The 137,935-nt window shown below is 36.5% G+C and overlaps 2 protein-coding genes across 7 annotated transcripts; both read right to left on the bottom strand.

The window, feature by feature from the left end:
- Positions 1-41,355: 41,355 nt before the first annotated feature.
- On the bottom strand, positions 41,356-119,129 carry DCUN1D4 (defective in cullin neddylation 1 domain containing 4). 6 transcript variants are annotated; one of them, XM_051967587.1, is made up of 11 exons: positions 119,019-119,129; positions 101,026-101,096; positions 100,828-100,867; positions 84,723-84,837; positions 78,536-78,627; positions 74,221-74,291; positions 66,079-66,170; positions 62,242-62,350; positions 48,669-48,773; positions 44,980-45,082; positions 41,356-44,889 (listed from the first exon to the last, which is right to left on the bottom strand). In XM_051967587.1, exons 1-11 carry the CDS (start codon positions 119,041-119,043, stop codon positions 44,834-44,836), a joined length of 879 nt encoding a protein of 292 aa, XP_051823547.1. In that variant the 5' UTR covers positions 119,044-119,129; the 3' UTR covers positions 41,356-44,833. The 6 variants fall into 6 exon arrangements, with proteins under 6 accessions (XP_051823547.1, XP_051823550.1, XP_051823552.1 ...); XM_051967590.1 differs by lacking the exon at positions 119,019-119,129 and adding an exon at positions 117,281-117,554; XM_051967592.1 differs by lacking the exon at positions 119,019-119,129 and adding an exon at positions 104,025-104,129.
- A 125-nt stretch (positions 119,130-119,254) lies between these two features.
- On the bottom strand, positions 119,255-121,312 carry LOC127541375 (uncharacterized). The gene is made up of 4 exons (XM_051966661.1): positions 121,204-121,312; positions 120,868-121,139; positions 120,047-120,571; positions 119,255-119,823 (listed from the first exon to the last, which is right to left on the bottom strand). The coding sequence occupies exons 1-4, from the start codon at positions 121,310-121,312 to the stop codon at positions 119,659-119,661; spliced, it is 1,071 nt and encodes a 356-aa protein (XP_051822621.1). The 3' UTR covers positions 119,255-119,658.
- Positions 121,313-137,935: the final 16,623 nt, after the last annotated feature.

The raw sequence follows: 137,935 nt of genomic DNA, 5'->3' as shown, positions 1-137,935 counted from the left end.
AGAAATAAAAAAAGGGATTGGGGGAAGCATGGCAGTCACAATTCTTCTTGGAAAACCAGATTCAGTGCCTAATCTTCATTTTGAGTGTTTGTTTTTACATTGCCAAAGTTTTCTCCAGATTTTCTCCTCTTCCCCTATCTAAAGAAAAATAGGAAGAAAAGAAAAAAAAATCAAAGTCAAAATACATTTTTAAAATCAGAAAATGTATGTCCACTTCTGCAATAGAGAGAAGTAGGATTATTTTTTTATATCTCTTCTTTGATGCTGTGGGGTTATTCTTTGCAATTTTGCCACATTCTTTTTTTTTTTTTTTTTTTTTTTTTGGTAATTCTTTCCATTTAAATTGAAGTAATCATTGTGTTCATTATTTCTTGGTTCTGTCCACTTCTTTCTACATTGGCTCCTATAATTCCCTGCTTCTATGTATTCATCATATTTTTCACTTCTTACACTGAATCAATATTCCCATTATATTTATATACTGCAATGTATTTAGCTATTTCCCAATTGATAAGCATATCTTGTTTCTGGTTCTTTATTACTACAAAAAAGTATTACTACAAATATTTTGGTGTGTAGTGACTTTCTTCTTATCAATTAATTCTGGGGAGTAAATGCCTTTGAGTCAAAGGGTGTGGATATTTTAGCTATTTTATCTGTATAATTTAAAATTGTTTTCCAGAATATTGGTACTAACTCACAGCTCCAAAACAATACTGTGCCCTTCCTGCAATCCTGATTTTCCTCTTTGCTAATTTGCTGCATCACAAGGTTATTTTGATTTGTATTTCTTTTGTAATTAGTATTGTTTCATATAGTTATTTAGAGTTTGTGATTCTTCTGAGATTTCCAAGGACTACCTCCTCCTATAGATTAATTATTTTAGGGGACATAATACTAAGGTATTCCAGGCAATCTTCAAGGGGTAACAAGACTGGTCCAAGTCTGATGCCCCATGCTATAGTGGTGGGGACTATTTGACATTTAATTTAGCCTGAAGATTTCAATAATTCATGTCCTTCCAACTCAGATGATTTGTGCTCTGCTGGGCTCAATCAGCCTTGGAGGAAAGTAGATTTGCTTCTGCATTCACACTCAATCTTCCAGGGATTTGAAAGAGGATTATCACTTATCCCCTGCTTATCCCCTCCTTCCAACAGGGTGCTTTACAGATTTCCTCTCAGAAGTTCTCTTGGTTCTACTTGGCACAAGTTAGGCCATTACTGCTGGGAATATTTATTCTTCCCAGGAAGAAAGAACACCATCTAACCAAATTCTCCCTTAGGAGATATTTTTTTTAAATTTTCAGCAGCCTAAGTGGGCCCATATTAAAATTTTTCCCACTAAAAACACAGTTGACCCACTTGGTAGCAACCTTATTTACAACAAAAGCAGCTCTTATCACTACCTCAGTCTTTTATTAAGGAATGACAAAATTTTTATATACCTTATGTGACTGATCCAAATCTCATTTTCCTTAGCTAAGAGGAGATGGAGCAAAAGTAATGTGCATAAGAGAAAGACTCTCTCCCTACTATGTTTCACTATTATATACAAATTCATTAAGTAACTACTTAGGAATCAATACAAACACAAGTGAAACAGTGCCTGCCCTCAAGGAATTTACATTCAGAAAGCTTGAAACGAGCTACACAGATCATAGATTTCATGGGTTTTCCACTCAATAGCTCTCAGACTGTCCATCAATCTTTCCAGACCTGTTTATTTATGGTTTTCATTTATAAGGAGAACTATTACATGACATTTTGGCCAGATGAACATCACAAAAATAGCGGTGACATTGACATGGGTTTTAAAGTTTACAAAGTGACACTGACATGGATTTTAAAGTTTATAAAGTGATAAGGATTTTAAAGTTTACGAAGTGACACTGACATGGATTTTAAGGTTTATAAAGTGACACTGACATGGATTTTAAGGTTTACAAAGTGACATTGACATGGATTTTAAAGTTTACAAAGTGACACTGACATGGATTTTAAGGTTTACAAAGTGACACTGACATGGATTTTAAGGTTTACAAAGTGACATTGACATGGATTTTAAAGTTTACAAAGTGACACTGACATGGATTTTAAGATTTACAAAGTGACATTAAAATGGGTTTTAAAGTTTACAAAGTGACACTGCCGTGGATTTTAAAGTTTATAAAGTGACTGATAAGGATTTTAAAGTTTACAAAGTGACACTGACATGGATTTTAAGGTTTATAAAGTGACACACATGGATTTTCAAGTTTACAAAGTGACACTGACATGGATTTTAAAGTTTACAAAGTGACATTGACATGGATTTTAAAGTTTACAAAGTGACACTGACATGGATTTTAAGGTTTACAAAGTGACATTGACATGGATTTTAAAGTTTACAAAGTGACACTGACATGGATTTTAAAGTTTACAAAGTACCACTGATATGGATTTTAAGGTTTAGAAAGTGACATTGACATGGATTTTAAAGTTTACAAAGTGACATTGACATGGGTTTTAAGGTTTACAAAGGTCCCCCTCCCCACTCTTTAACTCCGCCCAGTGTAAGCTTCTTGAAGGCAGGGACTAATTTGCTTCTGTTCATTTGTATACCCAATGCAGCACATGTTGCTGCTGTTCAGTCTTCATGACCCCATTTCGAATTTATTTGACAAAGATACTGGAGTAATTTGTTCTCCAGCTCATTTTACAGATGTGGAAACCGAGACAAACAGGATTGAGTGAATTGCTCTGCATCACACAGCTGGAGACTGGATCCAAGCCCAGTGCTTTATCCACTGTACCTAGGTCCTTAGCACACAAGTGTTTAATAAATGCTTTATTGAAATTCATTCATTCATTAGCTTATTTTGTCTTCACAAGAATGATGTGGGGGTAGATGTTATTATTATTGTTGTTGTTATTATTCTAGTTTTACAAATATAAAAATTGAAACTCCCCAAGACTAAGTGACTTGCATACGCAAGTCTTGGTCCCCAGGAAGTACCAGTCACTGCATTCAGTGCAGATATTCCTGGCTCCGGTGCATTGCATCCACCATACCAATCTGTTTCTGAAAGTGAAGCTTACTGGGAAACATTTGCTCCAACAAAGGGCTTGGAAAGTCATTCTAATCTGCAGTTAGCATTAAGCACATTCCAGAAGTAGCTATAAAAATGCCTGAGTCAAAAGCTGGGCAATGATTTACAAAACAATAGAGAGAGGAAATTCACTCACACCCAATCTTAGAAAACAAAACAGAACACAGCCTTCCTCTAGTATATTTTACAAGTAAAGACTGATTAAAAAACAAAAATAAATAAACAAAAAACAAATCATTACATCTCTGTAAAATAGCTTATTGACATAGAAGAAGGGACTCTCCCATGAAGAGAGCATTAGATAAACGCCCATGCCCTTGGGATTTTCTGGAAGGAAAATTTTTATGAGATCTTTTCATTCTTACTTTAACAGACCTGGTAATTGGCTGCCATCTTAAATTCCCAGACTAGTTGATTCTGCCCTTGTGAATGACTTCTGGTCTGAATACACTGGATCATAGATTTTAGAAAAGTGCTTAAGAGGTCATTTACTCCAATCTCCTCATTTTACAGATAAGGAAACCGAAGCATAGAGGGAATTGAGTGACTCATTTAAGGTTAGATAGGTAGTAAATTGTAGAGCTAGGAATTGAACCTTTGTCTTTGAAATCTAAACCCAGCATTGTTTCCACTTTGCCTTTTAGAGGCCTGGCCCTATCTCAGATCTTGGCAGCAGCAACAAATTGTCATTTTCTCTTATGGACTAGAATATAGAGCAGGGGCTATATCATGGCACCACCTTTGATGGACTAGTAAAGTTTATCGGCCTTCTCAGAGTAATGTTTTTTAATGCATAAAATAAAATGTGATTCATCCTTCCCTTGGAAAAGGATCAGTGGCATCGTGGGGTGATATCTTGGCTCGCACATGAATTAGATTTAAGCGAAGGAGAATTGTACAAAATCGCCAGCCCCATTCTATCTTCGAGAGTCATCAAAATGTGGTGGCAAGACAAAAGTTAGGACGACTGGCAACGGCCTGGGAGACAGTGGATGATCTTCACATCTTCAAGGTCTCATCAAATTCCAAGTGCTCCATAGCAACTGCTTCAACTACCTTCATGATCTTTGGAACCTATTGTTCTCATTCACCCACTCTGATGTGGGAAGCCTTCACACACTTGTGTAGACAATCCCCCAGCCATCTTTGGTGTCCACTATCACCCAACTCTCACCCCCAAAAAGCTGTAGCATGCCCTGTGGCCACATCCTGAGGAAATCATCTCAGCAGACAAAACTAAACCAGGCTGAGGGTTACACTTCAAAGGAAGCCAATTAAATTGAAATTGTTGTCAAAATATGCTTTAAAACCAAGCTCTGGAACCTCTGGTTAAGAAGCCCTACTAAATAAGACAATTCACCCTCTGGCACATTTTCAAATGTATAGTGCACTATGTTTACAGTCTTTTTTCCCATCCTCCAATTCAAACTTACTCCACACCAATACACACACACACACACACACACACACACACACACACACACACACACACCCTAACTCTCTCTTACTTGAGACTTAAAATATCTAAAGGATCTTTACTCATGTTGGGTTATTTTTAGAAAGGAACATCTAATAGACAGCCAACATTAAGCTCATTAGAGGCCAGATACTAATAGTATAAAAAGAATTAGTAAATTATAGACTAAATTAGGATTTTGAGATTTATTTATAATACTATTGTGTCTATATTAAACATGAACTCAATAAGTTAAATCAGGATATGTTCCAATTCTTGGTGACTTCAAGGCAAAGATAGAAAAAAGGTGAAGAAGGGAAAGAACATATAGTAAAGTGTAGTCCACAAAGAAGGCATGAGATAATTCAGAGTCATAGAAATTACACAGAAGCCTCCTGTTTCTATGTCATATGCAGAACCTGGGAAGCACCAAAACAATTACATTTTTAAAAATGAACTAGATCAGATTCCAACAAACAGGAAAGAACTTGTTATTGGCGTGGGAGCTATCTGAGTCATCTTCTTGTGTATAGTAAGACCATTGACTTTTGAGAGAGAAGATTAGAATGAATAAAACAAGAAAAAGAAGAATGAGAAAAAAGAATGTGGTATGTAATGGAAATAATCCTCAATTGTATAAACAAGTTACTGTCATAAAAGTTTTGAAAGCCTGAAAGCACAATGAAAATGCCAGTCATTATTGGCCATGATATTCTTGTCTTGATGTGTGTTCTCCTAAGAAGAAACAGGATAGCCAGGTGATGTAGTGGGCACAGTGCCAGGCCTGAAGTCAGGAAAACTTCTTGGACTTGGACTTTGCTTCTTGAGTCCAGATCTGGCCCCAGACACTTACTAGTGTGTGACCCCAGGCAAATCTAAAAGCACTCTATATATGCTGCTAGTAATAGAAAAAACCATAGGCTCTTTAACCCCAAAACTGTTCACCAGTATGGTGGAGGAGATTGAAAGCAGAATCAGGTAATCCTTCTGATCTGAGGATGGTGGTGTCCTCCAGGTGTTGCCATTTGTGATGAAATTGCACTGATTACCACCATGCCCGCAGAACCTTGAAAAACCTGGAAGAGATCTGCAATTGCTTAAAAGAGCTGGTCCTGTCCATCCTCTGAGGAAAGATAAAGCCGAGCGAAAAATAACTTTTGCTCGGATCTCAAACTGCCTTTGGAAGGATGGACACCCAGAGAACTCGTCCGATGTGAATGTCTAAGACAGACCATAGAAAAGGAGAATGAGGCGGACATAGATAGATTCAACAGGAGGAACAGAACAGACTACATTTTCATTGGGAAATTACAGGGCAACTTTGGGTTATTAAACCCAAGTTTTCCATGAAAGGAAAGGTCTGTCTTTATAATACCAATATTCTATCAGTAATTCTATGGCAGGGAGACATGGAAAGTGGCTACCCCTGACAAATGTAAAATGAGTATGATTTGGGGAGCAATAGAGAGGTGCAAGGTGGGTATAAGCAGGTTGTGACATATAACTGAAGAAGAATGGGAGACTTTTATGATAAGTTAGCAAGAGTAAAATAAGACAGGGGGATCCAATGATAGGTACCCTTGCAAGGTCAAGAGAAGACAAAGAGACTTCCAGCATAGTGGATGGACACTCCTGTTATGAACTTGGGGAAGGGCATAGACTGAATGAGTTTCAATCTGTATCACCGGAGACTTCCATATCAGTGAAAGCATAAATTTATTTGTGGATTACAAAAGATGATCCTGGTCAGTTGAAAGTTGTGCTCCAATTACAGGTAGCAGCACATAAAAACACCATCTAAAATTAGGTCTTAGGTATGAATAGAAACTAAGTACAATTTAAACATAATTGCTGAATTCAAATATCTTTTAATTTAGTCATAGCCAGTAATGCTCTTATTCAAGGCAGGAAATCTTCCAGAGAATAAATAATTACACTTGATAATAGAAATAGAAAGCCCCATCTAATTCAAATATTTTCTAATTTTGCTTCCTTTATTATCATGTGCCTCTTTTACCCTGATATTTATGTGTATGTACAGACGTGTGTGTGTGGGTATGTGTGTGTGTGTGTGTGTGTGTGTGTGTGTGTGTATTTTCAGTTTAATACATAAAGGAGGGGCAGATGGTGAACTGGGTAGAATATCAGTCCTGGAGTCCTGAGTTTGAATTCATTTTCAAACACTTGACACTTACTAGCTGGGCAAGCCACTTAATCTTAATTGCCTCAACAAAAAATAAATAAGATACATAGGAGAGAAAAATATATTTTGCAAAATCCTTATATTTATAAAAGATGTTTATGAACATTAAAGAGAAGACAAACTTTGGGTTCAAATCTTTCCATCTACATACATAAAATTGTATTTGTATACTACCAAATCTAATTTTAAATAACTCATGTAATGATGTTCCCTTTTCTTTTAGAAAGCATTTCCTCTAAAGTATAGGATGATGACAGTGCCTGACTTGGAATTGGGGAGATCTGAGTTAGAATCCAACCTCAGATACTTAATAGTTGTGTGACCCTGAGCCATTTCACTTTTCAGCCTCAGTAAAACAGGAAATAATAGCACCTGTGTCAGGATTGTTGTGAGGGTCAAATGAGATAATATAGAGAAAGCACTTTTGAGATTTTAAAGTGGTATATCACTGATCTCTATTATTATTCCGGCTTTTAAAAGGTTTAGAAATAGGTCAAGAAAATTTATTTCTGATATTTGAGGTAACAATTTCTTTGCTTAGAATTAGTTTTAAGTTTTCTATTTTAAGAAGTGTGAAAATGTGAATTGACAGCTCAATTAGCTTCTGGCTTTGGAGAATGTGTTACAGCAAAGCCACATCTGAAGAACAATTGGACTGATACGACCTTTCTAAATTCAGCAAAAATATTTACCAACTTTTTCTTTATTAAAGAGAACCAGCTAAAATAAAAAGTATTATGATCCTTTTGAACTGGCCCATGATGACCCTGGACGGGGGATTTTTCCACCAAGATTGCATACACGCTCACTTTTTGTCCAGCACAAAACTTACTGGTTATGTTACATAAATGAAGCACATAATTTAGTATCCAGTTTCATGTTGGCTTACCATACTACTCACATTACCAAAGACTAAGATTGTAGAATCCTAATGGACAGCACTGGGAAAGTGGAATGAGCCAACCAAAGAACTGAGGGCCTTCTAAACTTCAATGAATGATTTATTTCAAATCTTGTTATTCAATAAACTGTGATACATTTCTGATATGAAAATCCTTTGATTTATATGCAATGGATGATAGCTAAATGGCAGTTATGGCTATAAAGAGGGAATAATAATTAACAAATTCATGAATTATATCTCTGTTCACACTGCTATTCACAAAGAAAATGGATGTTTTACTAAGTTTTTGCTTTGATTCTAGCTCTTAGTAATTGTGAATTTGAGTCATAGAATCAGAGTTTTAAAGCTAAAAGCCATCTTAAAGATCATCTGGTTCAGCTACTCCTTTTATTGATGGAGAAAATGAGACCCAGAGACTTTCACTAATTGGCCCAAAGTCATATAGATTAATTAGTGGAGATATAGAATTATAATCCAAGACTCTTAACTTCCAATATTTCCACTGCTACATGATGTTTGATGCTTAGTTTAATCAATCTTGGGTTTAGAAAACTTATATAAGGTCTGTGAGTGTTTGCTGCCTGTGTAGTTGCTGTGTATCCACAAGTTAGAGTTCTCAGAGAAGCTTCCCACTCTTTTCCAAAAAACACTGATTCCTGCCAGGAAGGGAGCAGGAAATTAGGGCCACAAAGTCAGCCACTACCCTTCTCCATCTCACCCCGATAAATATTGCTAATGTAGGAAGGATAATATTTAGGTTTAAGCTATCTATGCTCCTGGTCTAACAGGGAAAGTTTGCCCCAACTAAACATCCAAAGATTTGATTTTCTTCCACCAAATACAGTTATGAGGACAATAACATATGGTAAAGTAGCAAATAAACCCATTTCTATAAGCCACTAGCAAATAGAAATCATAAAATTTGCACAGCCTAGAATAAGTCAGACAACATATAGAATGAATGGGTTCCTTCCCCTTCCCCCGGAGCGCCATCATAAAAGAAATAGTCCTTGATCTCCCCCAACAGGAAATTCCCCAAGTTTCTATTGTGACAAACTGGAAACAGGGACAAACTCCAAGACACTGTCTCCTCTACAGATCAGCTTCTTCTAGTTCTCACTTCTCTCTTGACTCCAAAAGCCAGAAGAACTAAGATCTCTTGTGTCCCAAGTTCTCATCAACTCCTCTCCTCATATAGGCTCAGAAAATCAAATAATCATTTTCCACCAATAAAGAGAGTATTATACATAACTGTTTGGACATGTCTACATATATTGTATTTAACTTATACTTCAACATATTTAATATGTATCGGTCAACCTGCCATCTGGGAAAAGGGGTGAGGGGAAGGAGGGGAAAAGTTGGAACAAAAGGTTTTGCCATTGTCGATGCTGAAAAATTACCCACGCATATCTTGTAAATAAAAAGCTATCATAAAAAAATTTTAAAAGAGAGTATTATACAAATAGACTTGAACTCCAGGTTACACTTAATAAAAACAACATTCAAGACTTTACTCATTTTATTCTGCTTCCACAGTCTTTAATCCTAGAAACATATACACAGAATCTTTATTCTAATTATAATAGCTGCAATTTATATATTACTTTAAGGTTTGCAAAACAGTTCACATAATTTATCTTATTTGATCTTCACAACAACTTCTAAGAGTTGTACTGGTTGTACCAGTGACCCAGTAGTTAAATGTTTAACAACCAGTTCTCTGAGAGGAAAAAAAAAAGGACATGATTTTAAATTTAGTTAACATTAAAATAATACCTTCATTTCTCTTCATCATTTTCTTAAGTCTTCAAGTTCTTGAAGTGTCTTCAAGCAACAACAAATCAATCTCTAATTTGTATACTTACCGATACTCCAAAAAATTAACAATCAGCTCTCTTCAGCCAATATTCTTCTGGATACAATAGATGATATTCCCATTTTATAAGATGACAAAACTAAATTTAAGAACAGATATTCACATAGCTATTAAACAACGGAGTTAGTATTCAAATTAAGGTCTCTCTTTTTTTTATTCAAAGTCCAGCACTCTTTGTATTCTGATTTTAAAGCATCTTACCCAATAGCCCTGTTCCATCTCTCCAGTTAGGGGGAACATGAGATCCTCCAGGTCTTTTTGTTCTTTTACAAGGCAACTTGTTTCCACTTCCTTCTAACACTTCCTTAAAAGCCTCTAGTTTTGGGACAGTTTATATGACATCTTGAGGAGGTCAGAGCAATGTAGCTTTTCCACAAGCTGGATGCTATTTGGCCCATTTTTTTTTTCTGCCTACCAGATCAAGAAAAATGAAAATCATTTGCCTTTTGGTCTGCTCCCTTAAAGAGCAGGCTGATTCAAGCAGACCAAGATTTTAGTACCGAGCTATGGGACAAAGTTTTTGGTTTTAAATAATACATACAGCTATTAAGCATAAGAGCATGCAGTAAGAGCAGAAAGACCTCTTTCTGCTTCACTTAACCGCTCATTATCTCAGTTTCCTCATCTGTGAAAGGGAGATGATAATAGCACTTACCTCCCAGGGTTGTCCTGAGGATCTAATGAGATATTTGTCAAGTGCTTGGCGCAGGATCTGGCATATAATAGGCACTGTAGAAATTGTTACAAATATCTACTGGATCAATTCAATCTTAGAATAACTTTGCTATTAAGCTAAAGAAAGCTTAAAAGAGCAAAAAATCATCAAAATACAAAACGTCTAACATTGCTTCTAAGTGGCCCCCTAGTATACATACATATTACTGCTCCCCTAGGATAATTATAGTAATAGCTGCCTTGTATACAATGATCCAAGGATTGCAAATTGAATTACATTATTATCTCCTTTAATCCTTTCATTATCCCTGTAAGGTGGGTAATGAGTATTACAACAGCTGAAGAAATTTGCCCTGAATCTTACACTAGGAGGTATGTGAAGTGAGAATTGAATCCAGATCTCTCCTGACTCAGTCTGCTGCCTCTCCTGTCATTATTATCTTTTTCCTCAAAAGAGAGTCTTTCTAGGTTATCTCCAAATTATTATATCTGCAGGTATTGAAATAGCAAATGAATCCACCTTATCGGTGGCCATGGCCAGATAAGAATGATTACTTCCTTTTCTTTGTATTTCTGGAGCTGAAAATCAACACCAGCTGGCTCTGGGGGAATTAGTGTTTCTTTTCCTGTCAGTTCATAATTGATAATTAATTGATTGCCAGGGCAATACCACACAATCCTATGTGCACTCTGAACCTGAAATAACACAAGGCCCTTGATCCTTCTTAAGAGCATGTCAGGAAAAAAAATGAATTCTCAATGTAGAAATGAACAAAAAGTCTATGCAGGAAGATGTGTCTTCCACAATAAGCCCTTGTTCTTCTAAGTCCTTTCCTAAATCTGAAGAGAGATGGGTCAAGGCAAGTCTAAAGGTGGAACTCAAGACATGAATCAAGCAGGACTAATTCTTGTTGTTGGACATGGAATGACATGCTGAGGAAGGATAAAACTGGAAAGTCCTGTTGACCAATTTGCTCCAACAATCCATTTTGGGGAATCCTTAGCAGTTAGAACTGTTCAATCAGCCAGAACATTTCTTTGTTGATACAATGGGGTGAGAAAGGTCCCATGTTCCCAGGCGAGCATACCAGAGCAGGACAAGTGGCAAGAAAAGCCGGTATGGGAAAAGGTGAACTGAGGGAAGAATGGAGGTGGAACCAAGGTCATAATCAGGACAACAAGCAGCTTCTATGTATGTGAAAGGGAGGGAAAGGTAAAAGGATAGGTGGTCATCATCAGAAATTGAGATACTGACATTCAACATCCTGGAGATGGTGTCATTCCTAGAGACAATGACATTCAATAATACCAGCGAGCAGCTAAAATGTCTTAGAAACGAAGGTTATCAGAGTTGAACAAGTCGAGGAATTTGGAGGTCATATGTCACCACACCATGACTACTCAATGAATTCCAGTAATTACGTAAACACCAAAGTGGGAGAAGGTCAGTGCCTACCTTGGAGTAGCAAGCACAGGATCCAAACCAAGAACCAAGACAACCTGTATCTATATCTGTATCTATAAAACAATGCAGGTAGATAATGGGGTTTCTTCAAAGCACAGAAATTCAAGGGATTGAAATGAATGAGACAAACCAGTTGCCAGGGTGGAAATTTAGGCCCTCGTGAGCCAATTCTAGAAGAAATGACATATATTATAAAAAGGAATATTTAACCCATTTCCCCAAAGCTTGAATATTTCAAGGAAGCTACTTATATTCCCTATCCCTTTCTGGACCCTTAAATAAGTGCACCCTTTCTCTTGGCCCTAAAGAAAATTGGTAAGAGTTATCAGAAAAATGACTTCCAAAATAGAGGGTACAAAGAGATTTGGTTTCCAAAGGGGAGGACTACATTTCACTGAAAGTAAGAAAGTGAATGAGCTATCTTAAAATTTTGAGGACAGAAGGTTCATTTAGAAGACATTAAAGTTTGAAGGAGCTAGAAACAGGTTCAAGTGGTCCTTGAGAGGAAGAGAGCTGGTCAGAAGAAAGATGAAGACTCTGATGAGGGGTAAGGCTTCAATTTGGGTGTTGAGGCTAGGTGACTGGGAATAAAGAATCAGAGGGAAGGGACAGTAGGAAGGAATGATATGCTCCACTGACAGAATCTAAATCATAGAATATTTACATAATAGACCTTCCCCCCAAAGTCTCAGTCAGAATTTGGAAAGCCGATAATGTGATGGATTGAAATTTTATTCCCAGATGGGCTCAGGAATTGGTGGATACCATCCCCTCACTGGAGATCTTTCAAGAAAAGACTGGAGATATATTGTACCAGAGATAACTGTGAGATGGACAGAATGGCTACCAAGATCCCTTCCAATTCTTTTTACCTCCTGATGTAAACCTTGGAGATATTTAATGAGGAAAAGAAGAATGGCTGACATGAAGCCTAGATGAAACCTCACTCCTGTGCTTTTCTAAACATAGTATTCCCTTAATAAATAATTTTAAATTTGAATTGACAAATATTTCTTAATTACTTCCCATGGAGGAGAAGGAGGCTTGGACATAGGCTATATCAAAGAACCTAACCTATTCTATACTTTCCCATTTCAAGATTTTTCATTATCAGAATGAATTCTAAGCCAGTAGACATAGCATAAATTCAAATGAACAATTCCCAGATGTGAGCATATCTTGTGACCACAATCACCTTTTGTGCTAACAATGCAAAATCCTAACAAGAAATCCTTTATCATTATCACATAATTCATGTTGGTTGTTAGGGAACTGTTGAATGTCTCAGACAGTTTCTGTGCTGGCTGCCTCCCTATGACTAAATCAATATATTCATCCTCTGAGACCCCAATAGTTACCTGTGCAATGTAATCAGCCTGAGGATGTGGATCAGGGAGTTTTGTTAACAGCCAATACTGGAGTGGAGATGGCTTAATCTGGGATCTGTATGGTCAGGCAACTCAGACATTAAAAAGTGTTTTTCCAGAGTTGGACTCAAACATAATCTCTCATACTGCCACTGGGCAACATAGAAGCAAAACAAATATTTTGCTCCAAAAAGCCATAGACACTCTAGCCCAATGTCTTCAGGAATCTCAGAGGCCAACAAAGACAATCATCTCATTCCATAAGTGAGGAAACTAGAGGAGTTGAGTGGCTTGCCATAGATCGCAAAAGTAGTAAGTGACAGAGGGAGAATTTGAATCCAGTTCCTCTGATTTCAAAAGCCACAATCTTTCTATTATACTACACTGCTTTATTTTGCAGATAAAGACACCAAGACCCAGATAAGGCTTGTTAAAGTCACATAGTTAATCTGAAATTGGGACTATATAACCCAAGTATTCTGATATTCAATTCAAAGGTCTTTCTTTTCCATTATTATTGTGTAGGAAATTATATCTCTGCCCAGATACCTCCCATTACCTCAAAGTAGGGAAATATGTACTAGATAAAGTCAAAGAATAAAGGTAGCTAGGAGTTATAGTGGATACAATAGACTTGACTTCAAATCTGGCCTCAGACACTTTTGAACTGTGTGATCTTAGCAAATCACTTAATCCTGCTTTCCTACTTTCCTCATTTGAGCTGGAGAAAGTATTGGCAAACTATTCTGGTGCCTTTGCCAAGAAAATCCCAAATCGGATGAAGAAGAGTCCGGATATGATTAAAACAACTGAACAGCAACAACAAAAGTAAAAGAACAATAACAAGTAAAAAGGGAGAAAGAAAAGATATCTGTACAAGGAAATTCTCACAGAAAACCATCAAAGACAATGAAGTTAAAGAAATCAATTAATTATTAATAATAATAAATAATAAAAAAAAAAGTTCCCTAATATAATGAGGAAACATCTTGGTGTAAAAGAAAAAAATTTCCAGGAGAAAATCTAGAAAAGATCATGTAAACATCACCAAACCCATTAAGTGATTGAAAGGGCAAACTTGTGTGTGTGTGTGTGTGTGTGTGTGTGTGTGTGTGTGTGTGTGTGAGAGAGAGAGAGAGAGAGACAGAGACAGAGACAAGGAGAGAGAGACAGAAACAGAGAGAAAGAGGGGGAGGAAGAGAGAGGGGGGAGTTTTTAATGAAAAATTTGAAAGATTCCAAACAGAACTTGGAAAATCTTAACAAAGTAGTAGATATCTTGAAAAAGCAGGGATCATATGTTTAGAGCTGCAAGGAACCTTAGAAGGCAACTAACTAGTCCAATACCTATATTATTTTATTGATGAGGAAAAAGAATTTGAAAATACAAACATGCAAAAGATTATTAAAGCAAAGTCAAAAGTCAATAAAATTGGAAGAATAAGTGAGTTCAATGACCAAAATCAATTGAATTGGAAGCAAATCCTAACAGTTTGTTATATACAAGAAAAACACTTAAAACATAATGAATGATGCAGAATTAAAATGAAGAATTGGTGTGGAATTTATTATACTTCAATCTGAATCTTAAACAAGCGCAATTAGTAATATTGTTCTCTGACAAAGCAATAAAAAAATAGACACTATCAGAAGAGAAAAAAGGTAAATACATTCATTATTCTTAAAGGTACCATAATAATGAAACAATATGTATACAACCAATGGAATTTAAATGTTTTAAAAACTGAATTTCCAGAAAATCTATATAAGAAAATTATAATGATTTCAATCTGCCTCTTTTGACAAACAAAAAAGAAAGATTAAATGAGAAATAAATTAAGCATCTGAATTGAATGTTAGAAAAATTGAGGATGATAGTCCTTTGACAATTATTGAATAAGAATACCTATGTTTCCATATAAAACAACAATTTTTAAAAATTGACAAGATAAAATGTAAAAATAAAAGCAGAAATGTTAATAATTACATAATTTATAGATAACATAAATTAAATCTAATTAATTTGGCATATATGTACAAAAAATAAGTCTTTAGAAAGAATAATTACAATTTTTTTTTGCTGAAGTAATTGGGGTAAATGACTTGCCCAGGGTCACACAGCAAAGAAGTATTAAGTGTCTGAGGCTGGATTTGAATTCAGGTCCTCGACTTCAAGGCCAGCACTCTATTTACTGCACGGATATAGCTGCCCCAATAATTATAATTATTATGGTACAATGTATACAGTATTTATTATGTACCAAAAACATATTTATAGAAACCTGAGAGACAGGTGGTATAATTATTTGCATTTTTAAAGAAGATTTAATAATTGGAGAGAGATTCATTATTCAATATTATTGCTATAATAGAGCAAAATTATATTCCTGAAATGACCCAACAATTTAATGCTATTCCAATCAAATTGCCAAAGGCAAACTTTATACTATTAGACAAAATAGTAACAAAATTAATTTGGAAAAGTGGAAGGTCAAGAATATGTAAGAAAAAGATAGGAATTATGAGTAAATTAGTGTTAACCAGATTCCAAATTATACTACAAAAATTAAAGTGCGGGGCAACTAGATGGCACAGTGGATAGAGCACCAGCCCTGGATTCAGGAGGACCTGAGTTCAAATGTGATCTCAGACACTTTAACACTTCCTAGCTGTGTGACCCTGGGCAAGTCACTTAACCCCAATTGCCTCAGCAAAACAAACAAACAAAAAAAGAAATAAAATTAAAGTGCTTACTACCATGCCTGAAACATAGTAGATACATTTAAAAATGCTTATTTCCTGCCTCTCTACCCATCCCCCTCTACAAAATTATCATAACTGATATCAGATTAAAAATAGAAAATTTGACCAGTGGAAGTGACTAGATTAACGAGGTCCAGGAATCAATTCACAAGGATGGCCAGTATTCATTCATTATAAGAGCACAAACTACTGGGGAAGGGATTTTTTTTTTAATTTTTCATCTGGAACTGCTAGGAAAACTGGAAATCAATCTAAAAAAATTTAGGTAAGAATCTTACATCACATACCATAATAAATTCCAAATGAGTAAATGATCCGAATATAAAATATCACACCATTAAAAAAAAAAAAGTAGAGGAAGGTAAAAGGCTCCATCTTTCATAATTACGGTTGTGAAGAATTCATGAGCAAAGACTAGAAGAGATCATTAAAGAGAAAATAGATAATCTTAGTTATATAAAACTAAATAGCTTTTATGCAAATAAAATCAATGCAGATGCACTCCAAAGAAGTGGATTACAGAAAATTTTGCATCAAAAATATCTGATAAGTTTTGCATCCGACTTCTATTGGGAATCAACACAAATCTTCAAGATTAAGACCATCAGTATCCAAAAAAGGTAACCAAATGATAGGTTATGATATGATGATATGAACAGTTTTATAAAGAAGAAATATAAAAATACCAACTACCCACTTGAAAAGTGTTGTAAAAAATCAAAGAAATGCAAATTAAAACAACTCTGAAATATCTCCTTTCAAAAGCTAACAAAGACAAGAAAGGAAATGACTTTGAGAAGAGATGTATTCTATATCACAGCTGGTAGAGCTTTGGATTGATTTGACTGTTCTGGAAAACAATTTGAAATTATGCAAATGACTCCATGTATACAAAAATACTTATAATAGCATTGCTTGTGATAAAAAAGATGGTAAACAAAAATGTTCCCAATGATTTGGGAATGACTAAACAAATTATGGAATATGTATATAATGGAGTATCATGGCGAGTATGAAGAATTCAGGCAAACGTGGAAAGAATAGTATACATAGCAAAAGCAAAAGATCAAACCCCATCAATATAAATGCTGACTTCAAATATATATTCTCAATTACATTAAGTCTTCTTGCTCCTATGCTTTCTGGTGTTTATATGAGTGCTGCATTTTATCTAAGCTTTTTCTACATGTGTTGATATGATAGAGGCAATGAAACTATGGTCAAATATTATGATAAATGCAAATAAAAGCTGTTAGACTAAAGAAAACAATTCTTTTTCCTGTTAACAACTGATTTTGTAAAACTCTTTTTAGGGCATGAAAGGGACTATTACTTAGGCTTTGGAGGGGAAATTCCTATTGTTAAAAACAAAATGCAATAATTATTTTAAAAGACATTTTAAAATTCACAATAATAACAACACCAGTTCTCAGTGGATAACTGATCAGATGTTACTAATAATTTTCCAAAGCAGAAACACAAATAATTAATAATCACTTGAAAAATGCTCAACCTCACTAATTATTAAAGAGATGCGATTTAATACAACTATGCAATACTGACAAATCAACTGGTGATAATGACTTAAAAAAAAAAAAGCAAAGAAAGTATTTTAGGAAAGCTGCAGTATACATTTCTTTTCACTTCCTATTCTCCATCTCCTCCATAATCTAACCCTTTCCTACCTCCACCCCTTCCTTCAGTTATGAAAACTTGATTTAGGATCACACCAACTCTACCATTAATAGTTTCTGGATGTTAGTCTCCCCCCCCCCACTCCCCACCCCGAATCTCCATTATCCATCCCAACAACTTTCTGATCCAAAGCAGTCTTTCTTTGGCTACCACCCCTGATGTGTGTCGCCTTGCCCATTAGAGGGATCTCGAGGGTGGGCAGTTTTTGGTTTTATATTTGTATCCTCATTTAAGACAATGTTTGCTGCACAGTAATTGCTTAACAAATGCTTTTTATTCCTTCATTTATTTAAACTCAACATACTTACTAGAATTGCAAATTAGTAGATCTTTCTAATCACTAGGATCCAAAGGCAATTCCCAAAACGTATTGAGTAAAGGCAGAATTATAATTGATGTAGATATTCTAAGGATCTTGTTATTTTGTTGTTATATTGTTAGCAAGAGGAATATACAATATGGGAACTCCCTTCACCAGTGCAGTTAACAACCCATCAATTCAATTCAACAAACATTTGTTAAATGCCTACTATATGGCAGGTTGAATGCTAAGCACTTTTTTGCTGTTCTTCAATTATAACTGACTTTTGGTGACCCGTGGACCATACCCTCCACAGGACTTTCTTGGCAAGAATACTGGCCATTTTCTTCTCCAGTGGATTGAAGCAAATAGTGAGATACGTTTGATCCAAGAAGCTATAGCATCATGCACAGTGGCCACACCCCGGGAAAATTCTCAGCAGATGGCCTAAACCAGGTGAGAATAATTAATAGACCTCAAATCCATTGGTGAGTTAGGGAGATGTATACAACAAGCCTGTAAAGACTTCTCCCAGTAGAATCAGAGGATGAGAATAATTTGTTCCAAGGCCACGAATACAGAAGCTGGTGCTATGGAGTTTTAGAGTTTGGTCACTTAACGAAGATACCAAGATCATCTTGCCACTGGTTTTCAATAACTCTGCAAGAGAGAGTGAGCATTCGCATTAATCTGACCATTTGGACACTTGCTGCAGACATAGCACAAAGTTTACAAAGCCTGAATGTTCAAGGATCAGTCCAGGAAGAACTTAATTAAGTAGGGTAGTAATCAAATTAAGAAAAGAAAGAAGTCTGATTATTTCAGTTAGTAGAAGTATCTCTTGATATCCAGATTGGAAATGCAGGGGCTATTCAGAGGCTCAGTTCCACTACTGATCAGTATGGGAGTTTTGACCTACTCCATTTTCAATGTGGATCAGTTTGACCCTCCTTTGGGAATCTGTTGGGTCCTAGATCCTAGCAGCTCACCCTACCGATGCCATAGTATGGGCATCCAGTGAATTTAACCCACCATAGTTTAGAGCTCCCAAACTTAAGAGATCCATCAGACTTAAGAATTCCTGGTTAATGGGATAGTGCAAAAGGAGAATCCTTTAAGAAAACAAATTCCAAAAGTTAAGAGTCTGTTCCTGTTGGATGAAGTAAACTGTTCTATAAACTCTGAACTCTAGCTCAACAGTGACCACAGAATTTGGTATCCTATTTGAGAATATCATTAAATCAGAACTCCAAAATGACTTAAGATATTAATGAACCCTTCTGCTTTGGGATTTTTTTCTCTGTAAGTAGAATATATATATATATTTCTATCAGAATAACCTAAATTAATTTTTAAAAATGTTTCTGACAATGCCTAACACATAGAATACAGAATTTCCTTCCTCACCTGACAAGGCAGTCCTAGGGAATGAGCCAAAACACATTTGACTTAACATGGATCCCATGACTAGAAAGTTTCAAAGGACAGATCTCGACACCAAACCCAAGATTTTTTCCAGTAGATCACCACACATCATTGAAATAAATGCAGAATTTCTCAACTTTGAAGGGCGACATGCATTGAATATCTGAATTCTAGAAATGAATCTCTCCCCCTTCAAACAGAAGCTGAAAGACTACTTCTCAAGGGTACTGTAATGAGGATTCTTGAATCATACAAGGGACAGGAAAAAAAGACCTAGGGTCACAAGATTATAAATGTAGAGCCGGAAGGGAGCTTACATACCGAGTGCATCCCCCTCATTTTACAGATGAGGAAGGGCAGAGAAGCTAAGTGATTGGCCAGGATCATACCTACTTACATAAGCATGACATGTAAGTGTCTGAGGGAAGAATTTGAATGCAAATCTTCCTAATTCCAAGTCTGGTGCCCTGTCTGCTACCATCATCATCATTAATATTTAATAATAATTTTTAAAAATGTAATATTTTTATTGGAGAAGGAGGTGTCTAAGGGGCACCATGGGTAAAAGGTTACTTCTGGAGTCAGAAAGTTCTGACTTCAAATCCAGTTTCATACACTTAACAACTGTGTGGACTGAGGCACGTCATATCCTCAACTGTAAAATGGAAATGTAATAGCACCCCCCTTTCAGGGTTATTATGAGAATCAGATAAGATGATATTTGGAAATCACTATATAGATACTACCTTTTATTCTTCCTGATTTCTGTTTTGTTGTCTCTCAGACATTCATTTCGACTCAAAGTTTTTATGGCTTTACATATGCTTATTTAAAACTCAGTCTCATTGCTTTGTGGTCCCACAGGCCCAGGAGGTTCAGCCTTTTGATCAGAGTCAAACAGGCCACTAGAAAAAATGAGGAAATGATCCTATTTTCCCACCTACCAGGTTCATGAGCTTCCCACAAAATTGTTTTACTTCTCATTTAAAGCCATTGTGAAAGCAGCTATGTAATGAAGAAGCTAATTAGTTAGTAGAGAATTAGGAGATTTGGAATATGAAAACACAAAATGACTCAAGATATTGCCAAAGCTCTGATATTTCACTAGCTAGGGAGCAGGTGCCAAGGTGCAGCCGTGGCAATTCTGTGGGCACCACATCAAGCCGGGGGAATCCTCATTGGAGGCACAATTACCCTAAGGGGGACATTGAGATGTATGGAGCATCTGACGTTCTAGTTAGTTGTCCTGACCTGTATCCAGTGGCCACTGGACTAAGATTTCCACTCTGGAGAGGAAAGTGAGGCAGGTGACCTCGCCCAGCCTCCCCCTCCTCCCCAAATTGAACTCCCTTGCATGTTATGGCATCCCCTCTCTGATATCCTGGTCCTCTTCCAGAGCAAGGACCAACAAGAAGCTATTCTATCACTGAAGACTCAAGCTGCCCTAGGAGCCAGTCTGAATTTACAAGAATCTTTTACAATATTAATACCCATGTAATTAAATGATATAAGATGAGCCAGAATTACAGCTCACTTGTTAGGACTACTGCCCAGACAAGTAGGAACACTGCAATAATAACACCAATCAATTTGGATTCTGGGAAAGAAAGCAAATGCTTTGCCATCTGCTGACACCCGATTGTTACCTGAATTGAATTCATCTAGTTCACAAATATCCTGGCACCCTAAACCAGCCTGAAATCCACACTTTGGGATTATTCCTTGTTTCTTTTCAAATTACACACACACACACACACACACACACACACACACACACGCACACACACACACACACACACACACACACACACAGAGAGAGAGAGAGAGAGAGAGAGAGAGAGAGAGAGAGAGAGAGAGAGAGAGAGAGAGAGAGTATTACCACAAACACAGATTTCCAGAAAGAAATGAGTCATAATTATATGAAATATTAAGATTTTGACCATTACAGAAGGTTCTGGACATTGTTTAGCAGCTGACTCAATTAGAGGAGGTAATTAACCTTCATTTGTTTGGAGCTGAGCTGCAATCTGAAACTCTGAGAAGGCTGTCTAAGCTCAAAGAAAACAGTGAAAGTGTCCAAGTCTTTAACTCAACTCAGCAGAGAGCCGGAAGTGCTCAAGATTCACATAATTTCACTTTTCTACAAATAAAAGGAGAAATTAAAGCTTGGTGCCTTCTGGCAAAGAAAAACAGGAAATGCCTAATAGACCCGTGGGGGGACAAGCTGACATCACGAAATGCCCCACAGCTTTTCAGGGGTATTTGGATCCCACACTTTAGGCTTGTAGCAGTTTTAGAAAGAGAGGGCTTGTAATCCTAAACATATATAGTACTTAATTAATTATATATATATATATATATTTCCCTCCCCCTTGAATCTGTGTGGTTACTTATGAGTGAGAGCCAAGCCCCAGAGAGAGATCCAAAGCAACTCCTTTTATCAGCTTCAGTCACAACCTGGGGAACAGCAATTTCTCCTCTTCCCAGGGAAGAGTTTTACCACACCCCAGTATGAAGTAAAGCCTTCTCTAATCCCTTCCCACTCAGAAGTCACTCTATTCTTCCTAAAGCAAGCCTGATCCCATCTTCTCACTACTTAATCAATCCAGTGACTCCCTAGTGCCTCCAGAATCAAACAGAACATGGCCTTTAAATCCCCACCTCCTGCCCCTTCCCAATAATGGGATCCTTCCATTCCAAACTTCATGTATCTTACACCCCAATTCTTCTGACTCAGCAATGCTGGCTTCCTGGTTGTTTCTTAAATTGGACACTAATCCCTACTTTTCACTGACTATTCCCCAAAATTCTCCTTCAGATCTTATTCTCTTCTACCAAAAACCTTTCCAATTCTTCCTTAAAGTTACAACCTTATCTTTGTTGATTATCCCCAAATGATATGGTAAATATCGTGTTTGTACATAGTTGTTCCCCCTTTAGAGTGTGAGCTCCTTAAGCGCAGGTATTGTATTTTTCCTCCTTTTCTTTGTATCCTTAATGCTTAACAAAATGCCTGACCCATAGTAGTACTTTAAAAATGCTTGTTGTTCTGCTGGGATAATTGGAAATTAGTATGGCAGAAATTAGGCATGGACCCACACTTAACACCACATACCAAGATAAGATCAAAATGGGTCTATGACCTAGGCATAAAGAACGAGATTATAAATAAATTAGAGGAACATAGAATAGTTTATCTCTCAGACTTGTGGAGGAGAAAGAAATTTGTGACCAAAGATGAACTAGAGACCATTACTGATCACAAAATAGAAAATTTTGATTACATCAAATTAAAAAGCCTTTGTACAAATAAAACTAATGCAAACAAGATTAGAAGGGAAGCAACAAACTGGGAAAACATCTTCACAGTTAAAGGTTCTGATAAAGGCCTCATTTCCAAAATATATAGAGAACTGACTCAAATTTATAAGAAATCAAGCCATTCTCCAATTGATAAATGGTCAAAGGATATGAACAGACAATTTTCAGAGGATGAAATTGAAACTATTACCACTCACATGAAAGAGTGTTCCAAATCATTATTGATCAGAGAAATGCAAATTAAGACAACTCTGAGATACCACTACACACCTGTCAGATTGGCTAAGATGACAGGAAAAAATAATGATGAATGTTGGAGGGGATGCGGGAAAACTGGGACACTAATGCATTGTTGGTGGAGTTGTGAACGAATCCAACCATTCTGGAGAGCAATCTGGAATTATGCCCAAAAATTATCAAATTGTGCATACCCTTTGATCCAGCAGTGTTTCTATTGGGCTTATACCCCAAAGAAATACTAAAGAAGGGAAAGGGACCTGTATGTGCCAAAATGTTTGTAGCAGCCCTGTTTGTAGTGGCTAGAAACTGGAAAATGAATGGATGCCCATCAATTGGAGAATGGCTGGGTAAATTGTGGTATATGAATGTTATGGAATATTATTGTTCTGTAAGAAATGACCAGCAGAATGAATACAGAGAGGACTGGCGAGACTTACATGAACTGATGCTAAGTGAGATGAGCAGAACCAGGAGATCATTATACACTTCGACAACGATATTGTATGAGGACGTATTCTGATGGAAGGGGATTTCTTTGACAAAGAGACCTGAGTTTCAATTGATAAATGACGGACAAAAGCAGCTACACCCAAAGAAAGAACACTGGAAACGAATGTGAACTATCTGCATTTTTGTTTTTCTTCCCGGGTTATTTATACCTTCTGAATCCAATTCTCCCTGTGCAACAAGAGAACTGTTCGGTTCTGCAAACATATATTGTATCTAGGATATACTGCAACATATCCAACATATAAAGGACTGCTTGCCATCTAGGGGAGGGGGTGAAGGGAGGGAGGGAAAAAAAATCGGAACAGAAACGAGTGTCAATATAAAGTAATTATTAAATAAAAATTTTAAAAAAATGCTTGTTGTTTGACTGATACAGTTGTACTCAAGTCATACAAGTTAAGAATAAGTCCCAGAGGATCAATTCAGCACGTTAAGATATTAGCCCACGGAATTAAAAACAAAACAAAACAAAACAAATTATTTTCATGCAACCAAGACATTGTCCATTTGCATTGATGAGTTACACACTAAGAATTCTCTATGTTGATGAAATCATTGGTCTAGATTTTTTAAAAATATATTTTATTTTATTTTATAATAACTTTATATTGACAGAATCCATGCCAGGGTAATTTTTTTTTTTACAACATTATCCCTTGCACTCTCTTCTGTTCCGATTTTTCCCCTCTCTCCCTCCACCCTCTCCCCTAGATGGCAAGCAGTCCTATATATGTTAGATATGTTGCAGTATATCCTAGATACAATATATGTGTGCAGAACCGAGCAGTTCTCTTGTTGCACAGGGAGAATTGGATTCAGAAGGTAAAAATAACCTGGGAAGAAAAACAAAAATGCAAATAATTCATATTCATTTCCCAGTGTTCTTTCCTTGGATGTAGCTGCTTCTGTCCATCATTTATCAATTGAAACTGAGTTCGGTCTCTTTGTCAAAGAAATCCACTTCCATCAGAATACATCCTCATACAATATCGTTGTCGAAGTGTATAATAATCTCCTGGTTCTGCTCATTTCACTCAGCATCAGTTCATGCAGGTCTCTCCAAGCCTCTCTGTATTCATCCTGCTGGTCATTCCTTACAGAACAATAATATTCCATAACATTCATATACCACAATTTACCCAGCCATTCTCCAATGGATGGGCATCCATTCATTTTCCAGTTTCTAGCCACTACAAACAGGGCTGCCACAAACATTTTGGCACATACAGGTCCCTTTCCCTTCTTTAGTATCTCTTTGGGGTATAAGCCCAGTAGAAACACTGCTGGATTAAAGGATATGCACAGTTTGATAACTTTTTGGGCATAATTCCAGATTGCTCTCCAGAATAGTTGGATTCGTTCACAACTCCACCAACAATGCATCAGGGTCCCAGTTTTCCCGCATCCCCTCCAACATTCATCATTATTTTTTCCTGTCATCTTAGCCAATCTGACAGGTGTGTAGTGGTATCTCAGAATTGTCTTAATTTGCATTTCTCTGATCAATAGTGATTTGGAACACTCTTTCATATGAGTGGTAATAGTTTCAATTTCATCATCTGAAAATTGTCTGTTTGTATCCTTTGGTCTAGATTTTAAAGAAATATGTCCATTTAGCTTAAAAAGAAAACTAAACTAAGCATGTGATTTCATTGGTGTTGGAAGCTCCCAGAGAAGAACTTCCTTTACCAAGAGGGTTGCCTGGAGCTTTGAAGGGTTAAATAATTTGCCAAGCTGGGATCATAGACAATTTGTGCCAAAGGCAGTTCTTGAACTTGACTCTTCCTGACTTGAAAGACAGCTCTTTATTCATTAAACCACAGTGCCTCTATTTGTATTCATGACCAAATTAAGGATTTATTATTATTTTATTTTAAAAAACCTATTTCTCCTCTCCCCTGCAATCCTTCCCCCTCATATTTCTTGATTTACGTGGGCCACCAATATAGTCAATTTGTAAATCACAGAAATATTTAATGGGGGGCCCCGTGTCATGGCATAGAGTTGACCCTGGATCTTCAAAGCCAAAGCTGGTAAAGGTCCTACCACTCCCATCACCGGAAAATTAGCCATCAGGTCATGAATTTTTAATTTTTTATTGTATTATTATTATTGTTGTTGTTATTGTTCAACTACAACAACCCATTACATGAAGAGGGTTGCAATTTGTTCCATGACATAGTGGATGGAGAGCTGGAATTGGAGATAATAATGATGCAATAGAAATAGAACTGAATTTGAATTTAATGAATCTGAGTTCTGCCATTATTTCTTGTGTATGCTAAGACAAATCACTGTAATCTTTCTGAGTTTCAGCTTCCCCAGATGAGGAAGCAAGCCTAAGTTCTCTCCCATTTCCAAATCTATAATCTTATATTCTAAAAATAAAAATAAAAATTTTCCCTTTTACACTTATTAGCTATATGACGCTAAGTTACAACCTCTTAATTTCAATTTTCTCATCAGTAAAATGGGAATCATAATACTTATATTACTTACCTCATCAAAAGCAAATGTATAAAATTATTAGTGGAGAGAGAACCATCATCATCATCCCAACTAACATTTATATGCCAGTTTAAGATATACAAAGTGCTTTATAAATTCATTTAATTTTCAAAACAACTCTGATAGAGTTGTTTTTATCCTATTTTAAAGATTAGAAAATTGAGGTTAAGTGACTTGCCTAGGATCACATAGCTGATGTGAAAGTGGATTTAAACCAAAGTTTTCTGGACTCCAGAACCAGGGTCCTAACCATTGTTCCATGTAGTTATAATCACAATTGAAGCCACAAATCGTTGGAAGAGGGATAAAACGCCTTGGCTTAGGTATCATTATTTAAGGTGTTTGCTTTCTATGTAATTAAGAGATTGACACTGAAAAATTGGGAAGGCACAGAGCTTTGCTTGGTGCTCTCAGAGGAATATAGCAATAACTGAGGCACTATTCACTTTATATAATTGATAATGTGCTCCTGAAAAGTCACAGATAAATTGAATTTTTGTAAAACTAATATTTCCCTCCTGACTAACCTCATTTAAGAACTGCTTTATCTTCATTTCTGACTCATTTTTCGTTGAGAATAAACTTAGAGCACAACAGCTATAAATTCATTCAACTCTTTTCTCTGATTTCCATCCTTCAAGTGGATAATGATATATAAACAAAGACAAACATTCCCAGGCAGCTCATTATTTAAGTGAATCTTCTTGTAAAGTAAACAATCTCCTCTTTGTTTCCCACACACACACTAGATATATTTAACATTCCTCAAATGCCTATATAAATATCAATTATTTACAGATATCTATAACTATTGATCCATCAGTATCTTCATTTGTCTTAAAACAGGGTATATCTATAGAAGATACCAGTTTTGGACTTCAATTGCTTGATGTCTGTTTGGGGATGAGAGCTGGGATGGAGAACACATACCATAGTTGGAAACAGGACATCACAGAACAACACAAATTTAAACCCACAGTTGTCTAGACTAGTTTTCTGGAGGGGGAAAAAAAAAGACAGCTGTAAGTGCTGCCTGCTGAAGAAACCTTTTGGTACCATGTCCCACTCCCATCTCTCCATTTCCTTTCATTCCCACAGTATTTATCAAGTACATGTTGATCGATGTATATTGTCTCTTTTATTAGAATATAAACTCCTTTAAGAAAAGGACTATTTTTATTTTTATTTTCTTTCAAAACCCAAGAGTTTAGGCCAGTACTTGGCACATAGTAAGTTTTTAATAAAAGCTTATTGATTAGTTCAATTCTGAAGAAAGTGGATTTGTTGAATTATCAAGGAAGTGAGAGAATATTTCAGGTGGGGAAAAAAGGTAATTTAAATGAGAATAAACTATTCATCAACATTTATTATTCATCTATTATGGGCTAGGCATCTACTTTTTGAAAGATTCACTAAATGTTTAAAATAACTACAATGATAGCTTCCCCCCCCCAGCCAAATTATAAATGTTTATCATTTTAATATAAATAAAATTTATTCTATCTATGAATAAAAACTAAATATAAACATTTAAAACTAATTATAATGTTTTATATTGAACATTCTATAAAGGAGCAGTCCAGGAAGTATTCCAGGAAAACCTCATTTTTATTATTTTTGGAAAGACTTCACATTGTTTCTTATTTTACAGATTTTGTTGAACATAAAATTTTAAATGAAGTTACATATTGGAGAATACTTGACATGATATAATAATCAAATATAAACTTAATTTCAATGTTTGGCATTTTTATTTGAACAAAAGTATATAACATATGGCTCAAACTCAGAGAAACAAAGTCCTGAATTTGTTTCCTGGAGTTTATATCTGTACTTTGAGTAAAAACAAGAAAGAATTGAAAATGCTCTCACACAAGTGTGATGAAAACTGATAGGGGAGTTTTTTAAACTCTTTTGCTGAGAGATGGAAATTTAGTTTTTAATTTTTAGTCACTTAAGCAACTGATAAAAATAAATAGTAAATGATACAAAATATTTGTCTACTGGCTAATGGCTGTGTTGAGTAGCAAATTTACTTAAGAGTTCATATATATTGGCTCATTTTTTATCATTTTTAACATGTTTACATATACAACAACTTTCATAAGGAAAGAATCTCTTCAAATGTGTCTTTTTTTTTTGTCTATGGCTGTCATGTTGGCTACAGTGTCATAAAAATTCTACTGAACCACTAATCCATATTGCCAACTAATTCATCTGAAATCCACCAGAAAGAAAAATAGTAACATAAATGAAGAATCCATTTAAACTGGAAAATAGCTTCAGTATTGCAATAAAAAATAATTTGAGGTTTGTTTCTGCAGGACATTTGTAATTGTCCATGATGGTTTCAAGATGGCGTGTAATTTGTATGTTCAACAAAGCTTTCAAATAGCCTGACGTTTGCAGGAGAGGAAGGCAAACCTTCAAATATCTTCATCACATGATTACATAGCTATTAAAGTATGATTACAGGGTAATGAGGCTATGTTGATACAGGGTAACGATGGAGCTATGCTGATATAGGTAATGATGGAGCTATACTGATACGGGGTGTAGAACAAAAATTAGCATTGTCTGACTATCTGCTGGGGATCAGTTGGTGCTAGAATGTCAAACTCTTGTGTTGGTTTGGAAACAGTTTGAAGACAAGAAACCTCAAGAATATGTTGCCCTTAGAAGTGGTTACAAATTATCATCACACAAACACCAAAAATATTGTTGCATGAATCATTGTTGAAACAATCTAGGATAGTTCAAAAATGCACAAATTTGTTGCAGAATGAAAAATATATTTGTAAAATAATTGGGCAATTATTTATTGCTGAAGGTCTCATTAAAAAAAAAGTTAGCAAATTCCTTGGACTACTGCTATAATCCTCTAAGGAGCTGAGAATGACTAAATGGGAATCAGTGAATTGAACTTTTACTGTGTGGTAGGGACTGTGGTAGGCACTGGAATATAAAGATAGAAATGAGCTCAAATAGTTTCTATCAGGAAGACAATATAATCATTTATAAATTCATACAATATGATTTAGGAAGAAGAATTAGACTGATTTCACATAATCTCAGAGGGCAGAATTAGTACTACCATAGAGGAAGTGACAGTGTATTTCACTTCAATATTAAAAAATATATATATGTCTAGCCTATAATAGATGCATAATAAATGTTGGTTAATTGAATGGTTTATTCTCATTTAAATTACCTTTTTTTTCTACCCGAAATATTCTCACACTTTCTTGAAATGGGCAGCCTCAGGAAAAGGGCCAACAAGACAATATACAAAAGCTATTACAAATGTTTATAGGAGGTACTATTAATCAGGCACTAGTTGTTCTAAGTAGGGCTTAGTGGTCTCTACATTGCTTTGGTCATACATCTCCATTAGCAGAAAAATCTTTCAATAAGTATTAATATGTATATATTTACTTTTTACAAGTTATATCATGTTCTCCTATACTAAAGTTTATTGAGTAGGGGAGTAAAATGGTCAGATTTATATGCTTTAGGAAAATCCCTGTCAGCTGTATGGAAATTAAATAGGTGCCAGAAGAGACTCGAGTCAGAGCTATTCAATAGGAAACTTGCAAAAGTTCAGGGGAGACCTAATAAAAATAAGACCCTCTCAGCCAGAAGGGTCACTATGAATAGTGATAGGGGATGGTTAATGATGTACACTATGATACATAGAGGTAGAAAGAAGATTTAGCAAGTGATTGAATATATGGGATCTTTATCTTATGGGAGTGGGTTGTTGAAGATTAAGATTATTTTCTGATAGTTAAGAGGGAGTTCCCAATGGTATTTATACGCTGCCATTGCCATGACTGCTGGGGTGCCCTGAGAGGCTCTGAATCTAAGAATGGAGAAAGTGGGGAGTTTGCATAGTGGGAGGAGGGAAGGAATGTAGAGATGCTGGGGCATAAGGATAGATATGTTGGAAACATAACCCATGATTGATTATCACCGTGAGGTAGCAGGCTATCCATCTTTCCACCTCCTAATTGGTTGATCATGCAGCCCTTGGAGCCAGGTCACAGTACTACAGCACCCAAAATCCCTGGAGTGAGAAGCAATTGTTGTTAAAATACTGTCTGAGCTCTGTGTGTGTGTCCGCCTTTGTATAGAGCATTGAGGGAAGAGTTAAGAGACAGAGAGGATTAGATTAGATTAGATTAGATTAGATTAGATTAGATTAGATTAGATTCAATTAGATTAGATCGATCTTACCAAAACTATAGAATTTCTGCTCAGAAAGGGACACTAGAGATAGAGTCCAGGATCCAAGAAGCCCAAAGCAGTGAAATGAATTGCTCACAAGGACAGAGTATGTGATGTGTACAAGGTACCCTGTGTATCCAAGAGTCCAAGGCTCTTGCTATTTTATGAAGCTATAACTCCTGATCTTTAGTTTTATCATCCTATGATCTATAGGCTGAATTTGAAAAATGTTGGTATTCAGGAAGGTTCCTAATGATACAGAGAAGGCCTTAGTTTTACTTCTTAGTTCCATTTCTTACAGAATATTCATCTTCTTGGCAGTTAGAGGCAAAAAAAAAAGTAACCCACTCACAAAAAGAAAATCTAGGAAAAAAAGGTCCTAGTATATAACTGTAGTAATGGAAATCTGAACCAGAAAGAGTAGAAATTCAGTTACTCTTTCATTAAGCATCCTACTTTGGATATTAGTCTTTCCAAGTTAAAGCTGTGTTGCTAAATTAATCCTGAACTTCTTATGCTGATCAATCTAATAAGTGTTTTTATAGGAAGAGATAGTCTAATAAGAAACCCATTTTTGTAGAGTTTCTTCTACTGTTGTTAATGGTTTTGAGTCAGAGTACATTAATGACTCTCAAGAACTGAGATTGAGGATCGCCCCAAGGTTTAATGGAGAGGTGTGTGATGGGCAAGAGCATACGATGACATGTCACGGGCAAAGAATTAAGAAATGATAAGCAGAATAAAGGATGTCATCTAAGAAATGTATGAATGAAAAAAGGCTTGAGAGGTAAAAATCAGATAGGACTGGCATCTTCATCAGGAGCTAAGATGGATAGACTGCCAGATCTGGAATCAGGAAAACTCATCTTCCCGAGTTCAAATCCAGCCTCAGACACTTAGAAGTGACCCTGGGCCAGTCACTTATTCCGCTAGCCTCAGTTTTCTCATCTGTAAAATGGCTGGAGAAGGAAATGGCAAATTCTTATAGTATCTTTGTAAGAAAACATCAGTTGGGGTCAGGAAGAGTCGGACACAACTGACTGCAAAATTATAATCGTGATGTGAAGAAAAAGAGAGGAAAGCAATTAACACATTGGTCCTGTGGTGGAGGCCCTGTCATGGGTGGTCAGGGACAGGTCTTGGTTTGACTGAGGCAACAGTCAATCAATGATTAAAGTTAGGTAAGAAAAGGAAGGGAAGAAAGGAAGGAAGGAAGGAAGGGCAGGAGGGAGGGAGGGAATAAAAGGAGGGAAGAAAGGAGAAGGAGGGAAGGAAGGAAGGAAAAAAGAAAGGAAGGGAAGAAGGGAGAGAAGAAGGAAGGGAGGAATGGAGGGACAAAGGAAGGGAGGAAGGAGAAAGAAAGAGAGGAGAGGATGGAAGGAAGAAAGAAAGGACAGGAAGGAAGGAAGGATTGAAGGGAGGGAGAAAAAAAGGAAAGGAAAGGAAAGGAAAGGAAAGGAAAGGAAAGGAAAGGAAAGGAAAGGAAAGGAAAGGAAAGGAAAGGAAAGGAAAGGAAAGGAAAGGAAGGAAGGAAAGGAAGGAAGGAAAGGAAAGGAAAGGAAAAAGGAAAGGAAGGAAGGAAGGAAGGAAGGAAGGAAGGAAGGAAGGAAAAAAGAAAGGAAGGGAAGAAAGGAAGAAAAGAAGAAAGAGAAAAAGAAAGAAGAAAGAAAGAAAGAAAAAGAAAGGAAGGAGGAAAGGAAGGAGAAAGAAAGAAAAGAAAAGAAAGAATGAAAGCCTTAGAAGATTCTTTTACTTCATGGAGGAAATTCTTTCCCCTTTTCTATTTATATTATTAAGTCCAATTCAAGTTCAGCTCTCCCATGAAGATTTCCATCTCCCCCAGTGAAAAGGGACCTCCTCTTCTCTTCTGAACAATTGGGTTTATAACTCCACTGTACACTTCCATCATTTATATCATGTGTGCATAGTGTTAAAGACCACAAGATACAGTGAATAGGGCCTCAAGTTCAAATACAGAAAAATTAGGGAGTTAGCCTCTGACTTTTAAGGCCCTACCCTCTCTAAATCTATGATACTATGACTAAGGTCTAAATTCTGGCTCTGTGACTTTGCACATATCATTGACCATTTTTGAGCCTCAGTTTCCTCATCTGTAAATGGAAGGGATTGGACTCCATGGTCTCTTTCTTTTAGTTCTAAATATATGACACTCTTGAAGACAAGGATCATATCTTCTAAAGTTTTTGGTGCTCATTGCTCATTAAACTTTGTTACTCCAGGACCAAACAAACAGGTGGGGACTCAGCAAATAGTGTTAAATAAGAGGGAAGAAGGCTCAGGAACTAAGCAGAGTGACTGAGAATGGGTAGTAAAAATCTGTGGACAAATGATTACACTGGGAATAAAGACTGGGGGCTCTAGGATTTGGTGGTAACAAAAAACTAAGTATTTCCAAGCAATCTGACTCATACAAAAAAGGTACACTGATTAACATGTTTTTATTTAATAGCGAAAGGCAGCTTCTGCGGTAAAACCGGTGCTACAGTTCCAATTCCTGTTCACCCTCAAGATGAAAGATGCATAATGAGTCACAAATGATGAATGAAACAGAAATAAGCAGTACTGACTGAGAACCCCAGTAAAGAAAGGAAAGATGTGGTAGTTTCTATGCTATTCTACATTTGAGATAGGCTGTAATCTTGTGAGTATCTATTAATTCATTGGTAATGAGTACAGCTGCAGTTCTTTTAGGGGCCCAAGTATAAGGATAAATACCCTAGAGAAGATTGGTTTTATAATTTCAGATACTCAAATTTAGGCAATTCTAAGACAAGAGTCAAAGAAAGATTTCCTTCAGAACTACTTTTTTTCACCGCTAGGATTTCATGATCCCTTATTCTTCAGGTGGTGTCTATAAAGGGGCACAATTCAATGGGACAAAGGGAAAGCACTTTGAAAAAAGATTTTCAAAGAACAGGAGATTCAGTGTAAAATGAGTTTTTTTTTAAATTTTACTTCCTTGTAACAATGGATCTCCAGTTTCAACTTTCAATTGTTGTTCTAGATTGATGTGTACATCAATAAATTATAAATATAAAGGATGAGAAAGATTCACAATTTCTAAGTAAAACCTAAAATAATAACTTAAACACACACAGAGTATGAAATTCTGGGAACCAAATCTATTAAATGAATGTTTGCAGTAGGAGGTAGACTTTTGGACTAGTTAGCTTATTTTTGAAGGTATGTTTATCTTCCACTTTTGAAACTATTCATACTGTCCCTACTGCTATCCTAACAACAAAGACATTTCCCCACAGAATCATTTTTTTTACAGCCATAAGAAAAGTCTCTATTGGCTCTGTGACTTTGCACATATCATTGACCATTTTTGAGCCTCAGTTTCCTCATCTGTAAATGGAAGGGATTGGACTCCATGGTCTCTTTCTTTTAGTTCTAAATATATGACACTCTTGAAGACAAGGATCATATCTTCTAAAGTTCTTTTCTCAAGGACTCCAAATACTGGTTTTCTCCACTATTTTGACTCCTAACAAACAAAATCCAGATTATATATTCAGGTCTGACTATGGCCATTCACCATCAGGACATGTTTTAGTAAAAGACTTATGAATTGACAGAAAAAAGTGAGAACTGGGAGAAAAATGTATACAGTAACAAGAACTACAGCATTTTAAAGCATTTTAAACTTTGAAAAACTTAAAAACTATGGTCAATTCTTCAATGACTGACTACATAGGACTCCAGTGGACAAATGGTGGACATGCTACCCTTTTTCTAACAAGAGGTGTTGAATTCAAAGGTATATTTTTGAATATGGTCAGTGCAGAGCTTTACATATTTATACATATGACTATACATATTTATCTCTTGACATAATTTTCTAATAATTGAAACTTCTATTTTAAGAAAATCTGGGATTTGTCCAATTAAAATATATTCCTGACTTTTTGTGCTTATTTCAATGCACAATCTCCTTAATTCACCATATCTTCAATAACAGTTCACAAAAATAGAAAGAAGGTCAAGGATTAAAAATCCAAAAATCTATGACATCATTTTTTGTAAGTTCAATGCCCCAAATCACATTGAAATATAGATTCTATTCGGTCTGCAGAATAGTAGAATATATATTTATTATTGCCTTCAAAAAGACTTTACATTTATATAATTTTATTTTTAGTACTTTTCAAGAACCCTTATTCTCCTTATGGGAGTCATTTTATGATTTTTGACTACTCTTTATTTGTCCTGAGCATAAATTTCCTAATGTTCAAAGTGCTTTTTAGTGTCCTTTAAATATCCCCTTTTCCAGCTTCAGGCTGAAAATACCTCAAAGGGTATTTCCCTAGTCTTAGCACTTGGGCATTGTTTTTTTTTTGGACTTCTTCTGGAAGAGGACGGGGCATCAGGGAGGAGATGCCTTGATATACAAAGGAGTTGGATTTAAGTGAGGGAGGGCTGGGCAAAGTCACCAGAGCCCTGTGGGTTCAGTGGCCAGAGAGAGATCAGGACGACTGCATCAGGAGGGAAAGAAGGCAGCTGCTCATCGTTCCTGTTCTCTCTCACTTTCTCTATCAGTGTGTGTGTGTGTGTGTGTGTGTGTGTGTGTGTGTGTGTGTGTGTGTGTGTGTGTTTCAGAAGCAAAGTGAAGAGGGAATGTGCCCAAGCATAGGGGAGTTGTCTGGGGAGAGAGATACAGGAAGGAGATGAAATGTCAAGGTCAGGGAACAATAAGGAGTAGGCTGGCAAGGTTAGAAGAGACAACAGATGAAGGGGAATGATGTGAAATGTCTGAAAGATAGAAAAGAAAGTCTGGACTCAGGTTGGGAAGGATCTTAACGTCACAGAAGGAAGTCTGCATTTCAATCTAGAGGCAAGAGAGAGCCACCAATGATTCTTGAGCAAGAGAATGATGAGTTCACACCTGAGATTTAGGAAGTATTTTGAAAGCTGTGTGGAGAAGAGATTAGTGAGAGAACAGACTAAAAGCAAAGGAGACTTTTAGTAGTCCAGGTGAGAAGGGGAAACTTCCTAGGCAGGGCACAACAAATGAGTCTTATGTAGCAAATGATGCAAATTGGGTAGGAGTAAAAGAAAGAGGAGAGAATGGTGAAGGAGAGTGGAGAATCTCAAAAATTCTGCAATTGTGAAAAAGGGCAGAAACGGTGGCTTCTTAAGACAAAGAGGGAGGCTTAAGATTGGGTGGGTCCAAAGAGGGGAATTACAAGTTCTGTTTCAAAAATCTGAGATACTTCTAGAATGTCTAGGTGAAGTCTACCAGGTAGTTGGGAATATACAAGTAAAGTTCAGGAGGGAGATAAGGGCTAAGTGAGGAGAATAACAGGATCCTGGATTTAGATTTGAATGAGATCAGGAGTTGGATACAATTATAGGGTCCCAGACCCCACAGAACCTTTAAAGTTATATTAAACCAAGTCCCTCATTTTAAAGATTAGACAACCCAGAAGCTCAAATAATTGTAATTGATTTGCCAAGGATTGACATATGTAAAGATAGTGGAATCCAAGGGGAGCTCGTGAGATCACCAGGAAAAGCACAGAAAGAAAGGGGACGTGACAAATGCTGGAGAAGCTGTGGACATGCTGGGCATTACTACATTATTGGTGGATTATGAGCTGATCCAAAATTCCCCAGAGCAATCTCAAACTATGCCCAAAGAGCTATAAAACCACGCACACCCTTTGATTAAGCAATATCACTTCCCAAAACCACAAAAAAGCAAAAAGGGGAAAGAAGGTATTTGTTCCAAAATATAGCGGTTCTTTCCATGGTGGCAAAGAGTTGAAAAATTGAGGGAATATCTACCGAGTGGGGAATGGCTGGACACATCTGTGGTACATGAATGTAATGGAATACTATTGTTCTATAAGAAATGATGAGCAATCTGGAAAGATTTACATAAACTGATGAGGAAGTGAGCAGAACCTGGAGAACATTGTACACAGTAAGAGCAACATTATGAGATGATCAGCTATGATAAACTTAACTCTTCTGAGCAACACAACGATCCAAGCTAATTCCAGAGGAATGATGGAAAATGTTATCCACATCCAGGGAAGAAATATGGAGTCTGATCTTTTCCCCTTTTAGTCTGTTTTTTCTTGCACAACATGACTAATGTGGAAATATGTTTTACGAGATTGCACAGGTATAATCTATAGCAGACTGCTTGCCATCTTGGGGAGGGAAGAGAAAAGTTGGAACTCAAAATCTTATAAAAGAATGATGGGAAGGGAAGGAAGAAAAGGAGGGAGAGAGAGAGAAGAGAGGGAAGGATGGGATAAAAACAATTTAACAGCCCAATACAACTTAGAAGACAGGCAGGAAAGGTTGGTTACCCTGGGGTGAGAGTGGAACACACTCCAGGGCATGCAGTGCCCACTCAGTTCTGCCCCTCTCCTCAGCTCCCAAACCAGTAGCCCTCAAGATTGACTGAATAGTGGTGGTAGTGGTGGCTTTTTGAACTCTTAGCTCACAGACAATGAGGAGGTTGAAAAACGGTCAGGGACTTTTTGCTGGCACTGGGGGACGGACTTTGTTGCATTGCCCATAGATCTGGGTTAAAGTCCCAGGGCAAGGAGTATAAGCACACTGGGCCTTGCAACCACAGGGAGTAGGGACCCTCCTTATAGTTCCAGGACTGAAATGAGTACTTGTGATTGCTCAAAGACCAGCAGAACACATGAATCTCCCATTGAGACCACCATGAAAGAACTGAAAATTTACAGATCCCTAAAGAGTTGGACAAAAAATCTGAACCTTGGGACAGCACCGCCCCCAACCTGGGGCTCCAAAGAGCCCCACTTTAATATGCTTAAAATCAAGGAAGAATAAGCCTACAAAATAAGCAACAGAAAAAGATTTTGACTGTGGTTACAAAGAAGATCAAAACACACTCGGAAGACAACAAAATCAAAATGGCTACATCTAAGGGGCAGCTAGATTGTGCAGTAGATAGAGCACTGGCCTTGGAGTCAGGAGGACCCGAGTTCACATTTGGCTTTGGACACTTCACACTTCCTAGCTGTGTGACCCTGGGCAAGTCACTTGACCCCACAATTGCCTCAGGGGAAAAAAACTTGGAAAATCAACTCTTGTCTCATGTAGTTTTCATTTATGATTTCTGGAACTATACATCTGAAAAACCAGGCTGTGATGAAGCCCACTGGGATTCAAATGGAGCTACTTGACTATGTTTTTAAACCCAAACCACTCTAGCTCACTGACTAGACAATGACAAGTCCCAGCCCAAGCCTCCTTTGCCTGTAATGTTTTGATGGCTTGGAATGAGTATAAATAGCATTTGCTTCTGTTCTGGCTAGAAACTTGGAGGGTCTTTCCTCTCCACACTGATTCTTTTGTGAAGGCAAACTAAGCCATCTTTTGCCTCAGTTTTTTTAGTCTTTAATCTCTGAATCACCATTCCCTCGGACAAATTAGGACTGAGAAAAATCTTAGCTTCAAAAGGCCAAGGTCTGCTGCTTCCCGAGCCGTCACCAGTCACCCTGATCTATGTCATGACCCTGGAATCCTGTGGAGGAGAGTGGATCTGCCTCATTAAAATCCAGTTCACTTTCAAGCCAAGACATACCCTCTTGATGTCATTGGTGGTCTTCAAGATCGAAGGACAAACCACAAACACCAGAGATGATGAAGTAATATCAGATCCAGGGAAGAGTGTGTCCGGAAGAGGAAGGGCAGAAAATGGAATCCTGAGAAGAGGCCAGTAGGTCTGGCAAGTAAGAGGTGGCTGGTGACTACACTGAACCATTAGATTTGGAAGCCAGATTGCGAGGGTTTGAAGAGCGAGAGAGGACAAAGCTTTTTGTAAAAGGAGTTTGCCCATGAGACATAATGAGACATAAAATAAAGGGACGAGACATTTTGCCCATGAAAAGGATGAGACACATAAAATAATAATGTAAGATAGTAACAAAGTCAAGGGAAGTCTTTAAAAACAAAAGGATGAAGTAAACCTGAGTATGTTGTTGACAGTAGGGATAGAGGCAGTACATACCAAGGACAGGGTCCAGAAGTGGGAGGAGGGAGGGGAGAAGAAGAGGAATTATAGTTAAAAGAAAAAGGTTTTGAAGGTGACAGTGGGGGATTAAGGCAAGAAAAAGAGGGGCTGAGTTTGATAAGTACCAGCCCTTCACCAAAGAGCAAAGGAGGAATGTACTGAGGGGGATGAAGAAGGGGATGAAGAAGAGAGGATCACAATAGATGGGTTCTATTACCCAGCACAGTAGGAGACAAAGCCCTCTGTTTAGGACGGGAAGGGGTTAGGGTAAGCAACCTGAGGTGAAATAATCACTGTGGGAATATAATAGAAAGTTAATCAGGGAAGAATGAAAATACTGGCAGCAGCAGTGGGAGATCTGTAGAGTGGACCACAAGCCTTTGCTAAGGCAAGGTGTAATTGTGAGGGAAAATGTCTATCATCCAGAGTTTGAGTAGAAGAGCAGCTGGTTATTAGAATTTTTTTTCAGCTTCTAACCCCTCTCTCCCCCCTCTGTTACCCATTTAAGAAGGCAAGAAACATAAAACCCATTACAAATGTGTACAGTCATATAAAACAAATGTCTGCATAATTTTGCAAATTTTTAAAAACTCGATTTGAAGATCATTTCATTCTTCAGGAAACGACAAGGAAAACTGCTCTAGAGCTGATATAGACCAATAAGAAGGAACTAGTCAAAAGCAGAAATGATGGGAGCTTGGTAAGAAGTGACTGTCATCTTGAGAGTTTTCATGATCGATGAGAAAACAGAGCAATCTGATAAATTCACTCAAAGGAAAGATCAAATGGGAAATTTTAAGTTTTTTGTTTTGTTTTTACCTCCTGGGGGCCAGGATCTCTCTGGCACTTGGGTAAAACCTACAGGTCCCTGCTAAGAATATTTTAAATACATAGTGCATATCCTTACTGTGAGCCAGTGAAAATCTGGCTGGGATGGTCCCAGCCCCCAAGATGTATTTATGGTAAGGCTTAACTGATTTGGAGAGTGAGGGATGCATTGTTCCCTACTAGGGGTGGCTGTAATAGAGTTGTTACTGGGTCCTGGCCCCGTATTCCTCATTTCAGGGGTCCAGACCAGAGATGTTTAACACGCTGCTTACAGCACACTTGTGTGGCAAACGCAATTAAAATATTAGGAAATATTTAAAATATTAATACGCACCATGCAGTCACAGGGACACTCGTGTGTGGCTAACGGCCCCGTTCTATTTGAGCCAGACAGCAGTGGTCATGAGGACCCCATGGACTGGCTCAGGGATGACAGGCAGCGGGAGGCTGGCACGGTTCTGGGGGGCCTGGGACTAGTACCCAGGGTGTGGCCCTCCGGGCAGGGCTCCTCCTTTGCCAGTCTCCACTTCTTGGTGAGCCAGCCACTCAGCTCCACCGAGCCCGAGCCCTCTCATTTGGCTGCTGCTCAGACCTGGCCAGGCCACAAGCTGGGACGGCTCCCATCTGCTTCCTTTCCTAGCCGCTTCCCACTGGATCCGGAGGTGGCCAACTGCTGATGGCATTCACTGTTACCCAGTCTCAAATGGGCCCTCCCTGCAGCAAGGACATAGTTGTACTCTTTGAGAACAGCTAACATTTATGGAGCATTTTCATGGTTTCCAGAGTGCTTCTGATGTCATGTCACTTTATCCTCCCAGGCCCTTTGACATTATTATCCCCATTTTTCAGATGAAGAAACTATGTTAGAGGCCAAGTTGAGCCAGGTGTTTGAGGTAGGATTCGTCCCCGAGTCTTCCTAGTCTCAAACCCAGCCTAGCACCCATTGGGCTGCCGCCATTGCCCCCCTTCACTCTCGCCCCTCCCTCCCCCCACAGATTGCCCAGTTTTCCCCCTCCCAGCCCTCCTCCATTAACAAAGTGACTTCCCTAAAGAACCCGTCACTCCTGCTGAATGTATGTAGGAACACTCGCCAACTTCCCTGGTCGGCCTTCTTCACCCCAGGATCCTTCCTACCCCTCCGATGGACTTGCCCCTTATCCTTCCGCTCCTAGTGGCCAGCCAGGCCAGCACACAGCTGGGGATAGAGCACTGAGCTTAGAGTCAAGAACCAAGTTCCAATCCGGATCTAGACAAGCCATGTGACGCTGGACAAGCCACTTGTTTCCCCAACTACAGAATGGGGCACCTACTTCCTGGGTGGTTGTGCTATCTAGTGTTTGGCTCAGTGCCCAGCACACAGCAGGCACTTAGTAAGTGCTCCTTCTTTTTGCCCCTTTACCCCTACATGCTGTTCCTCACATTGGACACCAGTCCCAGTATTTTTTCTGACCTCCGCCTGCCAGCTGGCCACCCACCCATATACAGACCTCCCACCTCACAGCCATGTTCACATGCGAGGAGGGATCCCAGAAGAATGGGAGCTCCTTGACAGCAGGGATAGTTTTGCCTGGATCAAGCACGCAGCGATTAATGAATGCTTGCAGATGGCATGGGCCATGAAAACATTCAAGATGCTAAGGCTCAGTCAGAACATACACTTGTAGTAAAGGAGGTCAGATTTTCAGTCTGGTGTCCACTAGGATGACTGAAACCTGTGATGCTCTGATGGAGGAAGATCAACGAAAAGACAGGACACTGCTGCATCAAAGAAAATAGTTTTCAGATGAAAAAACAAAGAGTTTAAATAGGAAAAAGTGCAAGATGGAATTTCCCCAAAAGATGAAATGATGGTTCTGCTTTAAATAGCTCATATTGACATTTTAAACAAACCCTCAAGTGGAAAGAATCATTTTAGGGGAGAGAACATTTAGATTTCGTAAAACTAAAATGTTCACGCTTCTACCAGATTGGGGGAGAGGGGAAGGAAATAGAATCATTAAGCATCTATATGTGGTAAGCCCTGTACATAGAGCCTTAAAAATATTACCTCTCCCCTTTGATCCTCATCTTTATCACCCCATTGTACAGTTGAGGAAACTGAGGCAAGCACAGGTCAAGTGACTTCTGCCATGAGTTCCACAACTAGTCAGTGTGGGAAGCCAGAGCTGAACTCAGGTTTTCCTGATGCAGCCCTGTAATCTCTGTACAGACTTGGGAATCAGAAGGGACCTAGAGGTTGTCCAGTGCAACTTTTTTGTTTCACACGGCGGTTGAATAACTTATAGCAATGAGATAGTTTAAATCCAAATCTACAGAAACCAAATCCAATCTTCTTTCTACTATCATGTGAGAGGAAATCACTGCTGGGATAAACTTACTTATCTATTAAACGTTTTAAGCAAATGTAATTGAAATCACTTTTAACACACATCTTGGCGAACTTTTTAAGCAAAAGCCATAAAACCACACAGCTTCTGAAACGAAACACAAATACTTTTTATTTGTGGGAATATCATTTTACATCAACTCCGTTAAAACCTAAAACCAACCTGCTGAAGTCCTGTTAGGTGGCGTGAGAGTTAGGCGGTGAATCACAAGACTTGCACACCTCATGGATGTAACGCAAATACTGAAGACATAAAAGCATTCACAGTTATCGGTTAACTGTTGTCCGTGTAACAAGCAGTAACCTTCAGTAGAAATTATTTTCTGACAAAAACCAACCCACATTTTGGTCTCATTTACAGACAACCAACACTTCCGTTGGTGGATGAATTCTATACATTTATCATATAACATATGAAAGGATAAGGCTTACAGAGGTATTTTAGTAGTTGTAAGAATTAAAATTCGGGAGACAAGCTCATTTTTAAAGCTTTCTGTATAAACCTCAAAAGTACAGTTAAAATAGAAATTGGAGGTCAAAAAAATCTGTTAAGTTGGACAAAAGTGTAAAGGTTTTCCTATTCAGATTAAGGGGAAAAAAAAACCTGTTTAACTAGTAGCTCATGCTTCAAGAACATCTACAACATTTCAGCAGGTGTTTTTTAAAAGAATCTAATAATAATGAAACCTCTGACCAACCACTGTGGCAACGTAAACCTAAACTTTACATTCCATTTCCCTGTGAGCACTTGTATGGGAGTGTTCAAATATCATGAGGAAGAATGAGTTGAGGATCTTGTTGGAAATAAAGGAGGAAAAATATACTAATCTTTTGGCATAAGCCACTAAACAACCATCTGATGGTATCTATGATGAGTCAATATCAACCTAGTCTAGAGAGAAGTTGACAGAGACTTAAAAAAAGTCTAAGCATCCCATCCCTCCTATAACCTCTCTATTCTTAAAACGAACTACATTAAGATAGAAGGGGGGAGGGGGAAGAAAAGGAATCTCCAATCAAATAATCCCAAAGGTTTATTTAAAAAAAAAAGTTTAAAATCTGCAAAATGAAAATCATTCAGGATTTTCTAAGCGTGTAGATTTTGGTTGCCCCTTGAGTTTCATGTTTTCAAACACCATACATAATTAACAAATTTCTCAAGTTCTACTCTCTACTGCTAAAAAAAAAAAAAAAAAAAAAAAAAAAAAAAGCCTAATTATTTTCCTAAGGCAATTTCCCCTTCGCAACATTTTTTATATTCTGAGAATTGTGCCATTTAGTATTTTTTTATTCTCCAGATTCTTAATCTGACATTTAAAAATAACAAAATAAACCCAAGACTTTTGTGTTTTACTTTTTTTAAAAGAACCACAATTGATCAAATTTATGAGACGTTACTTCTAAAATGTGGTCTAAGTGGTTTTAATGGGATTTAAAAAAAATCAAAACAGTACTCTATATTTCTATTTTCCCTCTGGCTATACCACTGAAATATGTACATTTACACAAAAATCCTTTCAAAACATTGGATTTAATATTGGTTGCTTGTCATAAACATTTTATAATCCACTCACAGTTATTAATTATCTTGTGCAAATTGGCACTAAGAAATGACCAGATGTGAGTATACAAACAAGGAACAGTCAGGTATGCTTAGTCATTATATAGCTTTTGAAACTTCTATGTGTGTTTATTTCACAGCAAACCAAACATTTCTATTTGGTGGGAAAGGTAGTAGTTGCATTTTCACCATAACGTGATTTTGTATATGCACACACACACACTGTATATACATATATAATTTGTCTTTGGTGGCTGAATTACAACAGGGAAGAGAAAGTTCAAATAAAATATAAAACCCTGGACCATTGTTAGCAGAGAAATCGTGACACAGTAGTGTAGAGGAATATGCCTGTGTGCTTTTTTTCTCATTTCATACAGCTCGAAAAATTCACATTTAATCTAAAGGTTGGGGGGGAGGGAGGGAAGAAGGTCGTGTGTGCAGAAACGCTGCTAGCAGATTTCATCCAACTTTAAACTGCTTCTAATTACCTGCCTGGTCTTGGATTCTGCTGATAGCACATTAATAGCTGCATCCATTTCATTTGTTCAAATGCACCAATAGATTGATTTTTGTCAAACAACCATAAAATTTTCTGTTTTCATAAAACCCTAGGGGACACTGCATTATTTAGCACCAGATATACTAGAGAAATAAGTATTGGTATCTACATTTCTCGTAAGAAGGGGTAAGGCAAAGAAAACAAGACATAAAATGCAAATATAAAGGTACCATTCCATTCACTCTAATTTTCCTCATTTGGGCAAATAATGGCTAAAACTTTGCTGTACAAATGACTCGGTCACCAAAAAGAGTGGTCCCTACTTAAAAGATAAGTGTGTATTTAACCCAATGCTGGTGGTTTAACATCCATTGCCTGCAATGAACGTTTTGCCAGGAAAAACCCAGCAGGAAAGAAAAGGAAAAACAAATCCTCACTATTTGATATCATTCTTTAATTACGTAACAAAATGAAAATTGGATACTATGAAAGCCTAACTAAAAAAGCAAACCATGACCCACAGTTGGCTGGAGTAGATAAATCGTGATCACCAACAAAACCATTCATTCCGGATGGAGGGAGAACATCAATTTTCATTTTAGTAGTTTAGGAAACAACAGAAGCCTGAACTTTCTTCATAAGCCAAAGGAAAACAGTGTCGTGGAGGAGGAAGGGAGTATTATGCCAAAGGCAATTTAAAGGAGCCCCAATCTCGTTTTTTTTGTGTGTATTTGCATATTTTTAATTTGCTGATTTGTGTCACTCTCGAAAATACTACAGGGTTTCATTTTTTTTAAACATAAAAGAATTCTGAAGATGTTTATGTTTAAAAACAGAACAACCCAATACTCTATGTGCCAAGTAGATATTATCTGTGGCATATTCCAGCCGTGTATCCAAATAATTACACTTTTAACCATTTTTAAAGGCCAATAGTTTACTCAAATGAAGTGCCACTTGGCACGTGCTGCTGAAGGAAGAAATGACGCTCGTTCCCCTATCAAAACAATCGACCTCTTCAACAGAAATGTTACACTGGCAATGGCTGCTGACGGCAACAATGTCCAAAGAGCTGAGTCTTGTTTTCTGAAATGCTACATTTGAGACCAAATAAAGAAATAAAAGATTCATTTGAAAAAAGTGACCAAAATGTGCCACAAAATTATTTTTACAATACATTTCTGCAGAAATAATCTCTAGGTGAAGCTTTTTTATACACATATACAAAATTTAAACAGCAATATACACATCATCACAGTGAAGACGTTGGCAAATTCACCAATCTGTAGTGTAAATACAAAATGCAAAGCAGCCTTCAAAGAGGACAATGCTACACAGCAAGCGTAGTCGGCTTGTTAAGAGCAAACACCACAACTTCCCAGCAGGAGGGGCACTGGGTGAGAAAAGCAGCATGCGCTTTGATACAAACAGCAATTTATGGCTAATGGTTGACAGAACTGTGCTAACAGGGACTCTTGAGCTGCTGTGCATAGTTAAATTCCTATGTCATCTGTTTCTCTTTATACCACTCCACAAATTCATCCAACAACACTGGCCCTGCGGAGAGAGAAAAAGAGAGAGTACGTTTTGTGCAAATGTTTCCCAGAGGACGGAGGAGAACCACGCATGCACCCCGCCTGTACTCACATGCTCCATCTTCATCATAGTTGCTAAGGTCAAGGTTAATTGTCCTGCTAAATTCTAGCACGTTGCACCACTGGTCTTTGTTTATAACTTTATATTTTGATTGCTGTTAAAAAGAAAAAAAGGGACAACACATGAAAGAACTAGAAACTGTTTCAACGACTACATGGAAAAACTTTCTGATATACATATATTAAAATCAAGGATTCAAATTGAAGATGCGCTAGGCCCAAATTAAACAGGACTACGTAACAGAACAAGAGTGATGTTTAGGGAGCTGACGGATAGTTTCAGGGCAAAAATACAAAGAGACTCCAAAGAAGGGGGGAAAGTGCAGATTTCTTTAACAGTCATCATATGAGAATCTGGAAAATTCATATCCTTCAGCCCTAAGTTGTTAAGAGATTCATACAGGAATATTCTTACCTCCTAAGTATGTATAGCATGGCTTGCCAACAAGTTGGAAGATATTTACACAGGTATACTGTCAGCTAGAACCGGGTACACAAAGGTAGTAAAAGGTAGTAAAGGTATATACAAATCAAATATATATAACTAGGCACAACCTTAAAGAGCACGATGTATTAGGATCATTGGTGAATCATCTAAACTAAACCTTCTTAAACTGTGGGTCATGATCCCATCTGGGGTTGTAGAACACTGTAGAAGGAGGTCACAAAAACTTGATCAACAATAAAAGGCATCAAGTATTTCAGCAGATTAATTCTTTATGTAAAAATAAATAAGCACATCCATCTTATTAACATGTAAATTTGCTTTTTCATCTTTAACAAATGGTAAAATTATATGTATGTTAAGGAATTGTTTTAAAATAAATTTCCTTATGATTTATTATCAGTAAATGTTTGATTTGTATGCCTTTATGTCCAGAGTTGTATAAAATTTTGGGGGAAAAAGGGGTTACAAGTAGAAAAAGTTTAAGTGAGGAAAGGCTCATATTCGTGATTTATTTTTCACACAGTACCACAATGCTTAAATAGTCTTTAAAACAAGCCATGAAGCCAGTAATAGATATATTTCTTAGCCATTAAAATCAGAGACACATAAGCTACCAAAATGTATAAAAAGTATAAGTAACAGGCAAAAGGCACATAAGACAATCTTCCATTTTGACTGCTGGTATTTCATAATTTAGCTATCTACATACAGTATCTCCAGGAGACTACAGGTCCATAAGTGTAAAGACAATGGGTTTTTTATTAACTTGGAAATACCGAAAATATGTTTGAATTGTTTTCTTCCTCCTATTTAATTCTGGATCTAAACTCAATCTTCATGGTTGACATTTCCCCAAGATAGCAGACGGATTAACCGGCTCAATAGGTACACATGTCTAACAGTCAGTCGATTAATAAACATTTATTAGACACCTACTATGTGCCAAGTCCTGTGCTAAGAGTAAGAAATGAAGGGAAGGAAGGAAAAAGGAAGGGAAGAAAAAAAGACAGCTCTCAAGGAGCTTGCAATTTAATGGGAGAAGAGAAGGAGGATAGGAACAAAAGAAATCTGAAAAAAAAAAAAAAAAAAAGGAGGGGTGGGAAGAAGTAGTCAAGGACAGGGGCCTAGATAGGAAATGAAGGGATGGTGGGCTTGGGTACCCTCCCCTTACTGGAGGATTCTGGGTGGGCTCTCTCTCCAGTCACCAGCTGAGGAAGCACGTGGAACAGGATACCAATCAGGGGCGCTCGGATACTAATTTGTCTTTTCAACGTGGAGAACTAGACTTATGGCAGCCACAGAATGGCGATTTTTTTTTTCCATCCTAAGGAAAATCCAATTGATAAAAATTTTTCTCCAGGTACAAAGTGATGACCTTTCTGTGTGGAAAAATGAGGAATTAAGTAACTGAAGTCACAAGGGCAATAAATAAGCCAGAAGCAGCACTTGAATTCAGGTCTTTCTGACTCCATTCACTCTCCCAAATGAGATCCTGCAACATTCCATATTGGTGGAAATCAAACTGGCACAATATCATCTCCAGACCACACCACCATCTTGGGAACTCCCTTTTCTATTTGGATACTGGACTAGAGAGCCTCCACAATGGCAGCAAAACCTTAGGGGAGTATAAGTCATCCTGTTTTACGCCTGAATTAATATTAATGACTAGAGAACCTCTAGATAATTATTCCTTTAGCAAGGAATATTTTATCATCATAACATAAACACAGGCTGCATTTTGCTGGCACTACTTTTCAACAAGAATTGGTACAAATTATTTGTAATAAAAATTTATGTGAATATACAAAGCATTTCGCATGCATGATTTCATTTGCATGTAAGCTAAAACAATAATTTTTCAAAGAACTAAACATTTCATATTTCTAAAAGAATTCTAGTATCTTTTGGTAAAAAGAAGAGTTAATAACACTCATTAGAAAAGATACTAATTTAACATCAGCAATTTCCTAGACTCCTATAAAATAAGTTCTAAGGTGCTTTATTTAAAAGGGCTCATGAAAACATAAGATGAGCATGTAATTTTAAAAAAACTGAAAATGACAGATTACTGTTTCAAATGTGATATTTGTTATTACTGATTATGTATTATTCAGAAAATCTTTGCAAAAAACTTCTCATAAAAATGTTTTTTTTCTTTATGCAAAGGAAATGGAAAAAGGGGAGGGGGAAATAGGTAAACATATTTGATTCAAAATTTAAAAATGATTCTTGGTAAGAAGGTACTGGGATTTCATTTCGGCTATTACAATTACTTTTCAACAGAAGATACTTCTATAATCAATGCGTCAGAAATTATAATCAAATAATATTTTTATATTAAAGGAGATTTAAAAATACTAAATATTTTCTAACTAAAGAAAATTAAACATATTAATTATATTATTATTTTTACTTTTATATAAAATTTTAAATTTATACTTAAATATAAATTATAAATTCACATAAAATTTGATTATTAAATTATATTTACTTATCGTTACTATATTAATTATAATATTTATATAAATATATTAAATTAAAAAATATTGTATACACATATGCTGATTTTTTTGGTTTAGCATTTCAATGCTATAGACAGTGGTGTCAATCTCAAAACAGAAATGGATTCTTACTGGCCTCATACTAACTTAGGAAACCACAAATTAACATTCTCTATGTTATGCTGTCCAGTTTCATGGGTTTGATGCTTCTGCTGGAGGAATTGTTGGAAGATTACACCAACATGTATCAGATGCAGGGATTGATCCTATGCCTTCTTGATTTGTAAGGAGGCTCTATCCTATCACTTCATGCTGTCTCTGTTAAATAAATGTCTTAACAATTTTGGTAAGCATGCAGGTTGGTCTAAAATTTAAAAAAAAAGTCACTACTTAATGAAATTCAATCAAGACTACAAAAAGGTAAATGGCAAATTTTTACTGTGCTCAAAACAAATCTAAATAAAAGTAGAATTTCTGAAATGAGGGGAAATAAGCCAGGGAAAAATTATTTACATCTAAGATTATTTCAGTATAATTATAATGTACTACTGCTATGATTTTTTTTTTTTAATTTAAAACATGAGGCCCAAAAAACTGATACCAATTATAGCATAAGCATTAACTTTAAAACACGGTAATAATATAATTATGTAAAATGTAACAAATAAAATACACAATTGGCTTTTTAACAGGCAAATAAATATTTCACTCAGTAGTATCATTCAATACCTCTAGGAATTGGTGGAATACTGGAAAAAGGGGCCAGGTTTTTCCTAACAACAGTCCCAACATGCATTTGGCAGTATTGATGTCTAGGCTTCTCTGGTCCTTTTCCTATTTAACAGAAAAAAAATGTGAATGAGAGAGTTGAATAATTTTCTAAATTCCAATCACCAACACTTCTATTTAATCTAAAACAAACTGAGAACTATTCACTTATCACAAACATCACAAAAACCACAAGAGATAATAAAGGTCAAGAAAAGAAGTGAGGGGAAAGGAATTATTATGGAAAATTGTAATTTCATAAGGAAATAAAATTTGTATGCATATGGTTGGGTTTTTTTTTTTTAATAATCAAACTAAGAACCCAAATCAATTAAATCTACACCAGAAAACACTGCCATTTTTTAAAATAATCAAACTAAGAATCCAAATCAATTAAATCCACACCAGAAAACACTGGGAAAAGAAATCCCAGAATCATCACAAAGTGATTAACTCTTACTTGATACTTGGCTTTATTAACAAAAATAAAAAACAAAATAAAACTATTTTGATATTTTAAAATAGATTGAGGTGCTCTAAGACCAACGGAGAGCTATTATTTTTTAAGGAATGAATTTCCATAAAGTCAAATTTACAACTTTACTAGCTATCTTCCATGTTACATTCTATTATATTACATATACTGAAATTAAACGAGCAAACCACCCTAGAATAATAATTTTAGGTCTCTGGAAATTCTCTTCAAACAAGTGAGCCTACAAACAAGAGAACTGCATGTATCCACTCTCTGGAAAAGGAGTGTGTGTATGTGTGTGTATGTATATATATATATATATATATATTATACCTCCTCTTCAAATAAATTTCTTTACATATATATATATATATATATGCCATATAGATGCAGCTCTACACATATTTCCGTAAGTAATGACCATGGGAAATACAATATTTCAAGTTAGATATAGTGGCTATGTTTCACGAGAAAACCCCAAAAGATAGCACGTATGCTTAGAAATCATAAGAAAGATTTGGTTCTTTTCTCCATTATAATTTTGGCAAATGATTACTTTTTCTTTCACTTCCCCTGTCCCATAAGTCACCTTTTTTAGAATCAAAACTAAAGAAAAACTTAGAAAAATAATAGAAGGGTCAAGACTCTGTTAAACGATTTGTTCAAAGTCAGTATCTACCGAGGAGTATGAATCATCATGAAATATTGTTCAGATGGTAGTCAGTATAAGAAAACATTGAGCTCTTGCAGGAACTAGAAGTTTACCGACTTCGGGTTTAGCTAAAAGGATAAAGCTTTCTGGCAATATGAAATATAGGATGCTGCATCTGAAACAATTAACAACTAATTTTCTAAAAAATTCGAATGTATTCTAATTTTCTAAAATTTTAATGTATTCTATCTTAGTGCATCTTGATAAGATAATGTAATTATTTTAAATAATAACTCATGTTTTTCCATCCAAAAACCCCCAAGCTCTTAAGTATGGTACTGAATTTCATCATAATGAAGTTAACAATTTAGAAATGTGTGCACCTCACTTAACAATTTCAAAAGAAGATGATGGAGGCACAACAGCGTGCTACTAAGTAGAATCCACAAACAGTTTTATTCCTCGGATCACTCACTAGTCATTTTTCTCACAGTGAATGGTATTGTGTACAAACAGATCCGGCAAGCTCTTTCTAGACACTTCTCTCAAATACCACAATAGTAGGAATGACTCAAACCAAAACCTTTCTATGTAAGCAAGTAGCCTGAGATCTTAGTCAAAATTGGACTGCCCATTGAAAATCTGAGTCATTTTACTTAAGAAGATATTGTTTACACAACAGAGGGAGAGTTTGGAAAAGTACTCTAATGACTCGCCTCACTCTGTCCAAAACTAACTGGTTAAATGCTTGCTACATAGATTAAGTAACAGTCTTGTATTCTCCAGACAAACAGAACACTATATTCCACCCTAAAACAAACATGCTATAGAACACCAAAAACTACGCAACCACAAGAATGTCAGCAGTTCAGAAAGGACTGCACATGGGCCAGAGAAATAGGCCATCGATACTATGGCACTGAGCAAAGGCCCATTCCCAAAAGAACATTTCATAGAAAATCAAAGGTTTGCAATCATTAACTTATGTCACACTTCCAATCCTGCCTTTACCCAAAGCTACAGCTAAAACGGAGGTCTCGTCCATGGTCTTCCATCTATGTGTCCCCACCACGATGGATACAATACTAAGGTGACAAAAGAAAGATTATTATACAAGGACCTTGACAGACCGTTTGCAACAATACCATCATCTGACAAACTGACGATCATGAGAGATTTTAATGCATGTGTTTGGCAGTCGTGCCAAAACATGAAGAAAAGTCATCGGACTCACAGGATCGGAAAGCTGAACAGCAATCACTTACTCCTGCTCTGCAAGCGTGCCAGGCATCAGCTCGTAATCACTAACACCATCTTCTGCCTAGCAAACAAGAGAAAGACATTATGGATGCACTCAGGATCTAAACAGCGGCATCTCACTGATTATCATTATCATATGTTAGTGGGACCTAGAGGAGAGTAAGATTACAAAAGCTAAGCGTACAATCGATGACCACCTGAGAACACTATCGTCTAAAAGCGATACATCCAACAAAGTCCACAGAGGATCCAAAGCCTCTAATACATCTGGGACAACATTAGCAGTATGGGCCAGAGAGCGGATTTCCAGCTGCAAGGTCTGCCTCATCCAGCCATCTCCCCAAGCGGGCATCAACACGGTTAATCTAGGTCAACTTGAATTGGTTCAAAGAGAACACTCCTGATATTCAGAAAAATTATTTGAAACAAATTAGACTAGCAACACTACATAATACTATGATTATAGTACCTCATGGCATGAGGCACAAATACAACTAAATACAGATACAATTAATGTAAGGAATCTAAGCAGAAGAAATCCAGAGTCATGGAATAATGATCTAGCAACCTAGAAGCCCTCAGAGTTCCCCAGAGGCCTTAAAGAAGGGAAAAAATGCCCACCCCTCCAAAAAAAATTCAAGTATTTCCATAAACCAAACAGTCCCAAAATGAATAAAAATCTCAGTGAATCTGACTTACAAATGGAGTAACTTCATTTTTTAAAAGTAGTATTAGAACTAAATGAGGCCTACACATCAGAAAGAGCAGCTTCTAAGGATACTCCGTGGCCTATTTAAAAATACATAAAAATATAAATGTGATGAGATGTGGCCATGTATCTAATAAAAAAGGAAAAACCAAAGGAACTCAATGAATGCTCTGAGGAATTATAAAAAAAACATTGCATATGCAACAACACATACTTTCAGATAAAAACCAATCAGAACTACTTTTCATCCCTGTTAATTACAATGAGTACATTTATTAGATGAATTTGTAGTAGTTCTGTTGTAAAGCTAAATTATTTCTTACTTAGCTAAGTTGTTATGAATTTGACTTCTCCTGTTAATAAAAATTATAACATACAAAATTCATATTTTTCCTCTTATAGGCACTGATAATGACCTGAGATTTTCTTAGATAAAACAAGCAAATAACTACATCTGATGAAAACATCTGATCCTAAGTTGACAGATTTGCTAAAAATCCAAAGTATCCAGACAAAAGCTATGGCAACTACACTTTTTTTTAAAGAAAGGATGTACTTTTCACTTCCCCAAAGCTTATATATAAATATAAACACAACAATTCATAACACTAGTAAGGAGGAAGACAAATACTGAAAGAAGGGGTGAGGGGAAGAATGAAGTCCATGGAAGAAATGGTAAGTCTTTAACTTCAGATAATAATATTAATTAATTAATAATAACTTAATAAATTGAGACAGAACCCAAATATAAGCAGTATTTTACAACACTGTTCTATGCAAAGAAAACTTTGTTAATGCTTGGTAATAGAAATCAAAATGCTACAAAGAACACCAAGAAAAGTCAAAGTTATTTAAAATAAAGACACACAGTAGAAAAGTTACAGAACATAAAATCTCCTTAACTTAGTTTGTCCAAGTAAAATAATATAAAAGTGGAATGAAAAACCCCTTAAGAGCTCAACATAGTTAGAGTTTTGTTTTATGCAAAATTAAAACTATAACTATCAACAAAATACAGCAAATGTACATCTAGAATTCTTGTGATTTTGGTGGCAATTATTTTTAAGGGCATACTAAAAATTTTTAAATGTCACTCCATCAGGAAGAATGAATTTACACCACACTATAAATAAAAACTAAAGTGCTTGCAAATAGAATCAAATTCCTACAAAACAATTAAGCTTGTATTCTGATGTTTCTTTAAAAAAAAAAAAAAAACTCCAGCATTTCCATAAGACTTCTTTGTACAAATCATAACTTAATGATCAGCCTGAACTTTCTGCATGCTAGGAGTTACTTTGTGAAAAAGAGCATGGATGGGAAAACAAAAGTGTAGATTTTTAATCAATTTCAACAAGTTAATAACTGGCCCTCCTGGAATAACTTGGGAGAAGTCATATCAATGGAGCAATCCTCACATAAGATTGCTTGACTTCATCTGAGCCAAGAGATTTTTCACAAGTAAAAAGTGATTAATCTGCCAAAGGTGATTGGCTGGCTAACTGCAGAGTCAGAACTAGAAGCCAGTCTCTCTCCCAAATCAATGAGTATTCCCCATTTAGCTCTCTTGGATTACCCCACTGATTCTCATATTTATCCCACCTCATCTGAGAAAATAATAAAAAAAGTTTTCCCTAAGTAAAATCTCCAAAACTTACCAACAAAAAAATCTTCACTAAGTCAGAAAATTAAATTCCAATCAAAACAAGCCGTTTAAATCAGAGAGAAAGAATGGAAATGAGTTAACACAACTCCCCTCCCCCTCCCCCTCTTCTTCTCCCTCTCTCTTTCTCTTTTTCTCTCTCTCAGTTCCATCTAACATCTCTTTTCTCCCCCACCTCCTCCCAGGTTGGTCCTCCAATGCAACTTCAAACTGGTAAGAGTGATACCAGCAGGGAGCTGTTATCTCCTCCTTCTTCCTCTGGCTCAAAAGTAATTAAGTCCCAAGCCTAAAATAAGATCCAAAAGTAAACAAACACCTTTGGTTCAATTAGCAAATAATTTCTGTTTTCATTAGGCGCAAACTTACAGCAATCTCTCTCAAAGCTGTCTTTTGGTGCTGTTAACTTTTTAAAAACCAAACTCTTATTAAAGGAAGGAAACTAATATTCAGTTCTACAGCTCAAACAACTTCCTTGTTGAGTGAAATCATGTTGTACAATAAAAAGGGAATGAGAGTCTCAAAGATAAAAATGACTAAAATGAGCAGAAATCAGTTGTTTGTGTAATATTCCATTTACCTTTACCTCTCTGTTTCCCAATCCCTGTCCAATTCAAGGAGAAAAAAGGAAAATTACTATTCTCAGTATATTTCTGATATTTCAGTAATTTAAAAATAATGCAACCACCTTGCCTTTTCTCCAATGAGAACACACAGAACATAGAAGGCAGCACTCAGACAGCAACCTGTGTGAGAGGGCCACTTCTGCTTCCTCATCTCCAAAAGACTTCAGAACGTCGAGGATTGCTGGGTCTAAATCTATGTTCCTTTGGGACCAGGATTTGCTAAATCTGGGAAACCCCCAAAATGCACCCAAAATGTGCTGACAAATAAAAACCACACAATGCAAAGCATGCTAAATTTCTTAAGATGGTAAAAACCAAAGGCTATATGTTAGAAAGGGAAAACTTCTGATACAATCATCAGAGAAAGGCTTCCCAGAGAACCAAGCTGGATCCTGAAGGAAGAACATTTCAGAGCAACCCAGTCTCATCAAAGGATGAGGAGTAGGAAAGATCAGGACATGTTCAGAGAATGCCAAGAAGAGTTTTTACAAAGGAACAGTAGGATTTACCATTGAAAGAGCAGGCTAGAAGCCAAATTGTGCAGTGTGTTGAATGCTAGACTGAAGGGGCTGAATCTGACTCATGAAGTAATAGGATTTGGAAGCAATAAAAAATTTTACAGGGGAGAGTAAGATGATAAAGCAATGATGTGGAAAGAGTAATAGTTAAGTGATATGCAATAAGGTGTAGATGGAGGATAGACTGGTGTGTAAAAATGAATTCAATAATTAATAGTCTATTTAAATAGTTCAGGAGAAACATAATATGGGGCTGAATTATTGTAATGGCAGAGGGATGGGAACAGAAACTCTGGAAAGAATTCAATCTGTTCTGACTGATTGTAAATAGGAGAACAGGGCAAAGAAAAAAAATGACTCCTTTTAATATTAGGGAACCAATAGAGAATATTTATAATCTTCATAAACACACACTCACACATGCCAAGGAGGGAATATCAGCACGAAGACTTAGGTGCAAATAGAGAGAAATACAGTGACTCCCACACATCATGGCCAAAAAAAAAAAACAAAAACAAAAAAAAAACAACTACTTCATACATTTTAAAGGATATCTACTGATGAAAGAAATGGAGAATTTGGGAAGAAAATATTCCATGAGAGGTAATATTTCATTTTACTAAGCTGTCTGGCTCCTGATTCCTTTAATGTAGAAAGTTCCTGGCAAGGAAATTTGTTCTACTAATGCAACTCAGCAGCTGCCCTGCAACATTTTCTCAGGTTCCCAGAAGTCGATGTGAGTTTCAAGTGACTTGCTCAGGGTCCCAATGCTGGGATATGTCAGAAGGCAGACCTTTGAACCAGGCCTAACTCCCACACTGAAGCCAAAGTCATTATCAGCCCATCTGCTACACCAGTCTATACCTGTCTCTAATGAAACCAAAGTCTGAAGGAAAAAAGCTCCATCTACATGCCAAATACAAATACACACATATCCACCGTACCCTCTCCCTGCAGGCTTCAAAGCTCCTTTATAGAATGTAATACATTGGATAATGGCTTATATGAAAGAATGTACTTACCCAAAGTCTTGAAAAACTAATTTTAAAAGTTTAATTGAAAAGGAAGAGAGAAAAGATAACACTGCCTATGTATATCTACTAATCTAGATACCACAGGAAATAGCTACAATGCAGGAAGAATAGCAGTTGAAATACCTAGAAACTCATGAGACAAATCACAAGCAAAAAGACAGTAATAAAACTTCAGATACCCTAATATTGACAAAATATGGGTTACAAGCCAGATAAATTAGAAATCTTATTCATAGCAGTAAATTTTCTCTTACAAACATTATTAAAATGTAGTGGGATTATTAGTGACGCTCAAATAGACTTTAACTCTGGAAGGGTACATCTCATTCAAAATAAACATTAAATTTTCAAAGGGTCCATATGTGTTTGTATGGAATAGGGAGGATTGCATATGAGATGTGTGATGTGGGGATACATATTAGTTTAAAGAGGAGCACTCTCCAATAGTTAAGTCAAAGGACAGGAACAAAAAAATTCTCAAAAGACTTTTAAACTCATAACAGTCATGTGAATGAATGTCTGTGTCATTAATAAGAGAAATGTCCATTAAAGCAAAACTTGACAGGTAACAAGAAACCAGATGATGGAGAGGTTGTAGATACAGGCACACCTCATGCACTGCTGATGGCTCTGTGAATTCACATAACTATTCCAGAAAACAATGTTTGTGCTCTATGTCAGAGACTCCAGAGGGACACCATCATCACCACCAAGTAAATGAAAAATAGAAAGACTCCATTTATACCAAAACATTTATAGCACGACCTTCTGTGATAGCAAAGAACTGGAAACAAAGCGGATGCACACTGACTGGGGAATGACTACATAAACTGTGGGGTGTAAATAAAATAATTATTGTGCTATGAGGAATGATGAATATGATCAGCGAAGCAATTAAAAACTTACAAGATCTAATGAAGAATAAGTGAGCAGAGCCAAGAAAACAATACACACAATGGCAACAATCACAAAAAAGAATCCCCACTATATAACAATCAAAATTAAATGCTACAAAATGATAAAGAACAAATCCAGCCCCAAGTGTAAGGACACTGGAAAGGTAGGAAGGGCTATGACTGCCAAACAAATCCAATTTTATACCTGTTCCTGGAGGGGAGAGGAAACCCATGCACTATAAACTGCTCTGGGAAGGGCTCCACCTAGCAGGTTACTGCAAGAGTCAAAGTGGGAAATGATGAGGAGGCAGGGACAGAAGGGAGAGCAGCGCACAAGAGGTCCCAGCCATGGCCCAGAAGCATTATGCAGGAGGGAGGCAGACAGTTTCTGGAGCTCTTTCTGATAAGAGCAGAAAAATGTATGCTGGTAATTCTTACTTAAATCTTACCTATAATGCTTTGCCCCTGCAGTTCTTAGCAACAAGGAAGAATTGGATATTGAAGTACAAATGATGGAAACCTTGGGGGAAATAACTCCATTTTAGGATTTATAATAGTGAAAGAGAAAAGCTAGTAGTCTCTTGTGAACCCCAGATAATACATTTATGTCACCATCTAAGTGGTCAAACCATCTCATGAACAAAGGGTCTTCAAAAAAAGATCTATAGTCGATTAATAATAACATGAGAAGTTGCTTCAAATCACCAAAAAGAGAAATGCAAATCAAATAACTCATCTAGCAAGCTGGACAAAACAGAAAGCATGCTAACCTGCTCTAAGTGGGGAGGTCAACTGCGTCAAACTTTCTGGAAATCAATTTGAAATTACTTAGTTAAAATTTTTTTTAAAAAAGGACTAAACCTCTTTGCCCCTGAATCACACTCACAGGTATATATTCCAAGAGCATCCAAGACAATCAGGAAGGTCTTAAATGTACCAAAATAATATTCAGAGTGATCCAAAATGCAATCACAAATAACTGGAACAAAGTTGGGGGAACCATCAAATGAAGAATGGTTAAGCAAATTGTAGCACATAAATTAATGGAATGATCAATGTGAACAGAAACAAAAAAACCTATTTTTGGAAGGACACTGATAAGATGAGTTCCAGACAAGGGCAAGCAAGGTGATGAAGCTTCAATTTCACATCATACAAGGATCAATGAAAGGAACTAAAAATATTTAACACAGAAAAGTGTAAGCAGGAACATGATCACTATCTTCAAATATCTGAGGGGAAGACATCTGCATTAGTCCATATAAAATTAGTAACAACGGATCTAAGTTACAAAGAGACAAATTAAAGTTTATTTTAAGGATAAACAAAGAGCTATCCCAAAAGGAAATCAGTGCTTCAGAAGGTAAGAGGCATGTCTTTACTTGAAATCTTTAAGCAAAAACTCAACCACTTGTGGGAGATAGTGATAGGCTGAACTAAGCTGGTTCTTAGTGCCCTTCCAACTTAGAAATTCTATGAAATGTACTAACTATAAATCCAGTTTATTGTTATTGTCTATATTTGTCTTCTCCAAGCCATGAATTTACTGATTTTATCTAATACAAAATGAATGACACCCATATGATAGATAAAATAGGTTAATCTGTAAATATACATTTGATGGAGGTTTAAAATACTTGGGGGGGGGGAGGGAGGAAGAAGGATTAATCAATTAGCAGCAGATTTAAAAAGGTTAATAGTAATATTATTTGCCCCATGTTTTCAGCTTTAAAGGAGCATTGTGTGTGGAAATGTTTTGAATGACTGCACATGTATAATTTGTATAATATGTTGGATATCACAGAAAGGAGGGAGACAAAAAAGGAAGGGAGTGAATTAGAAACTCAAATTTTAAAGAACAAATGCTGCAGAGACTAGACAGAGAGAAAAAGCAGGAACTCATCTCTCCCCAAAGTCCCTCCAAACAACTTTAATGAGTGAAAATAAATTCTGGAATGGCAAAACCTGTAAAAGAATGGGATGAAACAATTTCCCAGTCCAAGACAACTTAAGTGATCAGCAGGAAAGAGTGAGAGTACAACACAGTCAAGCACCCAGCCCCAGACCCCTAGAAACCAGCAGCAGGCTTTGGGGGCAAATCGATCAGAGACAGCAATGGCAGTTTCCAGACATCTCAGGCCACAAACCAAAGGATCGAACAAGCAGAAGATTACAGGGTTCCTTTGTTGGTACTGGGGTGGGGAGGGGGATAGGACTCGGATGTGTTGTTCAGCCCCGACTCTCAGTCCCAGGCCCAACACTAGCACACCAGAGCTTGTGGCCACAGGTCCAGGGCTGAAAAGAATGCTTGGGGTCTCTCACAGACCAGTGCACTCACCAGGAGCGTAGAAAATCTCCCCTCCCTAGATGACACCACCTGGTGTCCTCAGCACCTTCAAAAACTTCAAAACTGCCTTCAAAAACAGTCAAAGAGAAAACCTGAAGCTTGGGACACACACTACTTCCACTTAGAAGCAGAGCCCCACTTTAGCACAGAGTTAAAAATCAAGAAATAGGCTAGAAAAATGGTCAAAGGCAGAACAAGATACTGACCAAAGAAAGTTACTACAGTCACAGGGAAGATCAAAATACACACTCAGAAGACAATAGAATCAAAACTCCTATATCCAAAGCCTCAAAAAAAAAAAAAAAAAAAGAATTGGTCTGATGCCATGGAAGGATTTTATAAATTAAATAAGAGGTGTAGAGGAAAAATTGGGAAGGGATGAGAATGATGAGAGAATGTTCTCAGCAGTACAGTGATCCAAAACAATTCCAAAAGACCTATGATGAAAAATGCCTTTCACATCCAGGGAAAAAATTATGGAGTCTGAATGCAGATCAAAGCTATTACTTTCACTTTTTAAAAATTTGTTTTCTTTTTTTCTTTTTCATGGTTTTTCCCTTTGATTTTTCTTCCACATGACTAATATGGAAATATATTTAAGATGATTGTAGTACATATATAATCTATATCAGATTACTTGCTATTTTGGGAAGGGAGGAAAGAGGGAGAAACATTTGAAACAGAATCTTAACAAAAACGAATGTTGAATGTAAAGGAGTGCTTGCCATCTGGGGGAGGGGGTGGAGGGAGGGAGGGAAGGAGGGGAAAAATCGGAACAGAAGTGAATGCAAGGGATAATGCTGTAAAAAATTACCCTGGCATGGGTTCTATCAATAAAAAGAAATTAAAAAAAAAAGAAACAGAAAAAAAAGAATGTTGAAAACTATATTTACATGTAATTAGAAAAAATACTATTAACAGACTGTTATAATTTAAATAAGAGAGAAAAATGAAAGTGATACAAAAAATATTTTAAAAAGAGTCAACAGTTTAGTCAACAGTTTGGTAAAGGAATAACACAGAAAATGCTGAAGAAATAATTTAGTCAACAGTTTGGTAAAGGAATAACACAGAAAATGCTGAAGAAAACACCTTAGAAAACAGAATAAGGCCAAATAATAAAAGAAACAAAAATCCAATGAAGAAAAGAACTCCTTAGAATAAAAACTTAGCAAATGGGGAAAAAAAAAAACAGGTACAAAAAAATTCACTAAAGGAAAGAACACCTTAAAAAGTAGAATCGGGCAAATGGGAAAGGAGGTACAAAAAGCTCACTGAAGAAAATAATTCCCTAAAAACTACAATTTGTCAAGTGAAAGCTAATGACTCTATGAATCATCAGTAACAATAAAACAAAATCCAAAGAATGAAAAAAAATTTAAAATGTCAAATTATCTTGTAGGAAAAACAACTGGCCTAGAAAATAGCAATTAAATAAAGGATCAGATGGTTTGGAATGATATTCGAAAGGGCAAAAAGGCTCTCATTGCACTCAATCACCTACTCAGCAAAAATGAGTATAACTTTTCAGGGAGAAAAACAGGACTTTCAAGCATTCCTGATTAAAAAAAAAAAAAAAAAACCAGTTGAATAGAAAATCTGACTTTAAAAAATACAAGACTTGAGAAAAACTTCAAAAAGTAAACAGAAAAGAAAAATCATAAGGGATTCAATAAGGTTTAATTATGAATATTCCTATATTGGCTGATACTTATGGTTAATGAAACTTATAACTCTTTAAAACTTTCTCACTATTAGGGCAGCTAGAGTATATGTTGACCTATGTTGTATATTTAGGACCCAGGGCATGGGTCTGAGTTATCTATAAAAATAAATTTAAGGAATGAGAAAACACATTGGATAAAAAGGAAATGGAAAGATAGAATGGAGTAACGTACCTGACATAACAGAGGCACAAAACAGCTTTTACAGTGGAAGGGAAGACAGTTAAGATGTAGAAGAGCACATGAACCTTATTCTTATAATTGGTTCAAAGATGGAATAACATACACTTTTGATAACGAACAGGGTGAAAGAGAAAAGAGTATAGGATAAATGGGGAAAATAGTATGGAGGGAAATGCACAATAATTATAAGTGTGAAAATTTTTATAGCACATTTCTCTCATAAAGATCTCATTTCTCAAATATATAGAGAACTGAGGCAAATTTATAGAAATAAGAGCCATTCTACAATTGATAAATTGTTAAAGGATATGAATAGTTTCAGATGAATCAAAGCCATCTAGTCATATGAAAACAATGCTCTAAATAATTGATTAGAGAAATGTATATTAAAAACAACTGAGCTCGTAATTGAGAAAAAATTAAAAATGAAGAACATTCAAATTCAATGTGAAGAAATAAATCCATCACTTTAGAAAAATCCTAGCCATCTGGATAAGTAACTTTTCAAATATTTAATAAATGTTTTGAACATATGTAAACATACATCATTTACTTAATGTTATCAAATAGTGAATTCTCATCCCCAAAGTTGGGGACTTAATGTTATCTATAGTTTCAAAATTCACTTTCTTACAACAACTTAACTAACACTGGTCATAATCAAAGACTAACTTTCTCATATGGCTGAATTTGACTCAAAAATATACAATAAATAGGATTACATGTTTCAAAGAAATATTTCAAGAATTTATGATTTGCTATGTGGGAACTGGCCCTACTAAGTGCAGAACACAACTCGTTCTGTATCTTAATAGTTTCAAGTTTGTCTGATCCAAATAAACAAAGAAACAAAAAGATCACATAATGGCCAACAGAACAAGTAATAAGCATCTGCAAATTTAACTAGAATAGTTCTAAAAATGTTAAGTTGCCATCTTTGTATAGTGAGATTCAGTTTAATTTGATATTCCAATCATTTCCACAAGATGATCTAGTCTTAACATCAAAGTCAAAACTACATTAGAAAAGATTAAACTGGACCTAAAACTAAATTTTTGTTGTTTTACACTTTTCATCATTATCTAACAAATACTCATTCTGCTGAATAGTTACTATAAACAGTGCTGTAGGTGACACAAACCTAAATTGGTCAAGACCCATATCAATCTTGATTAACACAAATATTAGAAAACAACTGTTTTTCCCTTGACAAGCTAACTTTCATTAAACTGATGAATTGTTTGATTTCTATTACAAAGGTTTTGTAATCATATCTACTTTTTACACAGACAAAGGGTTATTTTTAAAAACGTACATATTGAGAGAAATATTAACAAGCATCAAGGGAGCAATTTAAACCAACCTCTCTGCTACAGCACATAAAATGAACTTTCGGGAAATATTTAAAACAGAAAGCAAAAACATCTGACTTAGAAAGCACAATACTTACCCGCGCAAAGTCAAATGCATATCTGTAAATAAGTTTGAAATTTGCAGGCTCATTTAATAATGATCTCAAGTAATCCAAAGAACTTCTTAATTTTTCTGTTGAATCACATCTAAAGAAGATAGAGAAAAATGAAAGAAACTACATATAAAATTCAGGTTTATGATCTGTTACACAGAAAGCATACTTTGTAGTTTACTACAAATAAAGGGAAAACACTAAAGAGTAAAAAGATGACCCATTTCAAACAATAAATGAAACTGATGTTCTTACAATAAAATATTTAACAAATCAACTTAATTCTTACAATCACTAGCCCTTTATAGTTGAGTCTTAAAGTCTCCATTTTCAAAGTCCCCAACATAAAAGCTACAGAACTATGGCCACGTTTCATGATGACACCCTAAATGTCTTCTCTCTATTTCTCTCTCTCTCTCTCTCTCTCTCTCTCTCTCTCTCTCTCTCTCACACACACACACACACACACTCACTTATCCCTATACCAGTTTGATGGTGCAGTAGATAGAATTAAGACAGATATTCAAATCCAACCTCAGATAATGACTACCAACCCTGTTTGCCTCAGTTTCCTCCTCTGTAAAATGAGTCAGAAAAGGAAATGGCAAACCACTCTGGTATCTTTACCAAGAAAACCTCAGATGGGATCATAAAGAGTCAGACATGATTAAAGGCAACAAAACGACAAGATGATTTGTGTCCCAGAGCAATGAAAGCATTTTGTTATTTAACTTATTATTTTAAATTTCCACTATTATCTTCATGAAATGTGATCATACTAATTCTAGAAATGGTTACATGTTGCTTTAATTTGTGTTATTCTCATTTTTAGCATTTCTTATTATGGTTGACAATTTTAATTTCCTCCTTTGAAAACTGCCTGTCGATATTCCCTGACCATTTATCTATGAGGAAATGGCTCCTTAGTCTTATTTAAGTTCCTTCCTTCTATGTCTTGGAAATGCAAAGATATAGTTTCCTACCAGTCTCCAAATTCCCTGCTATTTTAACTCTATTCATTTTGCAAAAACCATATTAATTGACATAATCAAAACAGTCTTATGTTTCCTTCCATGACTGCCAACTCCCCCCTCCATCTACCCCACCTCATCCACAGACCTGAAGGTAATTTCTTCTTTCTTCCATTATTTATGAGGGTCACCTTTTATGTCTATGTATCATCCATTTGAAGTTTATCTGGGTATGTAGTATGAGATTTGGTCTACAAAGAATTTTTGTCAGATAGCTTTCTCATTTTTCCAAGAATTTTTGTCAAATAATGAGTCCTTAAACCAATAACTGACCTTCAGTTTCTCAAACATGATGCTAGTATGCCGTTTTCTTATTTATACTAGGTCTTTAACCACTTTCAAACCGACTGGCCTTACATTTTTAACCACTCTCAAATCATCTTGATTATGACTGATCTGCAGTACAGTTTGAGATCTGGTGCTACTAATCTCACTCCCCCCACTCTTAACCCGTTATTTCCCCTTTAAGATTCTTGATCCTTTGTTCCCCCATATGAATTTCCTTATTATTTTTTCTAGCTCTATAAAATAATACTTTGGTAATTCACTAGTATAGATTATATGACTAAATGAACATCAGTGGTTTTGTCATTGTTATTAAACTGACATAGATCATTCCAATCAATTATTAAACAATCTCTTGTCCAATTACTTATGTCTGTTTATTTCTGCAGTTCTTAATATTTATATCTATATAATTCTTGCATGTTGCACTCACAGCTCTAATACCAGTATGTTTTTAGTTCAGATTCAATGTTGGGATAAAATGAACAACTCATAAAACAGAACATTTAATAGAGAGGCTCTCTTTATCCTACAATAGTGAGAAAATGCAACAAGATTAAAGTGACATTGGCCCCTCCGGATGCAGCCCCTCCCCTATTTCCATCTGAAAACATGTCTGGTTATGATATAGCAACTCCCATAGTCTCATATACCCACTAAGTATAAAAGTATAGACTACAAACGGATGGACTTGGTAAGCCTTTCCACCAAGAAAACTGCATCAGGAAAGCTGGAGCAATGAGGTCCCATGAGGGAAAAAGAAATTGGGGTTGAATAAAGCCACCTCAGAAACACTGATTCTGTTATGTTGTATATGTGTTTTGGCAGATATCCTTGCCAAATATTTTGTATCTTCTGTAGGTGTTTTGAGTGGAAATTCTCTTTTTAGCTCTTCCTGTTGAATTTTGCAGATGATATTATAGGAATGCTAATGGCTTTATATGAATCTATTTTATAATCCTACAGGTTTGTTGAATTATTTCAATTAATTTTTAATTTATAATAAATTATTTTATTTATAAATATTTATATTTATATAAATTTATAATAAAGAGAATTTATAATAAATCATCATATCATTCACAAAAACTGTAATTTTGTTTTTCCTTTGCCTAGGAATATTCCCAGGAATTCTTTTTTTTAGTTACTGGTACAGAGAATCTTTCCAGGACGACTATGTTGATAGAAGTGTTAATAACAGGAATACTCACTTTACCCATGATTATTCAAGAAACATTTTTAATTTTTCTCCATTACATATGATACTTAAATTAATTTTAGATAGGTATTATTATATCAAGACAAAATCTATTCATCTTTACACTTTAAAGGCTTCAAACTGAAATGGGCTTTGGATTTTGTCAAAAATCTTTTCAGTATCTATTGAAATAAATATATAGTTTTTATTACATGACTAACATTGTATTATCATATATAATCTTCCTTCTGTTGAAGTAACAATACATTGTCTATTATACAATTTGGACATAATTTAAAATCTTTTAAAATATGTTTTTAAAATTTTTACATTAATGTTCATTAAGGGCACTAATCTAGAGATTCATGTTTCTGTTTTGTCTGTCTCTAGTTTAGATAGATTATAATATTTATATCATAGAAATTTCTGAGATTGGAAAGATGGCTTATTTTCCCATTATTGAAATTAGAATTTAATATTGTACATATGTTTCCAAAACTTCTAAATGTGATAGAGCAAAAAACCTAACAAGTTCATAGACTGAATGAAAAGAGTTAGTTTCTAGAACAGGAAAGGTAACAGTCAGTCATATCACTTCTGTACAACTGGGTTTAGCTAGAGGCACTGTATTTTAGGAAGGATAAACTAACTAAAATACATTCAGGAAGCCAAAACCTGGCTTATGAGGGGACTAAACACTGTGCCAAAGAAGAATAAAATCAAGCACTGAATAATGTTTTGCCCAGAAAACAGGGGATCTAAAAGGAAGCAATGAATGCACAATAGCTATCTTAAGTCTTTTTTATGTCTTCAAGAATTTCATGTAAACAGTTCTGGTTGGTCTCAGTGAGCAAAATTAAGAGAAAGACATAAAAGTTGCAGTTAGATTTTGGCTCCATTTAAGGAAAAACTTCAGAGTTAAGTGGTTCAAAATCACAATGGGCAGCCATGAGAGAAAGAGGGACAGGCAGACAGACAGAAGATTCCGTCCATTACTGTGAGTTTTCAAATGGATACCATATCATTTGTTAATGAAGGGTTTACCGTTCAGGTATTATTTGTACCGCTAGGGCCACCAAGATCTCTTACAACTTTGTGATTTTGTGAAAATTGTGAAAATTCCTAATTGTTTATTGTACCCTTTATTATTCAACATATCAAATATTAGATATTAAGATATATCACTTGAAAAATAACTTAGTAAAATCTGCAAAGCAGAAACAAAATTCACGTGTATACAAGTGTACACATATACATAACTGAATTTAGGTGATTGTTGTTCTTTATAATAATAATAAAATGACTTACTGCAGAGAGGTCATTCCTTTTAACCATTCCTGTAATGTAAAATAACCCATGTTCTGTGCATCCAATTTCCAAGCTAGTACAAGCATGACCACCTGTTTTAAAAAAGAACAGAATACAGATGTAATGCAATAAATCTTTGAAATTTAGTTTCTAAATTATACCTTGCAAAATCTTTCCACTTATGAGATTACTGAAAAATGAACAGACCAACTTTTAATTAAAAAAAAAAAACTTTAGATTTCTGTCTAAGGTGGCTACCCAAATTGAGGTAGTTCTATATATCCACTCACAACACCTGAAATTCACATTAGACCAAATAAAAATCAAGCAATCCAAAAAGAACCTACACTAACTTTTTCCACCCCAGAACTGTGCAAAAAGCCTGTCTATAGCCCAAAATCAATATGAAAAGGGGCCATTAACAAAACCAGGACTTGAAGAGAAGCTCATAACCTCCCAGTACAACCAGAGACAATCCAGGGACACTTTATAGCCTAAAGAACTCTGTCCAGAGACAGCAAGAGAGAACTCTCCAAGAAAACTAACAGTAATTAAAAAAAAAAAAACAAAAAACAAAAAACTCTACTCTTAACAGGTACCTTAGAAGTTCTAGTGAATGAAAGTGACCAGTTCTGCATAGGAATGTAGCAATGACCACTAAGTATTAGCATGTCTTCCACCAGGACATTCCAGGGTTCTAAAGTCTATAGAATCCTCTTGTGGGACTTCAAAGGGGCTCTGAAGATTCCTGAATCTTATAGATTCAGGAGGACCTACCTTCAGGAGGAAACTAATAAAAGAACCCAGGTGACCCAAGGAATGATCAACCAAAACAACAATGGTGGGAGAAAATTTCCACTGGTGGGGGACGAGAAAGAAGATATAGAGAGATAGATGATTTATAAAATGAGTTAGAAATAGATTGTATTTGTAAACATACATTAACAATCACATTTACTCAAACCTGACCAAGATATATTAACAGCTTAGCTTCATTACTTTGAACATCCCCTGAAATCCCTTTTTAAACCAAAAGATATTAAGGCAAACCTCACCTTCCTACTTATCCCTCCTCCCTTAAAAAAAGTTCCTTAAAATGCTGCTGCTCCTCCAAGCTACCCATCTATCTTCTCTTCTCACCTGCCCTGGTAAATCAGAAAGAGTAAACTATATCTGTTACTCCACTAAATCTTATTTCACTGTACTTTTAAATTCCATTTCCACAATTCTGCACTGCTTGGCAAGCTGCCAATGAAATGACATTTTAATCAAAGACCCTGTTTCTGAGACCTCCTCCTCAATGAATAGGATTTGGCCACTCCCTCCTTAATACCTTCTCTTCCCTTGGATTTCACACTGATGCTTTTTCCTGAATCTCTTCAACTTCTCCCTTCCAGAGCTGATCTTCCATTGCTCATGTGACCCAGTCACAGACCCTTTTCTTTCTCTACTCTCTCTCCCCTGCAATCTCATTCATTCCCCATAGTTTTCTACTGGAACGGATTGAACCTGGAATCAGAAAGACTCATTTTCAAATGCTCCCTTCCACACTTAACAGCTATATAACAGCCCAAATCCCTGAACTCCTGAGCCTCCCCCCTGCTTTTACCAGCAAAATGGAGAAAATGTCCACAAGACTTTCCTCATGGAAACTGGTAAAAGGATCAAGTAGAAATAATGTACATGCAGCAATTGGCAAGCCTTAAACTCTTTTTATTGTAGTGCCCCTCAGGCCTTTGCGCTGGCACACGTTCAACTCTTCCTAATCTTGACCTCTTGAGTGAACCAGTTTTATGTCTATGCCATCCTCTACTCTTGACTCCCTAACTGCCTTGCCCTATTACCACTCATGCTTTGACAAACACTAACCTACAAATGAACAGAATTGGGAGAAATCTCACAGTCTGTTCTGTCTATCTCATTTTGATTGGGCCATCGCTGCAATAACACAATCAATCCTTCCTCCCTTCGAATTGTTTTTTCTATCCCACTGCCCGCCATGAGTTTCTCCTCAAACCTCTCACAACAGCTTCCCTTCCTATGCTCTCAGGGCTAAGTCGTGACTCGAAGACCCAGGCCATTCATCATGCACTCTTTCCTTACCTTCACTTTTCAAACCTTGACATCATGACTCAGTATCTCCTGCTTGAGTACACCCTGGTATCTGATGACAAGGTGGCTTTCTCCCCAGGCAAGGCCATTCCATAGCTATTTACTCCCATTCCCTTCCCTCTTAGCCTCTCTTCCACCATGTGCCCCCCACCATGTGTCCAATCGCTCCCTCTCTACTAGTTTGTTCCCTGGTGCCTATAAAAGTGTGCCCAAGTTTCTGCCCTGATCTCTCTCCCTTAACAACCTCATTATTTCTTCTATAGTTTATTCATCATCTCAGATCTCTGTATAAGTCTTGACTGACTCCTGAGCTGGCCAGTCCCATAATCCTAATGGCCTATGGCCTACTCTATAGTGAATATCTCCTAAGGCATCTTGAATTCAACATATCCAAAGCAGAATTCATTATCTGTCCCCCCAATCCACATTCCTACTGAACTTCCCCATTACTAACAAGAGAATCCCAAGAGCTCGTCAGCCAGCTTCAAAATTAGCCAGTCTTATCTCATTCTCCTCCATCCCACTTACCCGACCAATTGCCAAAATCCTGTTATCTCCATCTCCACATCTCCTGAATCGGTCCTCTTCTCTCCACCCCCTGTAGCCTTTTCATCAGTCCTTGTCTCGACTATGACACAAAACTCTCTTGATTTGTTTTCCCTTTTTTTACACAATCAACATAAAGCATAAATCTGACCATTAAAGCAGATTAGACTTCTCACAGCTTCCACTCAATAGACTCCAGGGGCTTCTTACTAACCTCTAGAACCAAACATAACTAGTTCCTCTAATTCTTCCCAACTTGGTCGTCTCCTATCTCTCTAGCCTTTTTACACATTATTCCCTCCTATAGTTCAGCCATATTGCCAATAGTGATGTTACACTGAAACCATCAAGTTAGTGAAATACACAAAATACTCGCATAGATTCAATTATAAAGGGTTCCTGAAAGAAACAAAGAACTTAAATGGTTGAAGGAATCATCAGTACTTATTTCTAGGCTGTGAGAATATTATAAAAATGAAAACATAACCAAAGTTAATTTACATTTTTAATCCTCTACCAGACAAAAAAATCTAGAATATCAAAGGGAAATAATGAAAAAAGAGAAGGAATGATTGGGAACAAGTACTTCCAGGCTGCAAATTACATTATAAAGCAGAACCATCTGGTATTGGCTAAAAAAATAGAGAAGTAAATCAATGGAACAGATTAGGAAAGGAAGAAACAACAGAATTCAATAAACCCAATATTCAATAAATCCTAATGCTTTTCAAAGTGGTTGTATTAATTCACAGCTCTACCAAAAATGCATTCTTGTGCCTATCTTCCCATAATCTCTCCAACATTAATTATGGATGATCATTTGTTCATCTTTGCCATTATAATAAACAGAAAGAAGCAAGGAAAGACTTACATGAACTGAAATAGGTAAACAGTCCCTAGAAAACAAACTATGCAATGACTAGAAAAAGATAATTGGAAAGAACCACAAAACAATTAAAAGTGAATGCTACAAGATTGTAAAAAACAAGGATGGCTCTAAAAATGAAATAATCTTTTACTCTCTCCCCACCCAATTCTTTAAAGAAGTGGTGGTAGTTTCATGAGCATACAATACTATGAATATTTCCATATTTTTCAATCACAGTGCTTGATTCAGGCCCCAAAAGTAATCACATTCCTTAGCAGTACTCATCCCAGGGCAGTAATTGGGGTGATATGGGGGAATAACCCTTGTGCTGGACATGACAGAATAAAAAGGCTTAATATGGAGCTGATACACAAGATAAGTAAAAGTAAGGAAGCACTTAGTTGCCTTTGGTGGATTTAAATCACCTGACCCATATGAATGATACTCTGAGATGCTAAAAGAATTTATAGATTAATGTTTCAATGTCAGTGGAATCTGAAAGATCACAGCAAGCAGATGAGAAAGCACAAGATTGTAGAAAGACAAATATTGTTTTGACTTTAAAAAAAAAAAAAAAGAAAAGAGTTTGCAAACCAAAGACCAGTGAGCTAGAACTTGTCATTAAAAAAATATTTGGAAAATATCTATGGAAGCAGTTTTTACAAAGAGTCAGTATAGCTTCATCAGGATCAGGTTATAACAAACTTTTTATTTACTTTTTTAACAAGATTTTTACATTAGTAGATGACAGAAATATTATGGCCATAGTTTACCTAGATTTTAGAGGAAGCATGATTAGGAAGCAGCTCTGAAAAAATCTGGGGGTGTGATGGAACACAAGTATAATATGAGTCACAGTGTAATGTGGCATGTCAAGTATTTCTAAGAGTTATCACAAAGAGGAAGGATCAATTATACACTTCGACAACGATATTGTATGAGGACATATTTTGATGGAAGTGGATTTCTTTGACAAAGAGACCTGAGTTTCAATGATAAATGACGGACAAAAGCAGCTACACCCAAAGAAAGAACACTGGGAAACGAATGTAAACTATCTGCATTTTTGTTTTTCTTCACGGATTATTTATACCTTCTGAATCCAATTCTCCCTACGCAACAAGAGAACTGTTTGGTTCTGCAAACATATATTGTATCTAGGATATACTGCAACATATCCAACATATAAAGGACTGCTTGCCATCTAGGGTAGGGGGTGGAGGGAGGGAGGGGGAAAAAAATCGGAACAGAAACGAGTGTCAATATAATGTAATTATTAAATAAAAAATTAAAAAAAAAAAAAAAAAACAAAGAGGAAGGATCAGATTTGTTCTCCTTAGCCCCAAAGGGCAGAACCAGGAACAATGGATACCAGTTACAAAGATGTCAAATGTAGGCTTAATGTCAAGAAAAACTGTCCTAACTGATGCATTGTTGGTGGAACTGTGAACAATGCAACCATTCTGGAGAGCAATCTGGAATTATGCCCAAAAAGTTATCAAATTGTGCATACCCTTTGATCCAGCCGTGTTTCTATTGGGCTTATATCCCAAAGAAATACTAAAGAAGGGAAAGGGACCTGTATGTGCCAAAAATGTTTGTGGCAGCCCTGTTTGTAGTAGCTAGAAACTGGAAATTGAATGGATGCCCATCAATTGGAGAATGGCTGAGTAAATTGTGGTATATGAATGTTATGGAATATTATTGTTCTGTAAGAAATGATCAGCAGGATGAATACAGAGAGGCTTGGAGAGACTTATATGAACTGATGCTAAGTGAAATGAGCAGAACCAGGAGATCACTTTACACTTCAACAACGATATTGTATGAGGATGTATTCTGATGGAAATGGATTTCTTTGACAAAGACTCAGTTTCAATTGAAATGATGGACAGAAGCAGCTACACCCAAAGAAAGAACATTGGGAAATGAATGTGAACTATTTGCATTTTTGTTTTTCTTTCCGAGTTGTTTTTACCTTCTGAATCCAATTCTCCCTGTGCAACAAGAGAACTGCTCGGTTCTGCAAACATATATTGTATCTAGGATATACTGCAACATATCTAACATATATAGGACTGCTTGCCATCTAGGGGAGGGGGTGGAGGCAGGGAGGGGAAAAATCGGAACAGAAGCGAGTACAAGGGATAATAATGTAAAAAAAAAAAAAAACAAAACTACCCTGGCATGGGTTCTGTTAATAAAAAGTTATTATAAAATAAAATAAAATATTAAAAGAAAAAAAAAAAAAGAAAAACTGTCCTAATAGCAGTTCAGAAGCAGAATGGGGAAGCTGGGATTAAAAAAAAAAAAGTGTTAGTGGATTCCCTGTCCATCCTTAGAGATCTCAGAGAGAGGCTAGTCTACTGCTTCTTAGGTATGTTCCAAAAGGGAGGCCCGTCATGCACATGTTGGATGAGATGGGTACTGAAGTCCCTTCCAGTTCTCAAAAATTCTCAAACTCCAACAGCGTATATGGTATGCTGCAGTGCATACTCTATTCATTGCCAAACAAGCTTCCGCATTAGATATTTTTTTTCCTTAGATAATCTGTTTTTCTTTTCTACAAGAGAGAATTTGATGGGGAAAGGGATAATGCCTATATAGCAAAAACAAAAGGCACCAATAAAAAATTGTAAAGAATAGAATATGGTTAAATAAAAGTTTAGAATTGAAGAGCTTAATTAAACACAGTAACCTCTTGGTTTTAAGTAGAATGCAGTAACCCTTATTTTAACTGAGGCCTGTACCCAATTTTCTAAGTACCAGAATTCACAAGGCTTAAGGAAATCTGGTTGTCATATTTTCCAAGACAGAAAGGATCTGAAACCAAGAAATGAGAAGCTAAGATGTAGGAAACTGAGAAGTGGACTAGTATTTCCACCCTAAAAAATATTTCAAAGATATGAATTTTAAAAGAAAAAAAATACACACACACACACAAAAACATATTAGGGAAGACAGAGAAAAAGATTGTAGTTTGCAGATGACAAATTGAAATAACACTAAAGAGAAATAAGTTAGCTATTCAGAGAAGAAATATGATATAAAGGAAAGAGAACACTATTATTTGGCATTATAAATCTGCCTTCAAATTCTAGCTCTCTGAAATACACTGAATTTTGTCTTGAATGCAAGTAATTGATAAATGCTTGGGATGGAGGATAAAGCAGGAGAGTTTTTTTATTGGAGGTTTTTTTTTTTTTTTTTTTGCTTTAACAGTACTTTTATTTGAGCCTAAGGTAAAATATTTATACTAAGAAAAAAAATCAAATTTCTTCAAAAGTTGCTGTTGAAAATAATACAGCAGTAATGAATATGAAATAAAACAGCAATAATCAATATTAAATTATCTGCTACTGATCTAATCAATATTAAATTATCTGCTACTGATCTAATCAATATTAAATTATCTGCTACTGACCCTTAAGGACTTCTCAACTTTATATCAAGAAGAAAGAAATTTTTGGATTAAATTCAAATTGGATATATGTGAAGTATGGTGGTATTTTTGAAACTATCTTGTTTAAGGCTTTGATGATGGTTACCAAAAGTCCTAGATTCTTATATCGTTCAAAAACCAGTCCTAAGAATAAACAGTACAGTGTACAGAACACAAAAGTTAATTCATCCTTATTATCATTTTTTAAAACACACTAGTTACTACCATCCAGCACCATAAGCTTTTGGAATAGTGAAATATTCAAGAAAATAGTAAACCGGAATCAGTGAATGATATTTTAAAAATCTGTTTTAACTACAAGGTAAGTAGTGTTAAAGCAGACAAAGATAAAATCAAACATTAACTTCATGGTAAATTATCTTGCAGAAAATTTAAGTAATGCTATTAAGTTTTGGTATCTGCTAAGTAAGGAAGAGGACAACAACAGCTTGAAAGCACAAGAATATGATAAACATATCAAGTAAATAACAGAAGGAACATGGTTATAGATCAGAAGACCTGGGTGAAAAAATCTTCTGCTATTTAAGTACTCATGTGATCTAATTCTAACCATCATCTATCTCCCTGGGCCAGTTTTTTTATGTATAAAATGAAAAGTTTGTATTAGATAACAGTTAACGTCTCATTTGCCAGGTTGAAATGCAAGACTAATAGGGAATTTTTTTCCAGTAATATGGGCAACTTACAATTCTACTGATTCATATCACTATGAGCACTAGCAAAAAATATGAAAAATCATCACCTCTAACATCCTATACATGTACACTGTCTGTGTAAGCATACAAAGGAACACTAAAACTGAATGAAGACAGAAAAGTCTATGAGAGAAGTACTTTATTGAAATTTTTAAAAAGGACAGATTAAGAATTCAAAACAACACGATATGAACTCAATTAAACAAGTTCCTACAGCTCCTTCTATCTGAAAGACCAATGTTCAGTTTTAAGGATTATCAGTTTTAAATTTCATCAGAAACCAAAAAATTAAGAATTGCTAAAGCATGAATAAAAAGCCTTTTCTACTTTATGCTCCTCCAGATTTTCTAGGAGTGTTTCAACTGTAGAATCCAAGAGTTTTTACACAAGTTAAATGAGAGAAATCAGATTATTCACTGTTAAACTTCTCATAACTATTTAGAAAAGCTTCAACTTACATTTTCTGGTTCTACTCCAATGTCTTCACAAAATTTCTCCATGCCTTCAGGACCTACAACATCATCAGTCCCTATAATAAAAAGGAATTTTTACTTTAACCTTTAAAATAAATTCAGCTAATGCACTTGAAGATTTTTTAAAAGCCTTGTATTACAAAGATACTTACTGTACAAGAAAAAGTTCACTTTTTAAAATTTCCAGCAGTAGTCGCGAATCAATTTTTGCAGTATGAATAGAGAATACTCTAGAATTTATGCAAATGCTATCTTCAAAGCCCAAGTTCTTCTCTCAATGCTTTAAGACATTTTAAGGTATTCAAGTAGTGAACTCAAGGCACATGTAAAGCTGAGGCTGCCTAAATTCTATTTATAATTAACAGGATTTAATTTTAAGGCTATTTAAAAACCTAATGCTCTAAATTTTTTTTTGCATTAATCATATATGTAAGCAGTCTTTTTATGGATTCTATGGCACAGCCAGCAAAGAATACATCATATGGAACATAAAAAAGGCTGGTTTTCAAATGTTTTCTCCTAAACATCAACAGAATTCCAAGTCCATGAAGGGCAAAAATTTAAATCTTTTAGATGTATTACCTTTTATTGATGGGCTTAATAAATGTGACTTTCATAGTCATGAGATTAGTAGGATCCACTCACTGACAGAAAGGAATTTAACTATTGGAGACCAAGTCATTATAAAAACAATTTTTCCCACCTCCCACTTAAAATACTTTTTGGTAACCAACATTAATATGCCAAGAGAGCAGGAGGAGATATGATATGGTCAAGTGAAAGAAGTATTGGCCTAGAGGCCTCTTAAGCGTATCTGGCTATGTCTACTCTGGGGACTATCTCTTAGAAATCAATCTTTAAGATTTTTTGAGCTCTATCAATGGTAAGATGAGGTCATCCTAAAATAACTTAGCTAAAATTATAAATAGTCAAGTAACAAAAGCAATATTTTAAAACAATCCCAAGTAACATTCACTACTAGCAATCCACTGGAATGTATATAAAATTGTATGCCTAGATGGAGTAACGCTATAAAGTCACACAAACTTGTTCATCCCACTGATTTCATCTACGTTTAAGAAAATTAAGTAAAACGTACCACTAAAATCCTGTTTAGTGATTTTCTTTAGAATTTTCATTTGTTATCCAAAAATTTGATTACATTTTTTCCTTTATTTGCTGATATCTCTATGCATTTGTACAGTTACCATATGTAATGTGCTTTTGTTGCTTTTAAAAACATTTGCACAGAAATGCAATTATATTGTTAGCTGCAAGCTTTAAACAAAGACATTTATCAATTATTATCACAAATTTTCAAAACACAAAAAAAAATTCTGCATGTGATTTTTCTAAATAGCTGAAGCTTATTTCTTTAGGATAACTAAGTTTCTTAAAACGTTTGTGAATGGAACATACTTTTCTTTTTAAATAGAATTGGACAAATTTAACCTATTTTTTGGACACAAGAATAGAAGTCATCTTCCTCACAAGTTTATAATACTTTGAAGTTTACATTATTTTTTCCACAAAAATCCTGCAAGAATATAGCACAACTATCATCTCCATCTCAAAGTTAAGGAAATTGAGGTTGAGAAAGATTAAGTTATGCAACTAGAGAAGTATTTTTGAAGTCTGTAGTTCTTTTCAATATGGTATATACCATCTCGGAACAAAAATCACATTAATTCAAGTACAAATTAATGACACTATCCAAAAATCTAATGAACTAAGTAAGGGGATTTGCCCCTCTCCTAAATGGCTTCAAACAGATAAGCTTTTTCTGTTATTGTCTGCTTATTATGTTTTTCTAATATCTGTTCCCTTATTGATAAGCATCAGTCTCCATTTAATGTCCATGTGACAACTCAGAAGCAACTCTTCACTTCTATGTTATGACCTGGAACAATTAGAACCATTATCTAAATAAATGCTTATTAAGAACATAAGCTTTAGTGAAATTTAGTACATTTATGCTCCAAGTCCATATCAAAATTCTATCTTCTTCCAAGGACCCAAAGTCATTTCCAATAAGTTTCAACTAGATACTGCCTCCACCTCCACTCAGTTCCCATGTTTTCTACTTTCTATCTCTCAACTAATAATATTTTGTTTTGTCCCTTCTTTTAAATAATTCATCTGGCTGAAAACCAGTTGTTCAGGATATCGTCTTTGTCTTCCTTTTGTAAACATAATAAATAGGAAGTTAGTATTATTTTCCTCTTTTGTCTGTCTCACTAAATTCTTTTCAGGGATAATAAGAGCAAAAGTGAAATAAATAAACAATAGGTACTCCTGTCCCAAGAGAAAAGAATTGTTAAGGGAAGAATTTTCAGATTAGTATACTTTATTCTTATACAAAATCATTTATTAATTCCCTTTTCGAAAATAGTTACCTTATAAAATTTCAAATTGCCCAGGCTACAAAATTCTACCTAAAGTTGACAAATTTTAGTAATCGATTCAATTAGCTCATTCTAAACTAGGTAGCACCAAGTTATCTTTGGCAAAAATCAAAATCCAAAATGTTAATTTCTTGATGACTTTAGAATCAATAAACCACAGGCATTGCTAGTAGTGTAAAGGACAATGCATTTAGAGTCAGAGAAAGAATTTGTGTTCAAATTCCAGGTCTAACCTTGGGTTTGAATTACTTAACTCTGGGTTCCAGCTTCTTCATCTAAAGAATGCAAGAGCTGTACTCTCTTCCCTATGCAACCATGCAACCTGAAATCTAAGAACCTAGGATACTATGATTAAATCAAAGTCTTGGACCAGTGGCCATTTTCCTTCACATTACTACTCTAAAGTTTGCAGAACCCCTTACATATCTATCTTATTTGAGCCTTAAAACAATCTTGTGAATTCCTGCAAGTGTCATGACTCCCATTTTTACAGAGCTTGGGCTCAGAAGCCAAAAAAGCTTCAACTAATTGGCAGATATAAGAGATGGGGTTTAAAACCAGATGTTTCTAACTCTCAGTCTAGCACTCTATCAATTTTGCAGTGAATGCTTCCTCAACAAATAAGAGAATTCATCTTGGAGGAGAAAGACAACCAAAAAAATTTTTTTTTAATTTACAAACTTTCTCCATCTTTCAAACATAAATAGAAAAATGAAGATATCTTAATTTGAATTTTTCTCCTAAACCCACAACAAACAGCGATTAAAACAGTCCAAAGAATTGGTTAAGAAAGTTGTCAGTTTCAAAATAACAACAGCTAACAAAAGTTCAAAGGCATTTAGTTATGTCTTAATAAGAAATATTAGGTGGAATGTGATTACTCAACAAACCCCCTACAGAAAACTACAGTTTAAGAATCTTTCAAAGTTAATTTTTGGTTTATTTGTCTCCCAGACATGTACCAAGAACTGATTTCCCAAAAGAGAAAAAGAAAATAAAGCATATGAATGAATTTTAAAGTATTTACTGAGTGTTTGCCATGTGCTGAGTGCTTGCTGGTGATATAAAAAGAAAAAGTGAAACAGAACCTGTTTTCAAGCTCAACTTCTATTAGGGAACAAAAATATACAAAAAGAAGTCCGGCAACAAGTTTAGAAAGAAATACCCAGGGGTCCTTGGGTTATGTCACCATGTAGATGGCACTTCCAAAAGTAACAATATTGTAGCTTAATTTTTATTAATAAAACCAACATATTTTCTTGCAACCAAAAGTGAGATAATTAAATTTTACCTGGTCACCTTCTAGATTAAATATGAACCTGATAAGAGAAAATAAAACATTTTTTGCCTCCTAAATTTTTTTTTAAAGGATAAGAGGTTGATAAATACTTTGGTTTAGTGTGGTAGTTCATGCTAAAATTTGGGCAAAAGCAACAAATTTTTCTTACCAATTGTAGTCCAAACAAATTTTACTGTTACTACTCTACAGTTATAAAACCCAAATATATATATAAACTATTTAAAACAAATTTCTGGCAATGATATTTTGAATGTATCATTTTCTTTTTAATTAAAAAAAGTTTCGTTGTACTCTTTACTCTTTATGGTTCAAAGCTATAATGTTTAACTTTGATATCTGCATTCAAAAATAGGATTCCTAGTGACAATGTATTTTCCTCTTCCCCATATATTTTATCCTTTTAGTTCCCTACCAATATTTAAATTATTGGTCTTGGCTGTTAGTTATAGAGTATTCACTAATTTGTTCCAAATGTGCCTCAAAAACATACACACACACACACACACACACACACACAGCAAGCCTTATGACAATAAAATAATTTTAAAGGCATTTAAAATATTTAGATTCCAATGAGTCAAAAAAGAACACCTACCTGCATATTCATAGAACCACTCTAAGCACCTCTTACTTGAAAATGTTTCTTCCTCAGTCTTTATTCTAGTTGAATCATATTTTCTATACATGCTAGAAATTTAAAAAAAAAAAAAAAAGAGGTTATGGAACTAACGCATTTTGCATCCTTGGAGAGAACATAAAAAAGTGGTGACTTGAATCAACTAACCATTTACTCATGAGCACTTAAAAAAAGACTTTGTGGTGCCTTCCCCATTCCTATAAACTATTATTAGATAACTGTCATATCTGTTTGCCCCAGAATTACGTTATAAGACTTTTCATGGTAAAAAATACCATGTCGCTTTGGTTAGGAAATTAACTGAAAAATATCTGGAATTTGTTCTAAGACTTTAAGCTATTTTCTCTATAGTATTTGCTATAATTTATCAAAGATTGCTGCTGATAAGAGTTGATTCTGGAAATTTTTCTCAAACTCTCCACAATCATATTGTGAAGTATCCATCTTGAGAGTTGAGCTGGCTGCAAAGCCCTAACTAAATTTAACAAAAAGTCACATTCACAGAGTCCTTTAAACATACGGTTTCATCTGATCTTCACAACAAACCTAGTGAAGTAGGTGATATTATTACTACGATTATTACAATAATTTTACACATGAACAAACTGAGGCTTGAAGAACTTGGTGACCTGTATGGTGTTCACAGAGAGAACAAATGACTGAGGCAGGATGGGAACTCAACATCCTGACTCCACACCCAGCAACTCTGCCCACTGTCTTCCCTTATCTGTTGTAGTAAACAAGCAATATCAGAAGACCGTAAGACTTTCAAAAAAAATAGAAACAAAGAAACAGGACATCTCACACAAGAGATTAAGACTAACCACAGCTTTTTGGGGCTTTCAGTAGTTGGTGAACTAAGACTGACGAAGCCCCACTGTGGGCACAGTCTAAGCCCTGGATGTCACAGAAGTGACAGACAAGCAGACTCCGCTCTCTGGGAGCTCCCAAACTAACAGCACACAAACCACCAAAGACAAATAAGGACACATTGGGAGTAGTCTCAAAGGGAAGGCACCAGCGGGAAGACGAGCAGGAAAAGCCTTTGCAGAAGGTGGGACTTCAGTTGAAACCTGGAAGGAAGCTGGAAGGGAGGAGGAGATGAGGAGGGAGACAGGTCCAGGCATGGGGAACAGCCAGGGAAAATGCCTGGAGGTGGGAGATGGAGTGTCTAGTGAAATCCCTAGCACGGAGGAGGCAGTGTCCCTGGATCGCAGCATCTGTGGAGGGGAACCCAGGAACAGGACAAGAAAGGGAGGAAGGCCAACTCACAGAGGACTCTCCAAGTCCAAGAAGATATCATGTTTGCTCCTGGAGGTGATGGGAAGTCAACTGGAGTTGACCGACTAAGGGGGTAGTGTGGTCTACCTTGTGCTTCGGGAAGATCAATCTGACAGCTGAGTGAGGGGTGGATTAGAATGAGGAGAGCCCTGAGCAGGCAGGGCACTGCGGAAGTCCAGCCACGAGGTGATGAGAGCATGTCCTGGTGGGATGTCAGAGGAGGGAAGGCGGTGTGTACAGGAGATGTCAAGGGGGAAAGGACAGAACTTGTCCACTGATTAGTTATGGGGAGGAGAAAATTTGCAGATGACAAGATAAAGATGTAGGTGTCAGCACAGATGACCAGGAGGATGGTGACCCTCTCAATCATAAATGTAAAATTACAAAGAGAAAAAGGGTTGACAGAAAGGATAAGGAATTCAAATCAAGATGTCTAAACACAACTGGAGGTTGGGAAGGAGGTTAGGACTAGCTAAGCAGCTCTGAGTTACTTACATAGAAAAGATCACCATGACCATGGGAACTGATGAGGCCACGAGGTGAAATAAATGTATGGAGAAAAGAGGACCCAGGACTGGGCCCCGAGTTACCCACTCTCAGTGGGTGTGACTTGGCCGATGATGCACCCAAGGAGACAATGAAGAAGCAACAGGGCCTTTGTTCAGCAAAGATGGCAAAATCTTTGTTCCCTAATGTTGTGTTGAGTAAAGACTATAATTGCAAGAGGAAAAATAGAGAGAAGCTGACATATGGTTAGCCCTATTAACATATACTTGGGTAACCATCATAGAAATTCCATTCCATGATAAAAGGAGCCTGCATGGAGCTTTCAGGAGGAAAGGAAAAACAAGAGAGAACAACATATAAATAACAACATTGCAAAGATGATCAGCTCTGAAAAGTCTTAGGAACTCTGATCAACACAATGAACAACCAAAATCCCAACAGATGAAATATGCTCTGTCCCTCCAGAATGGACAATTTAGGTGGAAGTGTATTTTCTTTTCTTTTCTTTTTTTTTTTTTTTTTTTTTTGATATGCCTAATATGAGAATCTGTTTCAAAGGTTGTATATATTGAAATGGGATGTTTTTCTTGTTTCCTCAGTGGGGGAGAGGTTGGACACTAAAAATAAAACTGAAGTTAAAACAAGTTGAAGAAAGGCTATTTCTTCAAATATTAGCTAGGATTTCATACATTGTTTAAAATATCAAAATTCACATGGCTAAGCATTTATCTTGATAACTGAAGTCAACAGAAATGATGGGCAAAGAACAAAAAACAGCACACTGTAGCATAAGCACAGAACTATGAGCAATTAAAACCATCAAAATACAGCTTTAGTTACCTCAACAGCTTTATAAATGGATTCCATGTCAACGTTATTCAGTAGAATCATGGATTTGAGATCTGGACTAGACCTAAGAAATAATCTAACCCAACTACCCTTGTTCTACAGGTGAGGATACTGATGGCCTAACAGGTATTTGTCCACAGAATGTGGCAGGGCTAGGATGCAAACTCAAGTTCTTGGCCTCCACAAGCCACAAGTGAGTTCTCTCAAAAACAACACCATAGTGTTGTTGTCTGTCTCTGTCTCCCTCTTTCTCTCTCTGCACACATTTAAGTATCCAGAACACCCAGATTTACAGGTACTTTAATATTACTTTTGAACTATGACTCTGCCTTGGCTACAAAATTGGGTTCTTCAATTTTTGGAAAGATGTAGAAATGTTCTCTTATAAATGATGGATCTTCACCTGTTCAATGATGGATCCAGAAGTACCACCATGGGATGGGACTGCCCCATTCTCTGGGAACCCATCACGCACACCTCCCAAAACGACTTCTGTACTCTGGCACTGCTTAATAATCATGGGATTGCAGACTTTCTCCAATTCTTTCTGCTGATGTTCAAATTCTCCCTTGTCATCAGTCTGGCTCTTCTGCAGTCAGTTGGTTTATGTTTGTCTTCATCTCCGGCCTTGCAACTTGGTATCCTCTAGTGTAATCTTCCCATTGGAAACAAAAGATTCAAGAGAGTTCTAGAAAGACACCTTGTCTCTGTTTCTCACTTAACCCCCAGACTCTTTGTGACAAGTGACAGCAACCTCATTCTCCTTGCCTGAACCACCACAGAAACCCAAGGGTGCTGCTTTCCTCTCAGATTACATCAATCTGAGAACATACCTGGGGGGAAGGGGAGGTTGCCGTGAGTTCAACGTTGCCAAGCAGGTTACTGCCCTTTATCACTGCTCTCCCATATTCTTAAGGCTAACAAGCACATCGTGCTGGCTGTCCAAAGGGGTAGAGAAGGTCTGAGCTCGATGGGGACAGGGGTGTGACACTTAACCAGAAGTGCACTAAACTCCAGCAGACACTCATTATCAGAGGAAAGAGGGGTGACACATGACACCATCCTACTCAGGGTCAGATTTCCCTCCAGACAAGATGGCAGCCCACAAGGCTGCACCACTGCAAAACAGTCCTAGGAGAACCGATGCTCACATTGAGCTCCTCCAGCTGAAGAAGTCCTGAAGAAGTTCTTGGATTTGGGGCATGCACGAGAAACTGCCCATGAAGACATGGTCACCAATCGTGATTCGTCGAGCACGTGGCCCTTAGGGTCTTTTATGTGGCCCAGTGTGCCAGAGAGTTGGCCGGCTTTTAGAACTGGCGGGAGTAATGGTGGGGTAGAGATGGCCACTTGCATAGAAAGGATTACTCTCCAGCACTCTCGGCACGCTTGTGAACGGGGTGCAGATGGCCGAGAGCCCTCTTGTTTTCTCTGATGTTCTTCTGACAGTTTCCCTTGAACTCAGCAATGAAATAGTTGGCTGTGCGATTATCAAGGTTTCCCCACCCAGATGGGAATTACCCCCTGCAGACGTGACTTTAGAGATGGCATTTTCAATGGAGACAATGAAGACATCTTAAGCGCCGCCTCTAAGACAAAGATGGAATTTCATCAAAGATGGAACTCAACACCATCCAACTTCACTCATTAAGATAATTTCAGAATCCTTAGCGACGACCCCTAGGAATCACATCCTTGTGACAGTCTTCCTAAAGTAAAAAAAGATGAATGCAGCGATTGTGTTCATCTTCTTCAAGATCAGATCTTTCTTCTGGATAGAAATTTTGGGTCTCCCCGATTGTGCTCTCCTTGGACCAAAGGCTTGCCAAACAAATCACCATTGTGATAGTATCTAGTACTTCACGTTTAACTTTAAATCTGGTGAGGTTCAGTACAACTTGATCTTCAGAGCATCGAGCATCACCCATTAAATGTTCTGTGTCAGGGAAGGTGACAGCTTAAGATAGTCCTGTTTCTCTGATTCTCAGCAGAGATTGCCACTTTCCCATACTGGTAGATTCCAACACAGGAATAAGTGATTCCAGAAAAAGGCCAACTATGGTCCCTTTGGCAGGGGAGCTGACCACTGTGCTTTCCAGACATTGTGCTATGGCCCAAGTCAGTCAGGCAGAAGGAAGGAACAAAATTCATTAGACTCACTCTTTAATTTAAGAGGCAGAATTTGAAGCCAGATTCTCTGATTCCAAATCATCCAAACTAGGCAGTAGACAGAGAGGGTTCTACCCTAGAAGAGTTAGTGCTCATACTCACCCTGCTGGAACAAACTCTGCAGAAAAGTTATCGCAGGTGTAGAAGAAATAAAGTTTATATCTACACTGACATGCTCCAACAACTCAAAGATTCATATCAAAAGGCAGGAAATTGGAATGAGCCAAACAAATGCCAATTAAAAACAGGCTAAGAATTCTAACCATGCTCTAATCAGTCATTTTACAAAGTTATCAGAATTGGATGTAACATGCCTCATCTATAACTTGACAATATTATGGATTTATCAGACTGTTCTATTAAAAACTATAATATACTTTATATTTACAAAATGCTATTTAACTGAGTAAACCCATGAGAACCACTCCCACCCACAGAAACATCAAATGGCCCATTTTTACAAGATGGCTACTGACTGGTCTAAAAACTACCTACTAATGATTAAATTGTACATTTTTTTGTTTCTATGTGTATATTTAATGTTCCTCATTTATTGGAGACAATGTTGATAAATGAAATGAACTGTAATATATTCTTATCTCCAAGTCTTTTTGCTAACACTGTGGCTTACAGATAGAGGAAATCATTTTAAGTTTGAGCATACTGGCATATTCAATGGAAAAATGAAAACTGAAGAAAATAATTTAGGAGCCAAAATACTAGATTTTAACATATACTACATTTTAACATAATTACTACATTTAACAGTGCAGATATCAATTCCAAACAAAAATGATTGAAATAGGTTTTGGTTTTCATATTATTAATCCAGTACAGAAGAAAACTTCAATATCACTAGTGTGTTTCATACAATCATTCCTCATTTCAATTCAAAATTTTCTTTCTGATTACATGTCCACATAAATTTGTGAAAAGTAATAATTGAATTATATTTCATTTTATACCATTGGTAAAGATCACTTAAAAGAATGCAAGAGTCTATGCTTTAGTAATATACAAATCAAAGAGCTTTAAAAATAGAGACCCCGATTTTTAAGTCTACTTTTCTGGTAAATCAAAGGTTCAAAATAAAAATATACTGACTAAAGGGTCAAAATTGCCAGGTTTATTTTTGTGTGTGTTAACTTGATAAACATAATATAAGACCTATCAAATAAATATTGACTTCAATGTGTAACCTGATTGAACCAAAGCATTGTTTTCGTTACACAAATACCACAATTCACATTGCCAAGCTTTTAGATACATTTGACAAGTCGACAGTACGTAACTTTCAACATTCACTTCATCTACCTTAAATTATGCCTCTGTAACATACCTATCATGTCTACTTTTCTTTGCAGATAAATCATCTCCAGCAGCAGGTCTTCTCTTTTTCCTTGGTGGCATCACTTTGCTAACGCAGTCTGATGAACTGCAAGATCGAAGACTTCCTGAAAAAGGAATTAGGAACAGAGGCAAAAAGTGTAAAATGGATTTAGTCACATAAAATGGAAAGCTCACTTCCAAATAATTTGGCTTCTCTGTCCACAGGCACTGATGAAGCCCCCACTGTATTGTGGGCACAGTCTAAGCTCTGGGTATCACAGAGAGGTGACAGACAAGCAGACCCCGCTCTCTGGGAGCTCCCAGACTAACAGCACACAAACCACCAAAAACAAACAAGGACACATTGGGAATAGTCTCAGAGGGAAGGCACCAGCGGGAAGAAGAACAGGAAAAGCCTTTGCAGAAGGTGGGACTTCAGTTGAAACCTAGAGGGAAGCTTGGGAGGGAGGAGGAGAAGAGCATGGGGGACAGCCAGGGAAAATGCCTGGAGGTGGGATATGGGAGTGTCCAGTGCAATCCCTAGCAGGGAGGAGGCAGTGTCCCTGGATCGCAGCATCTGTGGAGGGGAACCCAGGAATGGGACAAGAAAGGGAGGAAGGCCAACTCACAGAGGACTCTCCAAGTCCAAGAAGTTGTCATGTTTGCTTCTGGAGGTGATGGGAAGCCAACTGGAGTTGACCGACTAAGGGGGTCGTGTGGTCTATTCTGTGCTTTGGGAAGATCAATCTGACAGCTGAGTGGGGGGATGCATTAGAATGGGGAGAGCCCTGATTAGGCAAGGGCACTGCGGAAGTCCAGCCACGAGGTGATGAAAACATATCCCAGTGGGATGTCAGAGGAGGGAAGGCGGCGTGTACAGGAGATATCAAGAGGGAAAGGATTTAGCAAGTGATAGGGAAGTCAACATAAACTGTATAAAATCATGGAGTGGGATTTTCGAGACTAGGAAGCAAGTAAGTTCAGCTAGAAAATAAGAATGTATGGGGGGAAAAAAAGAAAATAAGAATATGTGAAAGGGAATAAGATAAAATAAACTCAGAAATTTATGCTATACCCAACTTAGGAAGGTTTAAAGCTATAAATCTCTAAGACTGGTATTTACTGATAAGTGGAAAAAAAAACTTTTAAAAACAGAATATTCATATAAATATTAACATACCACAAAAAATTATATACAGGCCCCAGAGGACTTTATTTTGTGAGTTAGGTATACTTGGATTTGTCTTTACATCAGTATGTAACTTACTCTTAATGTGTAAATTCCCTTCACAATAAAGATCCAAAAATCACTAGGAACTCCCAGTAATAAAAAATATAACCTGGAGCAGCAAAAGGTTGTGACTTTACTGGCCAGCAGCAGATCCATGAGTCTAAGACTGGCTTTCTCTCACTTCCATTATGCTTTTTACAGTATGGGGCAGATTAAAACTAAAAATGGAAATGTGATCACCAACTTCTAGAACTCCCAGTTCAAAGACAAACTACTTCAAGTGTCCAGGAAGAGAGATATCTCAAAACAAGAAATTCCAAAGTCACCTACGACAATTTGATATCAACCACAAATGAAAGAAAATGCTGGCATATCAGATACCAAAGAAAAAGAAAATGGTTCACGATCCAAATTGATGTATCCTATAAACTGAGCATAACTCCATAGGAACTCAGAAATGTACAGCTGGGCTTCAAGGTACAAGTATAACTGAGGAGACTGGTACTGAGCTACTCCAAGCAATACAAACTACAGGCACCTAGCTGTTTTATTCTATTTTGGAAAGGAAAAAAAAGACCAAATATTACTAAGTGTAGTCTCTAAGCAGCATAGCATAGAATGGAATGTCTCGAACAAAGTCGTTGGTTCAAGTCCCACCTCAGACACGTATCGGCCATACGACCTTGGGCCAGTGACTTATCCTCTCAGTGTTTTGGGCAGCTCTCTACGACAAAGCCCCAGTGAAAAAGCCAAGCTGAACAGTGAGTGGAAAAGGGGGTCTTCTCTCCAGAGTTCCCTGTGCCAGTGAAGTCACCGGCCCAAGCTCTATCCCCTATCCCTTAACATTAAAAGTTTGCCAGAGACAAAAATATAATTCTAATCATGGAACTAACAAAAATTCTACCATAAAAGAGACATGGTGGCAGGAAAGATTAAATAACAAAACCCAATAATTTATCATATACAAGAAACATCCCTTTTAAAGCAAAGATTCATATAGAGTTAACATGAGAGATTGATCAATTGAAATCTAAAATAAGACATCAGGAAAAAAAAAGATATGGTTGAAAGAGACAAAGAAGAAAACAAGCATTATGTTTAAAAGACACCATAAATGAAACAATATCAATATTAAATATATATATATGTACCAATGACCATCCCAGAGAATAGGTGATACAATATACCCCCCCACTCCCTCATAAGAACTTGAAAATAGTTCAAATGTGTCAGTGCTTTGTTAATCAGTTGTGCCTAAATGCTTTTCTTTATAAGGGTGGGTTAAAAAGGGAGATGATATCAGAAAATAATTGAAGTATAAAAAAGAAAAAACATCAATAAGACTAAAAACAAATAACTACACAGATTCATGGCAAGTGATAGCACCTAAGTACTTTCAGGGAAAAGCTAGGATATTATAAGATTTAAACAATAAGGCAGATGAAGACTTCAACACATCTCTTTCAGACCTGCACAAATCAAAGAGAAAGATAAATAAGAAAGAAATTAAGAATCTGAAAAGACTGTCAGAAAAAAAACTTTAAAGCCCATAGCTAATTTTAAGGAATATAGGTATATTGTCTCTCATATTCTCGTCTATCATTTGGAACCTTAAAAATTAATCATGTACTGGAGCATAAAAGCAAAAGCTGAAAGAGAGACATATTGAATACAACCCTCATAAACTATAATGCAACAAAGCAGCAGAATAAAAGAAAAATGAAAAAATATTGATTTAGGGACTTAAAAAACCTCCTCAACAATGAATTAGTTAAAAAAAAATCATAGGAACAATAAAGTATTAAGACAACAAATTATAAACTTATAGGAAACAAACAATACCTACAAGAAACTATTAATGAACACATTAATAAAAAAAAAAAGATTTAAGGATTATAGTGCTCCCAGGAGAACTGAACACATACATTTTTTAAAATGCACATTGAGAGAACAGAAAATAAAATAGCACAGATAAGCAGACCAGTTTTTAAAAGTAACATAAGACTAAATATATATTTTTGTAAAAAGCATTAAGAGATGAGGGACTCACTATTTTATATACAATCCTTTCTGTGATTTGCTTTATGTATAATTTTTTATTTTTATGTAAAAATTCGGAAGAAAAAAAAAGTAGCAATGCTTTGAGACATGGTATAGAACAGTAGGAAATATACTGGCTTGCATGACCTGGGCTACCTTATTGGCAAGTAATTTTACTCTTCTACGCCTCAGTTTTCTCATCTGTAAAACGAGGGGGGGGTGTGGATTATAACACCTCCAAAATTGCTTCCTGTGATGCTATACCACATATAAAATTAATGAGTGCCTACTTATTCCACTGGTGTCTCTACAAAGTCAAGGAGCTAGAGGAAGACATCAAGCACATGAGGAGGAGCCCCTATGAAAGATTTACAGAAAGATATTTAATAAGAAATGCATGAGAGAAGGTATGGAGAGGGGCAACATTCCATACCTTTTGGAGGGGATTTTTCCTTCTGTGCTATGGTCTACATTCCTTATTAATTTGGTTATTCCTATGTGGAAATTTTGTACTGCTCTCTCCCTTCCTGCCCCAAAACAGCACAGTGTCTGGGACATAACTGATGTGTTTAGTGATTCATTGACTGATTGTCCCATTGCAGAGAGTGCGCACAATAAGTTGAAAATTCATCCAAGTATGTGTGTCTGATAAAAGAAATCACTGGTATCGATAGAAAGGTCAAATGCAATGCATTTGTTAATAAATTAATAAGCTATTATTAATAAATGTTTTTGATTCAGAATCTACAATCATCTTCATCTTTGCTTCTTAACATAAAGAATACATGAAAATCTATCTTGGAACTAAACCATAACCAAAAATAGGTCAGATTAATTTAAAAAAAAAAAAAGGCTGTAATGATCAAAATTAGAACATTTTATGCTATGAAATAATATTGTGAAAAAGGGAAAACTGAATAATTTATATTTATTTCTTAATTATTAGCTCTCACATAAAATATGTATTTTTTAAAAATCTCATATCTCATCTATGAGGCAAAGGATCTCTCCCATCTCCAAATCTATATGGATATTATTTTCATTTTCAGTATAGTAATGATAAAAGGCATTGCTATAAGAGATTTTTGGGGGAGGAGAAGTGAAAGTATGATGAAAGGGAGCAAAGAAAGGGATCTATTAGAAAATATATTAAAAATCAAAAAGCACAAATTTTTAAATGTAAATTAAAAAAGTCAAAGGAAGACAATTTCACTGGGAAATAAAATCGATAATTTGAGAACTATTCTTTAATTAGTAGAGTCCCTCTTTAATGCTTGTAACTTTCAATAAAGTGATAAAAACTCCTTTTCTTCTATTGAAAAGCAATATTAGTTCAGGATCCTTTTCCTTTGGAAGAGACCACACAGCAAATGAACTCTAGATTGTACTGACTAATCCACATATTGAAAGGATAAAATGATACTATGAATATAGACTAACTTCTTTCCAAACTTAAAAATCAATTGAACATTATAACACTTTTCAACACATCTTATAACACACACCCCCAAAACTCAAAAGGCAATTCATACTCTCCCTGAGGATCTGGCAAAAGACCTCTCAAGATTCATTCAGCTTTTAATTTTTATTATTCAACTGGAAAAGAGAAACTTTTCCTAAGTATTAAATTGTTTTAAGTTATATATTTTTTCATCACCAAAAATCTGCCTTCTTACCTCAACTTCTCTTCCCCTATCCAAAAACAAAAAATTTGTTACAAGCATGCAAATAGTCTTAACAAATTTCTACACTGACCAAGTCAAAAAAAAAAAAAAATCTCATTCTGCTCACTAGTAGAATGTTTCAGTATTATGTCTTCTGGAATCATAGTCCTTCATTGCCTGATCGGTTTATTCTTTGCAGGATTTTTTTTTTGGTCATCATATTATCACTGTATAAATTATTCTCCTGGTTCTTGCTCATTCATAAAAAGTCACCCAGGTTTCTCAGAAACTATCCCCTCCTAACACGATACCGTTCCACATATGAATGATAACTTGTTCGGCCATACTTAATTGATGGGTATTCCCTCAGGTTCCCATTGTTGTCACTTCAAAAAAGATGCACCTTTTTGTGCATCCCTAGTTAAGCAGGTAGACAAGAGCACCTATCCCAAGGACCCAAGTTCAAATCCAGCCTCAGACATTTAACACTTCCTAGCTATATGACCATAAGCAAGTCATTTAACCTCAAATTCTGCAAAATTCTGCAAGGGACTAATCCCTTGTTTAATCTGCTTTCTCTCTAATTCCCCTTTCCCTTTTATTTCCCTTATGAGTGAAATGTATTTCTGTACCCAATTATATAGTTCCTCCTCCTTTGGACAGTTCAAACGAGGTTCAAATATCAACCATTCCCCCATCTGCTCTTGACTGGTATAGATGTCTGTTTGTACATCATAATTTTATCTTTTCCTTTTTTCCCTATTCTTCCTTTCTCTTCTCCCCTATTTATTCCAACTCTCTTCTTTCCATTCTTCTATTAATATCAATACAAAATAAAACCACTCCTTGGCCTTAACTGGACTCCCTCTATGACCCCGATGGTTAGAATTAGAGGTAAATGAATTCTCCCTACATTTTAATGTAAGCCATTTATTCTAAAAAGCCTTTATCATTTGTTCATTTGTGTTTACCTTTTGATGTTTTCTATTATTAACTCCCATGTCTGAATTTCAAAGTTTCTAGGCAACTATGTGCCAGTTAAGCGCTGGGAATATAAAGAAAAAGCCAATCCCTGTTCTCAAGGAGCTTACATTTTCATGGGAAAGACAACATGAAAACAACTATAAAAGGTTGGAACAATCCAGTTTAAAACAGCAATGGAAACCTTTGGGAAATCCTTCTTCACACTGATTCTTCAGATGGGATGAAATAGCATGAGGTTATTTCAATTTAATGGATCCACACACATCTCAAAGCAGATAGTATCCTAAGAGTATAATCCCAAACCATCCACATCTTCTCCTTCTATAAAATTCTTCTTCGTAAACTTCCATTAATCTTTGATACAAGATCTACCCAATGCCCTTTACTTCTAAGATTTTAATATTCTAAGAATAGCACTCAGGCTTTCTATGTATATCCCTGTATATCCCTATATCCCCCTCCTGTTGTTCTAGCCCATGTCCCATTTCCTAAATGTCAATTTCCTAGCATTTGCACAAGTGGGCAGCCTATTTTATTCTCAACATGCATCTTCCCAATGCCCTTTGTGTTTCTCAAGATTGTGGGGTTTTACCTGTTATAGTTATATAGTAGCAACAGAGGAAGATTGATGCCAAAAGGTTTTTTGTTGGGAAACAGTGATTACTGAAAGCACTCCATTCTGTCCCAAAAAAAGGGACTATTAGGTGCTAATAATGACTAGGGCACTGGGCCTACAACTAGAAAGACTTGAGTTCGAATTCAGCCTTACTATGATTTCTAGCTATCTGAATGATTCTGAGAAAGTCACAACACCTGCTAGCCTCAATCTCCTCAACTGTAAAATGCACATACCTTAAAATATTGTGAGGATCAAATGATATTGGAATAGCACTTGGCAGAGAACCTGGCATGTAATAAATGCTTATTCCTTTCCCTTCCCCAAACATAATTAAGACCACTCTGTACTTCTTGTTCAATCCTGAGCCTGTTTGCTGTCTATCTGCAGTGCATATCTAAAATATATGTAACCATTTAATAAAATTATGCATGCCACAGTTTAGAGACCAGAGGTTTCACACATGCTAGCTGGCCCAAACCAGATTAAAATGTAACTAGCAAATATTTAACAAAACTATAAGGCACCATGATGCTAACACTGAGTTTTTCTAAGTCATTATGGCAATGTGCAGGAATCCTTCAGTTTGAGTTTTATACCACTGGCCAACCCAATGGACATGCCTCATTCCTTCGGTTATTCCCATGTGAACGATATAATCCAACCAACCAACAATCTGATCTTTAAGCAGTTGTTCTCCTTTTAGTGGTCATCTCCTTTAGTGTCCTCTAACCCCTAGTGCCACTGCCAACCCAATCGCAATTCAGTGTAATCCAGGTCCCCCTCTTCTGTCCCACTGAGCAGATATCAGAGGATTCTGAAGCTTGATGCAATTACTACAGATGACATCTACAAACAGGAACACCTGGAGGATACCTCACTATTTATATATAATACCTTTCATTTAGACTCAGTGTCCATCATCCTCATGACAGAAGCAAATTCTTTGAGCAAGCATGTTTCTTTCCTGTTTTGTGGACTGTTTGATGCTTTTTTAAAATGAATTTTCTTCTTTTATCACCTTAACATCAACAAACATGAACATTTCAATATACAAATATACAAGAACAAAAAAGGACTGTATGTGAAACTATGAACTTTTATTTATGGTGCTCAAAGTACGTTCAACTTAACATGACAGTAGGAAAACTACATTGTGTGTCCCTTTCTTAATGTCCTTCTGCTATTTATTTTAATAAGATTTCACTAACACTTTTTGTTCTTTTCCTTTTTATGCCTATCATCACCTGCCAACTTCACCCCTAGGGTCACAGTTACCTCCAATTAAGGCCTTGTGAAAAGTAAGGATAAACAAATAAATCCACAAATAAGTTGTGTCTCAAAATGTGTGTATTGTTCTGCAGCTCCAGTCTGTTACTTCTCTGCAAAGGCATGGGAAGCATAGTTCATCAGTCTTTTGAAGTTCTGCTTGATCGTACAGTAGTCACAGTTCTGAAATCTTCCAAAGTTGTTTTCTTTTATATCATTGTATAAACTGGACTCCTGACCCCTGGTCCTGCTCACTCAACTCTGCATCAGTTCATAAAAGTCTTCCCAGCTTTCCCTAAGTGCTTTTATCATTTCTTGTGGCACAGTAATATTCCATTTACCATAATTTAACTTTTCCCACTGCACACCTTATTTGTTCTAAATCCTTTGCTACCACAAAAATATAAATATATTTGCACCTATAGGCTCCTTTCCTCTGTCTTATATACAATATAATAATCTATATACAATATAATAATCTATATACAATTAGAATTATTGATTCAGGGTAAAGGATACACACATTCTTTAGTGACTATGGGGACATAGCACCAAATTGTTTCCCAAAACTCATTAATATATTAGTGTGCATATTTATCCTCCCATAAATTCTCCAAGAATTTCCATTTTCCTTTTTTGTCACCTTTGCCAAAATGAAAGGGTACAAGGTTGAATGTCAGAATGCTGTAAATTGGAGTTTCTATTATTAGTGATTTGAGTCCATATAGTTTGGCTAATATTCACCCAGAAAGGCCAACCTGATCAGTCCAGGGTACAAAAAGTTCAAAGCATATCTCTATTGACCCAGCTTCCTCTGGCCATACGATGTGGCTCCCTGGTGCCCCCTAAGTGTAAGGATATTTAAAAAAACCAACCACGTGGAGTTGGGGCCTTTTAGATTCGGCAAATGTCACGCAACACCACAGAATCAGACATGTGTCTAATCAAGTGAAGTGCTATATCATCTTTAAGCCTCCTTTCTGTTAACTACTAAATGACCTTTGAGTCATTAATTGAGATTAAAATCTAAAGACTTCTTGAAGCCAGGTCTACTACCCACTGGAGTTATTGACAGCTCACATTTCTTCTTTTGAAAATTGCTTGTTTGTATCTTTTGACCACTTATTTAGGCAGTATAGTTCTTGTTTTATATATGTATATATGTATGTGTATACACACACACACACACACACACCCCCATTCTCCGTGTTACACAGATATCAGATCTTTATCTAATGCCAAACCTAAAGCCTAGCTTATTCATTACAGCTATTAATGGCTTCCATTTCTTCTTTTGAAAAGTGATTGTACCTTTTAATCACTTCCTCATGGAAGAATAGTTCTTAAACGTTTGTACCAATCATTCGTATCTTGGATATACAACTTTTATCTGAGAAACAGTGTAATGAATTTTCCAATAACTGTTTCCCTTCTTATTCTAACTGAATTTATTTTATCAATAGATAAAATTGGAAAAGCCTTTCAATTTAATATTATCAAAATTGTCCTTTTAACCCTTTATATGATTATATCTCCCATCACTTATTTGAGATCAGAAATTGTTCTAACATTCATAGCTATGAAAGATATTTTCTTTCCTTCTCTTTTCTTCTAATTATTAGGAATATAATAAGCATTAATTAAGTACCTACTGCATACATATTTAACATATATAGAACTGCTTGCCATCTAGGGGAGGGGGTGGAAGGAGGAAGGGGAAAAATCAGAACAGAAGTGAGTGCAAGGGATAATGTTGTAAAAAATTACCCTGGCATGGGTTCTGTCAATAAAAAGTTATTATAAAATAATAAATTAAAAAAAAAGTACCTACTGCATGCCAAGAACTATGCTAATATTTATAAATATTTTATTTTATTTAAATCTTCCTTTATTTCTGAAAGATAATTCTGTAGTTTTTAATAGATATTATCTAAATGTGTTTTGGCAAATGGAGTTTTAAATTTTCTGTAATCATTTTCAACAATTTCTTTTTCCATCTCCAAGTCATTGTGAATATACAAAAATGCTTTTTTGTGAGTATATTTTTATAACCTACTACCAAATGAACTTACAGTTTCAAATAATTTTAGTGAGTACATTATTTTATATCCTACTACCAAATGAACTTACAGTTTTCAAATGATTTTAGTTGAATCTCTGGATTTCTTTAAGTCATAACATATTAGCATCAAAAAGTAATAATTTTTTCTTTTGTCTGCACTATTTCCTTAATTCCTTTATCTCTTATTATTATCCTGGCTAGTAGTACTTCAAAAGGTACGTAAAAATGATGAGATTTTATATGTATATGTATTTAAATATATGTGTTGTGGTATGTATGTATATAAATGTCTCTCTATAGACTCACATATATACACTTAACCCTTATCTTACTAGAAAAGCCTCTAGCAATTGATTACAGATAATTCTAGCCCATATTCCATATAATCTTATTCTGAAGCACCATAACTACGAAAATCTTTAAGTTCCTCCTTATTTCTCATTTCTTTCCAAGTATAGCTCTTACTCCCCCCCCCCCCAATCTTTTTGTCCATCTTAAAAATCAACAAAATAGAAGAAAAGTAAGCTCAAATCTAAATTTGTCTTTCTTTACTCTTTCTGTGAAGTTTGGAGCCAATGAGATTCTTGAGAGCAATTTTCCTTTTTCCTGCTTTTGGCATGTATGTATTTAATCCTCTCATTGAGGTCCTTTCAAACACCCCAATGTAAAAAAATCCTTTCAGGGTTTCTCTTTTTATTAAGGTTTGCTTTTCTAAGATCTTACACCAAGCTCTCAGAGGAGTGACTGTACACATGGCAAATTCTAAAAGGGTCCCAGAAATAATGAAACGGCAGCAAGAAATTCTGGAATGTTTCAATAGAAAAATAAGAAAGAAAATTAAAGAATAAATGATGAAAATTAGGACTAAAAAAATTAAAGCAAGTGAATTCTCAAAGAAAAATGAATAAAAACCAACAAGAACATGGACAATTTAGAACACAAAGTAAAGTAACTGAAAAATAATGGCTGATATAGCAGAAGAAAATTTAGCAAAGCAGAATCAAAATCCAACATAGGAAGAATAAATGAGTTATTTATAAATCAAAGACATCAAATCAAAACAAATTACAAATTACAGATATAATTTAAAGCTGATTAGTCTCCTAGAAATACAAAATTAAAAGCCTGAATATAGCAATAGATTGGGGGAAAGATCCTATTATCTCAAAGACAAATTAACATAAGAAAATTCAAGAAAACTGTCCAGATATACAGAAAACAAAGGACAAAATACTGATTCATAAAGTCTACAGATTGCCACCACACACACAACACCAAACTATGAGTTTCAGTTAAATTCCATCATTTCAATGTCAAAAAATAAATGTTTTAATTAAGAGAAAAATCTAAAGAGATCAATGTAAATAGCATAGGACTATACTCATGTATAAAGAAATGAATTGGAATATAACGTTCTGAAAAGCAAAAGAAATTGGAGTGCACATGAGAATAGCACCATCTAACAAAATTGATCAAAATTATCAAAGCAATAAGATTTTCAATAAAAAGTGCATGTGTATCATTACCACCATCCCAAATATGCATGCCAGCTATTTATTTACTCATTCATTCATTCATTTGCTTGTCTATTTATTTATTTATTTGATTATTTATTTATTGCTGAGGCAATTAGAGGGTTAAGTGACTTGCTCAAGGTCGTACACCTAGGAAGTGTTAAGTGTCTGAGACCAGATTTGAACTCAAGTCCTCCTGACTTCAGGGCTGGCACTCTATCCACTGTGCCACCTCACTGCCTCATGCCGGCTATTTGTTATTTAAAAAAAAAAAAAAACACAACAAATAATGTTAATATTAAAGATCTTATTAAAATTTTAGAAAAAAAATCATATATTTTCCAAAGCTATGGATAGTTGGTCAGTTCATTCATTCAGTCCTATCTGATTCTTCATGATCTCATGGATGTATAGGAGATATATTATTTACCAAACAAGAGATACGGGCAATTACAAAAGATGTAACAGATAAACTTTGATAATAAGAAACTGAAAAGCTGCAAGCACAAGAAAATTAATACCTACTATAGGAAAGGCAATTTCTCTGATATGGAGTTGGTATCCAAGATATACAAATATACATAATCAAAAATTATTCTCCAATAGATAAGTGGTCCAAGAATATGAGCAAAATATTAACAGAATGCTCCCACAATCAAAAATACTAAGAGAAATATGTCAAAATAATCCTAAGATTTTACATCATACCTTGAAAGCTGGCAAAGATGACAAAGAATAAGAAGAGTAGTCATTGTTGGAGGGGGAAGGTTCTAGGAAGATAGGGACACTCATTTAATATTGGTGGTATTGTACAATAAATATTATAATCAAGTATAACCACTTTGGAAAGCAATTTGGAATTATGCAAATAAATGACTAAAATACTTTTTAATCAGAGATTCCACAATGAGGGCTTATATTTTAAAGAGGATACCAATTTAAAAAAAGTCCTCATAATATATCAAAAATAGTTACATTATTTTTCGTAGTAGTATAAAATTGGAAATAAAGTAGATATACACAGATCAGGAAATACCTAAACAAACTATGGTATGTGAATGAAATAGAATGACTGTGCTATAAGAAATGATAAATATGAATAAAACAGAGAAGCAAAGAAAGATCTAAATGAACTGCTACAACATGAAGTACAAGTCAAGAAAATAATACACATGACTACAAATAATGTAAATGGAAAGAAGCATAAAAAAAGTGAAAGTTGAAAAATAAAGAACAAGCATGGTTCCAAAGAAGAGATATGATTAGTCATTAATACACCCTGACATATGATTAGTCACTAATACATTTCCACCCATTTGCAAAGGTGAAAGATATGTGAATGTGATAAATTGTTCAAATTTTCAGGCTTCTGTAATATAGATCAGTTTTGCTGATTATTTTTATTTTTTTCTTAAAAAAAATATTTCTCACATAGAATGACTGAGGAGAAATGTTAAGAGGGGAAATTTTGGAGACTTAAAAAAAAGACATCAATAAAAAGCATTTAAAAAACAAAACAAAAGATAAAAAGAAAGCACTTCAATGGGGAAAAAAAAACAGAAAAACTACTAAGTAGCACTACAAGAAAAGATTAAGTAATAGAAACAATTCCCTCAAGTTTTAGAGCATGATAAAATAGATACCAAAATGGTAACATTTGAATCTTAAAGAGAACAAAGTGCTTCCCATCACCAGCACAGTATCTGACACATAGTAAGTGAAAGTTTGCTCAGGTAGCAAAATAAGGGGAGGTGGGGGGAAGGGGAGTATGTGAAACATTCAGGCCTCTCTCCGATTTAGAAGGAGAGCAGAAACCACTTTCACTTGACTGGAACATTATGGGCATAAAAGCCAAGAGCAGTGGTGAACAAAAAGGATGGGTTAGGAATCGCTTCTAGGACAGAGTGATTAAAGGATGCCAAAGAGTAGGATAAAGGAGGGAGCCTCAATGAGTCTCATCCCAGGAGATTCCTTTCTCCAAGTGCCTTGGAGTACCCCATTCTCCCATGAAGGGTTGGAATGGCACCTAAGGCTATCTACTATCCAGGATGGACTGGGGACACAACCCAAAAGGCAAGATGCCCCAGCCTCAGGAAAGATAATCAGAGAACAGACATTCATGGAGCAGAACTCAGTCCTGTGAAAAAGAAAATAATATAGCATCTCCATACCAGATGGCCTCCTTCCTGAATTAACATTGCTGGGGAGGCTCGACAGAAGACTCTTCAAAAACAACAATAAAATTTAAGAAATTAAAAAAAAAAAGAAAGCTGAGGAGGGCAGCAAGGAGAGGGCCAATGGTCCAATAATGCAGTTGGTGACACAGCTGCACTAACTGCTGTTAACACTAATAGCACATAGGCCACAATGCACTGGAGCCGGCAGAGGCGAGGGCAGAAAAGCCAGGAGACACATGGCAGGATGTAATCAAGGAGAAGGAGCTCAGGCCAGAGCTACTTAGCTCCTAAACTCCAAAAGACCAAACTCGGCTCTTCTTTTCCTCAAGATTGGATCTCCTGCTTACTTTACCTCTTATTTGAATTCTCATTGTTTTCCAGGTGCCAAGGGTCAAACAGATTATCTTCCTAACCCATAGATAGGTCTGTCTCCTTTTTAACCAAATGATTCCCTTAGTACTACTACCACTGCCAACACCATCAAATTCAATCCAATGTAATACTGGCTCTCCCCATCCTCCACCCTTTTGAAGCAATAAGTTTCTGCCTCACTGTCACATCTGGCTTCTGTGACCTCAGAAGGAACAAGTGACCAATAGGGATGTTTTTCAGATGACCTTAAAATGAACACCCAACTTGACCCCTTCATCTCTGCTCCCAAATAGAGTCACCTAAAATAAAGTGTTCTATGTATATACCAATGGCTCCTGACCTGAAACTGTCACATAGCTGTTATAAGAAAAACACTTTGTAAATGATAAATCATCATAAATGTGAGCTATTATTACAATCATCTGGAAGAAAAAAAGGAAGGAAGCAAAATCAGAGAGTTGTTTTGTGGAAAGCGCTACACTTCAATTAGAATATTCACTCAAAAGGTTGTATTATGCCCTACTGATGCCCTAATTATAAAACTGGCATCTAAATAAAAAAAAAAAAAAAAAGATTAGTGAATGTCCTCTTACCAGATAAAATGCAAGCGAAGAACCAAGCTGACTATAGCTGGTCGATAACTATTAAGGAACATCTTGAGTATGTCTAGATCTCTGTATGTTTCTTTTCAGAGACTGACAACTTTCACCACACAATTGGCAGTGCTGCTGTTAGTTTGGTTAAAAATTTTAACTGTTTGCAATGACCTTGGTGTAGTACTCTTTGTACTATATTTAAACTACATTTCTTTTAAAATTTTACCTGATGTTTCAGAACAGTAAATACAATGAAAAAAAGACTCTCTACTTGTTACACTTTTTATAGCTGAGAACTTTTAAAAAGATAGATGGTCTCTAATGACAGACTTTGTTACGATTTTATGATTTACTCAATGGTTCTACGATCTTAACAAAAAGAAAACAATCAAACCAGTACCAAACCAGAGTAATTTTAAAAGATACTGAAAAAGAATGTAAGGGCTAAAATAAAAGTTTTAAATGTGTTTATGACTAAGTCACCTACATCATAAAACACCAAGGAGCCATAAAGCTAAGGATCTTAAGTCACTAAATACAATATTTCACCATTAGCTAGCTACTACTGCCCTCTGGTCCCCACATTCTCTTTTTTTTTTTTTTTCATTCTTAAGCAAAAATGTGTGAGTGAGGATTACAATTTTACTACTAAGAAATTCAAAGAAAATTATTTTTATTCTACTTTTACAGGAACAAATTCATAGCTGAAAAGTAATCAGCAAACTTCAAACATGCTATAGAACTATTCACTGAAAACCTTCAAAGAAAACTGGCATTTGGGGAATATTATGATCAGTTTTATTTTCTTTTAGAGGATTCTACACATTTTGAAATCAATATTATGCATAAAGACTCAAGAATCCCATATCTTGCCTAATCCCACTAATCACAAAATAAAGCTATTTAAAAAACATGGAAATTCATCATTTTCAATCATCACAATTATTTAGATTCAATCATCAAAAAATAAATTTCTTATTTTGAAATTAGCTAGTAAAAATAGTAAATAGAATGTTCACAAATTATTTTTATAAAAGAAATTTACCTTCAAAACCACCAACCACCATGAAAACATCTAGTTCTACTTACTACATAAATACTGCTGAGCAGCACTTCCTTAGCCATGACTAGGGCACCAGAATAGACTTCCTGGTGGGAAGCAGCCGTGACACTAAAAATTCTCTTCAGTTACTGACATGAATATATCAACAGCTTGAAAACAGTGTTTCCCACTACAAGTGATATAAACCATGTATGCTTTTTAATCATATCTTTATTACTATTTTCCAAAAGGAAGTTTAAATATTTAAAAATATGACTATATACAGCATGATGTGGTAGATATGTGCATAAAGAAGCCAGTCCCAAAGGCAGGAAGACCTGGATGCAAGTCCTTCCTTTGATGCATCCAGACCATGATACCATGAGCAAATCATGGAACTTCTCTTGGGGGGAGAACCCCCAGATAATTCTCCCAGTATAATCTGCAGAAGATGTTGATCTACATTGGCAGAGGAAGTTCCTCTCCCGGAGCTCCCTACACCAATGAAATCACAAGTCTCGACCCCAAAATTTAGTTTTTATATATACCTGTCTGGTGATCGTCTTGCCCAACGTCTTCTGTTAAATTCTGCAAGAAATAGTTTTGCTATTATCAATATGTCACATATCAAGTTTTGTAATTCAACATTTTCATGAACATCTAAATATATCTTAATTGACTTCCATAATCCCCCCAAAAAGTTCTTTTATAAACAGTTGGTTTTTGTTTTTATTATATTTACTTACCAGTTTATTAAGGGTGTGATAAATCTTGTGAATATTTGCCAGTGTTGAGAGATGAGAATTCAACTGAAAGTCTTTAAAAGAAACAAAAATCAGTTTCATTTGCTTCCCATGCCCCAAAATAAGGCTGTGTAATGTCAGATGTGAAACTAAATAAAAATTCTGATACTAACTAAATTGTACCCTTATAAAATTCAACATATAGCCAGCCCTCTTCCTAGAAATCAATAATTCTCCATCTAAATTCTAAGACCTCATATTAAAAAGCTTCTATATGAATCCTATTAAGTTTAAAATAAAAATATATTTATGAGTGGCAAAATCATGCCAGTCATGCAACTAAAATTAAAGTATCATTAAGCTTATGAAAAACAAGTCCAATAAAATGAAAATATAGGTCCTGGATAGCAAAGGTCACATTCTCCTTTTTCCCTTCCCAACAACTACTAGTAAACTAATTATTCACTCACCAAACAGGAAGACAGTTGAAAAGATAATAATTATGTTTTTCTTGAGTATATGAAATCTATGATAATGGTAGTAATTTTTTAAACAGACGTATCTGAGTGACTGTTATATACCAGAATTCATTTTCTAAATTCAAATGCAATGAAATACATTTCAAAAATTCATAAAACCTCACTATGCCAGCACCTTGATCATTTGTAGTGAAGTCTAGAGTCTTAAAAATACTGATTTTCTGTATCTGAAGATATCAGTTAATATGACAGTGCTTACTTAATAAGGCTTGTCAAAGGGGAAAACTAAAATTACCATCCATAAAGAACTATGCTGGATCTGGACTTAAATTCTGGATGTGCAACTTACTATACCTCTGTAATCTCAGACAAATGGTTTAATTTTTTTAGGTCTCCAGTTTCCTCATTTATCAAAATGGGGGGGGGGGGGGAAGGGGAAATAACATCTAAGGTTCTTGAAGATTGTGGGTCCATGTATAAATACTGACTGCACAAATCCTCCTCAATAATAAAACCTATGTCCTTCTCTCCAAGAAAAGTCCTTGAAAAGGCATGCTTCTTACTGCAACACTCTAAATCAGATGTTTTTAACCTTTTATGTGAATCATGGGCCACTCTGGCACACTTAATGTCTATAGACCCCTAACTCAGAATAATGTTTATACATACATAAAATATATAGGACTACAAAAAAAACCAATTATATACTCAAATAATTTTCCAGATCTATTTTTTTTAAGTCCACAGATTCCAGGTGAAGAACTTCTCCAAATGATACTACTAATCTCTCAAAAAACACTGTGGGTTAAAAAAGCAGAAACTCCCTATCATATGGGAGAATTTTATTTGGTACACCAAGACCAATTACAAAGAGTTTCAATTACAGCAGCCATATTTCCAATCAATCAAACAATAAACATTCATTAAGTACCTGCTATATAGTGGACACCGTGCAAGGCTATGGACTTAAAAATACAGTAATTCAGAGATATTTGTACAAAACTAAATCCTTCTGTTAAAAAAAAAAAAAAAACTAAACTTACAAATTAGACTGAAAGGGAAAAGCATTTTTAAAAACTCATTTTTTTCTCCATGTGGAGAATTTTTAATATTCACACAAATCATGAGAAATCTTAAGAGAACACATAGACAATTAAGTGTATTTTCAGGTGTATCCTATTCTTGATGACCCCATTTGGGAGTTTTCTTGGCAGAGATGTTAGAATGGTTTGCCATTTCCTTCTCCAGTTCATTTTAAATATAAGGAAATTGAGGCATGTAGTGACTTGCAACAAGATTATACAGCTAATGTACATGTGAAGTCACATTTTAACTCAGGTCTCCCTGACTCCAAGGCCTAGTACCCAATCCACTCAGCGACCTAGATGCCCAATAGAATCAAGTTGGTGATATGATCAACCAACCAATATATATTAAGGTCCTAAGTTTTTATTTGGCGACTTTAATTCACAAGACAAGGATATGTAATGACCTAAGTGGAAGTAGCCAAGAGCATAATAAGAAAAGGAGTCAGAATCCGGAGGGGCTGAAAACATATAATAGCCCTGAAAAAGACCATCACCACCTCCACCACCTTGGGCACAGTGTTACATGATATTCTCACCATTGATCTCATCAACCTGCCAAGCATCATGACAACTCGGGGATGATGAAAAAGAGTGGATGCTGTATAGGGGAAGAGACGGTCTCCCTCCAATGAATCTGATTGGCTACCCATCTTTAATGTTACAAACAAAGAGGCCTATTCAACAAGAATAAAAGATGGTAAATTTTGAAAGTTTTCTGAAGGATTTCAGAAAAGAGAAGAGGTCCTGCAGGATGAGTAAAAAAATAAAGAACCTGTCCCGAGAAAGACCAGAATCCAAACTACAACATAAGCTCTCCTGACACCTCCAAAACCATGCTTTAATTCAACTATCCAAGCATTAGAATCCAAAAGAAAAACAAAATTCAAAAAATCATTCTTCACGTGCAAAGAAATGAGTATTCAGGAGCAAAGATGGTGGAGTGAAGCCAGGAAGCTGCTCGAGCTCTCCCAGATTCCCTCCAAAACCATGTGAAAGGGAGCTTCTGAACAGAGACTGATGGAATGAAATCACTCTGACCTTTGTCAGAACAGACTGAAAAACTCCAAGAAAGGTCAGTCTCACTGGGATGTTCAGCCCAGCTCAGACATATTCTGGGAAAGCCGGCGAGAGGGACTTACTTACAGCAGATCAGCTGCTGAGAACCTCCGTCCCGGCTCAGTAGAGGAGCACAGTAGGGGGCAGCCTCCAGTCTCAGCTCAGGAAGGAAACTGGGGGAAACCAGAGTGTGTTCTGGACAGGGCAGGCGAGCTCCCCCTGCAACCACAAGGGGGCGCTGTGCTCAAAGCAGAGGCTCAAACTGCACAGGAAGCTCGGGATGGCGCCCCCTATGCCCCGGAAGGAGAACTCTTAAGTACAAAAAGAAAAAGAAATATCAAAGGAAAGAAAATGAGCAAAAAACAGAAAAGAACCTTACCAGAGAAAGCTACTGTGGTGATAGGGCAGACCAAAACAGACCATGACAGATGAGGACAGAATGTCCACAGAGGACGTCTCAAAGAGGGAAATAAATTGTTCTTGAGCCCAAAGAGGCTTCTTGAAAGTGCTCATAAAAGACTGTAAAAGGCAAATAAGAAAGGTAGAAGAAAAAATGAGAGAAAAAGAAGAGAGTTATGCAAGAGTCAATAGATTAGAAAAGAAAGGCAATTGCTTAATAATACAATCAGCCAAATTAAAAAAAAAAATTCTTCTGAAGAAAACACCACCTTGAAAAATAAAATTAATCAAATGGGAAGAGAGATAACAAAAGCTACCTGAGGAAAATCACACATTAAAAACTAGAATGTGGCAAATGGAGGCTAATGACTCTCTGAGACATCAAGAATCAGCCAAGCAAATTAAAGAGTGAAAAATGGAAGAAAACGTAAAATACCTCGCTGCAAAAACAGCCCTCCTGGAAAACAGATCCAGGAGAGACAATTTAAAAATCATTGGTCTACCTGAAGTCCAAGATCAAAAAAAGAACTGAGTATTTAGAACAATCTATTATGTAAGTGGATTAATTTAAAATACAAAGGTCTAAACACCAAGTTTCTGAAAGGGCCTGATTTGCCCACACTACTTTTCATGATGACAGTTTAAACATGAAAAGATAAGGTACCAAGAAACCCCACTACATTGCCAGAATACAGTTTGCATTCTTAAACAGGGTATCAGAGGAAGGTGAGGTAGACTCCTGGGCTAGAAAACTCATGTTCTATTGTAGCAACTCATTTCTTTTCCTATACAAGATCTCATACCTCTCCCTAAACCAACCCAAGTTCCAGTGGGAAGGAGGGAGGGAATCCGACTATTAGCAGGGTAAAGAAACTAATTTCTCCAATGTTTTCCATGATAAAGATTTTCTATGAGATAGCCTCAAGAGTTTCTCATTTTGTAAATAAAAGACATTATTTTGCTTGATAGAAATTTGTAACTTCAAGTGATATCCTACCTAAGTTTGAGAAAGGGAAATAAATGCCTGTGATTGAATATATACACATACAAGCAACCATAGAGAGATATATGGAGTGTCCAAAAGTCTTATTAACCTTACAGTATGACTTTTAGACCACCCTGTATGAATAAATAAAGCTTTTATCCCTTCACTATAACATCCCCTCTTCTGAGTTAATGTTGAATCTCAAAGTAAAAAACAGTAAGTATTTCCTGTGAGGGTCATGGATTCCTCCACCTCAAGATCAACCTAAGGCATATTCCAGCACTTGCCAGATAATTGGGCATGTGTCTTGGTAAGTGTTAATTTTCTATTATTTCCTATATCCATCACTGCAGAGATCAGCCTCATAGACTAGTATCCACCTGGATCCCAATAGACTAAAATCCCACAGACTTAAGACTGTCTATGATCCCCTTTTTTAATCTTGTGCATGTCAAGAGAATATTTCATGAGAATATTCTTATTCCTCTCAACCACTTATTGAATCCAAAGCATAGTTCTAGAAGTGGAGGCAGTAGATTAACAAACACCCTGTTCTATCAATCACTATCCTGGAACTCCCAGAAAGAGGGAGCTTGTCTAACCAGAGATAGACCTTTTGTTCGAAACAGAAGGAAAGGTGAAAAGTCATCTGTGGAGCTGTCATCTCTCTGGGATCTGGAAGTGCAGCGAGAAGCCTGCTGTAGCCCCAAACTACTCTCTCCAGCCAGCTATAATGAGTATCTCTTTTGGACATGGAAGTCTTAGGCACAGGTTTGCTCTTTCCTTCCCTTGTGTGGATACAGAGTACTACACATAATCCCTGATTTATCTGAAGAGATACAAAAAAATAAATGAATAGGACAAACTGATAGAAGTGCTTGCTTTTCTTCAAATTCTTACAACTCAAAAGAACCCTCAGTCTGATTGTTGCAGTGAGTAGACATAATTTAGAGACTATGTGGGCCTTTATTCAGGTATCTTGTGACACAAGAGGAAAACAATGGAATAAAGGAAAGATTTTAGTACATATTACACAATTTCAAAAATAAACAAATAGTCTATCAATTTTTAATGCAACAGCAAACAAAATGAAACTAAAATAAAGTCACAGTGGTAATGCCAAATTTTTTCACTGAAATCTTGTTTACTACTCAGGACTTGAAATCAGAAAAACTGAAGGTGAAAGTGTTGGAAGTAAAAATCAAATAAATGAAATTTAATGCCTATGAGATCAAAAAAAGCCAAATTCATAAATTCTGTTTATATTTCAAAGCTAAATACTCATCTGAATAACTGATTTTCTCTAGTTAGATATTTCCATCAGTATAAATTGAGCTTGGCTTCTTGATCCAAAGTGAGGATTTCTGAAAAGCAAACTCTATTTCACTCATAGTTAGTCATAGCTGGTTCATAAGAAAGGGAATATCTTTAGTTACAAAATAGTTTGTGTAAAAGGTAAACAAAAGATAATTCAATAAATCAGCAAATATTTTATTGAGCTCCTACTAATTTCCTAATTGTTTATTCCTGCCCACTTTGCCACCCCGCCCTTTGCTATAAGTCAAACTATAACCATTTGTAGTTCTTAAATTACATATGTAAATATGTGTACATACACACACATATAAATGTGAATATGGGTTTGTATGTGCATATATACCTATGCACTTAGGACAGTAAGAAAAGGAAAGAAATAAACACTGCTGTCAGACATTGGACTAAGTACTTTATGAATATTATCTCCTAACAGCTCGACAGGTATTATGATTATCCCCATTTTATGGTTAAGGAAACTGAGGTGGATGGAAGTTTAAGTGACTTCCCAGGGATCCTATGTCTAGTATGTAAGGCTGTATCTGAATTCAGGTTTTCCAACTCCAGACTCAGTACTTTCTCCATAGTTGTACCACCAACTATCTCCAGAATGCAAATCCCTGGAGAGCAGAGACTGATTAGTTTGCCGTTTTATTCTCGTGAGACAAACATTTGTTGTTCAATCATTTCAGCCATGTCCAATGCTTCATAACCCATTTGGGGTTTTCTTGGCAAAGATACTAAAAATGGTTTGCCATTTCCTTCTCTGGCTCAGCGGGGTAAGTGACTGGCCCAGAGTCACACAGCTAGTCTATGTCTGAGACTGGATTTGAACTTAAGAAGTCTTCCCAAGTTCAAGCCCAGCACTCTACACTCTGGTGCCACCTCACTACATGATTTAGACAGAGTAGAACCTAACAAACTGACAAATGAAACTCTGGTGTTTTCAAAGTTTGCAGACGTTATTCAATTCTCCCAATTATTAGTCTTATTCCACAGAAGGGATGATGCTTTCCTGGAATCACTCAACTGAGTATGAAGTGTCATCAAAGCTAGGTCCTCCTGATTATAGTCTTTTCTAGAAAACAGTACTAATCCAACTTGTTTAGAGAAGACTGTTTACCTCTGTAACACAGGAAACCTCAGAAGTGTTAAGGATTTAGACAGGCATACACTATATTCATGAGGAGCTTATTTCTAGTTTGTTGAAAAATCAACCTAGCAAATATCTTAAACAAGAAGTTCAAAAAACTCAGGCCTGAAATTTTTATATAAAGAAAACTTTCATTCATTATATGAAAGAAAAATAAAACCTGCATTTTTCTTTTTCTATGGTCACTGAATTGTGTTGTTTTACAAAATAACATCCTTGAGGATTAACACCTTTTTTGTATTTAATCCCTATTAAATTGTATTCTTATAGAATTTAGCCCTAGAAGGGACCACCCCCTACACTAAAGTCTTCTGAGAACCAGAAAGGTGACTTGTCCAAGCTTTTCCACAAAGCTAATCTGCATCAGAGTTAGGGATAAGAACCCAGATTTCATTCATATCAAGTGCACTTTTTATTAAACCACTCTAAATCTAACTGGAACAAAACTTCTGACAGCAATTGTGGACATTATTAATTGGGGGAGGGGGGGAAGGGGGAAGGCCACAGAGTAGGACCTGCTCATAAACTACACTACAAATCATTAATCATCAGAACTATTTGGTACTGGTTAAAAAAATGGAAGTGATCACTGGGAAAGGAAAATTTAGGTACACAAGATCTAGAAAGAAATAGGATACTAATAAAATAAGAATTCAAACCACTGGAGCTTAGGCTGGATTTATTTTTCAACAAAAACTGCTAAGAAAACTAGAAAGCAATTTAGCAAAAAATTGGCTTTAGCCCCAAATCTCATATAATATACCACAATAAGCTCCAAGTGGATACATAATATAAAGGTAAATGGAAACAAATATAAGAACAATAAAGAAGAATATATTTCACAACTATGTTAACAATTTTTGATAAAGCATGGGACAGAGGCGCTCAAAGAAGTTAGACTATTTTCATTATCTAAAATTTTAAGTTTTGCTGCAAAAACAAAACCAATATATGTAGGATTTGAAAAGAATCAACTGGAGAAAATTTTTCTGCTAAAAATATAAGTTATTTAGAGAACTAAAGCAGATATATAAAAACAACAATCATTCAACAAAAGATAAGTGAGCAAATATTCTCAAAAGAAGAAAATACTAGAAAGAAACATGGAAAAATTCTCTAACTCACTAATGATAAGAAATGTAAATTAATGTAAATATGAATAAATGTTATACATAAACAAGTAATGTAAACAAATGTTCTGTCTCATACCCAACAACAAATCGGAAAAAAAAAAAAGGAAAAGGAAAATGATAATTGCTGGAAAGGCTTTGAAGGTCAACTATACTGATGCACTGTTGCTGGATCTGTGAAACAGTCCCAACAATTCTGGAAAACAAGAGTCATTAAATTGAGTATTCTGTGACTCAGTGATGCCCCAAAGAGGGAAAAGACCCATATGTTCAAAAATATTTATAGCAGCACTTTTTGTGGTAGGCAAAGAGTTGTAAACAAAGTAGGAAACCATCAACTGGGAAATAACTAAACAAATTATGGTATGTGAAACTGTAATGTAATATTACAATACATGGAATAAGAACTGAGACAGAAAAAGCTGAGACTTGCAAAACATAATATAGAAGGAAGTAAGCAGAACCGAAACAATGTATACAGCTATTGAAACTATACACAAAACCTTCTCCTAAAACAAACCAAAATAAGTGAATTCTATCAAATATTCAAAGATTAATTCCAATATTACATAAACTATTTACAAAAGTAGCAAAAAAAGAATCTTATCATATGACACAATATGATTTTTGACACAAATGTGATTCTGATACCTAGAATAAAATTTTTAAAAATTAGATACCAAAATCCCTAATGAACACATGTAAATATTTTAAGTAAAATATTAACAAAGAAAAACTAAAACATGTCCAAAAGATTATATACTACAACCAGATTGAATGTATACCATCAAAGCAGGGTTGGTTTAATATAAGGAAAACCAAGAAGACAACTAACCTATTTAATAACCAAAACTAAAAATCCTATTAACAATGGAAAAAAATTAGTACTTTTTACAAATAACATGATGGTGAATGTACTTAAAGAACTCAAAAGAATCAACTAAAAATTAACTTAAATAATAACTTTAGCAAACTTGCTGGAAATAAATCCATAAAAATCATCATTATTTCCATGTAATACTAATAAAATCCAGCACAAAGAAAAGTTCTATTTAAAATTCCTCAAAATATATAAACTATATAGGAATTTATCAAAGATATACCAAAAACTATATAAACAGAACTACAAACATCTGTTTATAGAAGTAAAGATGGACATAAATAGAGAAATATTAATTGTTCCTGGATAGGAAAAGTCAACATAATAAAAATTCCTAATATATACCAGGCACTATACCTTTACAAATATTACCTCATGAGATTATAGAAACAGTCCTAGAGTAGAGGGATTACTACTACTTATCCCCATTTTGCAGTTAAGGAAATTGAGACTTAATTGAGATTAAGTCACTAGCCCAGGGACACATACTAATAAGTATCTGAGACTACATCTGAACTCGAAGCTTCCAGACACCAAGGCCAGTACCCTATCCACTAAGCCATTCAGCTGAGAAAGAATAATGTATTAATTTTTTACTCTTTTAAAAAATAATTGAAATTTAAAGAAAAACAACTTCAAAAACCTTAAGACGTATATGTGTGTATGTGTATGTGGAAGAGAGAGAGATAACCTGAGTTCAACACTTCACCAAAGAAGAAATAGAAAGAAGGAAGACACTTAGCTTATTAAAAAAAAAAAAAAATGGGTTCTACAAAGAAAATAAAAATTATATATAAATATATATGTAAAATAGAAAATAGGATATTTTAGCTATCCTACTAAGTTTATCTCCCTTTAATATGAATGAAGTTTAACATATCTATGACTTCAACTTGGTTATTCCCAGCTTAAGAAAAAGGATCCAGAAATATTTTTATTGTGATTCTTCACTTGGTTAGGTAAACATGATCAACTAATCAACAAGCATTAACGAGATGCCCACCATATTTCAGGCACTGTGCTAGGAGTTGGGGATTAAAATTAAAAAATAAAACAACCCCTAGTCTCAATAAACTCCAAGCAACTTGATATGGGAGTTAAATGAGATGAGAAAGTGTCAAAAATTGAGGTAAACAAGTGATACAAGATGAAGTTCTGGAAAGCTCTCAAAACTTCTCTGACTTAATCAAGAATTTAAAAGAACTTCCAGAGAATCAAAGATTTGATCTGTGTTAACTAATTTTGCAGGCACTTCATAACCCAGAGCCATTAACCAAGAATCCACTGGGGAGGGAGGACGAGGGTGAGAGATGTATAACAAATATACAGACAAGTATAAGCACAGGTAATATGTGTAAACAATATTTTTGCAGCTGGTACAAGAGCAGAAGAAAATTAGTCAAGTGATATCATTTTCTACCATTTCTAGCTTTGCATAAACAGCCTTCCCTCTTCACTTCTCACAGTGAATGATAGAAAATGGCAGAAAACTGGAGTCAGAAGGGATCAGAGATCACCCTCTTTCTCGGGATACAAGTCATTTAACTTCTCTGAATCTTCATCTGTAAAATGGGGACAGTAGCTCTCATTCCCACTTGGCAAGATTGTTGTGATTCAAATGTATGCAAAGTACTTTGTTAAATGTCAGCTATTGTTGTTATACTCCATATACTCTTTACCCTTCAACAAATTCTATCAAGGTTTGGTTTTCTTTATTTTCTTTCTTTTCAATCTTCCCAGTTCTTTTCATTTTTCTTCTTTAAAATTTTTTTCTACTTCTTTTGGTCTTTCTCCCCAAACCCAAGTAATAAGTATATGACATCAGAGACCAAAGAACAAACATTTAATTGCATGCTTTTGGACCACAGTAATTAGAAAGCAAGTTACTTGAGTTAATATAGGCACCATTTATGAAACATGTAAAGGTGTTGGGCTACTAGACAACTGGGATAAAATGACAAAAAAAAGAAAGAAAAGAAAGCAGTCCCTACTCTCAAAGCCAATGCATTCTACTGTAACATATAGAAACACCAACAATTAGGAGAGGAAACGTGTAGAAAAGCTTCCAGGAGGAAATGGCACTAGAATGCTCAGAGAGACAGAAGAGAAAAAAGTAATTCACGCCTGAGGGTCAGGGGAGGAAGATAGCCCAGTACAAAGGGAAAATGCCTGGGGAAGGGACACAGGACACTGTTAAGAGCAAAGCTGGGCAGGTGAAGCAGCAGCTTAACAATATGGAGGGGGGGGGGGGGGGGGGGAGTCCTCCTTTAGTTTTGGATTGCATAGCTCTAATTAAAATTAAGAAAACAGGAGAAAGTTTGCCCCAGAATCCTCTGTATAAATTATTCATTAGCTTGTGCTAAATCTTAAACTAGAAAGTTAACAATTCATAATAATGTACACATTTATATTACACTTAAAAAGGTTTGCAAAATACTTTACATTACCTTCAGCTTCGGTCTGTGGTGCAGATGTTGTTATTATTCCAACTAATTTGTAAAATTAACAAAACAATGCTCCACATTCAATCTTTTCACTAGGATAACTGGGTTTGAAATCACACTACAAATCCAAATGGAGAGGAGTGCTTCACTTGGACCTAAAGTATGTACTTCCAAAGTTTTTAAGTATCAACAGAGAGGCACAAAGCTTTACCATTCAGCTAATAATCCTAGGATTCTTTTCTGTAATCTAAACACAATGAGAGAAGAAAATGCCTAAACTCTTCTGCAGAAGGTTTATTAAGTTTGGTTTCAAGTGAATTATTTCTCATCAAATATCATGAATACTTGCCAGCAAGTAATGTTTTCAAACATTTACTAAAGAAAAATTTTAATAAGGCATATTGAAAATTCACTTTAAGAAGATAATAGTGGCATTGAGGGAGAAACTGGGGGGGGGGGAGTCTTTCCCTTCACTAAGCGCAGTTCACAACTTTTATGTCATAGAAAGCACACTAAAATTATTTTTCTGAGCTAAAAATAATTCAATTTAATCATAATCACTTTATGAGGAATAAAGCAGTTCAAACCTGAAACAAGGTTTCCCCAAGAATGCTCAGGAAATGAACACTAGGATATAAAAGCATTTGAAAAAACTGAAATCTCTATGCTACTTTCCCCACCTTTTGTTCTTGCCTTATTTTTAAATGGTATAATTATCAAGAGTATTTTCCTCACTTTCAAAATAAACAACAAAGTACATTCAAGGACAAAACTATACAATGATATCAACACTGATTTCAGGCTGGCAACCTATAAAAAGACATCAGCATTCATTCCTGACTAATCTCAGAAGGTTCATCTTCTGTTCATTTCCAACTAGCCAAATCTGCCTTCTAAAGTAAAGAGTCTTCCAATGTCCTAAATTTGTTGTTCACATGAAGAGATTAATTTTTAATCCCCCCCAAAAAATGAAACTATTAGAGGAAATAAGAAAAATAGCAATATTTAGTAAAAGGCTAGTTCCAAGAAAGATTCCAAAAGAGAATTAAAAAAAATTTTTTCACCTGCTTTAATCAAGAATAATGCGTTTAAAACACAGTGTTTTTTCATCTTTTATGTCATGGCCCACCATTTGGCAGCCTGGCAAAACTGATGAACCCCTTTCTCAGAATGTTTTTAAATACATAAAATTACCAAAAAATGGATTTTATATGTGTGTGTGTTTTAAATTAAAAAAAAAAAAAAAAGGCTTTGCCCTACAGAAGCTTAATCTAGCCAATAAAGATAACATGTACAGACATTAGTATATACAAAGCAAGATAATTTGAGGGGGAGGAGAATGGCACTAGTAAAGTTTAAATAAAGATTTCCTAAAGGTGGCAGTTAAGAAATCTCTAAGAGGCAGAAGTGAAGAGGTAATACATTCCAGGCATGGAAAGGGGTCACACAAAGATACAGAAACTAGTAGTAAAGTGCAACACAGAAAGAATAAGGACAGACTGGACCACAATGTGAATGACAGGAAGACATACCTAAAGAGACTGAAAAAAGTGAGTTGGGGCCAATTTGTGGCTCAAATGAAAATCACTTTGGTAACTCTAAGAACAGAATAGGGAGAGACTGCTGCAATGGTCCAGGTGAAAGTGATGAGGGCTGAACCCTGTGAAAGAACAACCATGGAGATGAGGACCAGAAATGCTGTAAAGGTAGGAATGACAAGATGTAGCAACTGGGTGGCATGGAACTTTTGAACCTGGCTGATGGTGTCCTTGACAGAAACAGTTCAAAGAAGAGAAATAATAATGAAATCTGTTCTGTTTACAGAGTCTGAGATATGTAAGGGAGACCCATTATAAAAAGGAAGACTACTCAACCAACATGGACAGCAGCACTACTTTTTGTAGAGTTCACAGGATCAATGACTTAAAAGTAAAAAGAAATTTAGAAGATGTCAAGTCACAGATGAGGAAAACAAAAAATAAGTGACTTGTGCAGGGTATTAGGATTCAACCTCAATTCCTCCTCATTCTGATTTCAATGTTCTCTATCCACTGATGGCAATTCCTATCACTGCCTGTAGCATCTCTAAAAATCTGACTCCCATTTTCTGTGTCCTTGGCCTTTCCTCCTGACAATGTATCTAGTTACAAATATGCTGGAAATAATAGATTGAGACAGCATTGCTTCATATCGTAAAGCCAATTATTAGGAATACAGTGACTGTTTATCACTTGTATTCTATAGGAGATAAGACTAAAATAATAGCTAACATTTTATAGCATTTGCTATTCAGGTATAGTATTAAGCACTTTCTTCAAATATTATCTCATTTGATCCTCACAACAGCAGTATGAGGTAGGTATTATCCTCATTTTTAAGTTGAGGAAACTGAGGCATACAAGGAATTTACTTGCCCAGGATCATATAGTTATAGTAAGCCTCTGAGCATTTGAATCTTCTTAATGCTAACCCTGGGCTCAATCCATTATATCACTTAGCCACAGAAAAACAAAAGAAAATTATATATTCATTAGATAATGACAAGTTTCTATGCAATAGTCCAGATATAAAACAAAAGTACATCTTATTATCACTACTGCTTTAAGAATACAGTGTAATAAGGCTATCAATATCCTTGACCACTGATAGATACTAACAGTTATTGCTTTAAAAGAATTATTGGGGGTTGTGGAGAGAAAAAGGATAAAATGTCTACAGCTGATTCGCAGTAAACTGGAATTGTCTCACACAATCTAGCACAAAAATTTTTATGTGTTTTTGTCTTTAAAAACATGAAATAAAGAAGGAAAAAAGAACAAAGCTACCAGAAAAGCTGTAAGATTACATATTAGATATAAAACTGTAAAAATCAGTAACAAAAATATTCAGATGACTGCTATAAGATATGTGTGGAGAAAAAAAAACAATTCAAATCTCTGGAGCTACAATTAGAATTGTACAGGACTTATTAGCAACTACAATAAAAGACAGCAAGTCCTGGAATCATATCTAACAACAATCTCAAAGGGTTAGGCCTGCAACCAAAAATATCATATCCAGAAAAATTATAATATTGAATGAGAAAAATATGGACACATTCAACAAACTTGAAGATTTTCAGAGCTTTTTTTTAATCAAACCCAAATTTAACAAAAAATTTAACACATAAGAGCCAATGCATAAGATTAATTTCAAGGAATTTAACATGAACAATTTTTTTTCACATGGGGAATGTATACTATATGTTTAAGATTCACATCAACAATATGGTGACTCGAAAGATTGGCAGAGTTAAGGTAAAAATAGTAATTATGTTACACAAATGAGGTGCGGAGGAAGAATAGACACAAAGGCATTGGGGAGGAGGAGGGCTCATAGTTCTGAAAATCTATTCACATCAAAAATGGGTTTAACAGGCAACAGTAACATATATACCATGAAGGGCATAGCACCCTCCAAAATCTATGAAGAAATAAGGAGGGAGAAATGAGCGCATGAGAAAGCAAAGAGGGAGGGGAAAAAGACAAGGGGAAGGATTCTTTGAGTGGGAGGAGCTTAAATGATAGCAAGGCAAGTTAAGGAGAATTAAAGCAGAGTCAATAGGGATAGGAAAAATGTGTATGTATATGAAGGGAAGTTATGTATATATGTATATATCTATATATGTATACATAAATATATCTTTTCTTAACTATAGTTTACTTAGGGTAGTGAGGGGATGAGAAGTGGGGAGGGGGGAAGAATAAAGTAAGGTATGAAGTAGAGAACAAAACAATTTAAAAGGAAGTAAAGGAAAAAATGGATATTAATATAATTTCTTCTACTAACACACACACACTTTCTTGATCTGGTAATTGTTGTTATATATTTTGAATCCTCCCTGTGCTCTGCTGGGCACAAGACAGGGTTCTCTTTTCTTTTGTTTTCTTTTGTTTTTCTTTTTTTCCTATTTTTTTCAAATAAAATAAATTTTAAAAAATAGATGCAAAACAAAGCTAAAATTTAGAGTATCTTCAGTATGTCAAATTAACTCTAAAATAATCACAAAAGACCATATCCCCTCCCTTTAGGGAGAGTCAGAAAAGAGAAACACAAAGGATATGGGAAAGGAGCAGTAATCTAATATGTCTTTGAGGAAATAAATGCAGAAGGCAATTATTGTTGTCTTCCAATTTCACCAATTAATCTTTATTTTTGTTTTTACGTCCTATTCCAAGAGTAAATGTGCTAGAAACTGTATCACATTTTCATTTTAGAGTTTTCTCATAATGTATCACAATCTCTGGTAAGGCACAGCAAACACATCTCCTGAATCTTTTCCCTTAACTTTATCCAATGCCCGATTTTTAAACCAGTATATAAACCAGTAAAGTTTCTTCTTTTTACACCCAACTGTTTCCTTCTTTTTACTCATCACATCTTTTAGTCTTTATGGGGAAGCAGACCCACTATGATGTTTTTCTAGTTTTTCCTACCTTCAGTTTCATAATCATATTATAACAAATGCTACTGTCAACATAATCTTTCATCTATGCTCTACCACATGGTCTCCCCTAACTCAACTCTTCACAGGTTCTAATTGTTCTTACTAAATCCTATCTATAGTAGTTATACTTTAACTTTATTTACCAAGCATTCACTTTTATGCACCACACTATATAGACAGACAACAGCATTAGGTAATGAAATAAGAATTATCCTCCTGGGAATTGGGAGAATTGGCTCCTTGTCCAAGTTCCAGTGGAACTTGAGTTAAATTACTTAACCTCTCTAAGTCTCAGTTTCCTAATCTGTAAAATGAGTGAGGCCAGACTAACAATATCCTAAAGCCCTTACAGATAAGACTATTCCATGACCAACTGTACTTAGAACTTTTGCAAATCCTTTGTCTCCCATCTCCTCTCTGTACCCCATTTGCTTTCCACAGGACAAAGTAATTTTCTTTTATCATTTCCATATTTTATGTTATATACTAGTTTTATGAATGGAACAAAAAAACTTAAGTTTCATTAAGACATCCCCTATACTTAATTCAAAAATTACCTTAAGACTTACTTTTTTAGAATCCTCCCAAATTAAGGCAGGCTTAATATTCAATTAAAGTTACTTATCATTTCAATGGTGAAAGATTCACCCTGTCCTAGTGAAAAGGAAACATTCTGCCTACTAAATATCTTTAAAAACAGAGAAAAAGGACACTTTTTAAAAACAAAAGACAGTGCTTTTTTTATCCAACTTCAATCTAGCATACATAGCATATTTGAATAATTAACAATAACGACAATAACTTATCTTCATTTTGCTTTTGGTTTCTTGTTGCCTGTTTTTACCTCAACCTGATCTTCAAAAGATGGTCCCCAAGTAAGAGCTCTGGCTCTACATATCACTGCACACGACAATGTAGTTAAAATACGTTCTAACAGTTTAAAGAGGTTTGCTGCTGTTGCCTTTAAGAAACGAAAGCGAACATGCCAGACTTTAGAGTGACCGCCGCCAAGGGACCTGGACTCCGCTTAACGCCCAGGCGCCTCCGACCTGTCAATTGCAGGGGAGCCTCAGCGGAGAAAAGCAGCGCGCGGCAGGCGCCGCGGTGCATGCTGGGGCCGTCTCCACAGTTACCCACGTGCATCCAGCCCAGCCGTGTTTTGGCACAGTCGAGACTACAGATCCCATGATGCCCTGCGAAACCCACCTTCCCCTTCCAAGCTCGGGGCTTCACGGGGATCCCAAAGTACACCCCTCCAATTCCCCCGCCCTTCGCTCTCAGAGGGGACAGGCCACTGCGGCGCTCCGGGGGGGCCCGGGGCCACGAGGGTCGCGGAAATCCGGCCCCACTAAAAATTAGAGAATGCGTCACAAGCCCCAGCCCTCCAAAGACCCCGGACCGGCCCCTGCACAAAAGCAGCCCGGCCCTCTGCGGGGGTCCCTCGCGCTTTCAGCTCCGTCCTTCGTCCGCTCCCTCACCGCCCTGGTCACTGACAAGCCGAGTCCTCTCCCTGCCCACCCCCCTCGGCCTCCCCAGGGCACGGCTGGGGACTCCCGACCCCGTAACCCCAAGCCCGGTCTCAGGCTGGCCCAGCTGCCGGGGTCACCCGGTCCTGGGGGCTGGGGGAGGGGAAAACCGGAGGAGCTGGAAGGAGGGGGCGGGGAACCTCTCCCACCCACTCCCAAAGACGCAGCCCGAAAGGCCCACGTCGATCCCCTAACACTAGCCTGGGAATTCCCCAAGTCATCCTCGACGACCCTCTTCCCCACTGTTTCCTCACCCCCCGATCAAGCCTCCCTCCCCCCTCCCCCACCGAGCTCTCCAGCTTCCCCCTCCCCCCGGCTGGTTCCCCAACCCTCCTCTCCCCTCCCCCACACGGCAGGCCAGCCCCTCCCTACCCCCACGCGGCCCCCCCTCCCCACCTCCTCGCGGCCCCCCCATCCCCCACCACACCGTTCTTCCCAAGAACCCCGCCCCCTCGTTCGGCTCCAACGCGGTCTTCATCTCCACATTGTTGCCCTTCCCCATGCAGCGGTCCCGAGGAGAGCCCCCCAAACTCCTTGCCCCATCTCCTTGTCTCATTACCCCACAAACTTCAACACTCGAGTCCCCGTACCCAGAGCCCCTCCCCTTCCTCGGGTCCTCCAGCCCAGATCCCTCCTGCTAGGCCCCCCACACCCTCGAGGATCTTATCCGTCCCTCGCCCCCGGCGCCCCCACGCGGGTGACCTGCCACCCTTCTGAATCCCTTCATCCCCCTCCCCGTCATTGCCCCAACCCTATTATCACCCTCCTCCTCCACCGGCACCTCCAGCCCACTACTCACCCTCCCCCGGAGCCCCAGTGCCCTGCTGTCATCCCCTGCCGGATCCCTTTTACCCCTCACCAAGTTAGCCCCTCCCCCATTGCCGGGATGCCGACCTGGGCGCGCCCTCTCCCCTCCTCTGGACTCCCCACAGCGTCACGGCCGGCAGCCCCCCGGGGAAGGCCCGGGGTCCAGATGGCAGCGGTGCTGCCGGCCGGGGGCGCCGAGGTCCGCCCCTACCCGCGAGGCTTCTCACCCGCTCCCGGCCCGTTACTCACTGACAGCGGCAGCATCCGAGTGCATTTTCGTGCAGCTCCTCCACTGCTCCCGCCGGCCCGGCCTCAGCTCCTCCTGATGCCCCCACCGGCTCGCAGCAGCTCCGGCTCCTGGCAGGGTACCCGCCGCCGCCTCGGAGCCCGCCCCCGGCTCGCCCACCCCACCCCCGCCATTGGCTCTCCGGCCAGCCAGGCACCGCCCCCCTCTCCCTCCATTGGTGGACGGGCGAGACGGGGGGGCCGCTAGGGGGCCACCAAGGAAGACGAACGGGCCCCACCCCCCAGGCCCAGGGCGATTGGCCTCTCCGAGTCGGATCCCAGCCCCAGCCCCCGCGGGAGGATTCCTCCGTCACGAGCCGATTGGGCCAAGCGGCTGTCAGTCATCCCAGGGGTTCCGAGAGCGCGTGTAAAGGGGCGAGGCTTGGGGGACAGGATGAGCAGTTCCCTCCCCCGGCATCCGGGCTCGCGATTGGTGGAGAGGCAGGCAGCACACAGAGAGGGGCTGGCCTCCGAAACAAAGCCCAAGAAACGGCACCGAAGAGCTGGGAGGGGCGGGGCGGGGCGGGGCGGGGGCCATAGGGACCGCCCCCTCCCCCAAGGCCAAGTTGATTCCAATCGGTCTAAAGTGGGCTCCCTCCCTCCCTCAGCCGGGTCCGGCCCCCAGCCCAGGATTTCTCCGGATCCTGCAGCTGCCCCGGGCCCCAGTGATGAGCACTGCCCTTTCCAGGGCCAGGCCGGGGTCCTCTTCCGAGAATCTGCAGTTGTACTGTTCTCCCCTCAAGTCTCCGTCTTCTTCCGAAAGCCCAGCCTACAACAGGCGCCTAATAAATGCTTGTTGGCGTGCATCGCCTGTTACCTCCAGGATCAAGTGTAACCTCTGGGATTGCAGAACCCTTTACAGGTGTCCAACGTGGTCCAGCCTAACTGGGCTTCTGGGGCTGTAGCACTCCCCCTGCATCCTCGTTCCTCGACTTTGCACGTGGCTATTCCCGCCCTGCCCCCAATCCTATTGTCCCGCACACTCTACTCACCTCCACCTCTGGGAAGCCTTTGGTCCCTCCGAAGCTCACCTCAGGCAGCACTTTCTGCTCGCAGCCCCTACGGACATCGGTCCCAAACTCCTGGATCAATTTTGAACCCCAGAGCGGCTGGGGCCGAGCATGCGCTTGGCCAACTTCCGGAGACAGGTGCTCAGGCCTCTTGCTCCCGATGGTGTGTGTCCCCAATAGGCCTGGATTGTGGGAGCACCACTCCGCGCCCGGGGGGAGGGGCGGGGGGCGGGGCAGGAGTCCCCTTTGAGCTGGTACTGGACAGCCCGCCCTTGGCGGACCTGTGGCGCAGATCCTGCCTGGAGGAAGGGCTGAGTACAAATGTGACCTCAGACCCCAGCCGGCTGACCCCAGCTGGTCACTTAGCCCCGGGCCAGGAAATATGCCCACCGTAGGGCCCTCCTCCCATCCTTGTTGGGGGACAGAGCAAAATGATGCCCTTGGAGATGAGCCAACCGTATGGCCTCCACTCTCCGGCCGAGACTCCAAGCTGACCCAGCCATCACACTACGGCCTTCCTCTCCGCCTTGGCCTCCGATCTCTGTCCAAGGGTCCGAGCTGACCTCCAGCCGGGGCAATACCCACCCTCTCCCCTCCCGGGGCCTCCGCTCTCAGTCAGTGACCTCGGGCCCCTCCATTACCACCCTTCTCTCCCCTCGCCTTCCGCCTTCGCCAGCATCAGAGTCCATCCCAATGAGCCCCTTCTTCTCTTTACATTGCGTGGTCAAAGTAGTTTAAGCTCAGCTTTGGCCTTTGTCCTTCCATGAAGAGTCAAAACTGGCCCACGTGTGGGTGGACTTTACCTCCTTGCTGCGCAGGGGCTCCCGAGGTCCTCTCCGGTATTCCGCGGGGCTCAGCTTTCCTCCCACTCCAAATCTCAGGAGAACGTCCTGCGGGACAAAGCACAACCTCCGCTGTGTATCTGCAGTCCGGATTTGCTGGAGCCCTTCTTCCAGCGAGAAAGCCCTTTTAATGTCGGGACTGCGGCCACTGTCTGCGGGGACCTTTGAGCCCGAGAAGGCGAATCTGACGTGGCTGCCGTATCTTCTCCCGTGGGACCTGATGCCATGGTCTTCTATGTGGGGTTGGGTTGGTTGTTTTATGTTAAAGCTTCAAGATAATTTTGGCCCTCTCCTCACCCTCACCAAGAAGCGAATTCTTCATTGCTCTTCCTTGCTGCCTTGACAGACAGCCGAAGTTGTAAATATTTCTCTTGACCCTCTTAATCGGATATGTCCAGCCTGACATTTTGCGTAATGTACTATGCAGGTAAATAAATAAAAGTCACAAGATAAAGCCTTGTCATTCTCCTCCAATGGTTGTTTCACGTTCGGCTCGAACTGTTTCTTGACCAACTATGCCTTGACCAGCATACAAGTTCCATAGGAAACAAGTAAGATGACCTGGCACTCCTGTCTCTTTGAGGACTTGCCACAAATTCATTGTGATCTACAGTAAATGTTGGCAATTTGGTCTCTAGTTCCTCAGCCTCTTTGATAACCAGTCTGCTCTTCTGAAACCAGCTCAAGCCTGGCCCGGGAGATGAGTGCAAATGTTCTACAGTTTTGAACGTTTTACCTAGCAGATCTTAGGAGAAGGGATGAATTTATGATTAAAGAATAACTAGAAAACATTATGAAATGCAAAATGGACAACTTTGATTACATTCAATTCAAAAGGTTTTGCACAAACAAAACCAACAGAAACAAAATAAAAGGAAAGTAAAAAGCTGGGGGAAAATCTTTATAGTCAGTGTTTCTGATAAAGGTTCTCATTTCTAAAATATATAAAGAATTGTGTCAAATTTATAAGAATACAAGTTATTCCCCAATTGATAAATGACCAAAGGATATGAATAGACAATATTCAGATGATGAAATTAAAGCCATCTATAGTCATATGAAAAAATGCTCTGAATCACTATTGATTTGAGAAATGCAAATTAAAACAACTCTGAGGTATCATCTCACACCTTTCAGATTGGCTAAGATGACAGGAAAAGATAATGATGAATATTGGAGGGGATGTGGGAAAACTAAGACACTAATGCATTGTTGGTAGAGTTGGGAAATGATCCAACCATTCTAGTTGGGCAAGCTGGAACTATGGCCAAAGGGCTATAAAATTATGCATACCTTTTGACCCAACAGTACCATTACTGGGTCTGTATTCCAAGGAGGGAAAAGGACCCACATTTGCAAAAATGTTTTGTAGCAGCTCCTTTTGTGGTGGCAAAAAAATTGGAAAAGGAGTGGATGCTCATCAGTTGGGGAAATGGCTGAACAAGCTGTGTTTTATGAAGGTAATAGAATATTATTGTTCTATAAAAAATGAATAAGCTGATTTTAGAAAGGGTTGGAAAGAATTACACAAATTTATGCTGAGCAAAACGAGCAGAACCAGGAATACATTGTATACAGTAACAGCAAGCATGTGCAATGATCTACCATGAAAGACTTGGTTCTTTTCAGTGGTTCAGTGATTCAAGGCAATCCCAATAAACTTTGGATAGAAAATGTCATCTGCATCCAGAAAAAGAACTATGGAGATTGAATGTAAATCAGCACATGCTGTGTTCACTTCTTTTGTTCTGGGTTTTTTTTTCTCCCATGGTTTTTCCCTTTTGTTCTGATTTTTCTCTCCCAACATGATTCATAAAACAATGTGTATTAAAATAAAATTCCTTTTTAAAAAAGGCGGTAACCATCAGATAACTAGTCTAGCCCAAAAATCTAAAGGCACTGAACTGGTTTTGTTACTTAGCTCTGGGAAGTAGATTGAAATCACTTTCTAAAGAATCCCCTATGGTCCAATTTAATAGACTAAGACTGTAGCCATTTTCAACTCAATATTATGCCTGAAGGAAAATGTCATTGTGGTTCTTAGAGAAGAATATCATCCCATTAAAGGAATCCAAATAACTCCCCGTTTGGGGGAAAGGCAGAGTCTAAGGGGCTCCTTTGTCTCTTGTTTACTTTTGCTCCCCTTGCTGAATAAGAGATGTTGGCAGTCCTCCCAAGAGCCTAACTCTGTCCTAGAACGTCCCCTTTTAATCTTTCCTTTCTGTCTTGAAGACTGGGGATCTCCTTATCCTAGAACCACAGGGCTGAGCGTATTTGCAGCCTCCCTACATGGCTACTACTTCTGTCTGTCCAGCCTCAAATGGACTAAGTGCTCTAGAACTCCATTACTATCTCAAGCAGCATAAAAGTCTCTGTTCTCATTACACCGGATGCATATTCATTTGTATCAGAGGCAAATGATATGCCCATCAGCCAAGAGGCTGCCATCTTAACGAAGAGAGATTCCTGGGGAGCTACGCTAATGCACGGGTATCCCTGGGAACCAAAACCCTTCTCAGGTCTCTGAATCCCCAAGTGTGCTCAGAAAGTAAGGTTAGGAAAAGGAAAAAGGAAAAGGAAAAAGCAGAGAAGGGTATCTCTTTTAATAATCCAATCTAATAAGTATATGCTTAATTGATGATAACTTGCCATGCTGTAAACTGATCTAATTGTTCAGGGGATTGTTATAGTAGCAAAGGATAATGATGAATCAAATCTTGTTTTTAGAACATATTAATGAATAAATAACATATTGTTACCATATAGCAAGGGAAAAAATGTACAAAACAGGCATTCTCTGAGCTAAAAGTAATCTGAATTTACTGAAGAATATATGTGTGTGTGTGTGTGTGTGTGTGTGTGTGTGTGTGTGTGTGTGTGTGTATTTCACTGCTCATTCTTGATCATGTTCTGGTCAACTTTTTGATTAACAGAGTGGTCGAATTTGTAGGGGCACAAAATGCCCATGATAAGGTATCACAAACCCCCAACAATCAAAGGGTTAATTTTCACTATCAGCCAAAGGACATGTTTGTTCAATGTAAGAGATCTTTAATAAATAACATCAAAAAACTGATCAGATAAGATTCCATTATGTAGGGTATACTTTCTTATAACTTACCATACAACCAATGGGGGACAATGCAGGAAGAGGGGACAATGACCATGGAACACAAATGGTGGACACATGCATATGGAACAAGTAGCCAGAAAACATGTTATAGAGTATATATTAGGTCACTGTGTGGCCAGGACAAATGCACGGAGGGCTCACACCTGGGAGCACATGTGGCCAGGAGACAGCCATGGTCAGAGAATGAGGTTTCATGCTATTGATGTTTCAGAGACACTATTTTGTTCTGGTGATGTCATAAAGCTGCAATCTTCCCACTGAGCGTGTCATTTTTGCTTGTCAAGCTTCTTTCTGTACGTCCTGGCCTTTTGATTCTTCAGGGCCATCTACTCTCTACTAGCATTTACTGGGAGTATAATGACCAGAAAAATCACCTTGTCATGAGACCTACTTCATTGAGTATGTCTAAGGGATGTGAGCCAGCACACACTAACTGGAAATCTATAAAAGTCAGCAGAATTACCCCGGGGTTGGTGGCGTAGTAGGTAGAGCATTGGGATTGGAACAAGGAAAACCTATCTTCCTGAGTTCAAATCTAGTAGCTGAGTGACCCTGGATAAGTCACTTAATCCTATTTGCAGGCAGTTTCCTCTTCTGTAAAATGAGCTGGAGAAAGAAATGGCAAACCACTCCAGAATCTTTGCCAAGAAGACTCCAAATGGAGTCACAAAGATTTGGATATAAAACAACTAAAAAAAAAACTTCCTGACTCCTAGCACTCTCATTACTCATTGCACCACCTACCTTCCTTGAATTTCCTTCAAAAAAATCCATAGAACTTTCTAAGGGACTGATTAAGTATGGTTTCCTTTGCTCACAAAATCCTCCAGAATTGGTTAAGCAAATGAAGGGAGAGTTTCTGAAACAGACAAGACTTAAGTCCCTGCTTGCTAATCATTCTTATGCATCCCTGCTATAAATTTTTCTGTTCCATTTTTACCAGCACAAACTTTACTGTTCTTCCTACAGTTTGTTAGTCTATCTGAAAATTTTAAAAAGATGCAAAACTAAAAATCAATCCCACTTGGAAATATCTAAAGTCAATATGTCAATATCTAAAGTTACCATATAGCAAGGAAAAAATGTACAAAACAGAAATTCTCTGAGGTAAAAGTAATATGAATTCGCTGAAGATGCAACACTGCTCATTCTTGGTCCTATTCTGGTCAACCTTTTGATTAATGGAGTAATCGAAGACATAGGGGCACAAAATGCCCATGATAAAGCATCACAAACCGCCAACAATCAAGGATTTCTGATCATAAATTTCCAAAGTAATGACCTTTTATAAGTTCTAACATAATTCAAAAATGCTTTAAGTCTGGAAAACATACTTCAGACATTGGTCCAAAATACATGTCTTGGAGTGTTCTAAAATAGCAGTTCTAGAACTTTTTGATCTCAGGGCCACTTTATACTTTTAAAAATTGTTGAAAACTTGTTTCTGTAGGTTTTAACTATTGATATCTACTGCTTCAGAAAGAAAAGCATCAATGTTATTATTAAAAGAGTTCTGACTTCACATATATCTCCAAAGGGGTCTATAGGACTCTTGGGAATCAACAGACCCTATGATGACCGCGTTAGCACCTTGGATACTTTAAAATCAGCCAGAGTCAGGATAAGCAAAAGTCCTTGGTTTTTATTATTTGTTGAAGCGAGAGGAGAGTAGACACGGGAATCTCCTCTTTCTTTTTCCGCCTGGACTCCATCCTCTTATCCCCCCTCCTCCTCTCCCTATACACCAACTGATCGAGCAGCACAGAATAGTGGGAAGGGCCATTTTTCAAGCAAATGCTAATAGAGTATTGTCCAATTGATAATTAGCCTTAAATGCTTGTTTGTCCAAACCTCAGTGCATCTGCTCAGTTTCAGCCCATTACAAGACCCCAGTTGAAAAACCATTGCTTTGTAACATCTGGATACATAACAGATTTCTGAAAAACTTTCTTACACTCTGATGAACAATGCTTTGTGCAGAATGCAACATGCCCATAGCATCTCATCCTGTGTGATTCTGTCAATGTTTCCTATTGTATTCAGAATATACAATAAGGATTTCCCTTAAGTTGTTTTCTATTTCTTGGGTACTGATAGAACTCAAAGGACATCTTTATATTCCCCATTCTCTATATATGATCAGTGGACATTAAGTGATTTACCCACTGTCCCAGTTCCCTATTTTCTATATATGATCAGGGACATTAAGTGACTTACCCAAGTGTCCCATTGATCCAATAGTAGCCTAGATATTGGCAAAACCAAGACAAGGTAAATTCTTAATCTATGGAATCACATTGTCCCATTGTTAATATGAATAACTAACAAAACATGACTAATACATTGATACTTAGATCGATCTGTATTCTAATCAATTGGGGAATCTCCTTGACAGTACAGAATTTTTCACAGAGCTTCCACCCAGTGTATTAAAGTCCTTCTTCCACATCTCTTGACATTTCACAGGTACCAATAAAGTATTCCGTCTATCGGCCACATTTGCTCCACCTTTACAACTGACCTAACCACTCCTCTAATCATGTATTTCTTTGATATTATTTGGAACACAGTTCTTTGTTAGTAATAATCCATAGGCTGTTCTTGCTTACAATGTTTCTTTTCATTACATTCTGAATCTTTAACTCTTAGAGGTTGAGTTTTCCATGATTCTTATCCATGTCTCATTGGAAATAAATTATAAAATATCTATGACACACTTTACAAGTATTTAAAAAGTGCATTAATCAAAAGTATTGAATTTTAAAGTTGGATGAGACCCTAGAGATCATCTAGTCTTACTCTTTCATTTTACAACTCAGGAAACTGTGATCCAGGAAAGGAACATACCATTAACTTAAAGTCACAGGGACTGGACCCAAGCTCTCCCTTCTTCTGTGGCACAACATTTTCTGTCTCAAATATATTGAAATTTCCTACCCATTTGAAGCCTGTGGTACTATTCTGTACTGTACAAGTACTGTAGTTTGTATTTTAAATGTTATGTTCTGTTTTATGAAATCCAAGGGAGACTAAATTGTCATTCTACTGTACAGAATTTCATTTTGAGCTCACTGGAAAATCCCTAAATAGCAGTTACTTGAGGATGTTTTCTGAGATGGCGATATTATACTCACACGCTTGTATAGAGACACAGTCCATTTATGACCAAACCACCAGAGAGAAGTGTAATAATTAGGTGTCTTGGGAATTTGAGGCAGGCACAAACAGTTGGGAACAAAAGCACTGTGCTGTATTTCATTTCATCTGTCTACTGCTTTTCTCTGTAGCATGGGGAGGAGGGGGAGAATAGGCATCTTGTATTAACTAGAACCTAATTTAATTTGGATTTTTTTGTTATTATCTTTGCAGCATGATGTTTTAATCAGATATTATTACGTTGCAATTACCTTAAACTTAAATTCAAATGTAACATAGAAAACCGCCTAGTAAGTGAAAGAATTTCAGGGGATACAAATGAATTAAAGGTCCCCTCCCCAACCAAAAAATTCAAGATTGAGTATATTAAATTAATTTTTTAAATAAATTACCTCTCCCTAAAAAAATATTGTTAATCATTAAATTAATTATATATTAAATATAAGTTTATATGTTTCCTACTACAGAGGCTCTTCCTGTCAATAATACTTGAAGCAGCTCCCTTAAATGTCCCAGGCAAGCCTGGATTTTTTTCAGTGCTGGTACTGCTGTATGGTATAATCTGAGTAAAATGAAAAAAAGCATCTCTTGCCTACAGAAGTTTAATTTTTGCCTACCATGGTGCCTAAAATTCCCACCACTGGTTAGAACTTTGGTTTAAGGCATTAAAGATCTTTTTTTAATGTATGTAATGTGAAAGAAGCAAAACATTAAAGCATTTCCAGAATTCCCTAGCAAATATTCTAGAATCAATTATTAAAAGGTGATCTTTGAGCACTCTGAAAGCAACACAGTAATCACTACTTGCCATCATGATTTATAGATTTAGAGCTCAGAGACTTTCTTCATTATCTAGTTCAATTTTCTGTTTCATAGATGAAGAAACTGAGGCAAGCAAGGCAATTTACCCAGGATAACATAGGTACTAAGTAGAACAGCTGAGATTTGAATGCAAATTATTTAAGTTCAAACTGAAGGTTTTCCTTACTCACTATATTTCACTAACTTTGTGTTCCTCAAGAAAAAGTCCAAAGGAGAAAGGCTTTAAATAATACTAATAGAGGAAGAGCCTATGAAATGAAAACAACCTGAAATATTATCTTGCCTTTATTAAAGTGGAAAAGAAATAATTGCAACAATCAGTTTGCCTTCTAGTAGTTTAAATATAATAAATAACATATAATTTTATATAATATTAATATATAATTTTATATAATATTTATAAATTAAATATAATAAGTAATAAATTTACTTTTAAAATTAAAAACAAGTCATACAAGTATAGTTTTATATAATCTGGAGATCCTTTCCCACACCGATGAGTTAGTTTCCCAAAGCTCTTATATAGTTGGTTCCATTTCCCCCACGGGGTTCTACGGGATCCTCCTGAGGGATTCAAATAAGCTTTTCAATGCTATTGGCCTGAAACTACACTCACCAACAATCACCAGTTAGAATTGAAGTCTCCCTTATAAATTATCAATCTTCCCAGGTTTTTCTGAAACCATTTCTTATTTCTTTGTCATTGTGCAGTATTCAGTTGAATCCAGCTCTTCATGACCTCTTGGACAATAGCAGCCAGACTTTTCAACCCTCCTCTACCTCTCAAAGTCTGTCCAAGTTCATGTTTGTTTTTCCCATGAAACTTATCTATCCATCTCATCTTTTTCCATTCTCTTCTCCTTTTGCCTTCAGTCTTTCCCAACATCAATGTCTTTTCCAAGGAATCCCATCTTCTCATTATATGGCCAAAGTATTTAATGCTCAGCTTTGGTATTTGTCCTTCCAATGAAAAGTCAGAGATGATTTCTCTAAGTTTTTTTTTTTTTAACCTCCTTGCTATCCAAAGGACTCCCAGAAGTCTTTTCCAGCAATACGATTTGAAATTGTTAATTCTGCAGTGCTCAGCTTTTCGTAGAGTCCAAATCTTGTATATGTTGCTACTGGAAAAATCATAGCTTTGACTATATAGACCTTTGTCAGCAAAGTGATTTCTTGGCTTTTTAGTAAGCTATCCAGATTTGCCATAGCTTTCCTTCCAAGGAGCAAGCATTTTTAATTCCACGGCTGCAGTGATCTTTGAGCCCAAGAATATAAAATCTGACACTGCTTTCATTTCTTCTCCCTCTTTTAAGAAGTGATAGGACCGGTTTCCATCATCTTAGTTTTATGAGGTTCAGCTTCAAGCTTATTTTTATCTGTCCTCCTCCCTCATTAAGAAGCTTTTTAATTCCACTTCCCTTTCTGCCAGTAAAGGATCCCCTAATCTCTGACATGGTGTCTGACCCCCTCACCATCTATAGCCCGAGGTTATAGCTGAGGTTGTTGCTGCCCCTGATGCAGACGCTTCCAAAGCCTATTAATGATCTGTACTACCCTGGACCATCCCCATGGTATGACAGACCTTTCCTACTCACCTTTTTAGTTGTCTTTGGCTCACTGTGACCTTTTGTTGGGTTTGCTGCTTCAAAATTCAATTTGAAGTGTCATTTTAAAATTATTTTAAATAACTGTATGGACATGTATTCATATATTGTATTTAACATATACTTTAACATAGTTAACATGTATTGGTCAACCTGCCATGGGAGGAGGGGAGGAAGGAGGGGAAAAGTTGGAACAAAAGGTTTTGCATTTGTCAATGCTGAAAAATTACCCATGCATATATCTTGTAAATAAAAAGCTATAATAATAAAAATAAAATAATAAAAAAATTTTTTATTATTATATTTTTTTTATTTACAAGTTATATGCATGGGTAATTTTACAGCATTGGCAATTGCCAAACCTAATAAAGTTATTTTAAATAAACTTTAAAAGTTTAAAGTTGGAGGAGAATTGGGGAGAATTCAAATGAGTTCCTGCCTCTACCCAGCTTACTGACTCTGCCCTCTCTACCTACTCTTCATATTTTTTAAATTATGTAAATACACGACTCCAAGTCCTCTCTTCACTTATCCCTTGCTAGTATATTTAATACTCATGTTGATTACCAATCCAACTACCTTCCAAATCCTTCACATCCTTAGCTCCTATGACATCTATTTCTACTCTTTTTTATTGACCCACAGAGGTGGTCACATCTTATACTTGTTACTATCTATCTAGCCCTGAAAACTTGAGCTCCAAAAGCAATTTAAGTTGGTAGGAGAGGGTTCAGATAAATCCAAGGATGCCAAAAATTCCCTATATGATAAAAACCACGGATTAAAACTAAAAATCAATCTACAAGAAATGAAACTTACATCAATATGCTATATCACATACTACAAAGGATATTTGATTTAATTTTTTTAAAAAGATGATATAATAAAAAGTTAAGTAAAACAAGAGATATCTTCCACAGTTATGGCTAGGGGGAGAATTCTTAACTAAAAAGAATGTTCATCAAAAATAAATTGGATAATTTTGATCACATCAAGTTGAAAAGTTTTTTTTTTACAAGCAAAATAAAGGCAGTTAGAAAGGAAACAATAAAATTCCAGCTTTTCTGCTATTTATCTATGCTTTTCAGACTGTCAAAGCTATATTTTCTAGCTCTAAATCAAATGTTCTTTCAACTATACCCTGCTGTGCATAAAATAAGGAATATCAGGTATATTGAAACCAGATTACAGAATCTTAAATGCCAAGCTAATGAATTTGACATTAACTAGCTAAGTAAATTTGAAAAACTCATTTACAAGTGCTGTGTCTCATTTCTTTCATCTTTAACAACATTTGGGGGGCATAGTCCAAATTACTTTCAAAATGGATAGATTAAGTCATAGCTCCTTCAATAAGGAAATGGAATACCTATATTCCAACATCCCTAGAAGTATTTATCAATTACCATTCTTTTCCATTTTTAACTAACTAGATGGATGTGGGTGGTACTTCATAGTTATTTTAATTTGCATTTTTCTAATTATTAGAGGTTTTGACAACTTTTTTCAAATAGATATTGATCACTTTGAGTTTTTCCTCTGAAAAATGCTTTTTCACATCTTTCAACATTTGTCAAATGAAAAAATGACTTCTTTGATAAAGTTACTCAGTTCTATATATTTTTAGAAATGAGACATTTCTCAAATAACATCGGTTTTAGGAAATAAATCTTGTAGAGAGTTGTTTCATGGGAAGTTGTAGGATAGGAATCCAGTGGGTCTTTTTAAAAGAATTGAAGAGTCCAACAGTTTTGATAGCTCCACTGGTCTGCTTTGCTACTGAGCCAGAGATAAAAGTCTCAGTTCCTGATCTGCTGTGATTAAGACTCTCTCACTGGCTTTCCCAGACTTTTTTCACTCCAGTGAGACTGGCCTTTTTTGAAGTCCTTCCAATCTATCTTGAGTTGGAGAGTAGTTTCATTTTGTCAGATTCGGTTCCTAAGGCTTGGTTTCATGTATTTTCCTCATTTTCTTCTTCTGTCACATGAAGACCATTAAATTACCCTTCAAATAATAGAATTATAAAGTCGAAAGAGACCTTAAAGACCATAAATTTCAATTTTCACATATGGAATATGTCCTCTCTACCAGAATAACCCTAATAGCCAATAGCCAGCTTGAAGATTTTAAGTGATAAGGAACTCCCTATCTCTCAAGGCAGCCCATTCCTTTGGCAGAAAGCTCTATTAATATGTCTTTCCACCTGTGGATCCCAGTTCTGCCCTAAGCAGCAACACAAACACACGAGGCGAGTCCCTGACAACCTTCCAAACAGGTGAAGATAATGATCAGACCCTGATGTCACCTCTTCTTCAAAAAAGACTCTACCTCCCTTAGAGATTGACTCTAAGGATAAACTCTACCTGCTTTGCATGTTTGCTCAAAGAATACAGTGAGACAGGAGATGTAAGTGTACTTTGAAAAAAGCTAAAAATGCTTTAACAAATGCAAGGTATTATTAGCTCTTCTAATCAAGTCCTTTTTTAGTTCCTGGCTGGTGTGGAGCTCTTAGCCCACTTGGACAGTTTTTAGGGATATAAATTATGAAATACATAATAAAATGAGTCAGGAGAATTACTGTAAGTAATTTTTTTTGCTTACTTTTGATACTCCTTTGATCCCAGTTGAACAGTAGAACACAGAATATTAAAAATGTTAATGGTACTATTTATACTGAATATCTAAGAAGTGTGTCTGATATACAATTGAGAAGGCAAATTCTTCAGTTGTTAAAGAAATTAGCCTTTTAAGTGAAGAGGGCTTTCATTTCCCCAGCTTTTTATTATTTAAGAATGTCCTGCTAATATATGGAATATTTTACACATAGAACATTTTGCAAAGAGCTGTACCACAAAAGTGGTGAAGGCTATTAAAAAATTATTTCCTTCAGACCTGAATTAACTATACTAACTAATGAGAGAGAAGGAAAACAGAAATAAGCTGAAATTTCCAGGTGATAACCAAATTATTTTGGCCAGCAGTATAACATCCTCTCTCTTAGCGAACTACAGTGTCTCCAGAAGCAAACCTGAACACACAGTACCACAGTCCTTTCATCTTTTTCCCTATTCTACATTTGAAATAACATCAACCTGAAATGAACTCTGGTTTTGGAAATGGACACTAACCTTATGAGTTCTCTTGCAGCTCTAACCCTATCAATTCATAAAATTCTTCCCAAGTTTTACTAAAACTATACTGCTTAACATTTCTTATAGCACAATAGTATTTCATCACAATCATATACGACAACTTGTTAAACAATCCCACAATTGATGAACCTTCCCTCATTCTTTACCACTGCAAAATTATTACCATTACCTCAGCTAGCTCAAAATTTTAACTTCTGTGACAGGCATGAAGTCAAAAGATTTGGGTTAGAATTCTAGCCTGGAAATCCCTTTATCTCCCCTAACCCCAAAAATAATAGGGTCGGATTAGATAACCTTTAAGGTCCCTTGCAACGATCAAACAAAATCTGTAATAATGATGAAGTAAGAGCTGCAAAAGATTATATCTCCATTTTATAGATTAGGAAAGGAAGATCTAGAAAAACCTCTTCTTTGTAGCCATACAGCTCAGAAGTCAATGAAAAGTCTACCTCCAGTGATAAAGGAGACAGGTAAGAAAAATGATTGGAAAGAAAAGCGAGCTCGGTTTTGATAATGTGATATGACAGTGAAAGATGAAGAAATAAAAAGATATCAAGACATCAAAGTAATAGACATAGGTCTGGGAATCATCTGCATATCAGCAGTATTTTAAGTAATGACGATGAATGAGACAGAGTATATAATGAGAATGAGTAGAGAGTAAAAAAAAAAGGGGGGGGAAGGGGCTCACTATAATAATGATTTCTGGATGCTTTCCATTGGCTAATGTGGTCAATCCAACTTCATCTTCCATTCAGTCATTAGTGATTTTCCTAAAATGCAAGTCCAATCATGTCATTTGATAAATTCTACTGGCTTCCTCTTGCATCCAGAAGAAAATACAAAATGCTCTTTTTAGGCATTGAAAGCCATTCATGAGCTAGTCTACTACTACCTTTCCAATCCTTCCTAATGTGTACCACAGATAAGACACTCCATCTCTCTCAGCTCCAGGCATTTTCTCTGGTTGTCTCTTGTGTCTTCCATTGTTCTCCCTCTTTTGGTTTAACTACTACCCTTCCTGGCTTTCTAAAAGCCCCAAATAAAATCTCACCTTTTGCAGAAAGCCTTCCCTAACCTCTCTTAATTCTAAATGCTTTTACTATTTTAATTATTTCCTATTCATGCTTCATATGTCTTGCTTTGTCTACATTTATTTGCACATTGTCTCTCCTGTTGGGTTGTAAATTCCTTGAGGGCAGAAATTGTCTTTGTTTCACTCTTTTTGTATCCCCAGTGCTCAGCACAGTGGTTGGCACACAGTAGGTGCTTAATAAATGTTTTATTGATTGATGGTTGAAGAGATAGATTAGTGTGGATAGTTATCCCATAGAATAGAATCAAACCAAAGAGTAATGTTTTTCCCAGTTCCCTTGAAAGCAGTGCAATGGCAAAGAGCCTAGTTCTGTAATTAGAAGGGGAAAGGACCATGATTGGATCCATAATAACATTGGTATGGGGAACTCCCCCCAAAAGGAGCCTCCCTTTATTAATTCACATTTCTATCATCTAGTCTTAGAGAAGAGCTTGAGAGCTGATAAGTTAAGTTACTTGTGCTGGATCACAAAGCCAATGAGGAGCTGCAATAAGATTTAGATCCAAGTTTTCCTGGCTTTGAGGTCAACTCTTCGATCACCATCTCATCCTATATCTAATAAGGAGAATTGGATTCAAATCCAGATTCTATTCATCACTACCTAGAGGATCCTGGGAAAATCATTTAATTCCTTAGAGCATTGTTTTATTTATCTATAAAATGATATGTTTGGACTCTATCTCTAAGATCTCAAAATTCTATGGAAGGGAAAAATATTTTTGCTGTATCAATGTTTCTAGAATTTTTAAAAATGATCTGAAAATTGGACTTTCTTGACCTCAGTAACTGAAAGTTTGCTGTGTCCTTTCTTAGGGAGATGGATGTAACTAACTTAAAAAAGCCTCTTTTGCCAGATGATTTTATTTTTAAAATAGTGTCAGCTTCCATTTAACAGGAACACCTAAATGACTTCCTTGAAAAATCTTCTCTCTCAGTTGAACAGTGGCTTAAAAAGTAGGGGGGGGGGGGAAGGGAGGTTCTTTATTTTATGCAAATTGTCCATGCTGAGGGAATTAACAAAATATTTGAATATTTGAATAAAAATGCATCCATTTAGAACAGTATTTCCTCTGAATGAAGTATTTTCTCTTTACCCAGCATTCATCTAATCAAGTTCAAGTGAGGCTATATTAAATTAGATCTCACAGGGTATACTTTCCCAATTGAATCTAAACAAAACATGACCTTTCTTGAGGTTTCTATGAATATAGTGTCACTTCAATTACTCAGCTAGCAGGGGATGGACATAAAGAAATATCCATTTTCTTTAGACAATGGTTTGTGTGTTTTCTAAGTCTTTGCTTCTTCCTGCTGCTTTTTCTACCCTGCCTCCATAAATGCAATACATCTGAAAGTCTCTCTCCAGTGCAGGGAACAAGGCTCTTTCACTAGATATTAATAACTGCACAGCGATCGTGCATCTTATTATAGTAATGTGAGAGGCATTCTGGGTGAGTGGAGGAGGCAGAAAAGAGGGACAGCTAGGGGGAGGGGAGAGGTGGAGAGGAAAGCTAAGGAGAATATAGACTTCTTTGCTGATGACAGCTCCTTGGGAAAGTAATAGGCTCTGGTCTTGGAAAGGAAGAGCCTGTATGATGATTAAAAACTGAGATAACCACAAGCCATCCCTCAATTCATGAACAACCCATTTAAAGAAATTGCTGCTGCTGCTGCTGCTGCTGCTCCTCCGGATCCAGTCTCCCAAGCATCATCCCTCCCTCCATTGCTGCTCTGATTTTGGTGTTATTTTATATTTTATAAATTTTATATAATTTATATAAGATATTTATAAAATAGAAAAAATCCCTCAAGCCCTCAGAGGTTGAACAAGGGAACAAACTATTTTAAAAACTATATAATATGTATTAAAAATAAATAAAACCAAAAAACCTATAAAAATTAGAAAGAGCTGACATTGGCTTCCAGACTGAGCTTGCTGGTCTCTCTCTAGAACAGTAGCCCTGCACCCCAAAATTTTCTATCATACTGTATGAACTTAAGTTCTTTTTTATTTGCAAATAAATTTTCTTTTTTTTTCCCCAATTATCAAACTTTTTTTTCTCCCTCAATTTTATTGGAAAAAAAGAAGAAACCATTAAACCCTTATAACAAATGTGCATAGTCATGAATTTAAAAAACAACAACCAAAAAACCTCCCACTTTGATTATTTCCAAATATGTGGGTCTCCTCCTGCATATTTGGTCTGTCACTCATGAGTCAGGCAGTAAGGAAAATTCTTTATTATCTGTCCTCTGGAATTCCTCTGGAATCATGGTTAGTCCTTAGGCTGATCAGAATTCTTCATTTCTTTCAAAATTGTTCATGTTTATAAGTTTCTTGTTATAGTATATGTATGTATATATATAGTGTACATATATGTAGTATATATATATATAATACGTATAGTATAAATTTTCATTTCACTTTAAAACAGTATGAACAGTGCTCTCCTAAAATCCTAAGCTTCTGATTGTGGTACTCTACCCAGGCTCACCTTACCCTTCAATTAAATTACAACAACCAAGCAGTCATTTGGGTTAATAGGAATCCTTTTAAAAATGCCTCTGTAAGTCATTGACATTCTGGTATGAATTAATTCAGAATACCTTCCTCCCACACTAAAGGAATGGGAAATTTAGTTATGAGAGGAGAAGTAGATAGTTTTTTTGGGAAAAAATCACTTTGGAGGTTGGGAATGAGAGAGAAGTACAGTTCCACAATGGCAAGGACATCATGAGAATGTTACCAACCCATGGAGAAGAACACTGGGATGTGGAAGTAGGATACAGAAAGATGGGTAGGAGGAAGTCCTAAACTTAGAGGTCTATGGTGGTCCAGGGAAGAAGCTATTTATTTATTATGGCTCCATTGTGGGTGGTCTCCTCATGTCTATTCTATTAATTGGCTATTTCGGCTAGCTTGGGCCCTTAGAAAACTAGTTGCTTTTAATTGATTGCATGTCTCATTTCCAGGCTAGCATTTCATTTCTCTTCTCTTTCTCTCTCCAAGTCTAAGACTATTCAATCCATGTCTGGGATTCCCTATGGGCTCATCCTAGTTTGGAGATAAGCCAAAAGAGACTAAACACATTTCCCTTATACTCAGCTCGGGATTTACCCACTTCCTTCCTTACCCCAAGGTTATGAATCATTGACTCTTTTGGGCCATTCCTCTAAGAAGAAACCTTTTTCCTGCTCTTCTCTCTTATTCTTTATCAAGGAGTTCTTAAGGACTCAGAACTCAACCTAGTACTATCAGGGCTATGATTTGGTTAGATTATGGATTAAATAGGCTTTTCCAGGCTAACCTAGAAACCTAATCATAATTTATAACAATGTTTCATTGGAAAAAATGCTTCCAAATTCCTAACAATGAACTTTTGAAACCCAATTCATTCATAAGGTAGGGACAGCCTGAATATTTTTACTGTGAATTTTTTAGTACTGATTTGCATTTATTTTATAAAAATCTACATATTAAGTTAAAGTCTTAACTCTATATGTAAGAATGTATGCATATATTACATGGTGTGAATATTATATAGGATACAATTATAATTACATGTAATTGGTCATATGTATAAGTAATAAAAATATGTATATGTACATATGCTTTATATATACATATATACATACACACACATACCAAAACACTCTTTATTAAGAAGCAAAAAACTTAGGCTGAATCTGCTTTTTACCATTTATTAATTACATGATATTGATCAAGTCACTTAAACTTTCTGGATTTTAGTTGCTTCAGATTAATAGTACTCTAGAGATCATCATTTTATCAGTCTAAAGAAAAGAGGATTTAAAAATTCAGTAAGTTAATAATAATGTATATTTGTATAAGACTTTATAGTATATAAAAACTTTCCTATATATTAATTCATTTTTTCTCTAAAATACAACTGTGAAGTAAATGGGGGGAAAATAAGGAAAATAAAAGGCTAAATGGTTTGCTTTCCATAGATTACATTAATAAATGAAGATGGAATAAAAACTCAGCCTCAAAAAAAAAAAATAGTACTCTATCCATTTCAAGCCAGACTAGAACCCATAATCT

The sequence above is a fragment of the Antechinus flavipes genome, chromosome 6 (assembly GCF_016432865.1).
Source record: "Antechinus flavipes isolate AdamAnt ecotype Samford, QLD, Australia chromosome 6, AdamAnt_v2, whole genome shotgun sequence".
Classification (NCBI taxonomy): Eukaryota; Metazoa; Chordata; class Mammalia; order Dasyuromorphia; family Dasyuridae; genus Antechinus; species Antechinus flavipes.
This window is presented reverse-complemented; position numbering and strand designations above follow the sequence as displayed.

What these genes read in the sequence shown, in the direction of transcription:
- DCUN1D4 (XM_051967587.1), bottom strand. Translation starts at nt 119,043, where the DNA reads ATGCACTCGGATGCTGCCGCTGTCA. An exon ending in AAAGGAATGACCTCTCTGCA is followed by an intron (nt 62,351 to 66,078) that starts GTAAGTCATTTT and finishes TATCTTCTTTAG; the next exon opens with ATGTGATTCAACAGAAAAAT. An exon ending in CTATGATGAAGATGGAGCAT is followed by an intron (nt 44,890 to 44,979) that starts GTGAGTACAGGC and finishes CTCTCTCCGCAG; the next exon opens with GGCCAGTGTTGTTGGATGAA.
- LOC127541375 (XM_051966661.1), bottom strand. Translation starts at nt 121,312, where the DNA reads ATGTCAGGCTGGACATATCCGATTAAGAGGGTCAAGAGAAATATTTAC. An exon ending in AGCCCCTGCGCAGCAAGGAG is followed by an intron (nt 120,572 to 120,867) that starts GTAAAGTCCACC and finishes GGAAGGCCGTAG; the next exon opens with TGTGATGGCTGGGTCAGCTT. An exon ending in AAGGCTTCCCAGAGGTGGAG is followed by an intron (nt 119,824 to 120,046) that starts GTGAGTAGAGTG and finishes CGCCTGTTGTAG; the next exon opens with GCTGGGCTTTCGGAAGAAGA.